The sequence below is a fragment of the Cuculus canorus genome, chromosome 1, assembly GCF_017976375.1.
Source record: "Cuculus canorus isolate bCucCan1 chromosome 1, bCucCan1.pri, whole genome shotgun sequence".
Taxonomy (NCBI): Eukaryota; Metazoa; Chordata; class Aves; order Cuculiformes; family Cuculidae; genus Cuculus; species Cuculus canorus.
This window is the reverse complement of record NC_071401.1, coordinates 65,968,270-66,112,448: the sequence shown is the minus strand read 5'-3', so window position 1 is coordinate 66,112,448 and position 144,179 is coordinate 65,968,270. Positions and strand designations below refer to the sequence as shown.

At 37.4% G+C, this 144,179-nt stretch overlaps 1 long non-coding RNA gene across 3 annotated transcripts; it reads left to right on the top strand.

The window, feature by feature from the left end:
* The first annotated feature begins 39,561 nt into the window (after nucleotides 1–39,561).
* Nucleotides 39,562–119,772, top strand: LOC128853697 (uncharacterized). 3 transcript variants are annotated; one of them, XR_008452388.1, is made up of 4 exons: nucleotides 39,562–39,674; nucleotides 113,133–113,241; nucleotides 114,262–114,385; nucleotides 115,825–119,772. It is a non-coding gene; the product is annotated as an uncharacterized LOC128853697 (long non-coding RNA). The 3 variants fall into 3 exon arrangements; XR_008452389.1 differs by lacking the exon at nucleotides 39,562–39,674 and adding an exon at nucleotides 110,416–110,521; XR_008452390.1 differs by lacking the exon at nucleotides 39,562–39,674 and adding an exon at nucleotides 110,557–110,637.
* The last annotated feature ends 24,407 nt before the right edge of the window (nucleotides 119,773–144,179 follow it).

Here is a 144,179-nt window from a genome sequence, read left to right as displayed (position 1 = left end):
AAAGCGTTGTGAATTAAATATATGAAGAATCGTAGCAACATGAGTTTTCTAGCAGTCTGTTTGGTTTAAAAAGAAAAAGAAAAATGAATCTATAACATGTAAGAACTAAATATAGTAAGGAGTTCCAGTTAATTGTTGCTGAAAATTATTTGTTGAAAGATGGAAATACCTTGAGGCAATTTCAACAATGGATAGTATGAAACAAAAATGAGCGATAAGAAAAAGATAAGGCAAGAAGATTTGAAGATTACTGCTAAGCAGTGACAAATTCAGCAGCTTATATGAAGCTTCTGTGATCTGACTGGGTCTAAAAATTGGGATTCCGAGACTCACCAGAAAAAAATCTCATGAGGTTCTTTTTCTATTTATCACTTTAGTTATTCTAAGAAATGCACTGGGGAAAACTTTCTTCATGTTATCATTGCTGCATTAACCAAACCAAGAAAGGAAGAAAGAAGGAAAGATAGATTCAGAATTAAGAACCAGAAGTTAACTAAGCATTTTTCATTTCCAATTTTCCTCAGAGACTTTTTTCTAGAAAAATAGTACTATCTTACTAGAACACTATCTTTCTCCATATGTAAACATTTTTATCAGAAACATATATGTATTTCCTAGTTGTATAAGTACATGCTCAATGGAAGCTAGCAGCAGTGGGAAATATTTCTTTAAGTATTATTACAAAAACAGAGCTGACTGATCTCTTTATATTTGTAATTTTTCCTTGCAGGTGTGGCTCACACTTCCAAATGCAGAAAACCAAATGATACATTCCTAAAAATGCTTTGAATTAATGGAGTTGTTACTGGAATTGTTTTTATTTAAGGTATCAGGTAAAGAAACAAAACAACAACATGACTATGACAGGATTTCTGGGAATATGACCCCAGATTGCTGGAAGTTCATTAGTCCCACTGTTTGAGAAATGAATTTGTAAGCTCAGCATCCTTCTGTGTCTTCACAAAGTCCTTAGATGTGAGGGGTGGATCATAATTACGACTGCTGTGGCTAATGTTTTCAAGAGGACTCTCTGAGAAGCTAACTTCACACAAGTGCCTTCAGTTTAATTTGCCTGAGGATGTATTCCTTTCTTTTAAAATAATTTCTTAGTTCCAAGATCAACAGAACGCAGCAGTGAGAAGAGCAGTGAGAACTGGATGTGGTCGTGGTTAGGAAAGCTGCAGAATGTAAATTACAAGAAAACAGTAGCAAGCATTGCATCTGAATGAAAGTGATTCAGTTTGATACAGGTTCATTTAAACTTATGAAATGCCTAGATGTTCTACTGTCTTAAACTGTGCACAGAATCACAGTTCACAAAATGGTTGAGATTGATATTGAGATCATTTATTTCACCTTCCCGGGTCAGCACAGGATTAACTAGAGCAGGTTGTTCAATGTTACATCCGGTTGGGTTTTCATTATCTCCAAGAGTGGAGACTTTGCAGCTTCTCTGGGAAACCTGTTGCAGTGTTCAGCATTTGTCATAGGTTCATAGGTTTGGGGTTTTTTTGGTTTGTGTTTTTTTTTTAATGGAATTTCCCCATCTTTCTATTTATGTTCACTGTATCTTGTATTGTAACAGAGCAGAAACAAGAAAAGCCTGACTCTAATGTCTTCAGTTCTCCCATCATGTATTTATATGCATGAATAAGATCCTCCTGAGCCTTTTCTTCTCCAGGCTGAACAGTCACAGCTCTCAGCTTCTCCTCTTATGAAAGATACTCCACTCTCTTAATTGTCTTTGAGGTCCTTCTCTGGAGTGTCTCCAGTATATCCTGTATCTCTATTGTACTGGGGAGCCCAGAGCTGGACCCAGCACTCAGATGTGTGCTCCAGGGCTGACCACAGGCGAAGGACCATTTCCCTGGAAAAACTGGTGATGCTTCTCCTCATATAGCCCAGAAGATGATCGAATTTCTTTGTTGCAAGGGCACACTATGAACTCATATTCAACCCAATGTCCAACAGAGCCCATCAGGTTTTTTTTTTTCAAAACTGCTTTTCAGCCAATCAGCCCCACCACATACCAGATCATAGAGTCAGATGCAGGACTTGTAATTTCCCTTGGAAATTTACTGGAAAAATTTTAATGGTTTCTTTTTTTTTTTTTAATTTCACATGGAAAGACAACTGGGTAGACATAATTACATGAGCTGGTTGGATTCTGCTGGATTAAGGTGGTCTGAGGATATCCTTGTGAGTTAAATATTAGAGCTGCTGTTAATCATTTCAGTCAAGTGGGGCACAGTTAGTTCATAACCTAGTTTTGATGGTGCCAGAGAACATCCATTCATGTGTAACTTCCAAAATTCACAGATGTTTCCGTTATTCCCAGGCAGTTATCCAAGTACCCACCCACATCAGATGTAGTAAGCTAACATGTCACAGGGCACCAAACTCTCCAAAATATCTGTGGTAATACATTTATAATAAATATCACCACTATTTTTTCACAAGATCTACATGAAACATAGTACTTTCTTCCACATAAAGGAAAACAGCATGTATTGCATGGCATATAGGAATACCAAAGGGTACGATTTCCAACTGACTGTGATTGTTCACTACTACTCTAGAAATGTGGTCTGGTGAAGTAATTCTGACTATCTGCATTTGCTGGAGATAAAGGAGTGTGTTTTGATCACATGAGTATTCGGATAAGTCCATTACTGATCTGTAAATCAATATGCTGATTTTTGGATTGCTTGTTTATAAGAATGTGAAGGAATTGCTTACAGGCTGCTTACAGTTCATACCTTTATATGACTTCTCCCTTGTGGTTAGCAGTGACCAGGTGTTATAATTTTCAGTAACAAAACACTTAGTCGGAAAATGTACACACTTGTTTTGGGAAATAAAAAGTAACCAACTTTGCACCATTGGCTTTCAACAGCCAACCTTCTTGATTATGTCAAGTTAATTATGATTCTGTGAACTACTTTTAGGTATATTAATGAGTAACATCCATGGGATCTGATATGTGCTTTCTATAGCATCATGAAAACATTTGCTTTGCCAGCTATTGCATGTTAAAAAGAAATACTTGTCTTTCAGACAAATGGATCACTTGGGCCCAAACGTTCTAAACATCAATAAACCTAATCAGGGTTAACACTGAAATGAGTATTAAATTGAAGATTAGGCTGAGAAAACAAATCGAGAAGCAGGTTCTTCTTTTTCTTCAATTGCAAACTGAAACCGAAGAAGCTTATCATAATCAAGTGATGAGTTGAACTTAGCACTTACAGTGTCTAGCCTTATGAGCAAATAGTGATATTTATTGATGGTATTAATGTTTTTAAATAGGCTTAGACCTTTTATAATACCACCGACATTTCATTTTATGGAACATGGAATGTAGAGGCTGTAAAGTCATGATTAATATTGCTAACAGTAATAAGTGGAAGTGTAATAGTCATTTTGCTCGTATTTGCTTTTATTATGTGAATGCCTTCAGTGTCTGAAGAAATTCTATAGGAATACAGTTTTCCCCAGATTTGAAAATTGACTGACTGCTGAAAACATTACACAGAAGGACACAAAATAGTTCAGGTTATTTAACTATTAATTGACCAAAGGCTGCGATAGTCACTTAGAAGTACGTATGCTACGCAATTAGCTGTTTCATTTAATCCTTGCCAACATGTGCTGTTGTGCAGTGAGGGATTCCCATGTGTTCAGCACCTAGGTTCTGCAGAAAAAGATGCCAATCACCCAATGACTTCTGAACGACTATTGCAAGGTCAGAATAAAATTGAAATAAAGTCTTAAGCAAATTCCATCTGTATGAATGAACAAAGTTTGTGAAATACTGAAGATTATCCTATCGTAGAATGGTACAAAAAGTAAAAGGCAAAAGGACTGTAGAAAGGACTTACACCACCCAGTTTTCAGGCTAACCTGAAGAAATCCAATTATCATCTCATCTATGCCTCAGTGATCTCCATTCTTCTGTTTGTTGTCAAGTTTCCATTTTCTAATTAAGTAAATCTCAAAACAATGACAAAAAATATACCTAGAATCACATACAAGGTTATGGCTTATAGACTGTATTCTTAACTGACTGAAGTAACAGTACTTCAAGATTTTTCTATTTTTTTCTTCTTTATTTTTTTTAATTTATGTGATTACAATGAGTGCAGGTAGTGGCAGAGAAGAAAGCCAGAAAGGATAGGATATTGCTTACATCTGAGCATATTAAGAAGTACAAAATAAGGGAAAAAAGGTAATATTCTTTTCCTTGAGATATAATTGAGCAATTCTTTGTCTGTAGGAATGGCTAAAAATTGTCTAGAATACCAGATATATGTGCAATATCTTGCTGCAAAACCATCCCTTCTCTTCTTGAGTCTAAGATAATGAAAGCCTGTTTAACATACACGAATTGCTGTGAAACAGTGGCAACTCACTTCAAAGAGTATAAAGAAAATTCTAATTCTTAGATTACCTGCTTCTGTGAGCTGTTTTTCAAAATGGAATAATAATCAGGGAACATCACTAGAGACGCAGTACTTTTTTTATTTCTTGGTTAGTGGTTCAGCTCTGTCACTAATATCTGTACCCTGTTCTATGCTTTCAACAAAGATTCTAGTTGTTCTTTCCAAAGCAGGAGAAAACACTTCTCAAATACATGCTGATGTTTAAAAACTCCCTAGAGCACAGGCTACCCTCTCAACGCACGAGCCTGCAATTCCTAGTAGTACTAATGGGACTCGAAGAAACATGTACAGAGTTCACAGTCCTGAAAGACTAGAGTCAAACAGGTATTTGTCTTGCTTCTGTGTACACAGGAATAAGATTGTGTACGTCATAAATAAACTGACACAATTTAACCTGGTTTATTAGTGTGTTCTTCATTTTAGTGGTCAGCTGTCATCAAAAAGCTTTTCAGACAGGTAATGATCTCATCCACTGCCTCTTAATCATAGAATTTTTAATTGTTTCATTGGAAACAAAGTATCTGGCATGGTAAGACTCTCATAGTAGTTCATCAAGGACAAAATACAGAAATATTCCCTCCATAGAGCCACTGTCTTTCTGTTTGGAGTTAGACATTTCTTATACAGAGCTCTGTTGTTTAGGGATCACTTAAAGCCATCCTGTCATTTAGGGATCAGTGTAAGTGATCTTAATAGTACTTCTTAACAGAAACATGCATTTTTACATCTGCAAAAATACAAGTGGTGTTTGGATAAACTCACATATTATTATTTGTTTATTGATATATGGATACTCACTTTGAAAACTTGACTTCTGGGCATGGATAAGGGCATATCTGCAATACTCCTCCAAGGGAAAGAAACATAGATCAGATCAGTTTTACAGAGAGGAAGGAAAGAATTAAGAGGTAAACTTGGAAAGGTACCCAAGGACTATTCACAAAAAGCCACTATAGTCAGACATCTCCGGTGCATGATTCACAGTGTTTGAAGATAGGCTTTGAATCCACCCCTGGAGCGTCTCCCTCTTCCTTTCTCTCTTTGGAGTGTGTGGTGATCCTAGGCAGTGTGAATCTGAGAGCTTCAACCACTTCTTTTCAATTCCCTGTTCTTTGTACTGGCATCCAAAGTCCTAGCCTACACTCTGTCTCTCTGTGCAATGCAGAGGAGCCTGGGGGAAGGAAGGAAGGAAGGAAGGAAGGAAGGAAGGAAGGAAGGAAGGAAGGAAGGAAGGAAGGAAGGAGGAAGGGAAGGAGGGAGGGAAGGAGGGAGGGAAGGAAGGAAGGAAGGAAGGAAGGAAGGAAGGAAGGAAGGAAGGAAGGAAGGAAGGAAGGAAGGAAGGAAGGAAGGAGGAAGGGAAGGAGGGAGGGAAGGAGGGAGGGAAGGAAGGAAGGAAGGAAGGAAGGAAGGAAGGAAGGAAGGAAGGAAGGAAGGAAGGAAGGAAGGAAGGAAGGAAGGAAGGAAGGAAGGAAGGAAGAAACAACCAAAATTAAGACTCTACTCAGAGAGTCCCTCAGAGCTATCAAGAAGAAAAACATGTGTCTTGAAATAACACTTATTTCAGGATATGTTTGTGTTATTCACCCCTAGCAGAAGGTCTAAGAAGCCCTTTCTGGAACTGCTAAATAATGACAGCAAACAAGTGCTTCTTTGCCAGGAGCCAGCAACATACGCAGTTCTGCTTCCCTTTTCCCCTCTATCTTGCACAACTTCAGAAAAACTACAGTGAATGATCCTCATCTTTCCCTGTATGGCAGCTAAACAATACTCCAGTGGTTAGGATGATTCACTTTGGTCAGAAACATATTCAGGATAGTAGAAAAATGAACTGAAGAGTATGGTGACCTCTCAGCTGTTGTAGGAGGGGAAGGAAGGTATCTCATACATCACTTTGTAGCATTTATCATGCTGAAAATGTCTAAAAGTGTTTTGATCTCTCTGTAAATACCTTTCAAGATTGTGGAAAAGGTTTGTGGCAGAGACTAGAAATATCTCCCAACCTTCTGAATCTTAATCCACTGTCTCAATCATCAGATGATGAAACCAAGGTGAAATGTGTTAAAACTGAAACAAAACAGGATTATTTTCCTCATAGCTGGAAAAAGTGTCTTATGTATGTATGAACCACAGGAACTTGACAAAATTTATATCATTATGATTTAAAGCATATTACTTCTTTATCACAAGTCAGACTTAGGTCATCAACACTTCTTTTAAAGATGAGCAAAACAAGGCATCAAAAGGTGATATTTTCACTAATGTATTAAATTTCAGTTAAGTGTAAAATAACGCAGTTGAGGATCTATAGGAAGGAGAAACTCAGAATATGAATTATGAGGAGTTGAGAAATCTCTTACCCTGGTTGTTTTGTGCATACTTGTATATGTGCAAGTACGTATGTAGACCAGTCAGATCTTAGATGCTGAGGAGGAACAAATTTTGATGCTAAAAGAATAAGAACCACAAAGGAAGTCCAGAAAGAGTTGATAAAGGTAATCATCAGGATCTCAAGTAGGATCCACCTGGCTGAAGGACTCATTTGAAAGTTAAGACATAAAGCAAACTTCCTAAACCTTGCCTTTTAGCCCAAAGTACTCGAAAGGTCATGGTAATGTGTCTTCAACCCCTGATCCGTTAGTGATGCTGTATGGAGGCCTCTATGAAAGACACTGCTGCGCAGTTGAGTTTCACCAAATTTGTGTACACCACAAGCACCAAGTCATAGATAAGTGGAGAGGGGAGGAAGAGTGTTGAGTGTTGTGTCTGCATCCCACTCTCACAGGGAAAAGGATATCTCTCAGAGCAGTGGAGAACTCAGAAATATTCCTGTGTCCCTTAGTTTAGAGTTAGGGTGTTTGATTTTAACACCAATACCTCCTGTGAAGACAGCGCAGAAAATACCTCTGTGGAATTGTGATGCCTCTAAGAGGTATTCATCATTTGAGAGTAGAGGTTTGATCCAAATCAGCTGAGGATACATGGTCACATTGTCACCATATAAACCCTAGTGGTTCAAAGTTAATCTATCAGTATATTTGGAGTAAATTTGTACAAGAGAATTAAGTTTATGTTAGATAAATGTCTTCCATCACATAAGTACTTTTTTTTATTTATTCAAAGTTACCAAACTGTAGCCTGAGTCTAACATCTTTCACAAGTATGATCACCCTGTAATTGATTATTTCATTGGCTCAGGTAACAAGTTTTAGTTTGTTACATAATAAGTGGATATCAATATGAGGAGATACTGGGATTTGCAAATTCCTTGAAGATATGCTTCCACTTTTGCATGAAAATACTACTTGACACAACAGGCAGTGGTGGTATATATTAAATAATAATATGAATACTAACAAGAAATCTGCATCCATATTTCAACCTTGCATTAAAGCACATTTTATAACATATGGGAATGAAGCATCTTTCATGAAACACAATGCTGCTTTTTTATTAACACTAGTTTCTGAATGTGATGTGAAAACTCATACAGACTGGAAAGAATGTGTTTTATCTGTACCCATAAGTAGGTTTGAAATATCATCCCTTGTGGTTCCTTTCAGTGCCACCAAAACCCCAGATGGTCCTTTCTGCTCTTTGGGGGAATCCTTATCACAGAAGGCAGCCCACAGAAATGAATAATGATGCTGTCAAATAAACCTTGTGGGTTTTCCACAGGAAAGAGAGAGGCATGGTGAAGTAAAGACCTGCTGGTCAAACCAAAAGGCAAGAAGGAAATGCACAGGCAGTGGAAGCAGGGACAAGTATCCTTGGAAGAACATAGGGACACTGCCTGTTTGTGCAGGGATAGGGTCAGGAAGGCCAATGTGCAGCTGGAGCTGAGCTTGGCAACAGACACAAAAAGTTATAAGAACTCCTACAGGTATGTCAGACGGAAAAAGAAGGTCAATGAAAGCATATTATGCCCTGATGAACACAACTGGTGAACTGGTAACAACAGATGGGGAGAAGGCTGAGATATTCAAAACCATTTTTGCATCAGTTTCCTCTGGCAACCTCTCTTCTCACACTTTTTAAGCGGATGAGGCAAGGAATCTGAGGAAGCAAAGTCCCTCCAGCTGTAAGAGAAGATCAAGTTCATAACCCCTGAAAAACCTGAATATATGTAAGTCTATGGGATGTGATGGGATGCATCCTAGAGTCCCAAAGGAATTGTCTGATGTAGTTGTCAAGCCACTCTCTGTGATATTCGAAAAGTCGTGGCAGTCAGGTGAAGCCCCTATTGAGTGGAAAAAGGGAAATGTGCCCATATTTATAAGCGCAGAATGAGGACCCTGGCAACTACTGACTTGTCAGCCTCACCTCGGTGCCTGGGAAGATCACAGAGTAGATCACTCTTAGAAGCTCTTAGAAGCTGTGCTAAAGCACAAGGAGGACAGGGATGCAACCAGAAACAGCCACCGTGGTTTCACCATAGGCAAATCCTGCTTGACTGACCTAGTGACCTTCTGCGGTGGACAACTACATCAGTGGATAAGGGAAGAGCTGTGGTTATCATCTGTTTGGAATTCTGTACTGTCTTTGACACAGTCCTCCCACAACATCCTTCTTTCTAAATTGGAGAGATATGAATGTGATGGATAGACTGTTCAGATGAGGAATTGATTAGGTAGTCATGTAGAGGGTAGTGGTCAGGGGCTTAATGCTCAGATAGAGATCAATGAGAAGTGGTGCCTCTCAGGGGTCCTTACTGGGATCTGTACTGTTTAATATCGTCATCGATTACATAGACGGTGGAATTGAGTGTACCTTTAATGAGTTTACCAACACCACCAAGCAGAGTGGTGCTGTTGACATGCCTAAGGGGTCGGATACCATTCAGGGGGACCTGGACAAGCTTGAGAAGTGGACACATGCGAATCTCATGAGGTTGAACAAGACCATATACAAGGTCCTGCCCGTGGGTTGGGGCAACTCTTGGATTAAATACAGGCTGGAGGATGGAAGGATTGAGATCAGCCCTGCTGAGAAGGACTTTAGAGTACCCAGTGGATTAAAAGATGGACATGAGCCAAAAACGTATGCTTGCAGACCAGAATTGTATCCTGGGCTGCGTCAAGAGAAATGTAATCGGTAAGTCAAGGGAGCCTATTCTATCTCTCCAATCCACTCTTGTGAGAACCCTCCTGGAGTACTGCAGCCAGCTCTGGAATCCTCAGCACAAGAAAGACATGGACCTGTTAGACAGGATCCAGAGGAGGGCCACAAAAATGATTGGAGGGGCGGAACACCTCTCATCTGAGGAAATGCTGAGAAAGACGAGGTAGTTCAGTCTGGAGAAGAAAAGATTCCAGAGGCATGCTGCTGCAGTCCTTCAATAATTAAAGAGGGCTTATAAAGAATGATGGGGACAAGCTTTTCAGCACAGCTTGTAACAATAGAACAAGCGGTAATGATTTTAAACTAAAAGAGGACAGATTTAGAGTAGATATAAGGAAGACATTTTTTTACAATGTGTTTGGCGAAACACTGGAGCAGGCTGCCCAGAGTGGTGGTAGAAGCCCTGTCCCTGGAAACATTCAAGTCCAAGATGGACAGGGCTCAGAGAAAACTGATCTAGTTGAAGATGTCCCTGCTTGTTTCAGGAGGATCTAGCTGACCTTTAGAGATCCTTTCCAACCCAAACCATTCTGTGATTCTATGATTTTTTGAATCTATAATTCTACAATTCTCTGACTTCATTCCAAGCTTGCAAACCCTCACCACATCAACAGTCATGGGATAGCAAATATAAGCTTGTTAACATAAGTGGATCAGAGCCAGAACAACCTGAGAATCGTGAATCTGAATTTTCACACTATTACTCTACTATGAAAAACACATTTTAACTTAACAGACTTGCTATTGCTGAGGCCAGGAGTACTTGCTCTTGAAACTACCTGTTTCAGTCCCTTCTCTTCATATACTCTTTTATTCAACTTCAGAATTGTAGGGCCAGTTGGAAGAAGCTTGCAAGAATCATTTCTTTGGGTCCTCTATGAATGGCATGATGAGTGTGGGGATCTTACCTAGCAGTGGACTACAGAAGCGTAGAAAATTATTTGTTCAGTGATTTCTAAAATCAGATATAATACAAATAAATTGGGCAGATAATTCTAATCAATAGACTGAGACTGGATCTCAGTATATGGCCCAGGCAACCAGGATCATGTCCTTCTTCTCAGATCACAATTGCAGAGATGATATTTCAGTCACATGGGGAGGACAGGGACAAAACACTGGGAACTGACCTACCTCAATAAATGGGTATTAAATAACTGCACATACACATTAATACAGAGATTGTATTAGAAAATTTCCAAGTGCACTTTCAGGGTTTCACAGTACTAGAAAATAAACCCACCTTTAACACTCAAAAAATTTAGCTTCACTGATGTGAGTGCAATAACTTCTCCTTACTGAGCTCTAGGTTCCCTGACTGTACCCTAATTTCTGTTCTGTCTAAAGTATATTATGGAGACAATTTTCTGTGGTCAAACTTTTAAGGAATAAATAAATAAATATCCATCACATGTCAAAAGCATCAGAGTTATTCAGTTTCACAATATGGAACATTTTATGTAGACTCTTTCATGCTTTCCCTTGTAGCATTTTTTTTAGTAAAATTAGGATGTGGGGAGAAAAAATGCAGTAATAAGGATCAGAAAGGTGTGTAAAACATACAGCAAATAAAGTAATTTTCCAGTGAGTCTGTGATATTGCCATTTCCCTTAGCAGCGCTGAGTCTCCTTCATAATAGAAGTTCCTGTGGGCTTAGAGTACTAGAAAATATAAAATACCTATGGGACATATTCCAGTACTGTACATTAAATTTGAGGATTTTACATGTGATAAAGTATGTCAGTGTTGCTTACAGGGAATTCCAGTGATACCTCAGCTTTCTTGGACTTATTATAAATCCTTTGTTGGAATTATTGCGGCTGGTTCAATAATTCAGATTAGCCCTCATGTTTATTAATGCACTACATCTGTGCAAACAACATGTCAAGCAGAGAGTTTATTGTAATTGCCTGAGCAAACAGAACCTGAAAGAAGCAATTTCCAGTTACAATGTGCTATGACAAGTAATGAGGTAATTGGCATTCTGTCCTGATTACTTCCACCTTCCTTTTCATCAGGTCTATATTGTGTGTGATAGATAGTTTTATAAGAAATGAAGGTGTTTGATAATATGGTCTGCTGCTGCTTAAGGTTAGTGATTAAAGACAATCATAATTTTCTCTCAGAGATCTTATTAGCTTTAACATTATTTATTCATATGTGTAAGATGTGGGCTCAGAATCTCTCTTTCAGTACTGTACATGCACTTAAAAGGTAAATCCAACTACAAGCCTATTGAATGCAAAATATCTTGGAGATTTCCAAGCTAGTACAACCTGTCAACTTTTTGTGATTAAATAAATGCTCAAACCAAAGGATTAAGATGAATCACTTCATGTCTATGGTTAAACATAAGCATTTTTGGTATAACATATGTCTCAATATTAATAAAACAATTAAAGGCATGATTTATGGTTTTAGATCAAACTTCTTTGGAGGAGGGAACTTTAACTTTCCTGAAAAGTTAATATTCTTGTGCACTGGCTTTTGTTTAATACTTAGTTTTCAAATATTTGTCCTCAACCAAAAGCAAATAGTTACAGGATGTTTTGTTAGTTTTTTTTTTTTAATTGTTTTGCTGTGCGCAGCGGACATTTTTCTATCTTTTTTTCAATCTTGCTGAAAGTATTTTGAACTTCAGTCTTGCTGGAAGTTGAGAAAAGAGAAAGAAATATGCAGAATACTCAAAAAAGAACCATGTGCTTTGTGACTTCAGCAAAAGTAGCTCAGACATAAAATCACAATGGTTTTCATTCAAGATATTACTAAGGCTTTAACTATATTCATTTCTCTTTCATTATCAAACACTTACATGAAATGTTGTCAATCTCTATGACATAAAAACAAACACCAAAAAAAGTATCTTTATGGTAAAAGTATAATAGTTTTTAATACAAAACAAGCAGATTTCATTTTATTAGGAAAAAGAAATTTCCTAATAAATCTCATTTTATTAGGATGTTTCTGCAACAAAGCAAGAGGTGCAATTTAAGAACATAGGAAAACAAGTGGATTCATTGAAAGGTAGATGTCTGTTCATTCAAGTTTGTGGCATATGAATGCACCTATCAGTGAAAAGATTTGTTGAAGAGGGTATTCCTTCCAAGCTCAACTAAAGACAATATTTACCTAAAAGCTGCAAAAGCACCTCCATTTACAGCACAGAAAATGAAGGAACAGATTTTTATAATCTTAGCAAGTAGCCTGATGATGCAGGAACTTTCCCTTATGGCCACACTAAACATTTCTGCTCAGTAGGACTGAAGTCCAGAATTTGAAAAAAATAGCATACCACTAAACCTAAAGTAGCAAAAGAAGCCAAGATTTGTATCTTAGTATGTCAATACTCTATGCAGTGCTATGTCAAGCTGTCAGCTCTTCTACATGGTTATTAGTGAGAGTGTTTGTCCTTTCCATGGATGCACCTTTGATTAGAGATGTCATCTAAGCTCATTCATTGCCAAACCCCCACAAACTCAGAAAACTTAAATTGTACTAAACAGTTTACTCAGTGTCCCTAAACCATCTAGTTGTGTATGGACGCAACTGCTTGTACCTCTGTGTTTCAGGGATGCTGTCAAAGGCGTTATGAGGAAGTGGGCAAGGCAAGCCATTTGGAAAAAGCCTCAGATTTAACAGCTTCACTGGCCAGGATTTCTCCCAAGACTACCTTTACCTACCAGATTTAACAGAGAGAATCAATGGCGGTAATAGCTTAGCCAAGTACTGAGAGTAAAATGATATAGTATTTTTTTTCCGCTAGTAAACTAATTTAAGACTGTTTTGTACCTCCAGGTATGAGACATTATTTTGAAATTTGATAAGATATTTATATCATCATTTGTTGCAAAAGATACTCTATGATGGAGTAACCAAAACTAAACTGAAAGTTTAGTAGTCTGTGAAGTTATAATACCTGAATAATACCCATCTCCATCTCTAACTCATTGTTTTTTTCTCAAAGCCCTACAAAAACACAAGTTCCTGTCATCTAGGCTGTCCATGGGAAATTGCCACTGTAATGCATCAATAAAACATGGGGGGAGAACAGTGGAGTTGTCAACTCCTTATAATTCCATTAATGAAAAAGTACAAAACTCTTCCATTAGCATAGCTGTTCTTGAGCCACTGCACAAATTTACGTGCTTCCACTGGGATTTGGTCCTTTACTTCATCAAAAGCAGTACGAATTTCCTCAATCGGTATGAGGGCTAAGGCTTGTAGGTAATGGAGCTTCAAATTGAATTCTGGATTAAATCCATGCTGATTTGCCAATCCAGCACTTTGTGTTCTTTGCCAATAGCTTTGGCTCAAGTGAAAGAAGCAGGCTTTGTTCTAAACTGGTGCAAATTCCTTGGTTGCTGTGATTGTAGCTTGTTCGAAGTGAGTGATCACATATGTGAGTCTTAACTAGAGCTGTGCAAAATTTGGCAGATTGTGTGCACAAGGGGTTTGGTGAACTTTCATTTGGCTTCTGTGTTTATGGGCTTGAATTAGCATTAGGAAAATTAAAGGATAAGGTAGGAAGATGTACTAAATCAAAGCATCTCAAGAAATAAATTGAGTCACATACTGAGGTGTCAAAAGTAGATGCAATCAAAAGTGAAAGATCTTAAAAATAATGGTTACTGTAAGTTAGATACAGTTTTATTTTTTAAAATATTTGTTGTAATTTAGACATAATATACATAGATACAACATTAAAAAGAAGCTTGTTCTATTTTGTTATCTTTTTTTTTTTAATGGAAGTAATTTCTTTACCCATTGGAAATAAGAGAAAAAGCATAACTTTGCTGAATGAGCACCGACAATGATTTACTTAGTTCTGCACTGCTCATATTACACTTTATAATTTGTATGTCTTCCTTGCCAGAATACTCTTACTCATTAACTATTTTCAATTATTTTTAATTTAAGATTTACACATTAATAAATTATGTGTAAGTAGTAGATGGTGGTATATCGTTCTGTTAAATAGTTGCTTTAGCATCAAACCAACTTCGAGGAGAATAGGCTCTTTATACTGTGCCTTCACATCTTTTTTGTACTCCAATGTCTTGTTATGGCCATGAAATGGTGGTAGGTAGAAATTCCTTCTTTTACCAGATTAGAATGTAGTGTGAGCATATTCAGAGACTAAGGAAATACAGTCAGAAATGTAGCTTTTTAATGTGTCTGTATTTTGCCTCTTCCACTCTAAATGCTGGTATTATTTTCATAATAGTAACAACAATGTGATATCTTGATGTAAATTAAGCTTTCAGGAATTATGGTGTTCCCCTTGTAAGAAAACATACTCCTACTACTGCTACCATCATCATTACAACCACCACAATTCTTGGTTTAAAAAGCAAAATGTAGTTGAATGACTATCTTTCCACTCAGTCTCCCCGTTCAAAATTACCCAAATGGCATTTTCAGCTGCTCTCAGTGGAGAAACCCTGACCAAGACAGAGACATGAATGAGAGTACACCTACCTACTGCCTCAAACTCTCTCGACTGAACCATGTAGCTGGTGCAGATTTGTGGGCTGCTCTTAATTTCTCCTGAGGACCAACCCTGCTCACAGAATAATTAGAGAACCTTAAGCTGCTTTTAAGTTGAAAAGGATACCAACTAGTTTGCATTAAGTATGTGACTTTAATGGGCTACATATGGAAATGCCATCAACGTGATGATATAAAGTGCATCTATATTTTCAAGACAAAGCTTCAAGTTTTCAAAACCAATAGTGAGCAGTGTAGGGAAAATGATGAAACAGACATGGAAAATTTAGGCTATCTATTAGCATCTGATGTTGACTCAGCAGGGGAATCCTTCCTTTGAGTTGTTCTGTAATCAGTGCTCCTGTATTTATGCATCTCATTTTTCCAAGAGCAAATGGAGCAGAGCTGGTAACTCTTACCAGTCCTTTGCACAGTAGCAGTCCTGAGGTTTTAGCCAAATTTGAAGCAAATCCCAACAAGAAATTAATTCAGCACAGATGTGTAGCACAAGAGTTGGAGTAGAAATAGTAATTTATTTATAAGGACTCTTCATGTTAAAAGGGCAGTGATCTGCCAGGGATCATGGGGAAATCCATGTCCACCAACTCTACTGATTATTGTTTTATTTCTCTGGAAAGACAAATCATCAGTCAAATGATAAAAGAACACTTTCTTCTACTTCTGTCTTAAATATTGTAACAGATTTCAGAAATTATGGTATAGTGGTGGATATAGCTGCAGACTTTCTGATGGCCACATTGGTGGGTTTTGACTGAGCTTACTTAATTTACCACAAAAAAATGAATACTTCAGTATATCTAACTTTGCATCCAAGAGGAAAGACTCGAATTTTGCTTTGATTAACTCTGGTTTGTTTGAGAACATTTTCTGGTAATCAAAAAAGCAGGTCCCAAACTGATGAATAAAGTTAAAAAGAATGTAGCAGAATTGATATGATGCATTATTTTTCTAATTGGAAAATCTTGAAAAAGGAGTGGAAAACGAAACCTCATGTCATTTGTTATAGAGTTATCTTATTACATTAACAAAAAATAGAAAAAAATCTCTAATATAGAATGCAGTAGGATCATTTAGCAGACCTATGAAAAAAATACAGGCTATTAAAATTCTATGATTTTTACATTAATTTACAAAGAAGCATTACATTTTTATTAAACTATTTATATTTCATCCTTATCGGAATTTCGTTGTGGGTGAACATGCTTTGGCTATCCAAAGAGGGACTATAATTTTTGGCATGAATGCTTAAGAAGTAAATAGTGATATAAGAAAAACACAAAGTGGAAGTCATAAACTGTGTAGATAATCTGCTTAGCCAGAATATGTTTTTGTAAGGAAAAAACTTACGAAATACATTAGGAAGAGGGAAATGATCAATGTAACTTACAAGAATATAATTTCAGAAGCTGAAATAAGCATCAAAATTCATGTTGAGCACTCACCTTAGAAGGTATATCCATTTACAAGATGATTTGAATGAAGTTGATTTTATGACATAATTGGCCAAAATGAGAAAGAACTAAACACACGAAGATATAATTAGTTCATAGTTGCATGCCTTTCTTCTTTTATTTTGGATAGAAAATGCAATATTTTTTTCAGAAAACACAAGGGTGGGAGAGAAGTGAGCATAATTAACTTTCATATTCTTACAAGAAGTTTGAATATAGCATTTCCGTAAGACTTTTTTTTTTTTTTTTTTTTTATAATAAAGCAGCCCTGCATCTTCTGCTTATAGTAATATCCATATTTGAAGGTCTTGGTTCTTAAATATCAGTTCATAAGTATGTACATGATTCCTTCTTAGGAAACACAGGAAATAAATGACAGAGATTGGTACATCAAATGTATCATCAGCCTTTCTTGTTCTGTTCTCCAGCAATGGGTAAACTACTTTCCCCATCTTTCATTTGTCTCCACTAGAAACAAACAAGAAATTCACAATAAGCTATGGAAAGACAGTATTTTTTTTTCCAGTTCCTGTAAACAGGCTTTATTTTCTTCCTAATTTTTGAGTGAACATACTTTATTAGTAACAAATACTGCTTTGCTCAGAGGTTCTGACCAGTATTTGTGACTTCACTGAGTTAATTTGTCACATTACCCTGCTAAAGAAAGATAATAACAAAAGCAATGTGCTGTTGTTAAATATTAGTATTTTAATATGTGATTATGAATAAAAATAATCATATGAAGTCTTTTCTTAGTATGGCAACTATATAATCTTCCATAGATGTTAAATAATGTGAATTGATGGAGACACTACGGCAAATGATGTAGGATGACTTTTCAGGGAAAGTTATTTAGGCCTTCAATATCTGAACACATTTTATGCTTTCGCATTCATGTATTTCACAAGAAAGGGTAGTAAATCTTAGTGTCAGTATTGCTAGCACTTACTCATTCTGTATTTTTTTAATTACAGTATTTCTTCAACCTGATATATTGCCAGTTAACAGTTCATTTTCCAGCCAGCTTTTATTCCAACAAGTCATAATTGCCCCCTACTCAGAGCTCTTTGCACAGGATCCACTATATACTTTATCCTTATAATTCACTACTCGAGGGGAAGGTCTATGGGTGGAATATTTTGAGAACTATTTCTTGCCTTCATTCTGTGTTTTACCACTACTCTAAGGGCCCAAGAAACAGCCCATCATCTTTTCGTAAACAGTTAAGATATTGATGAAGATACTGGTCCCATGTAAAATATTTTTCCTCTTTTGTCATCAAGGTGTACCTTATGCGCCTTCCTAGAAACCAGTAGAGCTGGTAAATTAATCCTAGGTGTGTCTTTAAAGATCTTTTCATTGAAAATCAAATGTTTTTAGGAAACAACTGAAATTATAGTGAAAAAACTACTTTAATCTAGTTTTTCTGAAAAAAAAAAATTATTTTATTTTGCAAATCTAGAAAAATATTTTGAAAAATACTTAGAAAATCTACCTTGCTTTCTTTTTCCATCAACTGTGTATGAATTTTGTGGATCTTATTGATGCAATCTATCTATATATCTTGTAATCTTTTAATTGCAACATATAACTAAACAATTTTTAGTTTCAAAGTATCTATATATGTAATTTGGAGTGGGACTGCTCTTCATCCACGTTACTTGCTGGCTTTCTGTGTCTTGACTGTTTGTACGTTTGTTTTATTTATTTTGTTTGTTCTTTCCCAAAATCTTTCTCTTTTTTTTTCCAGCTCCAAATCAGGTGAAACTTTCAAGATAGTCATATGCTAAGGCTGGAGTGAATGCAGTTTTGCAGTCATATTTCTGACCTTTCTGCAAACATTATTGAGAGCAAGACTGGTTATATAAAAGCTCAGGAAAAAAATAATTATTACTATCACAAAGGGAATCAGAAATATCAGCAAATTTACGTTTTTTGCATAATGAAGTGACAGTTTTTTCCTTTAGCAACTACTGATTTCCACTAGCTACTCAACACTTATACAGATGGATACTACATTTGCATTATACCTTTTTTGCTTGTTTTGCTATGATTATCTTAGTTGCCCATTTCTGGCTGAATCCACTGAGGGATTTAAGAAACCACATGAAAAATTTAATATGCAAATTCACTGATTAAGGTTTACTAATATTTCTGAAACACCTAATCCATTGAAATGTACCAATAGGTAATTAATATCTGAAGATATCAGAGCTCCTGAAAATGGGAAAAGCAGGCTCCCAGAATGTGATTCCAGGTCCTTGCACAGGTCACCTGCTGTGAGGAGTCTCATTTTAGTAGTGGGAAGGAGTGCAATGGTCAAGTCCAGTGAAGACAACTGAAGAGCGAGCTGGTTTCAAAGTTCTTCAATGAGCACATGCTGACACAAGAGGTCTGTTTATGAGTTTCTGCAGCTCATGAGGAAAGTTTCATGGACTGAATATACAGACACTTTCCTAAGAAGTCCTTTTTCTGAGTTAGGCAGAGTGAAAATTTTTATATTAAGGAAGATGCAAATCTGAGTTTCAGGATACAAGAACAGCTCTGGGTATTCGTCTCCTGAAGTTATATATAGTATTTTGTGCTCCCTTTGACCCTAACTGAGTTGTCTAACTCCAGCTGATACGGTTGAGTTCCCTAGCCTCTCCTTAATCTCTCCTACTAGTTAGGTTTGATAGCATCTCACTCCTCATCTGCTCTTTTCTAGGAATACGTTTTTCAGTTATCAGTCTGGAAACTACCTCAGAATCACTGAATCACAGAATGGTTTGAGATGGGCACGCACCTCTGGAGGTTATCTATTCCAATCCCCTGCTTCAACAGTGCTATCTGGAGCCAGTTGCCCAGGTTCTTGTCCAGACAGTCTTCGAATGTCATCAAGAGTGGAGACTTGTGCTGGGTCATTCTTAGACTAAAAAAGTGTTTCCCGATATTCAGGTGGAAATTCCTGCTTTTCAGGTTGTTCCCACTACCTTTCAATCTGTCACTGGGCACCACTGAAAAAAGCCTGCCTCCTTCCCCTTTGCACTCTCCTCCAGGTATTTATACACATGGATAAGATCCTCCCTGAGCCTTCTCTTCTCCAGATTGAACAGTCACAGCCCTCTCAGCCTCTCTTCACATGTGAGGTGCTCAAGTCCCTTAATAGTTTTAGTGACCCTTTCTTGGGCTCTCTCCAGCATGTCCATGTTTTTCTTGAACTGAAGAACCCAGAACTGGGCTCAGCACCTTAAGTGTGGCCTCACCTGTGCTGAGTAGAGGGGAAAGATCACCTCCCTTAACATGCTGGAAATATTTTGCCTAATGCAGCCAAGGATACCATTTGCTTTCATTGCAGCAAAGACACATTTCTGGTTCACAATCAATTTGGCATCCACCAAGATCCTTAGATCCTTTTCTGCAAAGCTGCTGTCCAACAGGGTGGCTCCCAGCATGTACTGGTGCCTGGAGTTCTTCCTCCCCAGGTGCAGGACTTGGCATTTCTCCTTGTCAAACTTCGTAAGGTTCCTGTCAGCCCATTTCTCCAGTCTATCAAATTCCCTTTAAAATGCAGAATGACTCTTTGGCCTATCAGTCGCTCCTACTTTTGTGTTGTTTGCAAACACGCTTAGGGTACAATCCACTCCATCATCTAGCTCATTAATGAAGATGTCCCTGCCCATGGAAGGGGGATTGGAACTAGATAATGTTTAAGGTTCCTTCCAACACAAGCCATTCGATGATTCTGTGATTCTGTGATTCGGTGTTTAAACAGGACCAGATCTAGTATTGACCCATAGGGTACACTGCCAGGTACTGGCCTCCAACTAGACTTTCTACTTCTAATCACCACCCTCTGAGCCTGGCTATTCAGTTTTCAGTCTTCCTCAAGATTGAGCTCAAGACCTGAATACTTTGAAATAGGTATTATAATGCCAATTTTTTTTATCTAGTTCTTGCTACTAGGAGAAAAAAGATTAAAATTACTCTTAGATTGGCTTTATCCCAATGCAGTACACATAAAATAGTTTGGTCTTAAATACTTTGAAAACTGACTTGTTGATTTTCTTTTAGAGTATCCTAAACCATTAGGTTTCTGAAATGAACTAAGGTCAGGAATTCTGCAAGCTGAATATTAACTCCCAGGACATCAGGAGCTAGATTTCATATAATTGGAGAATATACTTAGAAGGCAGAGTCACAGCATCACTCCAGGGAGGAGAAATGGAAAGCAGCCTTGAACAGATTGAAAATATCAGTAGTCTAGGTATTCTTATCTAACAAAACATTAGTTAAAGTCTTCACATGTAATTATTTCTTCAACAAACCCTGTTTAGAGCAGAAGAGTCCTTTTCTGAAATTAATGTATTATTAATCTAACTAGTAATAGAGATTTTTTTTTTCCTTTAGCTGCCAGTTTAATTTGCTTTAGTTAGGATGAAGCAAATGGCAAGGGACATTAACATCTATCAATAAATAAATTAACTATTAGGAAATTTACATCTAACCAAACACTTGGGCATCTCAATCAATGCTTAGGAAGAATTTTGACATCTTTGTCCATAATAGCAACTGTAAAGCTAAATGCTGCCTGATCTTGGAGTAAAAATTCACCAGGACAAGGCCACTGTGGGATGAAAGAGGCAGGAAGGAGGAACAGGACAAGAACAGAAAATTTTGTCATTTTACTGCTCCTTAACAATGGATGTCATGAATTCTGACTTACATTTAAAGCACTGTCTCTGAATTTTACATCATATAGATAAAAACTCTGTCTGAGTTTTTTCTGTCTAGAAACACACAAATGAGTGTGCTGTCCACAAGATTACACAGTTGAGCTCCCAGTTCAATTTTCGTTTCCTGTTCTTAGCAATCCTGGACCCATACCTGTCCCATGAGACTTTCAGCAGATTGGGTTGAAATCGTCATTGCCAAGAGTCTCATAGGCAGTCTTTATTTCGCTGTAGGATACTTCTCAATTTGTAATAAAATAAGAAAGCTTAAGCCTTTTCTTGAAGTCAGCCCACACTCTGTATATCACTAGATGACAATCGGTCATGATCAAGCTGATTTTTATATTTAATTATAATTACCATTTTATATTGATTTTCATATCTATTTTTATGGAAGCACTCATAAGTATGTTTTCATATTTCTCATCAGATTATAAAGTAATCAGTACTTTCCATTTATTAAAAACTTGATGAAGTTGTAGTAAATTGTTTCTAAATGGTTTTTTTGTCTCTCCTCAGCAGGAAATTAAGTACTGCTGAAAAAGCATTAGGTGGTGTTCAGTAAGATATTAAGCAGGAGTAAACTGTTCCTTTCTTGCTATGCTACTCTTAAGTATGCTGCTAGTCCAGAGAAAAAGTATCTTGCCTTTTTTTTTCCTAAGTTTTGAAAATGTTCAGTGAATTTTCAGACTGGAGTCCTATGAATACATTTAAAATTTCATGGATAAAGAAAATCTTGCAAGTGTGAATTACAGAGACTCTAGAAGCCAAAGGTAAATTTGAAAAGTGTACTTAGTGTAATAGTAAAAAGTTAACTTCGGGAAATGTTTCTCTGTTTTCTTCTGTAAATAATAATAAAATAAGATAGGCAGAATGAATCAAAACCAGGAAATCTTAGTTCTATTTTCAATGTGTATTTTTGTTTATTAAAAAGGACATGGTTTTATTTTTTCATTTTAACTACTAGCAGTCATATCATTTCTACTTTTTTTTTTTTTTTTTTTTTTTTGCACTGCATGAACTTATAACTCACAGTTCTGAGGCATTTCTCTGATGACAAAAGTTTTAAAAGATTTTAGGGAGGGGCATAGGTATTTTTCTCGTGACTGCCAGCATTTAGGAAATTATGTAATCAGTGTTTACTTTCACACATAATAAGACCTAACAATATAGTAAACCTCTGTACATTATACAGTTAAAAATAGATGTATTCTATTTTTCTGTAACTGTAGGAATTAAGAAGACAGTTTGACTGTAAAGGTCAACCAACAGATAAAGCAAGAGTAAGATAGATTATAGGTAAGAAAAAAATCTCTTAAATGAATGAGTTCAAGCCTTTTAAAACTTCCAGGTGTTCCCTAGGTAATATGGCAAAATTTGTGACCATTCCATAATCAGCTATTTAAAAAAAAAAAATTACTTACAATATAGCAACAGCACTAAGTCTATATGTACTTTGGAACAATAAAGGTAGTGAACTTTCTCCCAGAGTCTTCTAGCATATGTACTGGAGCAATTCTGGCTCTATTGTTTTTTTTCTTTCGGATACTAGATTATTTTTTTAAATATGAAGCCATTCCGTTGTTTACAGTAAAAAAAAACAGGAGGAGTTTATTTCTTTTGTTTGTTTGTTTTGAAGAATGTTATTCTGCTTAAATTCAGTTGACTTTCATGCAAAACAGAAAGAAACCTAGTGAAGAAACAACAGAATTTTTATATAGTAATAGGTCAGCAGAGGCCAGATGAAAGACCAGACTGTGATCTGCAAGAATTTCTATTAAGTGAGAGGGTGAGAGGTAAACTGCTGGCTTCTTTTGTGTCTGCCATGGCATAACCAACTGAACGTAAACCCACGTTTCTCAATAGCAGGACTGTCTTATCAAAAAAAGTTGGTATCCTTTACCTCTTACCTCTCCTTATGCTTTGTTGAACTAAAAAGCACATGGATATTCATCAGAATTTATATTTGTACCAAGCAAACGGGATAACAGTTCATTAATTGTGGGTTACCACTGTCCCGTTTACTGTGTTAAGGCAACTTCATACATTTAAGTAAAATAAGTAAATGCTTTAACTCAAAAGCTTTATTTGGGTTCTAATTTAATTCATCTAGGAAAAGAACAAATGGTAGAAATTGTTGATGATAAATGTAAGATAGAAAAGACTAAAGAGAAAATAAAAGCAAATTCCTACAGAGTTTTACTTTATACTTCATTCCAGAGTTTGATATTAGTTTGCTTTGACTTCACTCAGTAAGATAGTATCTAGCTACAGCCTGACTCTGAGTGAACTCTATTGATGAATGGAAAAAGCTGTTTTTCACTTGGAAAGTGCCTGAAAACAGTTTGTTTCTGAGAGCAACTGAGAAGTTAGCAGAAAAGAAAAAGAGACAGAATTATCTGAGATGTTTGCCCATATGTTTTATTGCTCTGAAAAGTACAAAAAGAATAGGATTCTAATTTTTAGAATATAAGTCCTCTAGCAAACTACTTTTAGACAAAGGAAATTTTCTTTCATGTGATATTTTTTCCACTGTTCTTCATTTGTCCTCACATATTGTAAGCTCTAGGTGTAAGATCTGTCCATTTGTACATATTTGTAAAATACTCGGCACTCTCTCTGTACTTAATGCAAACACTAAAAGCCAACACAGTATAAAATATTAGCTCTTCAGTTATATTATAGCAGAATGGTTCACTTAACTCCTCTCTGCTTTCTGTGAAGGGTACCAAATTAAAGTAACCTGTAAAAAAAGAAATCATAATTATGATGGAGATTTTATATCGACTAGTTTTACCCCAGTTAAATTTTTGTTTCAAGGTATTGCACATCGCACTTCTTCATGTAACTGAAATTAGAATCAAAGTTGCACCAAAAATATGAACTGAGAGAGGCTTGTGATATTGTAGGCTATTTCCTTCCTTGTTACGTCCTCGTCATTTGCTAGAAACAAAGAATATGTCACAATAGTGTCCTTTCCTGGATCCAGCTAACCTACCAATACATAGAGAGTACACATAATATTTCCTTCTAAAATTTTCTCTTTTTATGGTACTGTTTACAGCATAAACCTCAAAAGAAATAGTCAGAATTAAATGAAAAACTAAAACAGGGCAGGGGGTAAAGGGGAGGCTAGTGAGAGAGAAGGAGAGTAGGGTATATCTACTTTCCCCTTCTCCCCAAGAGGGTAAAAATTCTGTTGAGTTGTCTGTCAGGCATGCAGTGAATCTCTCAGGCAAACATTCAGGTGTGGTCTTGACAGCTTCTCAAAGGTCCTATTTTTAGAAAGAGTGAGTCACACCCATCTTCTCAAAAAGCAAATTATTTTAAAACATACTTGGTTGCTGAAAATCACTATTCTTCTTGGATATCTTAAGGGTATATTAATTGCCTACAGATAAAGATATATTAATTACCTACTGATAAACTCTTCTTTAAAAATGTTGAGTTCCGATAGCAAGCACTTGAAGATAATTAAGAACTTGGGATAATTGAGAAATGTAGGGCACATCCACATACACTTCACATAAGGTTATTCAGTCTAGTCCCAAAACAGAGGATATGTGCATGCCGCAGTGCTACGCCACACAGGTATACTAGCTCATGTATAGGAAGCAGTATAGCTCTGCGAATACTGTATTCACACTGGGACTAATTAGGTCACTTTCATATTGTGATTATTTTTCATTTCAGAGCCAGCTGGGTATCTTTTCACAGTGCAGTATTGTTCGCTATGGACATATCCTTAAAATTATTGTGTATACTTACTGCTACTCCCTTATATATTCATCCTGTGCACTGAATGAATTAGGATCCCAGTTGGAAAATAGCGTACAATTGTTCATAAGCCCTCGTATGTTTCAGCAGTCTCTATTTTGAGTTTCCTAACTTTAAATATTGGATTTTTGCCATCTGATTTTAGAAGAGAGGAGGAAACTGAAACATGTTTTTATATGTTTGTGAGAACCCTCCATTCTGTGCTCTAACGAGTATTTGAACTACAGCCTTCACAGCTGAGACCGCTATTCCTTCTAGTAGGACACAATTATTATCTCAGTGGGGAATAGACAAACCGATCATGTTTGATCATGGGGTTTGGAGGGATCTTACCTTAGGCTGACTTTCTTTCTTCAGCTTCCTACAACAGAAGCTTTTGTCCAGGTGTGAGCAAGGAATTACTTTGGTGCCAGGAAAATATGATAGACTTTTTATGGATTTTATTTTTACAAGAATAAATTTTAGCATAATTTACTTTGAATGCAGAATTTTTCTGGAAGAAAGGTAAATGTTGGAACAGAGTAGAAGACATAGTTGAGCTGATAGAAGACAGTGGATAGAGTTGCTTCTTAAATGTAGGTGCTGATGATATGAGAAATCTATTTAAAATGTTATCCATGTTTCATTAGACTTTGAGCACTTTGGAGTAAGTTGCTGTTTTCTGTTATGTATCTACAGTACTTAAATGTTGTTGCTTTCAGAACCTACTAGCCTTTGCAGAAACATATGTTACAAAAAATAATTTATATATTAGTAAAAATACTACACAAAAGTAACGAAAATTGTGGTCAGATGAGGAATTCGGGCATATTATGTAAGCTTTTTCCTTTCCTATAATTTAGGATTTTACCCCCAAGAAGTTTCTTAAAGAAAAATAAAAGATAAAAATACTTTTTCATAAGTATGCATTTCTTTTTTATAGACTTAACATGAAACACTGAATTTTTGCATCTTCCATGATTGAAGTATGAGTAATTGCACATATAATTGAACTGCCAGATATAATTTCTCTGATTAGGAATGTACAGATTTCAGTTTGGTTTCCTAGCTTGAAACGTGATCTAGCATCATGGATTTGTAGGTTAATATGATCTATTGAGATAGATTTTCACTGGTTTCTTTGTGCAAAATAAAGTCAGGCAATTCACAAACACTTAATTCTATTAAAGATTAATTCCATTAAAACGTTGTCATGGTTCTGAAGTGATAAATGTGACAGTAATGAGCTCAATTCATATTTGGGATACACTGAATTTTACAAGTCACATTTTTGAGAGCTCAACATGAGCAGGCAATGTGTTCTTGTTGTACAGAAACCCAACCGTATCCTGGACCGCACCATAAAGAGAATGAGCAGCGAGTCAAGGGAGGTGATTCTCCCCCTCTGCTCAGCTCTCCTGAGACCCCACCTGGTGTACTGTGTTTACTTCCAGAGTCCTCAATACAGAAAGAACATGGATCTGTTAGAGTCAGTCCAGAGGAAAGCCTCAAAGATGATCAGAGGGCTGGAGCATCTCCCATATGAGGACAAGCTGAGAGAGTTGGGGTGGTTCAGCCTAGAGAAGAGAAAACTCTGGAACCTTGTAGAAACCTTCCAGTACTTAAAGGAGGCTTACAGGAAAGCTGGAGAATAACTTTTTATCAGGGAATCTAGTGATTGGACAAGGGATAATGATTTTAAGCTTAGAGGGGAGATTTACATTAAATACAACGAAGAAAATGTTTACTGTGAAGATAGCGAGGCACTGGAACACACTGCTCACAGAAGTCATGGATGCTCTACCCCTGGAGGTGTTCAGGGCCAGGCTGGATGAGGTTTGGAGCAGTGTAATTGAGTGGGAGGAGTCCCTGTCCATAACAGAAGGTTTGGACTTAGATCATCTTTAAGGACCTTTCCATCTCAAATTGTTCTACAATTCTATGATATCTTTCAGACAGGGAGATTTTGTCTGAATGCAGGCTACTACCACAGAAAGCATGTAAGATTTCAGCAAACTGGAGACAATCTATTGAATACTAAACTGTCAGAGTTTACATACTGACTATACATTCAAGCTGTCAGCCAACTATGGAAAAGTTAGCAAATGTTAGACAGTAGCAAAACCACTTCTTCTTATCTTCTGAACCAGAATCCAAACCAATCCTTAACAACAGTTTGCACCACTCTCTACTTTGCTTGCAATGTAAACCTGATAATTTAAAGTTTTTTTTGCTCAAATTTGTAGTTTTCATAACTCATTGGGATTGTTTAGCCCGTGTTTTGCGAGATACAGTGGAGGAAAATTCAGGATGCTTGGTACAGCACTCATAACCCCCCAGACCTCTGCGGGATCAGCAAGAGTGTCAAAAGTGTTTAGTAAAAAAAAATAATTATCTAGAAATGAGGCACCTAGTGCATGGACTAAGAAGGAATATAATTATTAGTAAAAATTCCTTTTGTAAATCCTGCTTTCCAATGGAGGAAATACAAGGCAAAAAAGTTTAGGAAGGATTATCATAGCTTTTAAAGGAAACTACAAAAAAGAAAAATAACAGCCTTGCCACAATGAATAGTAAAACTTTCCAGTACAGTTCAGACCTACTTGAAAGGGTGAGTGAGATGTTTCTGAAATTAGAAATTCTGGTTTTGCAGAACTGAGGTGTAATAACATACAAATTTTTCTAGCACACACATGTATTCTTCGAAGTATAACCAATATAAGAAGCATATAATCTCCAAAAAGAATACTTGCAAAGTAGGTTTAATTAACCTAATGTTCTTCCAATCCATCAAATAAATGGTTCAAATACTTTCAGTACGTTAAATGTAAATAACTGAGGCAGGGCTCATAAATTCAACATATTGCTTTGTTGTCTGTGAAGTTGTACTGATTTTCCAATTGGAGCAATTATAGCATTGTCATTTCTTTAATAAATCTTTTTATTAATTTTTGATGTGTATAAATACACGAAAGTCATAAATATGAAGAAATAGCACAAAAAGAGAATAATAGTGAAGAAAATACAGATTATTTTGGTTTATAATACCAACAATAATCTGTATTTCTGAAGCACTTTCCATTCAGTTGTCTCCAAACATCCTACAAATATTAGTTATTTTCAAGGTTTCTGAGAGAAGAGGAAGCATTAGTATCTCCATTTAAATTTCCTTCAATTTTTTAAGTGTCTTCTAATTTGGAGTATCTATTTGGAGAAAGGAGTGGCTAAAGGATGAATGGAATACCAATATGAATTCTGAACAAAAAATAATAAAAATTATTGTCCATTTTTTGTCATTGAATTCCTTAAGAATTTCTCAGATCTTTGAGAAAGGAAGAGAGGAATTTAATCGTAAGTGTATGTTAGGAAAAGAATATAGTCCAGGACTACTACTTTTCAGCCCCATTTTCCATCCACCAAGTTATCTTGTTCTTGTGTCCTTGTTAGGTTTCAAATGTCACTACTTGGTAACAGTAGATTAAACTCTGCTATTCCATATTTCAACGTGACACCTTACCCCTTGTGGAGGTCCACCACTAGCAATCTCACTTGTTCTCTGCTATTTGCAGAAGACCTACTTGTCCAAGGAAGCTCTTTCTGCAGTAACTATTGAGACAGCCTAATTCTGATGCTAAGAATAAGACATATTGTCCTCCCTCTGTCTTTTCAGATTTTACAGGAATTTGTCAAATCTTTTTTATTTTAGGTTTTAACATTATATTAAAAATTATATGAATAATAAAACTAGATGTTCTCTTTAAGTCTTGACAGAGACATCTGGAGATTTTAATACATCTTTCCCCATGTAAAGTATTTGTCTGGAGGATAATGACATTTTAAAATATCAATACAATTATCTACATAGACATATCCATAGAGAGAAATTTATTTTAAGAAATAAATAAAGAGAAAACAACAACAAAAAAAAGGAAAATAGGAGGTATGCTCTATTCAGAGAGTTCAGTTTGTAGGTGCTAACCATGTACTACATCAACAGACGACAGAAAATTGATTAGCAGTTATTTCAAAACTATGTAACCCAAATCATAGACTCATAGAATGGTTTAAGTTGGAAGGGAGCTTAAAGATCGCCTAGTTCTAACCCTTCTGCCAGGAACAGAGACACCTTCAGCTAGGTTAGGTTGTTCAAAGCCCTATCTAGCCTGGCTTTGAACACCTCCAGGGATGGGGCTTCCATGACTTCTCTCAACAACCTGTTCCAGTGCCTCAGCACCTTCCTACTGAAGAATCTCTTCCTTATATCTGATCTAAATCTCCCCTCTTTCAATTTAAAGCCATTATCTCTTGTCCTATCACTACATACCCCTGTAAAATGTCCATCTCCAGCTTTCTTGTAGGCCTCCATTCTCTGAACTGTCTCCAAAAAATCCATCTTCTTCTTATATTGCAAGTCCCAAAGGTGAGCATAGTTCTCCAGGTGGGTTTTCATAAGAGTGGAGTAGAAGGGCAGAATCACCTGCCTCAACTTGCTGCTCTTGCTACTTATGATGTAGTGCAGGATATGATTGGCTTTTTGATAACAAGCATACGTTCCTGGCTCATGCTGAACGTCTCATAAACCAACACCCCCAAGTCGTTCTCCTCAGGGCTGTTGTCAACCTATCTTGTACCAAGTCTGTATTTATCCTTGGGATTGCCCCAGCCCATATGCAGGACCTTAACCTGGCCTTGTTGAATTTCATGAGCTTTGCACAGGCTCACCTCTCAAACCTGACAAGGTTCCTTTGGACAGCATCCCCTCCCTCCAGCATGTTGACCACACCACAAATCTTAGTGTCATTGGCAAACTTGCTGAGGGTGCACTCAATCCCACTGTCCATGTCCTCGACAAAGATGTTAAGCAGTGCCAATCCCAATACTGACCCCTTATCCTTGGTCTCCACTTGGACATCGAAACATTAGCCAATTCCTTACCCACTGAGTGGCTCATCCATCAAATTCATGTCTCTCCAAGTTAGAGACAAGGATATTGGGCAATACAGTGCCAAAGCTTTTGCACAAGTCCAAGGACATGGTGTCGATTTATCTTCCCTTATCCACCAACACAGCAACCTTGTGGTAGATTGCCACCAGATTTGCCACACATGATTTACCTTTAATGAAGCCATGTTCGCTGTCATCAATTACCTCCTTTTCTTCCACGTGCCTTAGCATAGTTTCCAGGAGGATCTGCTCCTTGTTCTTCCTGAGCATAGAGATATGACTCACTGGCTTGTAGTTCCCTGGATCTTTTTTTCCTTTTTAAAAATGGGGTTGTGTTTCCCCTTTTCCAGTTAGTGGGAACTTGACTGGACAGCTATGACTTCTCAAATATGATGGTTAGCAGCTTAGCAACTTCATCTGTCTGGTCACTTAGGACCAACAGAGGCATCTCATCAGGTCCCATGGACTTGTACACCTTTAGGTTCCTTAGAAGACCTCAAACCAGATCATTTGGAAGCAGTCTTGTGGGAAGCTTCCAAGAAAGATAAAGGAACTAGTGAGTGCTGAGAGTTTTTCAAGAATACTCTCCTAGGTCCACAAAAACTCTTTATCTTGTCTAAGGGCAAAGGAAGTTGGAGGAGTAAGAGACCCTCTTGACTTAACTGTGTGTATCTGGGTCTGCTTGCAACCAAAAGGGAAAGGTACCAGAGATGGAAAAGCAGAACATTACCCCTTGAAAATTACAAGAGCATTAGCAGGGTATGCAGTTAGGAGAGCAAAGCTCAGCTTGAACTGCAATTGTCCAGAGATGTCAAAAGCTTCAAGAAATGGTTCTTTAGATATGTTAACAACAAGCTGAAATGGAAAGAGAATATTGGCCCACTGTTAAACAGGATAAGTTAACTAGTCACCAACAACGCTGGAAAGGAAGAGGTCCTCAATGCCTTCTTCACCTCTGTCTTTATCAGTGCTGCTGGGCCCCAGGTAATGGGAACAAACATCCAGGTTGATACAGACACTGACCCACCACTGATGAATGCAGAGTTGGTGAGTGAACTATTACAGCAGCTTGGCCCATACAAATTGATGGGCCTGGATGCCATTCGCACGAAGGTGTTGAGAGAGCTATCTGATGTCATTCATCAGTTGCAAGGCCACTCTCCATAATTTTTGAGAAGTCATGAAGAGCTAGGGACATACTTGAAGACTGGAAGAAGGCTAATGTCACCCCCATCTACAAGAAAGGCTCCAAGGAGGACCTGGCTAGTTATAGACCCACCAGCCTCACTTCAGTCCCTAGGACATGAATACTCCTGGCAACTGTCACAAGTCAACTGAAGCGGATGATTGGGAAAATCCAACATAGATTTACTAGGGGCAGATCATGTTTAAAAAACGTGATCACCTTCTATCACAAAGTGACCCAAATCAATTGATGCAGGGTTAGTGGTGGACATTGTCTACTTGGACTTTTCCAAGGCCTTTGACTCAATTCCTCACAGCCTCCTCCTAGAGAAAATCGCTCCTTACGGCCTAGACAAGTGGTCTATGTGGTGGGTGAGGAACTGGCTCGTAGATTGTACCCAGAAGATGGTGTGAAATAGTTCTTTCTCAAACTGGCAGCCAGTCACAAGCAGTGTCCCCTAGGAATTGATATTGGGTCCAATATTTTTTAATACCTTCATAAATGACCTTTATGTTGGGATCAAGATCACCCTGATGAAGTCTGCAGATGACACCAAGTTGAGTCAGGAGGTTCACACTCCAGAAGGAAGAGCTGCCCCCCAGGAAGATCTGGACAGGCTTGAAGAGTAGGCTACCAGGAACCTTATGAAGTTCAATGGAGATAAGTGTAAGGTCTTGCACCTGGGATCACAGAACCCTGGATGACAATTCAGACTGGGTCCCACCTGGCTGGAGAGCAGATCTGTGGAGAAGGTCCTGGGGTCTTGGCTCAACATGAGTGAAGACTGTGCTGCAGCAGCAAAGAAGTCTAACAGGATGTCAGGGTGCATCAAGAAGGACACCACCAGCAGAGATAAAGAAGTTATTATCCCACTCTACTCAGCACTTGTTGGGCTGCACCTGGAGTACTGCAGTCAGTTTTGATCCCCACTATACAAAAAAGATGCAAACAGGCTGGAGAGGGTCCAGAAAAAGGCCACTAAGATGATCAGAAGACTAGGAAACCTACCATACAAAGTAAGATTGAGAGAACTCCCTTTCCTCAGCCTGGAGAGAAGGCTTAAGAGAAACCTTATTACCATGTACTAGTACATAAAGGCTGTCTAATAAGAGGGTGAAGACTCCTTTTTTACTAGGAGTCAAATGGAAAGACAAGAGGTAATGGGTTTAAGTTGCTCCTGGGGAGTTTCTGATTGGATTCCAGAAGAAAATTTTTCACCATGAGAACACTTAAACATTTGAATAATCTCCCCAGGGAAGCAGTAGATTCCTCTATACTGGACACTTTTAAGGCTCAGCTTTACAGGGTTCTGGGCCATCTCATTTAAACTATATATCACCTAAAAGGTTGGACCAGATGATCCCTGAGGTCTCTTCCAACCTGGCAATCTATGATTTTATGATTCTATGATTCTCCCACAGTGGGTGGTTCTTCATTCTCCCAGTCTCTCACTTTGCAATCCGTACTGTGATGTTGGGAAAATGTCCTGGTTTGAAGAAATTAAATGGGCCCTAATAATTTCAATTCACCAGTCTGTAATAATTTGTTCATATGATTTCACTAAGTAGTTTGATACATTGTTTAAGAATATTGTGTTAAATAAGTAATATTTACAAGAATTTCTTTCCATCCCTGCAGGGATAATAGAATATTATAACTGTTCCCTCACAGAGAAAGCTCTCAACTTTTAGCTCCTTTTCTGTTAAATCTAAAAATCAGCTCGCCTTTCTAGCAGCACTGACATATTTATTCACTGTAGATCAAAGGGGTTTAAAAAGACAAGGAAAAAATGAAGAATAGTAATGCTACAGAGGACGCTAAAATCTCCAGAAAGAAGACACAGAGTAGGAAAGCACTGCACAGGCTACCTCACAACAGTTTGCCAAGATCATGACATTTTTATAGATAATTTTGAGGCTTATCTTGAGATCTGGGGGACCCCTGGAGCTCTACAAGAAGCCAGATTATACTATGCAGATAGAGGTTCTGATGTCTTCTCCTCCACCTGCCATCCTTTTCTTGGCTCAATCATAGTATATAACACTGCTTAAAGTCATACTCTTTCACAAAATTTATTTTGGAGAACTATAATAGATCACACAATATTGAAATTTCACAGAAGAGCCTCTTTCACCCCCTTACCTACATACCCACGCACAAAAACAATCTCGGCATTGACTGATGATAGCTTCTAAATATGACAGATCATGAATTTCTAGCTCATTTTTTTCCTTTTCCTTCATGGAAGATCTGATTATCAGCTATGAGATTTACATAAATACAGATTGTGTGTAGAGCAGATTTTATGCCTTTAATTACAAAGAAGAGTTATTTAATGTTTTTGCACCAGCCTTGCCCTCTGTTGTACGCTGATTCCACACAGTCCTTACTGTAAAAGGAATGCCTACAAAATGGGACTGCAATGAGCAAGAAAAACCTGGCAGGGGACCTGTTGTAAATGTGTAGGCTAGGTGGTTCTCTGGAGGTTTCCTGGCAGGCTTCTGAGCCTGGCGAGTCCTGGATTCAACTGTGCTTGTTGGGAGATCCTGATTACAAGCCTCAGTTTTTAGAAAGTGAACGGGTAGTTAGTAATTTGAGAAGAGGGCTCTGAAGTGCATTGCCTTCAGGCCTTCTGACTGCAGCAGTGGCAGGTCTGGCTTCAGTTCTGAAAAGAGACAAGTTTTTTTTGCCAAATTTTCTAACCCAAGTACCTGCATTGTTACATGCTTAGCGCTGACATGCAAATACTGATGCTCATACATATGTATGAATATGTCAGTGTCGGTCTTCAGCAGTGGATAGCTGTATGCTTGACTGGCATGTGTGTTGCTGATTACTTGATTCTTGGATTCCAATGATTTTTTGAGACAGCTGAAACCCCAATTTTTTTGCATTTTGTTTATTTAGTGAAGTATCAAAAAAAAAAAAAGAAGAAGAAAAGGCGAAGGTTGATTTAAGTTTGGAGTTTTGTTTTTCATGGTTTTTTTTTTTCCTTTGGCTTTGGTGTTTTCTCTTAAGCTGTGTTTCAGCTTGCAGCAAGTAGTTGGCCACCCCTACCCTTCTGGTTCCTTGCTTTCTTTTACACTCTTCCAGAACATGTTTCATGCCTTCCCTCTTTCTTGTTTAGACTAAATTAGCCAATGAACAACCTGACCCAGCTGCTTAGCTGTTCCCTGATCTGCATTTTACTTCTTAATGAGCTCAGAGTGACAAGCTATTTAGGCTGCTCGTTCCAGCATCAGCTCTGACTCCATCTGTAACTTTAGTGCCACTTCTTTGTCAGCAATGCCAATTACAAATGTGTGCCTTTCTAATTTACAGCACTCTAGTTATAACACCCACGCTGTGCTCCGCGTGTTCTCTCTTTGCTTCTACTGTTTGTAGTCACCTGAGCAGACCTTCAGATTGTCAGAGCAAGGGTCTGCTACATGGCTGGCATTGATCAGCTATCTATAGCACCATATACAATTTGGCACTGCACGGATCATTTGCTTCCTTTCATCTACCCTGAATTTGGAAAGCTCTGTTGGTTCACACGGGGTTCTACGAACCTGTCTGTGCATTGATCCTTCTGTGAACTGGCAATCCTGGAGCAAATGTGTTCCCTCGCATATGATACTGCAATATGGGAAAAAGAATTACTTACTATGCATCTGTAGGGCTATATTATATTTTTCTTGGCCTCCCCCGCATTCATCTGGAGAAAAATCTTAAATATGTTCCTCTTTTGCCCATGAGCAATAACTAGGATTTGATCCATTTCTTTGTGTGTATTGTTAAAAACACAGAATATCCTGAAGTCTCTGCCTGGGCAACTGCAATTGCAGGAAGCAGTCTCCATTTCCAGTGGAGAAAATTTGGTCTAGTGAGCAGCTAAATGTGGATCTGCTCTATCCTCTTTCTTTTGCTGTTGAGTGTCCATCCTCTTTTGAACAGCTGGTCTTCTCGGGAGTAGGACTCATATCTAGAAAGATGTTTACAGGGATGGTAAAGGAAGCAATCTGTTTGGCTTGTTAGATTCTCAAAGAGACAATTCTTCAGACTTAATGGCTGGTATATTTTAAATTAATTAAAAGAGATAACTACTTCACATTCTAAATAATCTACTTTTGTTATTTTTCATTTCATCATGATTCTGCCACTGTTCCAATTGGTTGGAAGTGGAAAGACCCTTCTATGTTATGTTATGTTATATGACAGATAATACAAGAACAGTCTTAGACTATGTCTGAAGATTCACTGTGAGTGTGCTTTCTCCTACTAAATTATTTGTTTCCTGTTTGGACCATTTCTTAGAAAATGTACAATACTCTTAATTTTTGAAAGCAGTGTGAGGAATGAGGGAAATCCCAAGAAATGCATCAGGTAGGACTTGACACATATCTGGTAAGGCAGCACAACAGGCTTCCAAGAGTTACCAGGCTATATGACTCTCTTCACATCCCAAGTGAAGAAAGCTTTCAACTGAACTGAGCATGTATCAGCCAAAGTTTTCATGAAATGATAAAATTCATTATCTCCCATGGACAGTGGAAGTGGAATTTGGCTTGATATGTAGTACAAAGAAGCAAGAAGAGTGCAACATTTAGCATCTATTTCTACGTTATTATTTTCTCCTCAAGAAAAAAATAGTCTTCAGGACATATTGTTACTCACAGGGTAAAACTGTTGGAAAGATCTACGTTCTTATAACAAGCAGAAACAGTAAACCAGAAATTCTCGTATTAGAAAGTTTAGATCTGGAGCCTGTAAAACTGTCTATGTAGACCGCTGAGTTCAAACAGCCCCATTTGACAAGTCTGTGTATTTTGATTGATTTTGAACCATTTATGATCTGTTTCTAGTAACTATTCTTGTCATAATTCAGTTTTGCAGGAAAACAAAACAGTGATGGACAAACTGCTCAGCATTTTGTGTCTCACAAATGACTAATAACTAAAAATTGCATTTTATTTAGATTATTAAAAATGCTACTGAATTTTCAAATTTTATCAGAAACTCTACTCTAGATGCTTCTGCAAAGGAAAAGGTATCTGTGAAAAAAATCCGAAATGCTGACATATACAGGTAAAATAGTAGAGAACTGAACAACATATCTAGTTTCTTATATTAAACAAGTATAGAAAGTATAACTGATATTGATGGCCAAACCAGTGACCTTTAATTTTTAATACTCAAGGATTCAATTTGTTTATCTCTTTGTTGAGGATTCCTCACTGAAAGGCCAGAAAAGCTACTAAAATTATGATCATAATTGTAAAATAATACCACTAGAATTGGTGTTTGAGCCTCATGAAAATAGAATTGCTTTTACTCTCCTATTTTGAGTAGCTCAAGCTCTTCTGAAATGGAAGAATTACAAATATTTTAGTCTACTTTCCACATGATAGAACACATTTGTGTCTGTAAGTGTCACAGGTAAGTAACTTACTTTAACTTAGTGTGGAATTACGCCCATATGTAAGAAGGAGTAGACCCTCCCTTTACCTCTACCTTTTTAAAGTTTTTTGCTGACAAGAGTAAAGCAATTTAGTTTAGATAAATTTTTTTAGTTGAAATCAGGAGATGTGATTCTGATCACAGAGCCTGATTTCTACCGTTGACCTCTTCCTCTGTCTCTCCACCTATGGATGATATTTGACCTTGGCTATACTTCAGCTGGTATAACAGCTACAGGACGTGAATGTAAGCTGGCACAATTTAGGGTAGCCTTGAGGCTGCTCAAAATTGCAGTGGGGTTGAGCAGTTCCCAGATGGTCTCAGAAGCTGGGACTGCTTTTTTTTCACCATCTTCCCTTCCTGCACTGAGAATACTTTAGACAAGGAAGGAAAATCTGGCAAGCGAACAAATACAGAGAGTTATGACTGTGTCATTTTTAAGTAGTCACTTTTAAGATGTATAGGATCAACATTTCCTCATTAATTTCTATTGATATTACATCAGCTGAAGAACCCTGTCAAGATCAGTCATTCTCTCCCAGCCTTTTTTTCTCCCAGATATATCCTTTTTTTCTTGTGGCCGAAAATTAATAAATTAATACATTTTAAGTCAAGAAATCAACATGACAATATTTTAGTTTAACTTCCTGTGTTACGTAGGTCATTGAATTCCTTTCTGTGTTTTCTACAGTGAACACTATAACTTGTATCTGAGCTAGAATGTACTGTTCAAAAAGCTATTCAACACTGATTTAAGGACTCCTGCTGAAAAACTATCTAACATGGACCTCGGAAATTTGTTCCACTAGTTAATTGCCCTCAATGTTAATATTGTGCGTCTTATTTTCAGTATCTCCATCTTTTAATCCAGCAGAGTTTCAAGAGGTAAGATAGGAGATTTTTTGATAGTGTTTTATGGAGAACTGCTTAGCACAAATCTACCTGAAGCAGATACATTTACTTTCATATTGCTCCCTTCCAGAGGTGATGATACATCAATAATCTTATGAAGCTTCTTGAGCACTACAGATGTACTATAGAGGCTCAAGCACAACGTAAAAACAGATCCTCACCCACTGATGATTGCCAGATACTTACTTTCACATGGAATGCAGAGGATATTCTGTTGTGTGGGTCAGAGGGTCAAAGACTGCAGGTACACTTACTCTCTGGCTTTGGTACATAGCAGCCTCGAGGAGGTAGAGGTGAAGTCCTTTCCCCTGAGTGCATGTCTGAAAATACTGTGATTACGTTGATCAGTCTGCAGAGAATAGAATTTTTATGCTGAGATTTTTCATGCATTTCCATAGAAGTTAACATGACAATGGCAGTGGCTGGAGGATACTAGCCTCTCCACTTAATTATAAAATATAAACTATTGTTAAAAAAAAAATCAAAACTTTTGCTTATGTGCAGGCTAACTGATGCTGTAAGAATAGCCAGTGGTTAACAATTGGTTGCATTGCCTTCAGTGCAGGCTAAAATCCTGTTTGTGAATAAAACCGTACGGTTGATGTACATTTTTCTCTTCGCTTCTTCATCTCCAAATGTGCTTTAGTCCTAACCTAGAGGGACCACCTGTGAGCGAGAGGGTAGTTTAGTCTCCATGCTTATTCACTCCTTGGTCTCTCTACTGAGACTGTCAAGCTAAGAATGCCAATTAGTTCAGCATTAACAAGCCTCTTTATGTGTTCTATTGGGCCTAAGAATTGACAGCTTCAATTCTGAATTTCCTTGGTTATGTGGATTTATGTTAAATTCTTGTTTCTCATGAAAATGCTCTCAAGCCACTAGTTGGGCTGTAACTAATTGTTTCAGAATTAGAAGTGGGCGCGAATCAAAATCTGGTCTGGTTACCCTTGGACTTGGATACACTACCAAATTTAATCCGTACAGCTCATGCTTTACTGTGTTTACAACATTCTTCTGAAATAAATAATTTGTCTAAAGCTGTGAAAGGTCTTAGTTTTATATCAGTGACTGTGAATGGGCCTGAGAAAGAAGCAAAGAGTAGGGTTTGAAGCAAAGAGTGGGGTTTGAAGCAAATCCTGTTCAGGAACAAATACTGAAATTTGGAAGAATTTAAAATCTAAGTTCTGTATACTCATAGCCTTCTTTGTACATTTGGGTAGATATTAGCCTGCGCTCATCAAAGTAGTGCAAGTGCTGATTAATTATAGGCTACATTAGGGACATTATTCTTTCAACTGTTTTACCCTGCGTACTTCGAAAGAGATTTGGGTAAACTCCAGAAAATCACGCTGCCTCTTTTCATATTTCTTCTTCTTATGTCTCCTTAAAACTCCCTGTCATGAGGTCTTCACAGGAAAAAAAGGTGACAATGATTAGACCACTGTATTGCTTAGATCACAACCCATCTCAGTATCCTGTATTTTCTTCTTACTTCCTTGTGCTCAGCCCTCCCAATGAGATCTTTTACTAGAAGTGGCAGGTCTGAAATTTTTTTTCCTGCTTGTACAAGGTCCAACGCCCCTGGGGTACAGGTTTATAGTGTAGATCATCATGCTTCACCGTAAGACCCATATGCAATAATCTATAACTACCTGCAAAAAAAGGCATACTCAGAGCAATTGCTTCTAACTCTGTTTTTTCATGGGCTGTACGGCAGTAGTCAGCACGCCTGAAAAATGTCTCCATGCATGTTGTTTATAGCCCCGTTGCATTAGTCAGCTTCCTTTAATAAATCAGATACAAGTTGTGACATGTTGCTAATTCAATCACTAATAACCTGCTCAAATTGCAAATCTATGTCAGCAGGTTGGTGTTGATTAAGTTGTAGTCACTACTAACATATTGTTTTAAATGACTGATAAATTTTATTTGCTGCGGTGATAGACTGCCTGCTCTGTTGTGTGGTTTTGGGTTTGTTTTTTTTTTTTTTTTTACTCCCCTTGTAAGCTTAGAAAAATGACACAAATGGCCTTGAGGTGGTCCTCTATAGGCCTTTCACTTCTTCTGTTTGCTGCAAAGAGAGCTGGTAGCCACTAGAGGGGAGGAGACTGCCGGATTTACTGAGAACTTCACGCTAGAGCTTGAAGGTGCAGAAGCTGTCACAAGACTGGTTGCCCAACGAAATGGTTTATATTATGTTACGAAGGTTAGTAAAAAATAAAAATAAAAAATATTTTTCCCCCGGCCCCCACTCCCCTTAATGCATTTGAAATATTGATTTCTCAGCACATCGTCTCTCTTTGGAGTGTTACTATCTCAGGTGGTAACTGGGGGAGGGAAAAGAACTATGATAACAAACATTTAAAATGTTATGTCTAAAGGTAATGTGTTAAATCTTTCAAAACAAATGTTCTTGGTTTTTTTTATGAAAAGATACTGGCAAACTAGAGCATGGTCTAGAAATAGCAAACATTTATTCCTATATGAAATGAGAAGTTTTGATTTTATGTGTTCAAAGTTTCCCACTATTTTGTCCATTCCCTTCTACCTCCCAGCCCCAAACTATTAATGCTGAAGAAACTAAACTAGCACAAAACCTAAGAATCATTCTTACAAACTTTTTGGAATATAAAAACTCAGTTATATGTAACAAAATATAAGAAAGAATAACAGAAATACTCATTTTATCATCTGTAGATGGATAAAAAAATATATTTCTGTCTTTATATACACAGTCTGACCTTTTTATTTTCTTTTTTTTAAAACAGAGTAAAATTCTTGGTATTGTTAAAGAGCTATAATATAGAACTGTAGCTTGTTACACTTAGTCTCCTGAGTGTAATTGCACTAAGATCATTCAGTTTCCATTTGGAAAGCCAGTGGCAATTACTGGAATACAATGTATCATGCATTTGCTCACTGGATATAAAACGTATATACTAATTCGCAATAAAATGTAACAGCTGTCAGTGCATTTTCTGCTCTGTTACTTCAATAAATTGGAACTCTGACTAGAAAATGGGAATATTGCATTTTTACACACTCTGTAATGTGTTTGCTTTTTGCAAATACAATTTATTTTTTTCATGACAAAAAATGTGGTTTGTTATTACTGCTAGTGGATAAATATTCTTATATCAGAATGAATTACACATGGTATCTGTAAAGAAGTAGTAATATTTTCTGTTTTTTATTGTAGCCTGTCTCCAGTAAACAAAATGCACTTAACCTACTTCTGTCACATACTGGGTGTATTTTTTTTTAGCATTGCAACGGTTGGGGGATGGAGGGAGTTTATTTTCCCCTACCTTTGCAGGTACTTGGATAACTGGATAACATTTTGTAGGAGATCGTTATTTCCCTCTTGGATTTCTTTTTATTTTTATAAACCTGTATGTAGATAAATTGTTCTGGAAGACAGTTATTAACCATGATTCCTCACATTATGAACTAGTGCATCTGAGTTTTATTTAAGATAAAATGCCTGCACATTTGTGTAATTTTGTTACTTGAGGTCAGACTCTTCACAGATAATTAGCCTTTTACACACTGTGAAATCAACCTGCATTGGTTATTTGGCTAGACTCTTTGCTTCTGTTCTTTATTTCCCAGAAGGTTAACGTGCTGAAAATCTAGCTGCAAGCGCATCGTACTGTCTCTTTGTGTTGCTAATTATCCCGTTGCATAATTATTAATATCAGGAGCAGGAAGAGGAAACAAGCACACCAAATAGTCGTGAATGCTAGTGTTCTGGCAGGAAGCTAGTCCTGCATTAATAAAATGTGCCTGTGCCAATATCACAGAAGATAGGAGCGTTCCTTGTTAAGGATCATTTATTAACTGAGATCATCTTTTAGTTCGCCTTGGGGTAATGACTAATGTCAATGGCAAATTTCACAGTTGTCTAGAGAAATGAATTAAATTTGTAATAAAAAGCCCTTCGGCTTGTTGTACATGTTCATTTATTGGAGTAGTTGAACTAGGAGAACTGTAAGGCAACCAAGAACATCGGCTTAATTTTCCTTACATATAATAGTGACCTTTAGCTTCATATTGAAAAAGTTACCTATTATAGACTGGTAAATTAAATGAGAAGTTACTCTAATGCAAAATAAACTAAGTGACTGAGCTAAGTTAAACGGCCCTTGATCTTATGAGGTTTTTGGCAGAAACAAATTCTTTTTTTTTCCTACATCTGTTCTGTGCAAGCCTTATGAAGATGGTTTGATGTCTCATCAGTCAGATAAAACAATACAAAGTGGGATGGTGAGAAGTAGTTAGAAGTTCATCCTGAAGGATACCAGGCTGATTGCAAACTTGGGATAGTGCAGTGACATTTTGCATATTGAAAGTGTAGTTTTATTTGAAAACTTTCGTATGTTCCCTATATGCCTTCTTTCCTATAAATTCAAAGCAACCTACATCAATTCATAAAAAGGGTGGGTTGTTTGAGTTATTTATTTATTTATTTTATTTTTGTGTGCATTAAAATCCAGAAGCCAGTCTAAAAATGTAGAGAATAAATATGAAATTGGCAGGAAAATATCAGAATGTAAGAAATGGCATGCACCACTGGGCAGGTGGAATGAAAAAAAAAATCATCCTCTGCTCCCAGGTCAAAGGACAAGAGAGTTTCTGATTTCAGGGTATATATTTTAGTCATGGGAAAGATAATAAGCCCCGTCCCACCAGCAATGTAGTACGGACAGTATTTAGTTGCTAGCGTGATAAGTTTCTCTCTTTCAAAGATATACATGCCTTATTGAACATAAGAAAAATACAGGGAAAATCCCAGCAGACAACAACAGAAAAATCTTACAGCTGTTTAAAGAAGATGAAGGTGGGAAAACATTTACTTTGCCATGAATGTTTAGTTGGGCTCAAGATATGCTTATGCAGTGAGCCCCCAAATAATAATGAGGTGCTTCAAAAATGGTCAAATACGAGTGCTGCCTTGCTTGTGTCAAAGTTCATGATGGAATTACACATTTTCAAAATCTTTTTTTTTGTTGTGTATAAATTTTTCATTAAACTTTATGTAATAGGTGTTTTGTGTGAACTGGTGTTAAAATTCTGTGCTTTTTTCCATCAAATTTAATATGATGGTCATCTAACACTCATTATTTACTCTGAAGGATCCCTATGTTCTGAAAGTTTTGTTGATGTGAAATTCCTTGTCTGTATTATGCAATAAAAATAAATGCAAACTTTTGGAAGTTTGTTAAAAAGATGCATATTTTAATAAATACTTTCCCCATAAAGTACATTTTTAATAGCGTGTCAGGCGAATAAAAGGTTGTTCTTGCTACAACTAATGAGGCTTAGCAAGAAATTTTGAGTGACTAGCAAAATCACAAAAATGCAAATGTCAATATAAATTTGTAACAGCTCCCAGGGCAAACTGTCTGTTGGTAACAGAGATATGGACATAGGAACTTTTTAAGGAATTTTGGCAACTCTTGTCTACATTACTGTTGTGTGACTCAACTCAGGAGTGAACCATTTCAAACACGAAATTAGTTTGTGGAGGAAAGGATGTAGTCAGGTGTAATATCCAGAGATTTTAATATATCCACAGGGAGTCAGTGTTGCCGGGGGTCTTTTTTGCACCAGTCAGCTAATGGACCCAAACTAGGAAGACAGAAAATAGGGAGTTAAACGCAGAGGTACAAAGCTGCTAATGGTTACTGTTTATTTTTTCTGACAGAGGTCAAATTTAATTTTGTATCTGTCACATGCCTGAATTCAAATGTATCATCTTAGCAGCTTTTAAGGATATTCCGGAGATGGTTGCCAGAAGATAATGCAGAAATGAAGCATGGTGGTGCTCATAAGTGGGGGAGGGAAACAGTAGGCTTACATGGCCTTTTGGTGTAAATTATTGCTAAGTTTAGTAGGACAACTGTCTTTCTTTAAAGTCCAGATTAATGTTCATTGCACAGACATTGTGCTAAATAGTTGAAGAAAACTTGTCATCTACACAGCTCTGAGTAAAATCTAAAAGTTTATCTTTAACATTATTTTTAATTCCAGAAAATTATTTTAGAATATCTTTTTCTTAATCAGTAAAAAAAGATTTTGGCTAGCCAAATGTGGTAAAATTGCATTTTCTCACTGGCAAGAATGTACAGTAGCAGGAGACTTTCATTTCAAAAAGGCTCTTCTAAAATCCAGCCATTGAAAGTTGTGAATATGGTAAGCAAGCCCTATGTTTTTAAAATAAATATTCTAATGGCTACTCAGAATGTGGGCATGGGTATGTATAAAAAGTGTGTTCTACATTCAGTTTTCAGTATGTTGACTTAAAGGTTTTTTGAAGAGAAAGAAAAAAAAGTATAATCAAAGCTCAAACCTGATCTAAGCATGACAAAAAAAATTGCTAATGTTGGAGGTGATAAAGGCAATGACTGTATACACGTATTTGCAAGTTTAAACATGCGGTTCCATGAAGAGAATTAAGATTTATTTTTATGTTTGAAGAAAAAGAGAATAACTTCCTGCCTAATTTTCTTCCACAACTTTTTTCTGGGAGGTATTTGATTGGTAATATAAAACACCCTTTTAAAAAACTCAACTAAACAAATGTCCTTGCAGCCAGGAATACGAAAGTTTGTTGTTATTATTATGCAATTAAATGAAATGATTGTATATCTATTTTTCTGAAATTGAAATACTGTTATCAACATTTACAAAATTAATACATTGAGTACCTGTAACATTTGTCAAACTGTTTTAGAAATTTTTGTGTGAGGAATACCTGAAATTTAGGCTATCCTTAAGAAACTGGCTGGATATGAATTAGAGCAACTAAGTTTAAAATTACTGGCTTGCTTTTAGGCTTTTTGTATTGCTTTAATTTTTTTGCAATTCTGTTAATCACATTTAGGAAAAGATCTTTATTCTCTGCTGTATAAGGTTTATGTTTATTTAAGCTAAATTTAGTATTTTCTACCAAGAGGTATTTTCTTTTCTAGGTTTGTTTTTTAATAATACCCCCCCTCCCCTTTGTAAACTGCAGTATTTACTTTTCACAGCCTTAGCTGACCAAGAAGTAAAGCAGCATGGGAGGAATAAAGCAGATATGGGTGGGGTTCTCTGAAACAGATTCATTTTCTCTCTGTGTATTTCTCTGCTGTAGAATAGACTTTATGCTTATTCAGAGAGAGGGAGTTCAGAAATGTTTTTAGAAAATGCAGATGTGCAAAGCATTCTTAATAAGGATGGGAAAAGAGTTTGCACTCCCCTTTTAACCACTCTCTCACCTCAGCCCTTTTCAGCATGTAACCTTATTCTCTGTGGGATTACTTGGATGAAAACCAATTAGAGAACTGCTCACACAATATAAATGCATACAGATTAGTACAGATTGAACAGTACCAATGCCAACTAATCATACAGTATATAAAGTCCTAAACAATATAGATATTAAGGAATGATGGGGAAATGGACTCACATTGTTATAAAACTGAGCACAAAATGGAAGCAGCATAAAACTGTTTATTTAAATAATAAATAAAGTATGGGTTTTCTCCTTCCCTCTCATTCTTTTTTTTTTCACTTTGTGGCAATCTGCCCAAAGACAAACTAAGTGTACCAAAGTCAGCCTACAGGTTTTCCTGGGTATTGCCCATTCTTTTGTGGTAACGTTGCTTCTTTGTTGGTGTCTTACATACTTTAACTGCGTCCCCTTGATCAACTCAAATGCAGTGCTTATTCTCCAGCTGGGATGAGAATGAGAAAATGGTGTCCTCTAAGGAGGATGCTGATGCCATTACAAAAGTGTTGGGGAGGGACAAACAGAAACTGTGAATGTAATCCAGGGTTTTTTTAAAGCATGGGCACCAAGGACTGTGAGACCTGAAGGGTTTGTTTTGCTGAGTGAAGCCTGGGAGAGGACTACTGCAGAACTGTGAGATCAGCCATTGTTTCCCTTTGCGTTGGTGTTGTCGATTCCTGGCATTCCGGGGAGGATATTTTGAAGAAAATATAGTACTTTTTTCTCTTCATGCCTGTTACTCAGCAATGGAAACGGAATGATGAGAATGATGAGAAATCTTGACTCCTTCAAGATTCATGCTGTCTTCATATTACAGTGTCAGTTTTGATGTGCCTACAGTTTGGTCATTTTTTTTTCTTTAGCTTTTCCCTGTTTCTTTCTGTTATTAGTAGTATGAAAATGTTTTCATGATTAAAATTAGAACTAGACTTTCTGACAAGCAGTAAACTCTTCCTACCTCCCTCCTTTGATGTTGCTTTGTTATACATAAGCATGGTGAAACCTTCTGACGTTTTAATGTAATATCACAGATAATTTTCAGTCTATTCCTAATTAGAGCCATGTGAGGTACCCATTATTTACTTTAATATTGAAAAGGCTTTTTGATCCCTGAAAAACATTTTGGCAATAGTCTTGAAACACTGTGCTAGAATTTTAAATGGTCCACCTTGTATCTTCTCCTGGGCATTTGTCTGACTGCTATCTTAGCTGTTAAACTAAATTGTCCACTTACTACTATAACAAAAGTGTGAGAGTAAGAAGTCTATATAGATATAGCTCTGAGTCAAAAGTGAAAGATAGAGCCACACATAAAAGAACTGAGTCATAGACTGGCAAAAAAAAAAATTGAGACAACTAAAGGGAACGGAATAGTTTACAGGAGAGATTGGTGTATACATCAGTCTTCTCCAGAACAGCTGTCATTTTTAGACCAGCAGTGATTATGCATTGAATTTTACTCTGAAAGTGTTTACTATAGCATTCAGAAAAAAAGGCTAATTATTGTAGTAACTCCCTGTACTGTATAGTGTCTGTTTGTCTCTAGCTTCAAAGAAGAGAGAAAAGGAGAGAAAAGAAATCTCTGCTACCATGGTTATTACATAATTTTATCTTCCTTTCTGTGCTCCAGTTTTAATAGAGATTTGCAGGAACTCAAATGCCTGTATTCATTAAGCTCTCACTGCTCAGTTTTATAGCTGAAACCCAGAGCCAAATCTTGACATGAGTACTCAGGTACTAATTATGTCCAAACAGGGGTATTGAATAGGTCCTTGCACATGTGACACCCTCATCAGTTGATGCCTAGATGCCATAATTTCCTTAGCTGGAGTAGTCTAGTAATGATTCCCCTATAATGAGAGAAAGTAATTTTAGAAGTGATGGAGAGAGCAACAGCTAGTGGAGTGCCTGATACATAAGCAATGTGACTTGTTAGTGACACAGAGCAGGAGAGGGCAGCAGGGACCCACTGTCTTGTCTGAGTTCGTGTATCTACTTCTCCCTTCATGGTTTGCTCTAGACCTACAAGCTTTGGTGACTTAATTGATTCCTTCTTTGGTGGAATTTTTCATTTCTGACCTCAAATGAAAATACATATCAGCAAATATGAGGGGCTATGTTGGGTCTTCTGGATTTGACTGGAGATGAGAACACTGGGATTATTCATGCCAACTTTCAGTGAATTTGAAGGAGTACTGACCTTTTCCATGAGAAATCCAGACTTGATCATTTGAACTTTAAAAAGGAGTAACTTCTTATCATTAATATGAATAATTTCTCGGATTTTTCAAAGCGAGATTTATTTTTCCTCAACTGCTTTTCATTGTCATTGCCTCATTACTGCCCAGCCCTCCTAGGTCCAGCTGACTCCTTTGTACTTCTATGGAGTGTCAAGTCTCTATCCTCCTCAAAAGGCAAAAATGTGCCTGATCAGTTTATTTGAACATTAAAGCCACGTGAGATGTTATTACTTACTAAAATAACCAACACAGCAGATTGGAAGTTTGCATTTAGACCACTTTATCACCTCATCTATCATACAAAGTTAAATTAAGCATAATTTGAAAAGATCTTTTCCCATCCAAAAAGCAGGACTATGTTATGCAGATTGTCACTGAAGATTCATTTCAGTTTCCTATCTGTTACAGATTTGTCAAGGACCAGTCAGGGAACTGAGGCATCACAAGCCCAAAGGGTTTAAAATAGGGGAAAAATCTATTAGATCATCGATGTCTCCCTTGTGCTAGGAGAGATTTGTTACTGACAGCATAGTCTGAAGTGCTTTGTCCAGTCCAATTTTTAATGACACTTGTTGTTGTCTAGAAATCCTGGAAGGGGAAGGAATGTTTTACAGAAAAAAAAATCAGTGGACAAAGAAACACAGAAAACTATATGTGTGTTAGAGGCTTTATGTGAGTTTTCTGCTGTCTCAGAAAGCACTTGTGTGCAACAAGTGAAGAAAGTCTGGGACAGCTGAGGGAAGATACGCAAAGTTTTTGAACATAAACCATAAATGATAGCAGAGCATTGATTTTTTAATAACAATTTTTATGTTGTTCTATAAAAATGTATTGGTAGGAAAAAAAGTAAAGGATGAAGGGTTGCATTTGAGTAGACAAAGGAGAAAATTGGCTGCCAAGGGTAATAGAAGGGCAGTGCAACACTATTTCTGTTTCAAGTACAGGAAGGTGTAAGAAAGCAGCATGCTGCTTACTTATTCATCTCAAAAAGCACGCTGCATCCTGAAAACCTGCCAGAACTAACAAGACATCATGGGTGAACTTCTGCTCCCAAAGACGTAAGCAAGGATCTTGCCATTGACTTCTCTGGGATTAAGATTTCACACAATAGTTGAAATTTCTGTTGTGCAGTGCAGAGCTGAGGGGTCGCTGGAACTTCAGCTCATGAATATGCACACACAGTGCTATACTGGGAAGTGAAATGCAGGCTTCAAAGAAACAGGGAGAATTCAAAGTCTGACACGCTTTCTGTACCATTTCCTGATGGGGTCTCATTTCTACTAGACTGATACCAATCCCAGACATTTCTTACATGGTTGCATTCCAGAGTACAATAACCTGCCAGAAAGATGGTATTTTCTCTAATTCACTTTCAATACCTTGCTCATGTTCCTGACTGCATAAGGAAATTAATTGATAAGTTGCTGTTATACTTAGACTTCAGGGGTATCTTTGAGTGTTATCTTCAAGGAAGTGGTGTCTTCAAGGAAGTGGTGTCAGTCACAATGTGAATTGTGAAAGAAAGGAATGCCATAGCTGACTACCTCCTGTGACAAACAAAGGTCTCTGCCATGCTTTTTCAGACTTCACTCTGTCATTGACATTGTCAGTTCCAGGCTTCCTGATGGTCATGTTTACTATCCTAGGCTGTGGATGAGAAGAGGTGAAACTGGCCTCCAAATAGTAGAGATCTTATTCTGTGACCCTGAAGATCAGGCTGAAGACCTTGAGCGGATTAGCAGTCTACCCTAGTAGAAGAGATACTGCATTTTGTGCTATTTGGAGCATCTGTATGTGCCCTGGCTACTTTTGTAACACTTGCCTCAGCCATAATTTTCATTGAGATCACTCTCAGCCCTAGTTTTAATAACTGAGATTTAATATGAAAAGAATTATAAATATGGTGTCCTAATCAGATCCTGAAAGCTGTTCAGCGTATGTGTTCATTAAAAACGTCCATGTTTTTCGTATGTTGTCTACCCTCCAATACCAGAAAATCAGGATTAGAGGAAAAAAACTCTTTGTAACAGCAGAATACTGTATTTCTGAGTATAAAGTGTTTGGGAGGGCAACAACTCAATGTGATTTTGCTTCATCATTCTCAAAAAGCCTACATATCCTTGTTTTTCACTTACTATAACATATTCCTGACATCAAAAGCTAAAAAGTTATTGTCCGTTTGTATATGTTTCTGGTGCCCGGGGAAGAGATAAATAGAACATTTTTATATTACAAAACACAGAGGTAAAAATGTATGTCGAGAGATAACATCCTTTAAAAATTCAGGGTAATGAATTTAAAAAATAAGAAGCTCTCAGACAAGATTTGTCATTCCTGTTAACTCTCTGCTTCCTTTATCCTTTTTTTATTCACGTGCTAGAACAATGTGCAGCAGTTATAGTCATCCATGAATATTCCCCATCAAACTGTTTATGTGAACATTGCACAGCTACCTGTAGATAGGCAATTATATATAAAAAAAACAGGTTTGTTGTTTCTTAATAAATTGTTTAGTGGTATGAAGAAAGGGTGACCACATTATCACTTGTCCTGCTCAACACAACATGTCCGCTAGACTTGTGGAGTGGACAGAGAACACAATGTCCCTTGAATGTTCACCATTTGCTCTCTATTGGGAATTTAAGATGGCTTTCTTAAGAAGAGTTTACAATGCAGGTATGGGTTCAGTTCATAAAGTACATGAGCAGGTTTCTACTTTGAAGTCATTAGTAGAAATGGGCAAAGAATAAGAACTGACCAGATCTTGTTCTTACTGAAGCCTGCTGTTTGATCTTCCAGTCTTGTAAATGTCTGTACTGCAGAAGAAATACTATGGGTGAAAATACTGTTAGTGGGATTCAGCTGGCCTTGATTCAAGTCATTGCTCCCAAACGTCCAGTAACAGCCACCTACTGATCCTAGTCCAGCTGGCAGCATGTGCATATAAAAGTCTCCGTGGAGATAAACAGCAATTACATGACAGAGAGAGACAGAAAGCAATTGCTGTTGAAGAACCAAATACCGGGGAATACCATGAAACCAAATTTCTACTGCATGTTTAACATTATTTCTTATAGGATTCAATCTGCCTGCACAGAAGTAGAAAACACCGATGGCCTGAACATATTGGGAGGGGGAGGAGGTTAGGACAGAGCTGGATAAGATTTACGTGGTTCATGGCCACAGCGCCTGTGCTGCTGTGGTGGAAAGACATACGTGCTTGCTTGAAGCAAGCTGAATACAAGCAGAGGTCAGTCTTGCACTGGTGAATGGTATCTTGTATGTGGATGTGCGATGCTACTGGAACTCAGCAGTGGCTAGCACAGCTTGTTTTCCTGTTATGGACATTGCAGAATTGGGGTTACATGATGAAACTGTGCTCATCCCTGGAGAGGTTACCCTGAAAAATGTATTTGTCTGCAGCAGTGGTGGTGTGATTTCTGCCATAGGACTCTCGAGTCTTTGTTAAGAATTTATGTTTCACCAAAATATGATTCTGCTAGACTCTGCATTCTTGTGGTATTTAAAGGAAATATAGTGGGTTGATACCCAGGAAATTCCTGCTTAAAGAATGGAATTCACTATTTTTGATATTTACATTGAAGTATTTTTTTTTCCATAAAAATGTCTATGAATTAAAAAACATCCGGGATTGAAATGTTATTCACCTATATAGAGGATTTTTACAGGAATTCTGTTTTAAGCCAGTTTGACTCAGCCAGTCTTTCTGTTAGATAGCTTTTGGATTTTGTTAAAAATCCGAATTTATGTTTCTCTTTTTCATGCACTCTCTAAGTTTAACTCACATAGAGCCAGTAGACGGTAATTTTGTTTCCATCCTGATATAGTAAAAAATAACCTCTTGGTATTAAGATGACTTTGCTTTTTCGTAAAGATGTGGCATGCAGGTCAAAATCAATATGTATCCAAATCTTTTGTGGCAAGAAAAGATGGATAAAATGCTTTGAGACAAAATTTTAAAAACAAACACTGTAATTAGCTTTTATTTAGTCTTTTTTTTTAAGACAATGATTTTCATTTCATATGGAAATGTAGATTTCTTCAGAGTAATTTCATGTTCTTTTTGGTTTAAAGCAACTTTTTTCCTTTGATTACTGAAATATGCAGTTCTCTCTATTTAACACGTAATACCAAATCAACATACTTCCCCCTTCCTTTTTTTGCTGATGACAGTCAGCAGAAATCATGTTCCAAAGTGCCCTGAGAACAAGGGCATTGATCTCAAGTGAGACTCTTGTGCCACCTTCCCCTTGTCACTTTCAGCTGTAATTTGTTAAGATATCAGTTCTAAATTATTAAACACTTTATAAGTATAAATAATTCAGCAGTCAACAAATAAAGTGACAGCCCATTAATCAGTTTTTGTACATGTACATAGGTGGCATGCTGTGGTCTGGGTTGGGGTATGAATTCTGCTAAGGTCCGTGTGCTTTGCAGCAGCGCTGCTTCTTCTTGCCTCAGCAGGAGCTTTGTGTGCGTCTTGTAGGTTTGCAATTTGTTCGCACAAGATCAAACAAGTTCTTCCTAAACTCCAGGGCAGGCTCTGCTGCAAAATTTGAGGTTTTTTTTGTGGGGGACCACATCAATACAGGGTCTTTCCTTCTGGCCTGGGTTTAAATCTTCCAAAGGCCACTCCAGCTTGGCAACACCAGAAATCAGGCAGTGTGCCTCTAAGTGGGCATACTGCAAAGTGACATGATCCTCCTGGGAGCAGGGCCACCTCCTTGCTGTTGTAGGCATCACATGAACAAGAGAAGTGTGTGAATCAGGCTGAGATTCTTGTTCACTGCCCATACGGTCAGGAATTATCCCCTCCTCAGGATTTCAGTAAAGTTCTTTTCACACTCAGACAGTATGTATCAATGAAAGGCTGCGGTTATAACACTGTATATTCCACATGCGAAGTATTATAAGGGTTTGTCAGTACAAAGAAGGCCTATTTCATACTCCTGAATTTCTACTAGGAAGCCATCAGTGGACACGAATATACTTCCCTTCTTGCAAAGTAAAAAAAAAAACAAACTCATCCCACAGGCATTGTTATCCCAGTATGCCATGAATATTCTAGGTAAATCTGTGTATGAGGATTAAACACTGTGTTGGTATTTTGAAAAATATCTATGCTGGAAAATGTTTAAAGAAATGCTGTGTGGATTTTTGTGTTTTTAAACCACTATACAACAAACATAAACGTACAGTGATCTCCTTTAAGCCTTCATTTTCAACACTGCAGGTGTTGAAAATTTGGATTGACAGCAAAAAGTTTCTTTGGGAAGAACAGGAGCAATGGTTGTTTAACAGCTTTCTTGCATACAAAGTCTTAGAAATTCTTGTTGCAATGGAGAGACTACAAAGAGGCAACTGAAATGATCCCAAGTCAAGGATCAATCCATCACATATAGGGAAAGATTATGTATGTGTCAATCTCTCTTGCTTTTTGATGCAGAACAAATGGATGTTACCCTTGGTAAATGGTTTATATGAATGCCAGTGCAGCGTTTTAATAGAACAGGCCAAGGACAGGGAGACCTCAGACTTCAGCACAGTCAGGGTTTCTTGCTGGATAAAGCACTAGACTGGAACTTGCAAGTCCTACGTTCTGCTTTCATCAAGCTGTTAGATGACCTTGAGCAAGTCACTCCACCCCTACACAGCACCTTTATAAAACTGTGGTAATGATATTGACCCCTTTTGTTACCAAACTGTGAGGTCTAGCAGCTAAAAGTTCTACTTAAGAGCAAGGTGGTGGTGTCATCCTGTGCATAGTTGGAACTTGGACGAGACAAATTTTGGACCACATACATGGAAGTGAAGAGATTCTAAATTACACTGGTGATTTAATTTGCATAAGTGTTTGAAATGAGAAAAGTGAACACCTGTGATGAAGCCGGTCTGAATAATATATAGCATGTAAGTGCAATGGCAGTAACAAGAAAATAATGCGGTTCAGAAACTGAATATGAGAAATGACAAGCAACTGGCAAAGGAAAACATTTGCTAAATGGAATGTGATTCCATAGTGAAACTGGCTAAAGTACGCAGATTTTGTAAAAAATAAAACAATATGGAGATTTTTCTTACAGTGGGATCAAATTAAATGTGTTCTTTTATGAAATGCCTAGGCTGAAGTGCTCACATGTAAATAAGGATGAGGTTCTAATCTTTCTTGCAGTAGAATAAATGCAGAAATCCATTGTTGCAGGACTTATTTGCTGGGACCTGGGACTGTTTATTGCAAAGTCAAAGCATCATAGAGCAAATTGAGAATGGGGGAAACATATGAGATATTACTTTTCTGACTATTAAATGATAGCCTCTGGTCAAGGGATCAGCTTTGTGGATAATGAATGCTTTTAAGATCTGCAAGGTTAAGATGATGTGGCATCAGCTGTATAAAACCCTGGTGCCGACACTCTTGAAGCGGAGCTCAAGGTGAAAGTTAAAACTGTCATGGAACAAGGTGGCTGAAAAAAGTTGCAAGGCCAATTGACTGGATCAGCAGTATGGTGGCAGTTAGAAAGACAGGCAATCTGATGATCTGCATCAATCCAAAAGACCTCAATAGCATACTAAAGTGCTTATACTGTTCCCTGCCAACAGTCACTGAAATATTGCCAAGTCAAGCGAACACAATAGTCTTTTCAGTCATGGATGCCAGAGATGGCTTCTGGCAAGTGAAACTGGATGCAGCAAACAGTTACTTGACAACTTTCTGGACCCTGTTTGGGTGCTATCAGTGGCTGACAATGCCTTACAGAACGGGAATCGCTTCAGGGGGGTACCAGCAGAGATTGCACACAGCCCCTGAGGGTTGTCTGCTGCAGATATCGGTGCAGATGACATTGCTTATACTTGTGTAGGAGGGCAAGGATTGAGCTATGGCCAACAAGGATCACAAATTTGCTCTGATAGGGAAAGTAAGTAAGATCAGTCACAAGCAAATATAGGAATAGCTTTACTGGCTCAAAACAAAGCTCTCTAGCCTCATTCTAGTAGTGGCTGGTGGAGGAAGTCCAGAAGTAAAAAAAAAAAACATGTCAAGTACCCAGTGACAATCCCATAAATTTCTTCTACATTCAAATCTGGGGAGGCAGAGATGGATGTAGAGTTATACACACACATGCCTCTCCCTGCACAGTCTCGCTGGAATCCTCATAACAACCGGTGGCTTCTAAAAAACATTATTTCCCACTGCAAAAGGCTCTTTGTTCTTTTTTCTTTTTTTCTCCTCCTCTCCTCTCCTCTCCTCTCCTCTCCTCTCCTCTCCTCTCCTCTCCTCTCCTCTCCTCTCCTCTCCTCTCCTCTCCTCTCCTCTCCTCTCCTCTCCTCTCCTCTCCTCTCCTCTCCTCTCCTCTCCTCTCCTCTCCTCTCCTCTCCTCTCCTCTCCTCTCCTCTCCTCTCCTCTCCTCTCCTCTCCTCTCCTCTCCTCTCCTCTCCTCTCCTCTCCTCTCCTCTCCTCTCCTCTTGTTCTGCTTTGTCTTGCCTTCTTCAGGTTTACATTCTGGTTTCTAGCAACTTTTCCTGCACAGGAATCAAGTTTGGTCACCTGTATTTTCCCCAAACTATGAAAATCCTTTTGAAAAGTTATATTTTGATAGTCACTTTTAATTTCTTTTGTTGCAAGGTCATTTTGATCACCATTTTTTTTCCTGTAACCGTTTGAAAAGCTCTTATTACTAGTTTTAGGCAGTTAGGAAGTTATAAAAACTTTTTAATTTGTCTTAACTTATATCTCAATTTTCCAAACTTTATGACTTTTTTTCTTTTGGACACTGCTTCCTTTTTTGAATAACTGAAAACCTGAGTAATTTTTTAAACAATTTAAACAATTAAATAAAGGTTATTGCCTGTTTTTGTTATGGGATAATTCTATAATTAGGAAGCTGGCTAAAAAAAACTGTTATTTGCTCATGATAGATTTTAGTTGTTTTTTAATTATTTTCTGTGTTTGTGAAATAATGTAAAGATCATTCATTTTAATATATCATATTCCTTTTTATTTATGTTTACTTTTTTATATTTGTTGTAACATTATGACACTGTTTTTACATTCAGCTGTTCCTTTTCCAATGAATTATTTAATTTTTGTAATTCTTCTGTTTTATATTAAATACCATTGTAATAACTATTCATTGTCTTTTTTAAATTTAGATTTATTGAGTTTGAGTATCTTATGGTTACTCTTTTACCATAACTATTTTATGTTAAATTTTTGAGCCAGGGCTTACTGTTTCAGCACTAAATAAAATATTACTTCTGTTGTGATTTCTCTGTCTAGCCATTCCAAGTGTGTCATCTAAACTGTATTGTGTCCTGATATGATATTTATCCATAGAGTAAACTGAGTTCTCCATTATTGTTGTACTCTCTGCTTTGGCATATGTCCCTTTGAGCTTCATTACCATATCACTGACCTGTGTGAAAGGACAGTAAAACAGTATTCTTTCTTTACCTTTTCCATTTAAGAACGGATTGTACTTTATTTGAGGGCATGAGAAGATTCTTAGTTTCATTTCACTTTAGGATCCTTTAATGTGTTGATTTCCTTTTCTATTTATGTGCTTGAATACTTATCATAAGAGAAATAAAAAAGACTTGTCTTGCTAGAGAAATATCTATAAATGTTAAATAAATCTTAAAATGAAATGGGAAAATTCAGCTATAATCAACAACACCCAAACCCTAAAATGTTCTGTCGTTTCTGATTATCCTTTAAAACAAGTTCCTAGGATTTGTGTCAGTTTAAGATTTTTAACCTAAAAAACAACCAAGTCCTATTTAATGTATTTACTGCTCAATTAACATTGTCGGCTGCTTGGGCTTCTCTTGTAGACAAGTCAATGTTTTCAGAGAACTGTTTATGGCAGCTCCAAGCTGACTTTCCTGAATTGTAACCACCAATTCTTAATAAAGAATCACATAGATCTCATTGGTTTTCCCCATATTCATTACCTTACAGTTTTCCACTAAAGCACAATTGCCTCCCTTCTGACCACTTATTTTTGTGGGAACCCCTTGGAGGTCCTTAACTTTTGAACAGCAATTAACTATTCAAAAAACCTAGTATCATCTGTGGAATTGTTGGATTTCAATGTTCGCTCCCTTTACCAGTTCACTGATGACTACATTGGAACAAAACAGCCCAACCACCAGCCAATGGCAGACAATCCTACTATCTTCTGTCTAGAAAACTGAAGAATATTTGATCTGTAAAGGTCTTACAGTTGCAGTCTTCATGTTTCCTATAATATTTCTAGTAGGACTTTCTTTGTGTATTTTGCCATACCTCTTACTGCACTTGCATCAAGCAACCTGCAATGAATTTTCAGAACTGGTCCGTGATTCAAATCTCTGTTTCACATATCTAGTTTCTATTTGAAAACAGTTCCCTAGGAAGACAGACAGACAGATATTTATATTTGCCCTTTGGAAGATAATATATAACACTTGGCATGTATTTCTCTACAGAAAATGTTTATCTCCACATTACAAATCTTCCAGGTTAGGAAATGAAGAGTTAATTAAACTCTCTTTAGTTACTCTCCATGCACAGTTCAGTCAGGGAGTACATTCTTGAAGATTCAAATCCAGTACAGTTCATAGACATTGCAGTATTTTTGCATCACTATATCATGCTACCAGAGGGGATAACACAATTAGAGTCTTAATGCTGAATATCGAACATATCATACAAAAGCTGTGGAGTTCTTAGTCACTTGAGTGAGGACATCTCTGCCCAAAATAATCTTGCAGTGGAGAAAGTTAATTTGGTGACTTGTAAGGCATAAGACTGCTTTCTTTTATCCCTTTTTTACCTATTAAGTAAAATCTCTGAAACAAAAATGTAGTTTCACATGTGCTGAAAAGTCTTGGCCAGTGCATGTCGATAAGGGAGGGTTATGTCTTCATAAGCCAATACAAGGAGGAAACTCTTTTTAACCAGATCTCTTTGCTGAGATAATCACTCAAAATACAAGGGGAAGAGGGGAGGATCTCCTGACCGTTTCTTACTTCTCATCCTGGAAGAGTGTCTTAATCATCAATGTTGTTATCAGCACCTTATCCTTGAAAAAATCTACTACCTCGTTTGTATACCTTCTCCTGGGAGCTGAACATTTCCACAGCTTCAAGTAGAAGAGGGAGTCTGAATTGTTTTGTTAAAGTACATAGGTGCATAAAATCCAGAATGATTAATGCGGAAAATGTATCTTCTAGCAATTTTGCAAAAAAAATGTTCTTCATTCAGTTTTTATGTACAAGTGTTCAAATGAATATAGCTGAGTTTGGATAGGAAGGCATTTCAAAAAGATATTTCTGAATTGTTTGCTCTGCTTTAGGTGCAAGGAAAAATCAAAATTCTGTGTTCAATTTAGGTTTAATATCCTTTTTCCCCCCATGTTTTTATTGACAAACTCTTTGTTTCGTCCACTTCCTCCCCCCAAAAATAAAAGAGATTCCCAATATAGTCATATCAATCTTAATAAAGAATGAATGTTTTGTGATTTTTGGATGAGGTTAACATTGCCTCTGAGGGAAATCTATCCAGCTAATTTTGTTTTATATAAAATATGATAGTATGGCAAAATGGAAAAAGATGAGATGATAGATTAGAGACTGGAAAACTGTCTTGCAAATTCTGTTATGAAATAGAAAGGAAAAATAAATTCTTTCTATCGTGCAGAAGAATAAAGAACTAGCAAAACCAGACTTTTTGCTCACAAAATTATGCAGTTTTCCCCATAATGCTTTGGCCCAAATTATTTTGTTCAATGTAATTTAAATATTTCATTTTGATTTCCTTAATGATTTTCTCTAAAAGCAATTTCACTTTGGAAAGGAATTTTGAAATAAATGTTCCATTTGAAAAATGTTAAATAGGGCATTTGGGTGTTATTGAAATACCTAGCTTTATTTTCAAGCTGACATGCTTTACAAATGCTGTGGTTTTTATTAAAATTTTATGTTAAGTAGTTCAAAACCATGTGATTATAAATTCGTGAGTTAAGTCTTTTTCAGGGGAAATATAATTCTCCTTAAAAGATACAGGTGGCTGGGCACATACAGTTTGCACTGTACTGATCGGGAACTATTCAGTCATACATGGAACAGAGTCCAGTGTGCTGGTCTATTTCCAGTTCACAGGGAGGGTTTGATTTGTGGTTTTTTGGTTTTTTTTTTTTCGGAGGAGGGGGGATGTTATATTCATCCCTTCAATAATGACAAGAGTTGATCTTTTGTAAGTACAGGATGGTTGTATTCTACAGGCTGGAGTGGGATCCACAAATGCTTAAAAGCTTCCAGGTCTGTAATTTTGACATTTGGAGTACTGCAACAACTGCTCATGGCTTAGATCTGACCTCTGGAAATGGTACACAGTGATTGTTGCTTGGTTGTTTGCTTTCACGTAGTGCCAAATGAACTAGAACTCTACAGTGCCAAGCAGTGCACAAAGATCTCAAACATCATCCTTACCCTGGAGACATGGGGACAATAGATATAGAGGCAAATAAATAACCAAGTGCAAAGAAGCATTTAGACAATATTAATTATTGTGATCGTTAGTAGACTCAGTGAACAAATCAAGATTTCTAAGTTGCACTGCAAAAGGTGACTTTGTGAGGAATTGGAAGTTGAATAATGAATTGGTTTTAATACTTTTCCAGGGAAAATTTCTTTAGTCTAAATAAATTAGACAAATTCACTGTCTGCACTGAAATTAACAAACGAGGAAATGGATCAGTGATTTATTAACTCTTGTCTCTTAGCAGTACTGAATAAAAATCTAAAAGTAGCCCAAGACAGACAGTAAGGCAATCTGAGTCTGTAAATTTATGTTTAATTCAATAGTCAATGACAAGCCCAAAGAAGAATGAAAAGGTGAGGGAGGAATGGCAGTAAAGAATATGGCAAAGAGAATCTTACAGCAACAGTCTGGATTGAAACGAGTAAGGCAGTGTCCAAGGCCAGAAAGAAAATGTGACCATAATAATAATAGTCAATTTTTAAGAGACCTTCCTCAAAAAAGGTGATGTCCTGACCAAGTTATATAGAAGATGGATGTGGTGACAACCTGTGGCGAACAGTTAAACTCAGAGATCAAAAAGACTGGTATAGACATGGGAGGTAGGAGTAGCACCTGCATCTGCAATGGTGCTGAGATGTTACTGACCAGGAAAACAGCTCATTCTTTTCCAGAGGAAAGCTAGCAAGAGTTGTTTCTGTTGATAGTGAAGAAGAAATCTGTGATTATATCATTTTCTTCTAAGTCAGCTGAATCCCACTTCAGTTAGAAAAATGAGGTAGATCTTTGTCTGATATAAATAATCACTGCTCCCCTTGTTTTAATGATTGTGGTCAGTCATGATAAGTTCACTATGAACTCTTCAGCATGAGGTTTCATTTTTCTACTTTCAGGGAGATATATAGACACCTAAACATACTGCAGACATTACCCATATAGATATGAACAGTAAGAATCAAACAACAGTACTAGCAATAAAAATTGTAATTTTATGCTAGGAAAAATATTAATATTCTTTAAAGAAAAAAAAGTATTTTAAATATTTTAAAGTGGCTGCCTTTGTTAAAGACTATAAATTCTCATCGGGAACTGTTTACTGCTAATTTAAATATGACTGGTTTCCTGACATTGAAAAATTTTGAAGCAGGCTCGGAAGATAGTTTAAAAAATACAACCTCTACGTAGCTTTTCAATTATTATTTATTTAAAGATTTAAAATGAGACAGCATGTTATTTCAGATATGCATAGAATTAGAAATTAATCTAATGAGAATGTTAAGATTTTTTAATGTATTATTTATGGAAAACTTTTACCAGGTTATCTATCACTCAAAATAAATGAAAGATAATGATTTTATTAAGCATATTACTGTTGTGCTTAAGGAATCAGTTTTGCATGTCAAGAACAAGAAAACATACATACCATTTTCACATTATTCTGAATTGGTAAAACAGTGTTTCATAGCAAGAATGATGTATAGAAAAAAATTTGAACTTAAAAATAATATTCTTTCATGCAAGGAATTCAGAGAATATCAGACATATTAAAGCTATGATACAGAAGGTGAAAAAAAAGAGACAAAATTATCCAAATAATAAGCAGTAAAACGTGGAAAGAACCCAAAAATCTCATCTGATCTTAGCTAGAGAGTGTCTTTAACTGAAAAAGTGGCAATTTCTAGATGAAACCAGGAAACTCATAAGACATTAAGAGATGAAAAGTTGCAGAACTTTTGCATCTTACACCGTACCTGAAGCAAATCGTAGCTTTTTTGCATATATGTCTTTTGGCAGTTGCCTTCAACTTTCCAAACCTGACCTCTTCATTATCTGGCTGTGAGTAGCCTGCACCATTCTCTCTGGTCTCTGCTGCTACACCAGTACAACCCTTGTTGGAAGTACTGCAGTGGAGACTACAGGCCTGTGCTGTTATATTTTAAAATATACAGGGGAAAAAAAAAGTGACTGAAATAAAGACAATATTTTTGAGCCACTGATAGTAGTCTATTGTTGCTTCAGGTTAATGTTTGTTTGAACATATGACTAGACACATGAGATTGAATTAGCTATCCACAGGAAACCACAACTGAGTGACTTTTTATTCCTTATAGGAAAACATCAAAATAAGACATGTGCGGCCAAATTCTGTGATATGTCCGTTAGTCATCTGTAGATTTTTTCCTTCTGTTTCTCCTTATTTTATAACAAGAGATATCTTCATGACTGAGAAATTTGAAAGAGCAACTACCAGTTATTTCTTAAAGTACATTCAAACAACAAAACCACAATTTCCACCAAATCTAATCAGTTACGTAAAATTATTACCCAGTTATTAAGATCTAGGGTATTCATGATACCTCTTGTAGTCATGTGAAAACCCAGCCTGTAGGACAGAGAAAGAAAGGATCCCAAATATTAAAATTTTTATGAGCACAAACTGTTTGCTTTGCAACAAAAGGTATATAACTACTGTGTCATGGATCTTTGTACAACATGCATATAAATGTCATATAAAACAGAGAAGTGCAAGTCCCGTTCTAGATGTTCACACTTACAATGGCAGAGTGGTTAGGAGAAACAAATGGCTATATCCTGTTATCAATATTTAGCAACTGGGGAAGCTGAATGTAATCACTGAACATCAGGGATGCTTAGTCAGAAATATTATTAATACTACATATTTTTCAATATTTAAACATCATTGAGCATTTACTTTGTTATTTGGGACTCAAATAGTTGTAAAACAGGCTTTATTCAGTAGAAGTTTAACAATCAGTAATTTTTGAGGTGGGCATTTGAGTTTGAAGACTCCTCTTAACTGGTTTCTGCATACTACCTACATGTCAACAGCTTCACTTTTTAAATGAGAAATAGATCTCTAATTCATTTGTGTTTCAGACTTACCCATTGTATTTCAAAGTTACAGGTTACTCTAAGAACAGACATTTTGTCAGATTACCTATTTGGTTTTATTTATTAGAAATCCATTTCAGCTCTAGTAATCACTGTTGTTGGGAATTTTTCGCATGATGATGTGCTGCCTATGGGCCTCTCTCCTGGTACCTGTCATCTCTTAGTTTTGACTGCTAAGCAATGTTTAACTTATTTAACTGAAAAAAATTACACTTAAAATGTGTGGCAGTAATAACCGCATTTTGCCCAGGGCTTATCAGAAGCAAACAAATCAGCACCACTGAGCATCTAGGGCGGTGAAGCAATGAGTGAAGGCAAATTTGGCTGAAAGACTGTAGGTTTCAAAGTGATTCTTTGCTATAGTCATATTGATTCATTGTTCCATTAGAAACTTACAGCTGAGGTAGGGATTTGCTTAACCAAGTCTTGACATCTCTGTTTAAGCTAGCTCTTCTGACTCCACAGCCATGCGCGAGTAGTTGATGGTCTAATGCACTACTTCATTTAACCCCTCTTTAAATACTTAAAATAGATTACATGATCTGTCCTCTGAAAGTACACTGTCTGTGAAGAGACCATACAGTAACAATGCTTGGTAAAAATGGCCAAGGTTGGATTAAATGAACCCTGGTTAAAGATATGAGAGAAGAACCTTCTCCCAAAATTACTGCACTTATAGTTGTTGAATCAAAACCAAGCAGTTGTGGTACACAACTTATTTTTGCAACTTGTTATGGCTTTTTCACTACTCTAAAATGTTGCTGCACAAATGTCCTCATTTTTTTTTACTAGGGAGAAGAAAAAAACTGAACTTTCATTGCCCTTCACAAACAAGCTAAGCTTTGAAATGTAAATCCATACTTCACTGTCTGAACCTCTCTTCCTTCAGCACAGCTGAGAGGTTTGGAGAGGTTTGAAATATGAAAGAAAACTTACAGGTTATTTCAATTTTCTCTTCTGACTTAATTTCAGATAGATGGACTACTGGGTCTTCAGACAAAAAAAAAAAAAAAGAACAAAACCAAAACCAGCAAAACCCAAACCCAAACTACTGTGGTTAGTTCTTCACATTTTCCTCTCTGAAGATCCAAATATCTTTCTGTTCAGCTCTCTTAATGTCATAATTTTCATTTGTAAAGGATTTATGTGTCCTTTGCACAGAATTACATGTCCTTTGTTCTTGGAGAAAAATATAATGTTGTTACACCTTCCCGTAACCTCACTTTTATCCATGAATGAAAAGCAAATCAAAAAATTAGGAGCGGAAAAAAAGTTGCCAGGCTCTTATTTCTTTTCTATAAAGAGTTTGTATTTTTCATTAAGTATCTACTTCCATTCATCTCAGCAAAGCATGTGTAACAGTAAAAAGAGTGGGGAGTGCAAAGGTTTTACTGGGTAGTATCTTTTGCAAAAGGAACATGCAATTTCTACGCAGGATCTGCTGTGTGTAGAAATCATGATGAAATTATGACTTTTTCATTTGTGCTTCAGTGAGAAAGTGATTACTAGTAATATTTGGAAGTGTCCTTCTCTGGCACCTTTACAATTTGGTACTTTGTGTCCAGTTCCTTACTCATTAACTTGCTTTTCCTGCCTGCCTGCTCACTTGCTTGCAAGATAGAGTAGAAGCATTGAGCTGCTCACCAGTCCTGAAGTGAAATTCTGTGTCTAGAGTCTCTGCTTTCACAATCAGCCAAGAAGGGAGATGATCCTTTCTGGCTCTGATGACTGCATCTGTCAGGAGGAGCATAGTACTAGCAGTGACATCTTGCATGGTTGATTTCAATGTCCTTATAAGAAGGAGCATCAAAAGTGATCACACTGATATGGTTATCAAATTCAGTCTTGACAATAGTTAAATTTCCCTTTATCCCTCACAATCCCTGCCCAATACTGCAGCAAATTTCCTTTGGAAGTTAATTTCTCCAGCAGACAGGAAACTTGTAGTTGGCAGATTAAATTTACTCATCCTGTTTCATAATCATATATTCTTATTCTCATACTTGGTCTTGAACAGGTGGATTTTTTTCTCCTTCCTATTGTTTATCCCTCATTACATCTATAAGCAAGAATCACAGTACTTCTCCTATTGTTATGTCATTTGATCTTGGCTTGGTTTTCTAGTTTCTTCTTAAACAGTGAACTTTTCATTGTCTTATATTAATAAACCTTTTTGGTATAAAGTCTAGTTAAAATTTACCTTTCTTGAACATATCTGTAGACAGTGTTCTAAATAAGATCTTATGTGAGGATGTTAATACTTGTTGATTGCTGATTGAACGCACTTCATGTACTCCCGAATCACAAACATGTTTCCAGCAGCTGCATGAGATCTGCAGCTTGTCATCATTTTGTGACCTAATAATATGTTTGAGCCTAGATCTATTCATCTACAGCATTCCCCTTTCTGAAAAAATCAGTGCATCTCATCAATGAAAGTTATCTTCCTATTCTAACATGATGAATGTTTGGTAAATAAATGTGTTGTATTCATGTTCTGCAGTTACATCCACATTTCTAATTTTTATTTTCCATTTTTATTTTCTCAAAGTCCAGCGTGTTTTTATGTGGCTTATCAGCTATCAATTTGCCATATTCATTGACTCTGCCTTTGAAAACTACTCTGTTTGTTCTTCTGAAGCTGTACAATACCTAACAATAATCTTTATTATCATTCACAAGACAAGCGTGGATGAGAGTCATGGGCTGATCTACGTTGGAAGGGACTTCTGAAGGTCTCTAGTCCAACCTCTTGCCCAAAGCAAGGGCAATCAAGTTCTTCAGGGTCTTGTTTTTTCAAATTATGGAAATTCCAAGATAGAGAACAGTGTTCTATAATGTAGACTATCCCATGCTTCAGACTGAGCACAAATTCATTGTGGCTTTCTTCCATTACAGTTATGACTGTGAGTAATGTGAAATAAGTCATACAATGGACAGAACTTTTTGTCCCCATATTCAGGCAAGGGCAAATACAGCTTTGCTCTAAAGATAAGAGAGAGGAGGGAAGCTGATCTCTGCCCAAAGAATGCAATGGGTGGATGTGCTTTATGGGCCTGACAGGAAGGCACACTCACTAAAGACCTCATAGCAGAGGTTTCCCAACCGTGGGACTTTGAATGTTTCCCCTCCCAGTTCACTCCCCAGTGAAGTTAATATTGCAATTTTAGAGGAAGAATCACTTCTCCATCCTTGAAGATTCACAGAAAAGTCTAAGAGAAACTTGAATTATGCCAGCATTTGGCAGAAGGATGAGGAACAAGGAAAGACTTTAGATTCTAGTAGTGACTAATAAATGAATGGTTGTTCAGCAAATTTTCTTTGTTGTCATTTGCCAGGTTTTCCTTTTCCTGGAAACACAGTGCTACTCTATTATTTCTTAGTTAAAAGCTCTTATTGATCAAGACTGTTTCAATCCCAGAAGGCAGGAAGATGTGAATATGTAATGGTGAATATGTAATGTTGGAGCTCACATTGGAGCTGAGATTGCTGCTTAGGGAATCCAGATATGTAATGTTTGACCTCTACATCCCATCAAAACAGCTCAATATATGAGTTTCATTATTTTGTCTACAATAGACTATTTTCATACTGGTGATCAAACCAAGAATCACTCACAGAAATGTATACATTACTTTTGAATAACAAATATATTTGACAAAATTACTGTGTTCACAGATAACTCAGAGTTACCAATCTGTGATAACTTACAGATACTTCTTTTTCATTTATGGGGAGTTAACATGTTGGAAGCAACGATTTTGTGACTCTTTTCTCTAAGTTTAATGTCGTTTGGGGAGCTTGCATTTATAACATAGAATTCTTGTGTACTGTGAGTTTGGGCCTTTTGATTATTGAAAAGAAACAGGTAGTTTTTAACAGTAAGAAGTATTATATCTAAATTTCAGGTAAGGAAATTTTAAATTTTTCTACTCTGCTAGCTGTGAATTTCTCCCGTATGCCAGAAGCTACAGTAAAAAGAGGCAGCAGATAACCAATGCAGGAGAAATTGTACAATGTACTGGAATATGCAGTTTGGTACAATATATTCTTGAAATGTAACCCTGTTCTGGAGTTCACTATACCCCATCAATTTTATACATGTCAAACCCACTGAAGGCTATTGGAAATATCTATAAGGAGAATGATATCCAATGGGGTTTCAGTCTCTCTCTAGTGGAATAACACTAGGTATTCCAGGAAATTGCTTATGAACAGATAAAAGGAAACTTGAAAGACAAGTGTCACAGTTTTTTTTGTTAGAGATCTTCACACATATTTTAATATACTTTAATATAAAGAAAATTTTAATATAAAGAAATTTTGTTAGGTCTAGAAACCACCTAAGCAGTTAAATGAATGACAGGGATCAAATTCAGGTGAAGATGCATCCTGTACACTTCATTGTCATTATCTATAGGACAGAGGTGCTGATAACAAACTACTTAAACTGCTTCAAGTTCTGTCCTCTTGCTTCTGCCAGCTATCATTAGAACTACTTTAAAATTAAGGTAGCATCAGTACAAGTGAGGATGACACAATCTGATACTTAGGCTGATGTCTGGTCAGCAATGCAAGATTATAAATTTTGTTTTAATCAATTTATTTTAAGCATCACATTTGCCTTATTCACAAGTGGAAAGCAAATAAAGTATACTAATGGGATCTCAGAGGATCTCTGAACCTAAAGCCAAAGGCTTTAGTCCGATCTTCATCTGACATTATACACAAACAAGGCTGAGCTAATTAATTTTTCTTTTTTCTTTCTTTCTTTTTGAGGTGTTATAGTTCTTCTGGATGGAGTTATGCTCAAATTTTGATTTTCAGTTTTATAGATGTTTCCTTGAAACTCCTGGTTGGTCATAGCTAGTTCTTTTGTCCCCTTCCTGAGTTTACTGCTCCACTAAATCAGGCAGAAAGCTTATGCTGACATCTGCAAAATGAATTTCTTAGAGAATTTCGTGGGGTTTTTTTTACAAGCTGATTCTGCCTTTTTCCTTCAGACCTACAATATGTGCTTTCATTGTTCCCACACCAACTTATGAATATGTTGATGCCGTTTTCTCTTTTTTTAAGCTCCCATCTGAGTTCTGTTCATCACAGATGTTTAGACACACAGCTGTCCATCTACAGTGGTTCTGCATGAAAGACCATGGCTGTTCTGTACAAAAGAAGGGATTCAGGCGAAATGTACTATAAATAGACAGCATTGTCTGTCTCTTCATTCCACTGGAGCCCTAAGTTCTGGAATTGGAATATTTGCTACTTTATCAAAATAGTTTTGCCTTCTGCCTCTGCTGAACTAAAAGATGGAGCACAACCTGAGCATTTATTATGGCTGTAATACATGAAAAGTTCACCTTCTCTCTGAAACAAAGAACCCAGTTACTCTGGCTCAGTCCTAGGGTACATGTAGTGCATGATGAACACAGACTCTTTTACATAATATGGTATCTTCACCTGTACGAGTGAACAACCTTTGCATGATACAAAATATGCTTCGAAGCATATTTAAATATGTTTCAAGGTCATGGTATTAATGTCTTATGCATTCATTTCAGGGAACAGATCAGCATGCAGTATGATAAGCCCCTTCACAAACTGTGGAGCAGCAGCATAATATCTGAGAGCATTGTGGCAAATTGGGAAGTTGAGATGGAACTGCTAATTATTCCAAGGCATATTTCTGAAAGGACAGGAGGTGTGGGATGTTCTCTGCCAAAAGCCCCTATTTCTTGAATGCTCTCACCATCTCCATATGTACATATGAAACTTTTAAGCTATGCTGTGTGTGTATAAGCTGCAGATAATGTGGTCTTATCTACTACTTGAAACCTTGAAAATCAGTAAGATACAATTCAATAATGATGAAGGCAGCAGTGGAATACTTTGGGTAAGACTAGATTACCAAAAAACAAAGAAGAAACTGCAATTAGCATCTGTTACAGACCCCCAGGACTATAAGTGAGTGAGGGAAAATATTCATAGAACAACTCTGGAGTACTTCAAAACCACACAGTACTGTCCCAGTGGGGACTGTAACTGTCCAAACATCTGTTAAATGATAAAGCTACTGTAAATATAGATCAGAGATTCCAGTGCACAATGAAAGTGTGTGGATCCTAAAAAAGATTCCTTGCTTTAGGAGTGGAGTACCTTATTGTCAAAAATATGCTGCTAACAAGTCAATGTGGAGGAGAAACTGCCCTTAAACAATGGGAATTATAGTCAGAATAAGTGAAAACCGTAGGAAAATTCTAGTGAAAATGTGCTACTTCAAGTCAGGAATATATCATTAAGAAAAATTGCAATGTCCCAAGAAAGAAATCTTTTCAGTATGAGATTAAACTTCCTTTGATGCAGGACTGTTTCAAGAACGAGGGGAAAAAAAAAAAAAAAAAAAAAAAAGTAGTAATAAATTTGACCAAGAAAACACTGAACATTAATGAAGGTTTAAAAATAATTCATTCAGTAACTGCCACGTTGTTAAAGGTTTCATGATAGCTGTACATATCTATTATGGAATTGCTAAAATGGAGTAGAGAGAAATTCTCTGAAGAAGTATTTTCCTTTTTTGATAGTGTTTGTTCCTCTATTTTGTCCTCTTGACTATTTTTTTCCCTTTAAAAATAGTTGTTTCTCTCACATATCAGACAAGCCTGAGAACTGGAAGACCAGAGAAAACAATTGTTTGAGATGCTGACTTGTAATAATATTTACCTGCTGACTCCTGCCTTCATCTGCCAGTCAGGATGAGAAAATGTTTGGATTTGCAGATGTTTGAGACATTTGGAGAAGACTTCTCATCTGCCTGTTTACCATGTGGTTTCCACAGGAGTTTGAGGCTAAGTGGAAACAATCTTTACTGATCCCCAAGGCTGTCAATTCCCTCTTGAAGACCTGTGGCACTTTCATAAGGGTGCACCATAATTTCAGGGTTTATTTTTTGGTGCTTCACCCAGATACACCACGAGTATTTAACTGAGGTGTAGCTTCTTGACCTTCTTTTGATTGTTCACCAAAGGTAAAGCAAAGGAAATTATTTAAGTGATCAGAGAAATGTTCACTGGTCACTGAGTTATATTTAGTGTCTTATTGACCGTTTTGGGCTTCTTCCAGCAGTGTGAAAAGGTACATGCTTCATTTTATTACGTTGATGAGACATGAGAGGCACACATAAAAAAAGCACTTGGTTCACTTTGGGTGTCTGTGAGAGGTAGCTATTTTTAAATATCTGTAGGTGGTTCACTAGCACAGGTAATTGAGTTCCAACATCTCTCTCCTTTGAGTCCTTCCAGAAGGATGGTCTGTAAAGTAAGAAACAAGGAAAATTACTTTTAAGGTACTGATTTGTTTGTTTGTTTTTAATTTGAGCCATAATGGAAAGGTTTTGTCACTCTGCTATTGTATTTCCTTTTAAGGGAATATTTACATATCCAAAAAGAAGCCCTCTACATATTCAAAGATAAGTACTTTAATATAGCCACTTATATTGCGTATTTATGCAGGTGTTTTGCAGAAGAGCAAAATACTTACTTGCAGCAGTCTCTGATGACATGGGTATCCTGAGTATATAAAATTCTATGAAGATTAGGCCCCTCGGCAATTACAGATGTGTTAGTGACTTTCTGCTTTCACAGAGAATATCTCAAAAACCATTTCATTCTGTGCATTTCTTGTTTGCAGGGATTTTTACAGAGTAGAGAAGGCATTTTACTTCACTTCTAAACTACAGTTTATTCTGGGAAGCCATTTCATGCCCCACTTTTATTTATTTCTAATAACACATTTTTGTCAGGCACTAGAGAGGGAAGATATGAATTAAAATGCAGAGCTTCAAAATTCCTTTTCTAATTTTTTTTCCTATGCTTGCTTACTTAGTCTTATAATTGTCAGGATATGTCAGGTAGTTGAGAATTCAGTTCTCTGAAGTTACAGTAATCTGCCTTATTCATTATGGTAAAAGTGCCCTAGTTAACTCCCTCTCAAAGTCAAAGTGTCAAGTTGTTCTCCTCAGTCATGGATTTTGACCTTATTGATAAAAACTCCTTCCGCTGTGCAGCATCCCAATGTCCTGGTCATCTTTTCCCTTGTGGTTTGTCAGCACCTGTAGTTTCTCAAGCCCTTCCCAGCCATCTTCTGTTATTTTGAGATGTGACCTCAGTTCTCCTGGATGTACTGATAGCTTGAATAATTTGTTGTCTCTGAATTCCCTCTCCGACCGTATGGGCAACCTGTAACCCTGAACAGTGGGACAATCCTGATCAAGGGACAGTGGCAACCAATTTCTTGACTTATCTCTGCCTTTAGAGGTAATTCTTTATTTGGTCCACAGTGTTGGATTTCTGTCTCCTGGACAGATACTTCGCTTTTCAACAGGTTTTGTTGATGAATCAGTTTTTATCTACATAAAGTTATGAAAATTATGGAATAGAGTAGTTCTTTTTTCTATCTTTTTTTTTTTTTTTTTTTTGTGGGAGGAGAAAGAATTTATTTGCTGAAGAAATGAAATTTCTGGCACCTCAGAGCTGTTTGTGACTTTGGTTTTAAATGTGTGAAGTAACTGTGCCTGAAGAAATATTTAGAAATATTCAAAAAGCAGTGCCATTGGCTTTCTCCCAACTGATAAGGCATGTAGCTTAGACAGCTCAGCTGCCCGAGGCGACTTGGAAGGAGGAGAGGCGAATTCTGCCCTGCTGCAGGAGCTGCTGTTTCACTCCACTGGGACAAGGAGGGAAGGTAACAGCAAAAGGCAGTACAGAGGCCTTGTGGCTGACCGAGATCGGAGCTCCAGTCATTGAGAACAGCATTACCAGCAGAGGATGTTAAGAAATCCGTCCCCGAATGTTATATGGTGTCATGGTTTTACAGATGTGACAAGAAAAAATGTCAATTTGCTCAGGAAGACATGTGCTCATCTGAACTTAGGTCTTCCATGACGTGGAGGAAGAGTCTACCACCATGACACTGGATAAAAGAGGAGGCAAAGGGAACTGGGATGTACTTAACACACAGCCCTGGAGGATAAAACAAACAGAAAGTTTATTCATAGTAAAGTAACATCTGATTAAATTTATCCCAGTCATAACACTCCTATTTTGTAAGTGTAATGCATATCTAGAACTTCTGTCCATGGAGAACCTACAGCTTAATCGACAGGACAGGCAAGCAGTGAAAAGGAAAACAAAGAGGCACAAAGACTGCAATATACCTTGCTGAAAGTATTGTCACAGGGCAATGACAGAGGTGGAAGCAGAACAAATGCTTCTGTTGTTTGTCCTGGCTACTGACAATCTCTCTCATCCCTTCAGGTAGCAGCTGACCACTCCACTTAGATTATCTTCTTATGTGCATGGCATATCATATATAACCTTTTCTCTTGCTCTTTCCTCCCACACTCCCATCATCCTGGATTAAAAGCCACACTGAATACTATAAAAACGTGTATTTTGGGATCTAATAATGATTGAATTGTGCTATATGAATGATGTTAGAAATGTAGTTTGGCCACTCAAGAGCACTGAAAATTATTGAAAGCCAGGAGATCATTAAATAAAGTGAATTAAATTGTGCATTTTTACATAGAATTTGACAAGGTTTGCAATGCCCATGTAGTTCAGATACTTATAATAAGGCGCTGATCTCTGCACCCCAAATGAAAGACCTGCCTTTCACATACGCTGAATGGGTTTGTCCTCCAGATGCCCCTACTGATGTTCAAACCTGAGACTTATAAAAGCTACTGCCTTTCCATACTGGATGTCCCAGTGCCTTTGCTCAGTCCTGGGCACAGAAACAGTAAGCTCACTTTGGGTGTTCACAGGCAGGATGAGGGAACATCAATCTTAGTCACTCAAAAACAGAAGGTTGCATTCAAGATGTTGGTTCAAGAAAAACACAGAACAAAACTACGTCTATCTGTGAAGATGAAGGAAAGCCTGTTTCTGCCTAGCACAATGATGAAATTGTTCATGAACAGTTCATACTTTTCTGTTAGTAACACCCACAGGACTCATTCTTCCTTCTCCGTGAAAAAACTGCTAGGGTCAGTGAAATGCAGTATTATCATCTATACTGCCATTAAACTTGTATATGTCAACTGAAAAAAAATTTAGTTTTGATCCTTGCATTTCCAAAATTGCTTTACCTTGTTCACTGGGCCAAACAGCGTAATCTCTGCCCTTCTCCTCCCAGTATTCTCTTTGTCCCTCTCCCTCTCACTATCCCTCACACAAACATCTCTTCAGCCTCCTTTAGGACTTAGCAATCCTCTCACTGGAGCTAGCTAACAGGGTATGGCCTGTTGAGAAAATTGTGTTGGGGAGATGTCAGTTTGAGGGTAATTTTAAGCATCATTCCACTTTAAAATGTGCTACATCCATGCTTATGCAGCATGAGAACTGTACTGTAGCAGAGCAGAAACCATAGAATGATGTCTGGTCACTTCATTTGTAGGTAGGTGTAAATATTTCAGCTTGCTTCCTTGTTAAACCTTTACAGCTGCGAACAGACAGTCCTCGAAATTATTGACTCTACGGTATTTTCTCTGATCATGCACTAGGTTTAAGTATTATGAAAAGAGGGTTTTTGCAATTTTCATCTTCCATGTTTCTCCCCCTCCCCGTTAGACATTTTTCTATGCTTGTTTCCAGTATAAAGCAAGCACTTCCTCTGAATTTGCAGCAGTGTTTGAATTTACGGACTTACTCTTTCTTATTATTATGGCAGAGATGTCATGTACTTGACCAAGGATGACAGCTGCATTCTTCAATGGGGCAATTGTGCTCAAGATGCCCAATAGGTGTTAAGCAAGGAGTTGTTATCTGTGCTACTGGTGGTAGCCAAGACCAAAACAGTAGAGGTTCTGTTGTTGCTGTTCATCTTGCATTGCAGCAGTTGGCAAGCCCTGCCAGTCAGTAAGGGACGGTTAGGGTGAAGGAGACCCAATCAGGCATGCTGTAATTTAAATCTGATTGATGAATGTATGGAGAGCGTGGAAACATCAATTAGGAATGAAACTGTGGCAGTGAAGGATTTGGGATGTGCAGTTTCTCTTCCCCTCTGCCTCCTGAATATAACAAAGAATACTTGGAAGGGCTAGTAATTCAAAGAAATTCAAAAGACAAACTCTGTGTGCATCCACAGCTTGATGTGGATTGCATTGTGATGTTTCCAATGTTTTGCAATATGGATTGCAAAATGTTTAGTTTGCAAAATTTTCACTTAAATGAATTTAAAATAAAAATACTTTTTTCAAGTAAAGGTAAAAACATAAAGCATTTATATTATCATTGTGAGCATGGTTCCTGATTATAATTATTTTCTAAAATTAACTTTTATATAGATTTGAAAATTTTTATTCACCTATAATAGAAACCTGAAATAATTTATGTTTCTTTTTTAAATATATGTTGCTTTTAAATACATCAAAATTATTTTCCAGATTGTCTATGCTGAGAGAATCAGCCTCTTTTTAACACTCTGTCCTTACGAGAAATTGCCATTGCCATGGTTTTGATTCATATGATCTGCTTTATGCAGTCTAAATCCTTCTTCTCTTCCTGTTTGTGTGCGTGTGTTGTGTTCCCAGTACAGTGTTCAATATCATTTATCTCAGTATAGAAGAATTGGAGTTGTTATTGATTATGCTGTGTTAGATTTTGAAATTCCTTTGTAAATGTGTAAAGCCTGTAAAAATCTACTATTCCCAGCAGCTTAACAGAATCATCCTTCCTCTGACCACATAATTTGTTAAATCGTGCATGCAAAATGGCTTGAGGATATTCTGTCCCTTTTCCAGTAGGTTATCAGGGAAAACGTGCCAGAGAACATTGGGTTGTTTATATATCCTCCAGGTCAAGAACTCAAAGGTCAATAGTTGCCAAAAGCAGTTTCACTTAGTAACTACTATTTTTTCCCAAACTCTGCAACCTGCCTCACCAGTGATCCTTATCATTTTGTAGTGAATATGTACATATGCAGCTCCTAGATCTCTACCCATAGGCAAGTAATCTTGGTTTACACTAATAATCTGTTCACTTTCTAGTATAATTAATCATTATGATTAATTACCTGCATAAACAAATATTACCCATAAAGCTTACATTGTAATGTTGTTGTTACTTTCATAACACTTTTCACTGCAATAATATGCAGTGTAACTTCATTGACTGAAAGTTTTCTCTGGGTTTGATTTAGGCGATTCAGTTCATTAAATAGCTAAGAATTAAGTAGCTTAGAATTAAATAGCTAAGAAGACTGGCTTTATGTTTTGTTTGCTTGCTTTTTAGTTAAAAAATCATTATACTAATTTTTCTAGGTTGCAAGATAGGGTGTTATCAAATGTTTTAATTATGTCTGTCTTAGAGAGCTTGATTTTGCTCTGTAAATGCCATATGACACCCTATTGATTAAGAGGTGTTGCTCCTGTTGCATGCTGATGATACTGAGATGAAAATCAAGATTATCGTATTTTGGTGGTGGGGAGAACTTTGTCTTTTATTTACAGGCTATGTAAGCTGTTCATTTTAAAAAAAATCTCATTTTAACTATCATTTTAGAGAGCAACATTTCCGGGCAGGAACTTCTGTTAAAACTGATAGATCTTTGTTTAGCTAAAAGGTATTCCAAAGTGCTGATAATAGTTTTGTCTTGGGCAAGCACAGTTAATAGTTCTGTTCATTTCACAGTTCTGCTTTTTCCTGAGCACTTACCTTGGGTAATTCTGGCGTTCATCTGAAGTTATCTTTTAGTCAAAACTGTCTAATAATTATTGCTGAAACCAACTCAGTGCTAACAGTACCCAGATGAAACTACAAAGAACAGAAGAACTTTATTTTAAAGTTTTGTAGCTTAAAAAGTGAAAATGCTCATGCTAAGTAGCTTCATAAACCATCCAAGTAAAATTACCTTGGTGCTAAAACTTGCAGACCAAATGTGTGCATAAGTTGGGATTTTGGAATACTGCTATGTTTTTAAATGTGTGTGTATTAAAAAAAAATAAAAAAGAAAAAGAAGAAAAGAAACAGAAATACTGAAGTCCTTGTATTTTATCTAAAGTAGAGTGCTCACAAAGCAAATGTAAGATTCAGTTCAAATAGACTCAGACTGATTTTCCTTTAATTGTGGTGCCATCATCAAATCAAATAATATAGCTAATGAACACTAAAACTGAAAAGTACAAAAGAAAACAAATGGCCAATGATGCGAAAGCAATAGATGCAGTACCAGAAATTAATCTAAGCAGATAAAGCAGATGAAATATCATGGAGCATCTGAAAGAAAGAAATGAAAACAGATTGTCATAAGATCCTTTCTCTTCTCTAAAAGTTTGATACCATTTCTTTGGGGAATACTTTGCAAATGATATATAGGATATGAGTAATACAACCATAAACAGACAAGCAATTTGCCTCACTTACAATCTGTTCCATGATCTTTGTTCATCCTAAAGAAAAAAGACTAGGTACAGATCTTGGAACAGGAGGATAGGAAAATAAATCAGAGCTGCAGTTAATAGAACTGTGTTGGGACATTACAATTGTAAATGTTTGCTGGTTTTCCTTTGCGCATATTTCCAGGATTTCTGTGAAATCTTGCTTTTCAATGTCTTCATGGAATGTTTGTTAATACATATTAACGTAGCTAATTAGCAAACAATGAGGATAATCTGTGGTAAACTGTGTGTTATATACATTAAAATCTTAATTTTTGCTCAAATATGGAAATATTTAAAGTAATCTCACTGTGATGGGCAGAAAAGTATTCATTTCTGCTCTTTGCTTGGGCTTTGTTAGATCTATTTGAGTACCAGTAAACAAGGAGCATTAAAGAGAAACCTGTAGTGGCAAAAATTATATGTTGGAAGCACTAACTAGTATACTCAGTGCTTCTTACATTCACCAAACACATGTTGCCCTCAGGACTGTAACAGAGCTATACTTAGCCTTTTATGGCTATAACTGCCTTCTTTTTAGCTAAAGGCAGTTTACTCTGCAGCATTCGTGTGTGAGAGGATAGTAATGTCTCCCATAAGTTTCTGTCAGAGCACGGGAAAACAAAATCCTGTCATTTTTGTGGCCCTTGTTCACCTCAGCTTCATCCATACCCCAGTCATGCATGGCCTCTTGTCAACTGACCCCTACCTTGTCCCATTTTCCTCTGAGGTTACTGAGTTTGGAAACTGATTGTACAACATTGTCCAGCACAAGCTGTGTAAAAACATGAGTGGCTCTCTGTGGACCCAGAGCCTTCAGAAGTGGTCAGCCCAGACATGCAGTTCCTGACAAACCTTATTGTATCTGTAAAAGGTTGCAGGATCACTGGAGCAAAATGCAGGATGTGAAGCTTGTCTAGGAATGGCTAAGGAGATGTTTTCATCGTATCGTAGAGTTTGTGCTCTTCATGCCATCTAAATTCTGCTTCTTATTAGGATGCAATCATGCTTCTTCTCTATCATTGTCTTGCCCATACCTTCTTATAGAACAAAATCATCACTGCAGCCAGAGAGTATTTTGTGTTATAAAGGTTGATCGAGTGGTACTGTTAATTCTTCAGATCTGCTTAGTGGTAAAGTCAAATCTCTATTGCAGATAATGGGTATTCTAAAGGCAAATATGAAAACAACGGCTAACAGTGGGCAATAGTCTTACCTGAGTTAGTTACATAAATTATTTACATTTTAATATGTATCTGAAATAATTCAGTAAAAAAATAGCCCAGTGACTGACCCCTCACTTACATACAAAGTAAACAGCAGTACAGTGAAGTGATGGCATAAATGAGAGAAAAATACATGCCTTGTTTAACAGTTACTTGGTCTGGTAGATTTGATTATTCTGTGTATGTGGACGCAGAGTGATCACTGAAACGCAGTCTTAAATGATTGATATCCATGCCAGTTGTTAATTTTTACCCTAAATCAGGATTAGGGCCTTGTGAAAAAGCACCAGAAAGCAAGCATGCAGTATAACTCTGACCACACAGATAGCTTGCTTTTTAAGTGTTTTCCATAAGTATTTAAGCAGGATTTTCAGATGTGTCCTCAAACTAAACCTACTTCTGTTAGATATAATGCTAAAATGCTGCTGACTTTTTTTTTCTGAAAATCAATATTCAAATTTAAAATATTCATGGCATTTGAAAAAAAATGTTGATTATTTTTCTGAATGAGATTCAGAGATAAATTTCTGCTTGAACTCATATTAGAGGATGAAAATGTTGAAGCATCCTTATGATGTGCCAGCTAATTGAGTGCATGCATGCTGTGATTTTTGTCTTTTGCTTTCCCCCACCCTGCACAAAAAAAAATATCAAATAAGGCATAAGATTCTGTAACAGGCTAAAATGTAGCAGAAATAGTGACACAGGCTTAAAGTATTTCTAAATACTCTTTCTAAAGTAACAGAAAATGTTTTATTTCATTGTAATGTCAAACACAGCATCATTGCTTTATGGTTAAACATGCAAAATTCATGAAAAAGACAAATATTGTTGTCTTAATATTATTGGTTTGTGCACATGCCTTACAATAAAGTATTTGAATACAATCACCTTCACACATACACATACATATATATCTCATATATGACCTCTTCACCTAATATACTTTAATGAAAAATATTATCCGTTCGTATATTAACCCTTGGGAAAAAATATCATTGTTGTATGCTTGCATCAATGTTGCCATAATCATCTGGTCTGTCTTAATAATCTTGGGGTCTGGCTGCGAGTTGCTAAGTAGTACACTGACCCAAAGAAGAAGAAATGTCCTTTTGTAACATTTAGAGACCAATGTAAAAAGTCTTATCTTCTTTGGCCTGACACAACTAAAAACGCTGTCTGAATAAAAAAGACCATGTCTATGACAGTTACTTTACCTTTGTTTGGATTCTAATTTTTTTTCATCTTTTGACTTATCTTCCATATTGCATTTCTAGCTTTGGTCCTATGCTCTGGCATCTCAAAATGTTGATACAAAGTAATTTAATAATATCGTTTTTTTTCTGGTGGAAATAGTCCCCCAAAAAAGTGCAGTTGGGGAACTCAGAAATAATAAGGACTGGTAAATCCCCGTTGGTTTTCTTCACTATTACTTTTTCTTTTCTGTCCCTACCCGAGTGACCTCTCAAGGTCTTCCTTTGAAGTATTATTGCCGCTTATCACAGATTCATAGCAAATAAGGCTGGAAGGGAGCTAGAAAGATTACTCAGTTCCTCCTCCTACCCCAAGGCAGGACCAGCTGTACCTAAATCATCTCTGACAGATGTTTGTCTATCCTGTTTTTAAAAACCTCCAGTATGGGGATTCCAGAAATTCCCTAGGCAGTCTATTAATTTAATTCACTGTTCTTAAAGTGAGAGAGATTGTTTCTCCTTCTGTCTTTTCTAGTGTCTAACCTCAATGTTCCATATTGTAGTTTACAGCATTATCCTCTATAGCATCTCTAGCAAGCATAGACAGCAAATATCAGTCTTTCTCTTCACCCAAGTAATAGGTGATAGAATGAAAGGGAATGGCCTCAAGTTGCACCAGGGAAGGTTCAGACTGGACATTAGGAAAAACTTCTTCATTGAAAGGGTTATCAAGCACTCGAACAGGCTGCCCAGGGAGGGGATTGGGTGACAACCCGTGGAGGTATTTAAAAGACAGGTAGATTAAGTGCTTAGGGATATGATTTAGTAGTGGACAGGAACAGCTGGACTTGATGATCTCGAAGGTCTTTTCCAACCTAGAGAGTCCATGATTCTATGACTGTCTTGAAAACCATGTTTCATATATTTGAATATTAGTACCAGGTTTTCTCTGTCTCCTTTAGTTATGATTGAAAAAGAGTCCTATAATTTTTCTTTCTACATTGGTACATCCTTCCTTCCTTCCTTCCTTCCTTCCTTCCTTCCTTCCTTCCTTCCTTCCTTCCTTCCTTCCAACTAACTCATTATTTTCTAAATATTATGATTTAGATCCAATATATCCACATAAGGTAAATAATTACATGAGACAATTATTTGTTGAAATTTTATGCGGTCAGTGCAGGACTTGTCATACAGTGGATGCCTACATCCCTACATAGCAAATAGAAAGGACAGGCAGCGGGTTTCATGAAGGAGATCCTTAGTTAAGATCCTGATTTTGACCTGAATTAGAATCATAGAATCGCTATTTGGAAAGCACCTTTGAGACATGGAGTCCAACCATACCTGTCCACAACTACATCAGATCTCTAAGCACTTCACCTGCTCATATTTTACATACCTCCAGGGATCGTCAGTCAACCACCTCCCTGGGCAGCTTGCGCCAGTGCCTGATAAACCTTTTGGTGAAGAAATTTTTCCTGATATCTAATCTGAACCTACCCTGGCAGAACCTGAGGCCATTCCCTCTCATCATATTACCTGTCACCTGGGAGACGAGATCAACAGCCACCTTGCTACAACCTCCTTTCAGGTAATTGTAGGTAGTGATAAGGTTTCCCCTCATCCTCTACTGCTATTCCCTCAGCCACTTCTCATCAGACTTGTTCTCCAGCCTCATCACCAGCTTCGTTGCCCTCCTCTGGAGATGTTCCAGGACCTCAATATATTTCCTGTAATGAGGGGCCTAAAACTGAACATAGTATTTGAGGTGCAGTCTCACCAGCGCTGAGCACAGGGGCAGAATCACTTCCCTGGCCCTGCTGGCCATGATATTTCTGATACAAGCCGAGATGCCATTGGCATTCTTGGCCGCCTGGGCACACTGCTGGCTCATGTTCAGTCAGCTGTCAACCAACACCCCCAGGTCCCTCTCCTCCGTGCAGCTTTCCAGCCACTCATCCCAAAGCCTGCAGCACTGTACAGGGTTGTTGTGTCCCAAGTGCAGGACCCGGCATTTGGCCTTGTTGAACCTCATGCCATTGGCCTCAGCCCAGCGGTCCAGCCTGTTCAGATCCCTTTGCAGAGCCTCCCTACCCTCGGGCAGATCGACATATTCTCCCAGCTTAGTGTCAACTTGCTAAGGATACATTCAGCTCAATCCCCTCATCCAGATCATCAATAAAGGTATTGATCAGAGCTAGATCCAGCACTGAACCCTGAGGAATGCCACTTGTGATAAGCCTCCAACTGGATTTAACTCCATTTACCACCACACTTAGGGCCTGGACATCCAGCCAGTTTTTAATGCAGCAGAGGGTGCGCCTGTCCAGGCCAGTGGCAGCCAGTTTCTCGAGCAGAGTACTGCGAAAAATGGTGTCAAAGGCTTTACTAAAGCCCAGGTACACTATATCCGCAGCCTTTCCCTCATCCATTAAGCAGGTAACCTTGTCATAGAAGAGCAGGTTAGTTTGGCAGGACCTGCTAGCTGTAAGGAAAGGTCTGAACTGTCAGTTCAGTTCCTGAAATGCACTGAGTGCAGAGGTTGCTAAATGAAGTGGCACTATATGTTTGCTCATAGCTTGTAGGGGTTCATAGCTTATTTACAGCCTAATATTTGGCTCAAGGGCTTTTTTTTTTTTTTGTGGTGGTGTAGTTTTGAAAAAGAATTAAATGCCCTTTTTTTTTCTTTTTCCTTTTTAATGCAGCTCACATAAAAACGATGGAATTCAGTCATTTCTGAATAACCATTAAGATGTTGCTCACATTTCAGATGGTTCTACTTTGTTTTGGGCATATTAGACTGAGTTCTTTTGATATGTTTAATTTTTGCAATTGAAGCTTTCTGAACTCACAGTGAGGTATTTGTAGAAAGTTAATTAGCCTGTGCAAATTCACTAACATCTGTTTTCTACTTTAAAATAATTGAAATTGTCTTTTATTGCATGGTTAAAAAAATTAAATCATTAGTCAATTTTTATGGAATAGAAATGGCCCAGGCTGTGTCAGAGATTTCAGACAGGCTTGATCAACTTTCTTTAGGTTGCTGATTGGAAAAAAAAAAAAAAAAAAGAGAGGTCAATTCTACTAAATTGCCCAATATCTTAAAGACCTGATATCTACCTTGAGAGATAAAATATAGACAGGCAATATGCTCCCATCTCCTTCTGTAAAACACGTTATCAGTCTTGGAGAAAATAAGTCATGGGCAGCTGATGTTATTACAGTTTAAATATTGACCTTACAGAAATTGGACGATAATCTTGTTACCAGAATGTTATAGAAGGAGATGGACTGCTGGAAGATCAGGAAACAGTAGCATTTTCAATAATTAGACCAAACGCTATTCATTATCATAAACAGAACACATTTGGTCTGAATTCATCCCATTTAGCTGCAGACACAAAAGGGGAAAATGTACCATACCTGTACTCCCTCTCTAAACTAAGGAAATCAGGGAACTTGAGAAGACCGTTTGAATTCCATATGTGCTAAAAACCGTTAGCTTGGGGATTTTTTTTCTGCTCTGGGTGCCTGAGTGGAGTGACTAAGGGAAGGTGAGATAAACCTGGAACTCTGTGCCTAGGCCTGAGTTTATATAAGTGACCTGCTCACCACCCAGGTGTATAGCAGTGAAGTCTGTGAAATCTGTCATAATCTAACAGATTAGGGGTTGGAATCCAGGGGCTATTCTAGCCTTTTTCCTTTACTTCCAATGGAGTCTATGTGTTCTTCTCATGTTAAAAGTTTTCCTACAAAGAACAAGCATCAAACCTAATCATCTAGAGATCTGCAGTAAAGGTATCAAAATTTAGTATGGCTGTGTTTTCTTTTCTGTTTTCTGTTTTCTTTTAGTGTGGTGCCTTAGTAGACAAATCTTTTAGCAAAAACGTGTATTTATGGCAAATTCCCCTTAATCTTTCCAATTTCCAAATAATCCATAATATTGTGGCAAAACACACCGTGGCAAAAAACACTGCTTACCTCTGAAAAGTATTTTTGAGGACCTTATGGCAAAACAAACAACTGTGTTCTTATGTAATTGCAGAATTGAAGTTTATAGGCACAAACAGATGGAAAAAATTTCTGAGAATGTAGATATGATAGTGCCAGTCAATATTCAAAACCAAAATACCTATCAATTTTTTATGATAATCATCACAGAACAATAGTAACACTTGCATGCACTGCTCCACGTAGTTGCTGCTAGAGGCTGCCTATCTCACTGCCGCCATCCCCCATCCCATCCCACTGTCACCTCTTTGGCTCACTCACTGATTGATAGCTGTATGAACTCTATGGCTTAGGAACTTTAAACATCTGGAATTTTTTGACACGTGATTTTTTTCCTTACTTGCAAAGCACTTGGGAATACATCAGTACATTAATAACTTTAAGTAGGAAATGAAATAAATAACAAGCTGTATATTAAAATGATTCTTCAAGAAGTGCATGAAGTTAATGATAGTCTCCCTAACTTCAATTCCTATTATTTTCCAGCTTATAGATTAAACGCTGAAGACAGTCAGAGGATGCAATAGGGTGCACACTCCTTCAGCCTTTCTGCTTCCATTCTGTCAACTTGGCTCAGGGCACCAACTCCCCAATGATCAGCTTCCACACAGCCAAGTAGATCAGCAGCTATTAGCTGCAAGTGGCAAAGCCCCGACATCATGCAGCCTCTGGCCAGTTGTCTGAAATTATGGCTACTGTGGCCATGAACCTTATGACGATGTTTCAGGGACACCACCAGCTCATTCAGCCTTGCCATGACTTTAGCGAGAAAACATAAACTCCATATTGATACAAATTGATGGAATTTGGAAAAAAAAAAAAAAAAGTGACAGAAGGTGAAAATATAATAAATAGAACTACTTTATTTGGATTCCTTTAGTGCCTCTTGATTGTGCCTACCTTTGTGGGAGAAATATATGTGTATGACATAGATTGTGCTGCCATTTCTGCTTTTTGCTCTCATGGCTATTAACTTGTACTTGAACACCGAATCTCGGTTTTCAGCTCTTTTCTTCAGAAACAGCCAGGAACCAAAAGATCATGGCCAAAGAACAACACATTCCCTTTTTAATTTCATTTTTTTGATAACTCCAAATTAAACAGAAAATACATTTTGCTTTTGCTGACATTCTTGTGGTGTAGACGAGTACTAATATGACCATATGTGGAGCTCTGAAGTATATAGAGGCGGTCCTACATTTTTCAAGAATGCAGTTTCACTAGTCCTTGATGGAATCTGAAAAACATGTTACTATCACTCTTTGTCAAAGGAAAGCAAACTTAAATTTCTGATTGTTGTACATTGCTTGGCAGAGATCACTCATGCTTTATCCTGATTATCTTGATCTATGTTCATTCTTAAAAACTGATTGTTTTCTCTAAGAAGCTTAAATAATCTTAGATAACCAGACTGCAAAGATTTTGGCAGTGAATACCAGTGTAAAGAGTTTCTCTAGGCAAAGATCTAAGAATTCTTTTGCTTCAAAGAGAAATCTGGTGCTTTTTTTTTTCATGTTTATTGAAGAACCAGAGGAGCTTCAGATTAGACATCAGGAAAAATTTCTTCACTGAAAGGTTTTACAGGCACTGTAACAGGCTGTCTGACTGGTGGTTGAGTCACCATCCCTGCAAGTATTTAAAATATGGATAGATGAGGTGCTCAGGCATATAGCTTAGTAGTGGACAGGTATGGTTGGACCTGATGATCTCAAAAGTCTTTTCCAACCAAATGATTCTATGTTTCTATGAAGTTATAGCAACTTCCAAGAGTCACAATGAATTTCAGAGCTTCTAAGAGTCATGAAGATAAACTAACTGTAACTCATTCATCCCAATCCCTAACCAGTGTCACCACCTAAAATTTCAAGACAATGTCATGTCAACAGATTATGTAAGTGGTTTAGGAACATCACTATTCTTGACTTTTGCACAGACTTGTGTACCTGAACTGCTATTCTGCTTTTAAAAATCTTTAGCCTCTCCCTTGTTTTTGCTATTCTATGTCCTTAATGCTGAAACAACTTATTTTAAATCCCAATCATACCAGTCAAATAGTTTGCAGAAGCAACTGCAGCATGTCTGTTTTACCAATGAAACTAATAGCTCTCTTTACTTAAAGCAAATGCTTGTGCATTAATTTCTTAGGGCAAGAAAAGGTGATGAAAACAAAATTGTCCCAAAAGAGCATAGTGTCTTAAACATTATATAATGCCCTTAAAATTTTGTAAATTATGACTTTATTCACATTGGAAGGCAGTATATCTTCAACAGTGAAAAAGCAAAATGTAAAACCAACATTGTAATAGCTACTTGCCTACCTTTCACTCCTACATACAGTATTTAGAAACACTAGAACCCAAAATTTCTGCCTCTTCTGTGGAATAGAGAAGTACTTTTTCTTCATTCAGATTACCTGCAAAGGTAATTTATCAAACTCATTCTTCTTTGTTTGATATTATGAAATCAGATAGCATGCTGAACTGATTACCATAATTCTTCAAAGTTTGTTTTCCTGAGTGTAGCAGATGCATATCATGAGCTGTTTAAATATCAAAAAGCATTGCTTGTGGATATGTTATTACATTCCTATACCTGTGTTTTCTTTTTAATGACAAAATATGCATTTTCATAGAAAGTTGTGCTGATAAAACTACCTTAAAGTAAGAACATAATTGTTTTAAAAGCATTTATCAACAGATATCATTAGCAAAGTATTTTAATCACTATAGTTTATGTAGACTAAATGTAAGCATTTATTAATACAAGCTAAGCTCTCATTATAAATTTGCACAGAAAATTATAAAATATTATGCATTAAATGAATCATTAACAAGGACCATTAAGTCCCCTATTTTCCTTAAATTGAATTTGTCAGTAGTACCCTCTTTAACTGAAAACCAGTCATAACCACAAAATTAAATAATAATTAAAGAAACAACTATTCAAAGAGTTGCTTGGTAGCTAAGGTGCCATTTAACCAAAACAGCAATTTAATGTAAATTGCAGCCCACGTAGACGTAGTTCTGAAAATTATACATCCTGTGGTTCATATATGTTTGAATTAGTAAAACATTTTCAGCATCACAGTCGAGATGTTCTTCTACTGGTTCTGTAAACATAAAGAGAGATTGAATAAATGGGTAAAAATAGGTATAAATAGGCCTATGGCAATTAAAGCTCATTAAGACTTTATAGAAATAAACTCCTGGCTGTTCACTAAATTTTTAGAAGCTTAGAAAAAGCACCAACTTACACTATATGCATTCTGTCACTGTACACAGTCATTCAGTAAAAATATGTTAGATAATAAAAATAATACTTTGCCTATCTATGTTTTTTTCTAACTTTACCCACTTATTAAAAGATAGGTGTAGCCTCCTATTTACAGAGACTTTCTAACACTACCAGTTTCACAAAAAAAAAAACCCAACAGGAAAACCACCAAACAAAAAAACCCAAACCCAACAAGCAATAACCTTCCCCCATAAAAATAAACCCCAAAACCTAGCAGTTGGATCATGTTTGAGAGAAAAGTAGCTCTTACTGTGTCTGAATAATCAATGATGCAACACGTAGGAGGTCCAAGAACCTTCAATGTATAGATGATGATTTGCCCATGCCACGGCAGGGTCGGGATTGGAACTATCCTTACTTATTGTCCCAGCTAACCTTGGGACGGTGTTTTTTTATTCACAAATTGTGTTCTGCACAGCCAGCAGGGGGAGGCAAGATTTAAGGAAATAAACTGGTAAAACTTCATGGGAACAAGGAATTTTAAAAAGGGGGGGGCCATGGAAAGATTTGAACAAGGGAGAGAGAAGCAAGTAATACAGGACATTAGGGTTAAGCAGGTATTTTGACTGCTACTCTGGTGTCAATCAAATCATAACACGTAGTTGCCACAGGTGTGCAATTTGAAAGAGCTCGCATCAGTTTGACCATTTTCCTAGCGCAAGCCCCTTTTGCTAATTGCAAATATACAGCTGTAGTAAAAATTTTTTTTATTTTCATTTTCTAGTAACGTTGCTAATATGAAAGAACAGAGCTGTAAGTAAATGATGTTACAAGTTTCAGAGAGAATGTCTCTTGTTTAAATATTTCACATAATTGACTACTTATGTGTAGGAATCAATGAAAGAGATGCACAGCTGGACTGAATGTCCTAAAATTATTTTCAGAAATACATATCTCATTGTATTTTTCAATTCTTACTTATACAGCTTTTATTCTTCTGCAGAACAATTTACAAAATAACTTGTGCAACTATTATGGTTAAACGTTGAGTCTGCTAAGAGCATTTCAGGAAGATATTTTGAGACAGAGGAGCAAATATCTTAATGTATATTCATTTCTTCTCCAAGATTGTTTTAATTTAGGGTTACAAGCTACACAATGAAGACTAGTAGTGAATATGTGTTCTTGCCTTCACACAGGGCCTGTTTTGCAGAGCAAGAAACAATTCAGCCCTGCTGTTGATGACAGGGCTGTTCAGTTGTGTAACTGTGTAACTGCGTTGTGTGGCAGCCGGAGTAAAGGCACGACTGAGCCCTATGAGCTTCCCTGGTAAACTTGCATGTGCAAAGCTGTCTGTTGAATAATTGAAGTATGGTTTTCATCAAGATTGCTTCCAGGTACCTGGGTGAAAGGTGAAGTATACCATGTGGACCACAGATTAATATCATGTTGGTTAGCTGTGCAGATCATCAGTGAGTCTCATCAGGTCATTGTTCCTCTTTTACCCTCCCATAGATCCCAAGTGTTATCACCCCCATCGACGATCTAGGTCTACTTGTCTCCATGCGATATAGACTTCCTTTTTTCAAATATGAATATAATGTTTGTGAATGTTTGTTTAAAACCCTATAAATGATACACATTTATTTCATCTATATAAATTGTTATGAGCATATAGGCTTGAAATGGACGTATATGTCACTGTTTTCAACTGCAAATCAGCGCTGCAAGAGGACAGGAGACTGCTTCCCTAAGTTCCCTAAGTTGCTGAGGCACAGGCTGTCATTTGCACAGAAGACCCTATCTTACAATACAGTGTCTTGCAATGGTTGAATTGATTGCATTATCACTTTCTATTATCTAGAGATATCTAATTCCAAAGAAACATGTAGATATCACAGTTATTCATAATTACAGCTTTGACGAGTTATTTGAATCAACGTATTCCAGAGCACAGGAAAAGTTCCAGCCTCATGGCTTTGATACTGACAGATTTGTTGCAAAGTGGGTGTTTGGATATAATGCCAAGTGTAATTGGTGCCAGCAATGGAGATTACATGTGCTGGCTGTATGGAAGCTTATAGAGCTATATGATTGTTGAGAATAAAGTCATGTATGTTCAGAGCACAGCCTTCACATGAAGACTATATTATTAATTTGGTATCAGCCTTCATTCTGATTTTTGGAAATAAGGAGAAACACAGCCCTTATTGCCTTGGTTCTGCACTTCTGTCAAGTTCTTCACTCAAATAAGAGTGCAGATGCTGGCACCATCCTCCAGATTCAGCTGCTCTTCTTCACCAAGTTTCAAATATAGCATCTAGAAATTTTTATTTTACCTCCTCCAGTAAGGCCGTCTGTTCCCATAGCTTTCCCTCAAAACACCTGGCATTATCTTTTTTAGAATTTCTGGACTTATGATTTTTTTTTACCTTGTTTAGGGGGAAATAAAGATTTAAAATTACACTTTTAAGTAAAGCAGTATACATATTTCTTTTGTGGCATTTCCTATTTGTCATGCAGGAAAGGGGCAGGCCATTCTGCGAGAAGCCAAGAGTCCATTTTACCTATAGTCCTGCCAGGATCAGATGATTGTTGAAGATTATTTACAAAGTGAAAAGGAACTGTGTGTTAAAACTGAGTGACAACAATTCCTCAAAGCTCAAACACAAGATTATTTTATTGAAATTGAGTTATTAGGGGAAATAGTTGGTTTCACTCCCTTTCTCTATAGCAAGCAATCTTGGCACATTGCAACAAAATTTTCCAGAAAACTCATTGTTTTAACACATATATCTTATGTTATTATTTATATTATATATAAACATTTGGATTTAAAACCACAAATTCACAGCCTGGAAACACCCCACAAACTCTCTGTGATTTTGCAGTTGCATGACAAAAACATGAATGTTTGATTGATCTAAGAAGGGATTTGTGGTCTGGAGAACTCAGTGAAATTCTTTATTCTGTCTTATGCAGAATGTCAGACTAACCTCTGGTGATCACTTCTGGCCTTAAAATAGAATAATTTAAAACAGATTCAGTTCCATCAGTTTCTAAAAGGTCTGGTAAGACTTGGTGAATTAACATTTGGAAAGTTAGATCATATTCGTGCTTCAAGCAGTCACAGTCTCTTTTCAGCAGCATTTTTTTAATGTGTGAATAACCAGGTATGAATACTATTTCTTGACCAGCAGATGGATATGCATCCAAGACACATGAGCCACACCTGCTCCTTTACAGGCTGTACTTTTTAAAGAGGGAAGACTTGTTGGCTCACGAGCTTAAGTTTTGGATCCAGTGACTGTCCCATCATGGGTACCCTTTTCACGTATACTGCAAGTGTATTTGCCTGAAGTACAGACTTATTTCAGAGATAACATTTGGGACCAGTGACAAATGCCTGGCTGATCCAGTTGCATAACTTATGCTCAGCTACACAGACAGCCCCTAAAAAATTGTTATAACCTTGTGCTACAGCACTTCCAAAAAGAGGGAAGGATGCTCCAGAGCCAAGCCCCATCAAGCCAATGTCTTTAATATACCATTTTAAAGATAAAGCACTGAAGTAATTTATAAACTGTCTGTCACTAGTGGCTGAACACCACCTTCTTTCCAACCAAGTTGAATTACACTTGAGAAAGTATGTCCTGGCTGAGCACTGAACATCATTCAACTTGCTGAAGTTGGGTTTGAAAGTGATACGGGCACAGATGCGGTGTTCAAAGGCCAATCAGCTATGTCTGACACCATGTACCACCAGATGCTTTTAGACAAAATAGATGAGAGAAAATCAATGCATAGTATGATTGATACAATTTCTATCTAAAAAAGAACAAAATTCCCCATAATCCACAATGATTTCTATGTTGAACACTGGCAAGAAGCAGAGCCAACAACTGTGACCTGCCATAAGGGTAAGTGATTGAGTTTGTATTATTCAACATCTACATGAACATCTAAAAATCCATTCTTAGAGCAGAAGTTTTGCTCCTGCAAGCAATGTTTGTATCTCTGCCCAGATTAAGGGCTTCACTTGAGTCCAAGCCAGACTTACGTCCATACTCCTCAGGTGCTCAGATTACACTGCCAAAACCAAATTACACACCAGTCTGTGAGTAATTACAGTCAGCAAGTGAGTAATTTTTTTTTTTCTGAAATCACAAGTCCACTAAACTTACTATAATTTGGAATAGGGTATAACTTGCCCACTGCTGCAATCCTCTTAATTTTGGTCACACGTACAAAATTAAAAGTATAAGATCTGTACCCAAAATACTATCCTGAAGAAGCTCATCTATTCTAAATGGAGGCTAACTCAAAACACCATGAACAACTTCACTTGTCTTCTTTAGAGTCTTAGTATGAAAACAAGAAGGGTCATTCACACAGAGGCAATATGAAGAAAAAGTTGCCGTTGGATTACTTAATGCTACTTAGAGTAGCTGAGTGGAACAAACTGCCTGGGCTTTCTGGGATCATCTCACCAAAAACCACAAGCACTGTTGTGAATGAAGTGGAATCCATCTGACGACTGAAGGCTGAGGTACTGAATGCTAGTGTATGCTGCAGCTGTTGGCCAGCTGCTGTAAGATTTCCGACCACAAAAGAAGCATTTCATAAATCATCAAGGGTTCTGCATCCCATTCAGTTTGCTTAGCAGAAAAAAAAGGGAAAATGAGCACTGCCTTTTTCAAATACCTACTTGATAATTCAAGAGCAGATTGACTGGTCTGAAGATGTTTGAGTTATGTTCAAAAGCTGATGGTGGCACGGAAGGTTTATATGAATACAATACATATAGATGGCAGCATGGGAAATCACAGACCAAAAAATATCTTAATATACCATGGATAGTAACTCTTCCGTGGAGAAAATCATAACATGAAATGATTTTAGAAAAAACACAGTCACCCTAGAAGGACATGGGAAAAAAACACAAGACCCTTAGTGTTCAGAAGGTTTAGCCTAAAGTATGTTATTCCTCTATTCCCCTGCGCTATAACATTTCAGTCACCTTGCATGCTCCATATTCCAAGTAAGAAGTGTAGAAAGATTTTTGAAAGCTCATCCAGATGAACATCAACAAAAAGGATGCTGTCAAGTATTAGATCAGCTCTTTCAATAGCAAGTTCAGATTTTCTTTTTTTTTTTAATATTCTGAGACATATGCATATGTTAATCAGAGGTACATTAGTATGATTTGTAAAATGCTACAAGGCTTTTGACTTACAAATCACACTGTTTCCATGTTTCAAGTAGATCATGTTGATTTTTTACTTGATTTGTCTTTTTAAAATAAGCTTGTTGTTTCAGAGTGAGTTCAGATTATTTAGGCCCATTTATGTTTTTATCTGTCTCTGTGTATCATGATATTGCACTTCAGTTTCCAAATGCACCATGGCCCTTATTCTAGCTTTGAGGTTAATTAATAATTTATTTTATGATATTATATAATCATGTCAATTATCCAAAGAGGTTTAGGAGGGAGAGTGACAGGCAGACATTGGAGTACGTTTTATGTGGGCTTACTGATTTGAAAAAAAAGCCTATAAAACCCCTCAAAGTTATTCAGACTTATGAATTATTTGCTTGCATTTTTGTAGATGCAATATTATTTCAGTGTAAATGTTTACTGATTTTATATATTTGATGCTAAAATTTGATAACGCAAATTCAACTGTTACATTTCTTCCATCTTTTTTGCTTTTTCTATCCTGAAGATTGCTAGCAAGTTTAGATTTACAGAGAGTAGCTTCCATGCATGGTGTTATGCAACATGTTTATTACAGCAGTTTTCAAAAGGTCTTATCAAATGCAACCTCTAATATCAGAAGTTGTACGAGGCCAGATTAGATGCTGTGTGCTCCTCAGAGCTTCACAAAGGGCAGAGAAACAAATAATAGGTCAAATAGTTGGTGTTGATATCAAAGAGGGAAGAAAACTCTGCAATGAAGAGTATGAAGTAGGAGCATTCCTTGGTAAAGAACATATCAAATAATAAGTTCTTTAAAAAACAGGGAAGAGTTCAACCGGAACTGGAAAGGAAATGAGAGGTCAGGCGAACTTAAAGAGTCAAGGAGGCTATCAACATGGAAACTGAAGTAATCAAAGACTGCAATTTGGCATCATGTTACAGAAAAAAAAGGAAGTTGAAATCACTTGCAAATTTATCAGCTGTGATTTTACTTTGCAAAGACAAAGTCTTTTTCTCCATCATTATACAGAAAACAAAGGACATTTAACAACTCACATTCTACACTGCATATTCCAGCTGATTTTAGAGGCCTTGATAAAACAGATCTTGTACTTGAAAACATTTTCTCTTCAGTAGCAGGTCAACCATTACTAACAACCAAACTCCCACCCAGCTGCTCACCCATTTTCCCACCCCAGTAGGATAAGGGGAAGGAAAAAGAGAACCCAGGAATAAGAATGTTTGTGGACTGAGGTAAAGATAAGGACATGGTTTACTAATCACCGTCATGGGCAAAACAGAGTTCTTTTGAAAAAAATAATTTCTTGCCAATTAAAAAGGATTTGAGTAGTGAGAAACAAATAAAAACTGCAAACATTAAAGCAATAACTTTCCTCCTTCATTTCCCAGACTCAATCTCACTCTTTACCCACGTCATTTGGTGTAGGTGGGATGGAGAAGGAGGGCTACAGTCAGTACAGAACAGTTTACCTCTACTGCTTCTCCCTCCTCAAACTTTTCTCCTGCTCCAGTGTGGACTCTTCATAGGGCCCCTGTCCTTCATGAAATATGCATTGGTTGCACCATGGAGAACCTCCTTCTCCTGCTCTGATCTTGATGTTTCTTCTGCTGTTTCTCCCTCTTGGGTTTTGATTTTTTTCTCTCCTCCTCTGCCCGTCCATCATACTTGTAAATTCTTAAATACGTTTTACCACAAAGAATGCCAGCTTGACTGCTGGGCTTAGTCATGTCCTGCTGTGGATCCATTGGAGTTGCATGGCACCAACTATGTACTGCACGGGGCAACCTTTTGTCTCATCTCACAGAGGCTGCCCCTGTAACTCCTCACAGGTGATACCTGCCACTCACATCAAATATGGCTTTACACTGCGGCGTAATACTCCTCTTCCACTGGAGGCACAGAAAACTGAAGGACTGAAACAGTTAATGTACCTCCTGGCTGACAAAGGATCATGTAACTCTTGCCTACATTTAAACTACTGTTAAAAGTCGCAAGTATTTGGAATTTTAGTAACAGTGAGAAACTGTCATCCCTCACACAGACAATCCATGGGGCATCAGCAGAATTTCAATATATTAACATGTAAGAAACCAAAACTCTCATACTATAAGTTGACAAAAACTATGAGTTGAGGGAGTTAGCTGGGGGGAATTCTGATACAGTGCTCTTCCTCTAAGTCATACCACCCTCAAATTTTCATCCCAGGGAGGTACAGGTCACATATTTTCCCCTTCAATCTCTTCTGGCCTTTACTCAGTATTCTAACTGCAGGTCTGAAACTGCCATAAGGCTTTGTTTTAAAAGGAACAATTTGCCTGGCTAGCAATTAAACGGAGTGTTGCTAGTGAAATAATTAATAAAACTTCAAATGTATTTTGCAAAAGAAAATAGATCCTGTATTCTCTAAAATAAAAAAATCTGTTTAGATTCAGAGCAAGGAGGTGAAATGGAGGCATTATCAGAATTCACTGTAATTATATAATCACGACTATTATTACTCTATGATGGGAACGCAGACTGTAGAAGTGAGGAATAATTTTGCACCTCACTTGTGACCAGCCATTTGTTGGTTTCAACTCCCAAAGCACTGGAGTAGGAGAAATCTTGGTTCTCTCTTGAGGAACAGCAAAGTTGAGAACTTCCTTAAATGATGGAAGAAGGTGCTGTGGAAGTTCCTAGTACAGACCCTGTGTATAAACAGAATAACAGTACAGTATCTGTTATTTTGAGTAAAAACATATTCCTCATTACAGTGCATTAAAAATAAACCCCTCAACAAGAAAGAATTTGAGTCCATTTTTTTATGAGTAATCACTATATTAATGTGAGTAAACCCAAAACTCTTTTAATATAATTCCTGAGTGCGTGTTCAACTTGAGATTTCCCTTAAAAACTTTGTAATACAAGACGTGATATGTCTCGCAGTAACTTTGTAAATATTGAGATTTTGATGGAAATAAGTCTTTCATTATTCATTCAATTCACCTTGTACATCCAGCAGCACTCAGGACTAGGTTTGTCCTACTTAGTTGCAGTTTTAGCACAGAAATGTCTAAATTAAAAATACTGTTGTTTCAAGTTGGTTTTTTTTTTTTTCTGAAAGCAGTAGAGAGGCTAGAAGACTGTAAACAATAATCATGTGGCCTGACTAAGAGTGGAATCACCTGACTTTTTTCTTTCTTTTACTCTATTATCTGTCTGTAACAAGAGCTATGGGCTATGTTTCTAACTTAATCCCATGGATAGATGGATGGATATGAGATAGTCTGCATAGTTGTGCTTATTATTTCATCTATTGTTTCTGTTTTCTTTTGGATAGTGAAGGATGCTTTACTTGAGCTCATAAGGATGCTTCTTCCTGGAATTTTCTAGGACTTTGGAATTAGGATAAATATTTCCTTTTCTTAGAAGTCTTTGAGAAAAAGATATCACATAGGGGTCTTTCACTGATTTCACTTGATATCTGAAAATTGATTAAAAGTAATAACACTCTGGGCATTAGCAACAGCGAATGTAAAGTCTTCATTGATTGAGTTCTTTAAGTATTTTAGAAGTCAGGATAGCTGCGCACAGACAGAGAGAAACAGCTACTGAACAGTCTGGCAAGCAGACGTCCATAGCAGGTAAAATATATAGTGGGGTAATGTTTGCTAGTGGCCCAGTTATTATATGTAATATCCTATTCAGAGCGAAGCATTCTTACACAGGAAAACTGTGGTGATTCATATGTGGTTGTGAATGAGTTTCTAATAACGCTTACACATTCTCTGGAATTTGCAAAGGAATTCTGGCATTGTTCATTAACAAAAACCTGTTACATTCCCTGTACTCCTTGCCCAGCACAAAGGAAAACTGATTCTACCATTATTAATAGACCTAATAATGAAATTACTTTTTTGGGCTGGGTAGTAGAATTAGTAACACAATAAAGCACAGGCAAATATAGATGAGCATTGAGCTAGGAGACCAACTTTAACAAAATAATGAATTACATTCCTTACAAGGGGAAAAAAAATAAAAATAAGCCAACAGTGGAAAAGTGTTGATTAGAGCTGGCCAAAAAATCAGGGCTTCCCTGCTTTGCATGATTTATATATTCATTTTCAGACTAAACACTTTAAAACTCAAGCAAGTTGAAGGAAAAGTAAAGTAGAAAAATCAAATCTTTGTGGTTTTCAAACAAAGTGTTTTGGATCTCAGAACTTTTTAAGGAGATTGACATTCCTGTCGGTCCCTAGCAAGTATATTACAGGAATGTTGATTTCCCTAGCTGGCAGGTCTCCCAGGCTTCCAGCACCCTTGCTATGTGGACTATCCCACAGGCACAGATCACTACAAATGAGATGACTTTGCCCTGAAACATAGCTTCAAAACAGGAAACTTGGGAGCTCTGGAAACCTTGGCTGCGATGCTGGGAACTAAGCCATGGTTACAATCCAGGGTCATGAGGCTTTCAGGCTCTTTCCTGCACAGCAGGAAACCTGTCTTGAATGTCTGCCCCAGTGCTTCAGTCTCTGGGTCTCTGACACTGTCGCTGGATAGACATGGGGTATGGAAGAGAAGTGGGATTGTAGAACCAGCTAGTTGCAATGCTGCAGGACAGGAATCCAGCTTTTCCAGATTTTAGGAAGAGCCATGCACCAGCTTGCCAGATAAAGGACAGTATCCACCTTATCAGTGGGATTGTATTTTGTAACTTTTGCAGAAATGATCTTTCTCCCTTTTTCACTTTCACTGGTATGTTCACAGGGAAAAAAGAAAAATCACAAAATTACAGAATCACAATAAAGTCTCCCTGGAGAGACTTTTTCTCCCTGTCTGTTCTCAGGTGGAACAACTCAAACTCTTTCAACCTTTCTCCGTAGGAGAGGTATTCCAGCGCTCTGACAATTTTTCTGGCCTTCCTCTAGACCCACTCCAACAGGTCCATGTCATTTTTGGACATGATGACCTTCCTTTGGATTTGATGACCTTAGAGGTCTTTTATAACCTTATTGATTGTACTATGCTATGATTCTTGTACCGGGAACCCCAAAGCTGGTTGTGGTACTCCACACGTCATCTCATGAGACCAGAGCAGAGGGGTAGAACCACCTCCCTTGGCCTGCTGACCATATTTCTTCTTATGCAGCCCAGGTTATGATTGGCTTTCTGGACTGAAAGCACACAGTGCCAGATGATCTCTAATTGTAATCTACCAATAGCCCCAAGTCCTTCTCCACTGGACTGTCTGCTGTTGATCCATTCATCTCCCAGTTTGTACTGAAAGTGGTGGTTGCTCCAACACTGGTGGAGGACCTTACACTTGGCCTTGTTGAATTTTTCAGAGTTTGAATTGGCCCACTTCTCAAGCCAGTCAAGGTCCTGTTACATGCCATCCTTTCTCTCAAGTCTATCACCTATATATACATAATTATTCACATTGATTAAATCTTTTATGTCATAGATGATTGCAATTTATTTAGTAGACCCATAAGGTTTTCCACAAGGACTTTCCATATCCATAGGTTCATTAAAACGTGATTATAATTTTCCATTGATGGCTATAAAGGTGGTGCATTCTCCTTTAGTATGCTAGCATTTCTTTGGTGTGACTTTTCTTCTCATTATCACTTAAGACCCATAACACTGTGCTTTGTTTGCTATTACTCAAATCATTCACATCACTCAATTCCAAGTACAATGTAGTTTTCAGGATCTGTGTCTGAACATGGGGTGACATCCCTTAAGACAAATTTTTGAAAAGCACTGATAGTCCCATTTTACTACTGTGAATTTTGTTCCACAAGGTCTGCTTGGTGGTGCTTTCCTAATCACCATGACAAAACCTTTTCTAATGGTATGGGAAAGAGCAGTGGCTCACCACTGGCTATACTTTCACTGGGCATTTCAGCCATGCAAAATGACTGTGCATTGGCTTGGTGGCTCCCACATATCACAAGGAGGTTATAACACTTCCCATGAATGACAGTTTTATTGAATGTATTCTGTTACTCCTGGATGTCCCAGATGTACAGCATCATCTTGAAAATACTGTGTTTTGGTGCTGGAAAATCTGAAGCTGTCAACACAGTGAAATTAGAAAGAGCACACATGTAAATCTACATAATCCTTCAGAGGTTTTAAATTATGTCCAGTATTAACACACCACATACTGTCAGATCTTTTGGACTAGTGACAGGCCAGTGGAAAGAGCAGATTAACAGTAGAGATAGTCAGTTTTCCAGCAAAGTAAATGCTGATTTGTCTGTACAAAAAGGCTTTGTTTGAGCCCAGCTGGAACCAACATATGTCAATAACATAAACTCGGGCCTGGCCTCACCTTTCCTTCAGTGACGTTCAGTGATTTCCTGCTGATTTCAGATTAATTTGCTGCCTATAAATCTGCAGTGACATCTGAGCTTCCTCTAATATGAGAATTACTGATATGTAGACAAAAATGTCAACTTGCCAAAACCTCTCATTGTTTTGTTCATTCATCCTGCAGAAACAAAAGAAATTTTTTTCTTTTTTTTCCACATAATGCTTGGGGCACGAATTCTGTTGGACTACTATTGACAAAAAAAAAGTTGAAAATTATGTTAGACTTTACTTACTTGTCTATTATGTGCCAAGTAATGTTTATGTGTCTAACAGCATCCAAACTTTTCATAATGATGCAAGAGATATTTAAAAAGATTATTGTGTCATCAACTGGTTCTCAACAATTAGGCTAGAAGTGGTTTTAATTTCTAAGCCAACAGAACCTATCTATAGTATTCCATAATAAAACAAATTAATTAATTTAATTAACATATATTCTAAAGCGAAACATGATTTTAAGACTGTAAGTACACATGCCAAACACTGTCTTATACCAATAACTTCTCATTCAACTGGTTGGCCAGATTATTCATAAGGCTTTACACTTTCCTACTTGCTGGCAAGCTACAGTCACGCCTGGTTACTTTGAAACTTCTGCTATGTGGAGAGGTTGCCATACAATTATAAAAGACCTCTGGTGTTGTGCCTACTTTTCTGTGGCATTTTTAAGCTTTTCATGTAAGACAAAAGCGAATTCTTTATATTTGTCTGTCTTTGAAGAGAAAATGCCAGAAAGGTGACAATGCTCCTGCTGTTAAAATCTAATGCAACGTCATAGACTCTTCTTTACATGTACTTGGTCCCAGGGGCTTACAAGCAGGAACATGAATGAATTTGCTCAACCCTTGTCTAGCGGGGTAAATCTATCCAGAGACATCAGACCACTAAAATGAATCTGCAGGAGCAAAAGGTCTATGAGGTCACTGCAGCAGTTCAAAGTGGGCTGCTGACAGTCTCAGTACGCTTGCACAGAACCCAGAAATTACACAGATACAATAATTATTATTTTTACTTGCAGTTTCGCGGTCATTTAAATTTGTTATTGAACAGATACTCTTCTAAAGGTTGTTCTTGTGAATTTGTCCCAGGTGCCCAATTGCCGTCATCAAATATACCATACTAAGTATTTATATAAATATATCATAAAATAATCAAATATGATGAGTTATTCCCTTTGTTTCTTTATGTCGATACACTTTTCACAAAATATTTAATGTTCTTCTGAAAATAACGATGCCAGTAATAAAGCTAGTTTGCAGTTTCATAGATAATTTATGGACGTTATAAAAAATGAACCAAATTGTCATAACAACATGACAATGTGAACATTCATGTTTACATAGTGTCCACATGCAATGCAATACTGAATATTAATATGAAATGAGAATTTATGAAAAAATTGCAATAAACAAAATGTAGAAAAAATAACAACTTGATACAATCTCTGCTTATATTACAGCCTATAAACAGATTTTACTTTATGAATGACTTTGACATTTCCCTTAATTTGTACTGTTTTACATCTTTAATCAGAAATCTTGGTATATTTTAAATGTAAATGAGATTATATCTATCATATTACACCTTTCAGATAAATAGTCAATTTCATTCAAGAGACAGGAAGAAGGTCCATAGATGGAGTTTTACATGTACTTGACACATCTCAAGTGGTGTAAGTAGCAAGAAATATCTGGATTGGATTCTGCCACTTCTGTTACAAGAAGGTGGCGATTTGTTTGTTCAGTTGACTTGCAGCAAACAGGCAGTCAGTTATTTGCCTAGATATAGGCATTTATTGCTGTTTTGAGGTATGTTGAGACACAGCTTCATGATTTTCCTCTAGAGCATCAGTTATGACTCGGACATAATAGGGTATCTCAAATGACACTTGATGCTTACTTTTAGACTACCAGATCATAACTATATTGATACCCAGTAATGAATCTCTTCTGAGGCCAGCCTTTGCACGGAATCATTGCCTCAAAGGGATAACAGAGGATGTAGTGTCTGTCTGCTAATTTGTTTGTTCTGGTGGCATCTTCTCTGTGGTTCATTGATATCTGGAGAAACTGAATGAATCATGAAGCCTGTGCCTTTGTAGCGTACTAATACCCTCAGAGTATTTTAGTTATAATTATAACACTTGAACTGTGTTGATTTCAATAGTCTATTAATTACACTACTAGCAACTGGGAATGAGGTTTGAGGTTTTCATTTTCCTAGCAGCTCTAAAGCCTACTTCTTGTATTACCTCTTCCTGAGCAATGTCCTTAGGCATGCTGAACTGCAGCTTTACGTAGCAAATCAGAGATGACGCAGGCCACTGGTTGCCTGTATGCGTCACTAAACTTGAAGTCAAGGATCAAAATGTGAGCATTGTCCATTACTGGATAACAAATCACAATTCCTGCTCAAAAGTTAGAGAGAAGCTAAATGTCACATTCCTTCATGGCAGAATGGCTCTTGGGTGTCTCCCTCTCTCTCTCTCTTTACTTCTCTTCATAGATTGTGTAGGGACCCCAGACAGTTATAATCCTGGAATTAGGTACTCCAAAATGGTTTTTAAATTTAGATAAGATAAAAGTAGGCTGCAATAACTTGGTTTCCCCATTATATTGATGAATTAATGTTATGTAAATATATTGCTGCCGTCTCATTAAGGGTTAGTTAAGTGTGTAAAAGTGAAGATGTGAAGTACTGTTTAAGAGGTTAGGCATTTTTATTGTTATTACCAGGAATATGAATGTTGGAATTTTTGAAATGTAAATATTACAGCTGGATGTTGTAACCCATGTCTTGTAATGTGCATTGTGCACATGATGGTTTTTCATCACTTGGTTGGTAAATACTCCACCTATTACCATGGCTGAGGGCATCATAAACATTAAGTGCTTTGTGTAATGTTAAAACTTGAAATACCGTTGACCTCCAAAAATATTGATGAACAAATGATTGAATTCAGTGATACAACAAAATGTCCCCTGCTACTTAATTCTGTACTAGCAAATGAGATACAATTGAAATTTGATGCTACTTTCAGAATTATTCACTGTGTAGTACTCAGTATGCTTATTTCCAGGGACAAATCCTCTGCAACTTTTCTCAAAAGGAGAAAAGTGACTTTTACTTTTGATAATTAATTTCAAGTCTGATTTTTATCCTACTATTAGCCTAAGTGATATTGCTGTTCAGAGCTTATTATTACTTTTACCATTGGTTATGTACATTTGTAATAGTTGGTTTTATTTATTTATTGTTAATACTGTCTGTGTCATGTCCCATTCATTTCTGTTTGAGAAGGCCTGGGCAAAAATGTACATGACTAGACTTTTAATTTATAGAGGATTTCTGCAGGCTGAAAAACTTTTAGGTGCAAATCAGAATATCTGCAGCATTCTTTAGCTTATTTCTGTCTTGGCAAGTTTGAACAGACCCATGGAAATCAATTCAAAAGGTATTAGAGACATTATTGGTTGTAATTATCATGACACCTGGGTCCAGACTTGTGAAATAATTATTAAAAGCATTGCCAGTGTGCAAATGTTTCATTAATCATTGATTTTATATCGGTAAGTATTTAACAGATTTTGTGACTCTTACTATGAAGCTGAGTGTGTTTCACTTACATGAATATTAAAAATAAGAATGAAGATTTAAAAAAAACTCTTATCATAGAGGCTAATCAGGAGTAAAGAATTAAGGTGAAGAGACCATCATCCCTTTTAGCCTTCTAGGGTTTGAAATCAGAACTGACTTGTTTGGAAAATGTCAGTGTTATATATTGAAATATTCCTGCTAAATAAAATACATTCAACAGGGTTTATAGTGAGAGATTAAGGAATAGACCTTGGAGTCTCCTTTTCTTAATACTGTATGTGTACTTGATTCTTTACTTTTTGCAGCTGTGACCCCGAACACCTGAAACTGGGCACGCACTAGTCCCTATTCCTTCTATTGCCCTTACCATGGGGTTAGAGAAAGACAGTGGCAATGTGAGGTTTTTACCACATTTTCTCCCTTTGTAACACCATGAGACTTTGTTCTGGACACATCTGTACAGGCTTTTGCTCCAGAGTAACCTGCCTTTTTGCACTGAAATTAGAAATGAGTGATTAGAAATATTGCTTTCCAAGTTAAGCATTGAATGCTAAGCAGCGTGAATAATCCCTTCTTCCTCCCTCATATATGATTTTGTTCAATACATTACCACGTATGCTGTGTTTGGCCTAAAACTGATGTGTCCATTGATCTTCAGTGGTAATGAAGACAAACGAACATCCTACAGAGATTAAAATCATTACACTTGTGGAAGATCAAACCTACATATGTCAGGGAACTGAGGTCTTTTAAAACCTGTCTTCTACGCAGTCTTGACATGTAGTGCTACCTGCCTTGAGCAGTGGGTCACAGTCTTTTATTAGTTAACTCCTCTTTACCCTTTTGATAATTTTGACCCATTATATGTCTAGTTAAAACTGGTCTCCTGCAGTTCCTCTAGCAGAGATCAAAAGGTGAATTTTACATCTTATGTGCCTATCGGGATCATCTCCAGCAGCAGCAGTCCTGAAGCCAAACAAGGTGATGTGCGTGTCCCTATAGATACAGTCACAGATTATGCATTCTTGTGGATGGCTAAAGAGATAGAGCATTATGAGGATACTAGCTCATACTCCTGATCATTTGTTGTGCATGCAAGATACAAAATGTCTTTCTTTAACCAGGCCTTCCTTTGTCCAAATCTACCAAAAGGAACGCGAGGCTAGATCTAAGCCCCAGCTGGTTTGATGTCACTAATTTGAGAAAGAGAATCTAACATTTATGTAAAAAATCTTGTGAGTCTCTAAAAATCTCTGGCTAGACAATAGATAAAAGTTATATAGAACAGATTTTGCAGCATTGACCAAAGAAATTTTTCTCTGAAAATTAAATAGGAGTAGTGATATTGCTGCCTTGTAACTATTTTTAATTAAAAGTCTAAATAGAGATTCTAAATTAAAAAGTAAAAAGAAAAAAATGTGCCCAAACTGCCTAAACAAAACCCTTCCTTATTTTGCATCATTTCAGAGGATGACATCCCTAGTTTCTTGACATCCTTTTCAAGTAGTTGCTACTGTTATTATTCCACTTGACTTTGCTCCTTTCCCATTTTTTTTCCTTCAGAGAAGCAATAAGGTGTGGGAGATAAGTAACACAGCTGAAACTGATGATAAGCTGAGTGTCACAAGAGAAAAATGATCCTGCATGTATGAGTTACTTCAGCAGCAAAACACATTAATTGTCAAAATGGAGAATAGGAGAGAGGAAGTGTGAGTCAAAGTGGTAGAAAATATGTGAACCTAAATGACTACACATGTATATCAAACTGGTTAAACTGTATATCTACCATGGGAAGTGACAGATGTCCTTACTCGAAGAGAAGACTTGGTCCTTCCAACCATCTCTGAAGTAATATCCACATGTCTTGGCTAATAAAATTTTTAGCAGCTTATCCATGCTGTCTCTGTGTATGTATATACACAAGTATGCAATATATATGTATTTGGTTGTGGATATGTCTATATATACTGATACACGTATTTGTACGTAGATATACATATATTCAAAAATGCCCCTCAAGAGGGAGACAGTGGTCTAGATCCACCTGTTTTTCTGGATTGTGTTCCAGGAAGTGTTTTCTCCTCACCATGTAATCTGCTACATTTAGAGCTATCATTTCTCGTCTGTGAACCCACTAGCAGCAATAACAAAAGTTCTGTACAGTGTTAATGCCAGTTTTTGATAACTAATGATATCTCTGTTACGAGAAACAAAAGGGTAACACTAGGACGACTCTTCATGCAGGCAGGAGTCTCCTTTCTCCTCTCTTCATTGTGCCGAATTCAGCTCAGCTGCTGAGAGGAAAGGTGCACTTCAAATTATTTGTCCTAAAAGTTTTTTTCTGGTATGCCCTTCTCTATTCCACGTTTGTGTGAGCAGGGCAAATAAAAATAATTCATGGCATTAGAAATAAAGCATGGCTTACTGAAACTAATCAGAAGATAGGGCTAACGATAGAAAGGATTAAATGAGATGATATCTTTATCATATCTTCTTAATAAGTAATCTACAAATCTAAATAGCTCTTCGTTTACTACTATGTACCATGAAAAATGACAGCAGTATCTACAGTGCATAGGCCACTTGCTATAAGTACATTGAAGCAGAGGAAGAAAATCCAGACAGGCTGTTTAACTTATTTAAGATTGTTTGTCTTGAAAAATGAAAACTGAAACATTTTTCTACTTGATAAAAAAAAAAAAAAGAAAAGAAAAGTAAGGAGAATTTAGAAAACTGTCTTATTAAAATAGCTAACGGTTGGTTAACCCCCTAGATTGCAAAATATCCCACATTTTAAAAAATGGAACTGCGTATGAATTGTGATATACGGTATGCAAATAAAAAAAAAAAGAAGGAAAATTATAAATATTAGAGCAACAATTCAATAGGATAGTCAAAGCATTTGACCTAGCCAAAGTGGATTTCCAAATGGATATGGCATTATTTAGAAGTATCAACCTGTAAATGTCAGGATCTCATAGAACACATACTTCCACCAAAACAGAGTTCATTGTGAAGACAAGAATGCCAATTCTGCTTAATAATTCTGTTGAAGAAAGTGACAGAAACCCAGCAATGTACATTTGCAATAGTAGCGGATTGCACCATGAAAAGGAAAAGAAACACCCGTGCCTAAGGAAGATAATTATACTAGACGTTATGTTTGAGTATATCACATAGGCAAATAGTGAAGCAGTGGGAGTAATACAGTTGGAGAACACCTACAAGGAGAGAGTTTTAGCAACAATGATACTGTTTAGTTACAAAACAGAATAAGGAGAAGGAAGATGATGAAGCAAGCTTAAACACCTTGGTTCTGCTGTTCTGGTAATAAATATCTTCCTTGATACATTTTCTGGGAGAAATAATATTAACATCTACAGCTGATGCTGGGACTGCATCAATTACATTCCTCAGAAAAATGATAGAAGTCTACTTCCTGGCACAGCAGAAGTACTGTCTGCTTCCATGAAACTGGCAGGATGTGGACAGCATTTGTTATACACAGTAGGTGAATGAAATGTTAAATGCAAAGAGAATAAAAAACATCAAAAGGTAGATTGTAGCAGCAAACCAATATTGAGACTTGACACTAGAATCCATTGCAAGGCACCGTGTCACGGAGAAAAATCAGGAATTATTTTTTGAAATTACTCACATAGTATCTATGAGGACATTGCAGATTCAAGACTGCTGTGCATACACAAACTGTTCTGCATGTGACAATGTCTTCCAAAGTCTGGAGAGAAGAGGGACACTCTACGAAGCTCATGGTGTGAGCTTCCTCCAATGGAGGAAGGAGCCAATGGAGTAGCACAGCTCAGCCAATCCAGTAGAAAACAGGAAAGTCCAAACATGCACCAATCCTTGGAAAAAAAAAACAAAAGAGAGCCTAGAAACCTGTTGACCTTAGCTCCCACAGAGAAAAATTATTTACTGTTTACAATAAGCCTTAAAAAAAAAGACCAGCAATTTAACTATTTTCAGCAGTCTTTTCTGAAGATGGTGCTTTTTCCCCAAAAAGATGCATGGATACAAATAAAAACATGCAGAAAATTAATACAAATGGTATTTGAATGCACAGAGCATCAAATAATTAAATAACAAAATCTCAAAAGAAATAGTGAGTTGCAGACAGGATTGACAGAGATGTAAATGCAGGCATAGTTAAATTGCAGAAATTTTGCTATAGGATATTATGGTTGCAAATGTTTGGAAGGGTTCATATTCCTGGAAGAAAAAATCCATCAAGGACTACTAAGAACAAAGCTACCATCCACGGCTACCATTGCCAGTGCTGAGGGCAGGGAAGTATTACTGTCTGTTTACGCTGTTCTTATAATATTCTCTAGGTGTCTGCTGTTGCACACTGTTGGAGATGGGAAATAGACCATTGGTCTGGCCCAGTTTGGCCAATTTTATATGTACAGGTGGAGTGTATTTGCACCAATGCAAAAATAATTATTCTTTAATTTTTCTAAAAATACGTTTCCCACTGCCACTGAAAGTGAGAAATTTCATCGCATTTCATTTACATACGTGGTAGAATAGCAAGACCAGTAGCACATTACAAAGTCCTATAAAGCGTTCTGGAGAAGGCAAAGAATGATGAAAAAAAACTTCCAAAAGACCTGCTAAGGTTGTTCTGTCTATTACAAGGGCAGCATTGTTACCTTTATTTTGGGCAGAGACATCTTTAAATAAAAAAGTTGACGGAGTAGTACTGAAGACACAAAAACATGTACTTCCAGAGAAAATCATGGCAACCCACAGTCTGCTTTATTCACTGTCCAAACTATATCCACGATTCAAAGCATAAAAGGAAAAAAAATGTACAAATATTCACAGAGATGTTAATCAAGAAAAATTAGGACAATCAAATAAAAAGATTTACTTCAGCTTTGTAAAGCATCTAGTCCTACCTGTGGAAACCAAACCTTCATTCAAGCACAGACTGAGGAGCAGAAAAGTTAGATAAGTACTACATGTAGTTTTCTCCCATGTACAGTTCCTAAGCACAGCCGCTGTTCTGTATAGACGAAAGAAGGTCAAAGTCATTCTAAGGTAGAATTTACATGTCACTGAACATTTTCGTGGAAAGTTTTGGTATACTAAAATTAAGTTGCAAAAACTAACAGCACGGGAGCTGAACACACAGTAGAATGGGTTGTATGAAACATTGACAGAAAGTGCATACCTGTTCAGCTTAGGCCACAGATCCCCAAGGAACCACAGTCTGCATTCAAGACCACCTCCTGTGGGTGATAACAGCATGTGAGAACTGTTACCCTACAAATCTCCAAACAGCCAAACATGCTGGAGACAAAACACGTTCAAGCCAGAAGGTAGTATAGATTTTAGAGGAAGCTACTGTGTATCTACAAGCATGATGAAAGACATGCTCTAGACATGAGCAAAAATTCAAAACCAAGGAGCGGCAGTGTCACAACAGCTAAAACGGTTGTTCAGGAAGGTTGAAAAGAGTACCTCAAAGCTCCTTCTCACCACAGAGAACGGCCCTGGCAGTGCAGATAAATGGATGAAGTTCTTTGAAAAGAGGCACCCCGAAAGCGTATTTTGTTCTTTCTTTCTCATTTTTTTAATTTTTTTTTTGGTAAGTGTCCCACAAATCTAAAGAGAGGCACTAATGGCACAGACTTATGTGCTGCAAAGATGTACCTGACACACATACATTTGGTATTGCCTTCATCCTCAATAGAAGCACCCAGGGTCTGGAAAAGATGATCCCACAAAGACAGAACAGTTGGCTCAGGCTCAACTGAGTAAGTCTGTTTAGCTAAAAGTTGAGAATGTTTCGAATTATCTGGGAACCATTAGGTTCGAGTTATCCGGGAACCACCAGACCACAAGACAGCATTAAATGTTCCTGATTTTGAATCAGCGAGATGGTTACCCCACAATGAAGTCTTTTCATTCTCCTTTGAGGAAATTTAATATCTGTCCTCTGCTCAAAAACTATCTTGTCTTGAATATTACAAGGCTTGTTTTTATAGGACTAAATGAGAATTCCAAGAAAGATGGAAACAGTATACTCTACAGCAGCACATCTTGGACAGAAAAACACATGTGCAAACATATCTCCCCTTTTTGCCCAGTTGTATCAGCATTTGGGGATCAGATTCTATGACACTTTTCTCAAGAGGTGTCTGTGAATTCCTCCATCATCCAAAGGTGTGGTAGCTTGGTACCTTCTCATTCCCTTCCCTCCCCAATTCAGCCTGCTTAAGAAGTAACAAGGAAGCCAGAATCTTGGCCTTGCTCTCTGTAGTCCAAAACTGAGGGTTATTATGTACAGCACAGTGCAAATATGTATATATATATATAAAAAAAAAAGATTCTAAATATTACATAAGTTAAAATTTTAAAGGTTTACCGATGTAAATGCAGAACTGCAGAGATCATGTTTTAGAGAGGTAACAGTCTCACAGAGTTGAAGTAAGGAATTGAGGTCCAAAAGTTTCATCATAGAGAGGAAACAAAATGGAAAGGATTGAATATCTCCAGCACTGACTTTGAACTAAACATTAATGGCTATATATTTTCAGATGAACTGTTCATATTTCACACTGCATCATATTGTGTGATTCTTGAAGAGTTAATAACAGATAATGACTTGGAAGTAATTTATTCCACAAAATCTTCTACATATATCAATTCAAGCTGCCATATCAAATTCATACTATTTACAGTGTAACAATCTATCTTTAAAAGTCTGTGAAGATAAAAAAGCCCTTCACGTTTAAAAACCCACATAAGATTCAGAAGATTGTTAGTGCTTAGTAAGGTTATGAGTAAAGTTAATTGAGAAATTAAAACATTGACAGCCGGGGGAAAAAAAATATGAAAAAAAAAGAAAATATAAAGACACTTCAGCCATTCTTTGGCTGCCTTTAGTTAGAATATCATGGTGCTTCTTAGAGTGCTCCATTAGTTTCATCATCGGAGTGAACTGTATGGAAGGCAGAATAAATCTTCAGTGACAAACACCTAACAAGCTTCTGGAGCCAAAGAGCTGTGCCTGCCAGGGAACTAGAACAGAAGAAAAGAAAAAAAGAAAGGGGGGGGCGGGGGGAGGAGGGGAGGAGAAGGAGAGAAATTACAAGCAGGGAGCAGGGTTACTCACGCTGTAAAGGGAAGAGAACGTGAGACTGGAAAACGGAAGTGAGTGGCAGCGTGCCAAGGTAACAGCTATGCCATCTGCAGCAGGGTCAGGAGTCAGAGCCATCCTCGAAAGTAAGCCCCATGGAAGAGATCTAAACAGAACCAAGGAGGGCACTGTCTCTGCTTCATGAGGATATCCAATATGCTGCTGATAGTCTTCCTGCCAGGGCTCTGTGCAGGCACAGCGTGAGATGGGAAAGATGCTCCACGATAGAGGAGCTGCCCCTGCCCCCTCTCACAGGGCACTGAACACCCACCGTGCAGAGTGTTGCTGACAGGTCCTCAGGATGGACCGAGGGTTACTGCCATCCTGGAGCACCCTCTGCTTTGGGATAAACCCATTTCAGTGCCGGTCTGAAAATGGGACAAAATGGCATCAGCATATGAAGGAGCCTGCTGGCAAGCACAGGGCAGCAGCAGAAGCAATGCGACTGCAAAAGGCTTTGCCTGGATGGCAAGAGAGGGCTGGGACATCAGGGAACACTCTGCTTTGGTGGCAGCGGCAGGGCAGGTGTGTCACACATGGATATTGGGCTTCTCCGTTCCTGGGTGTAGCAGAGTTAGATCTGAGGATTCTGATTCTGAATTATTAGTAGGTTTTACTTGAACTGGGTTTTCTTTCTTCCCATCCCATCTCCCTCCAAAAAAAATTAGAAAAAGGCACAGCATCAAGCAAATAGTGGTCTCTGGTATGTGATTTGAGCCAAATGACAGGGACAGCAAGTACAGTCTAGTCTCACCAGCACTTTAGTTTGTCGTGCCTGGAAGCCAGTCCTTTGGAAATATTTTACCTTCTTTTATTTTTTAACTTTTTTTGTTTTGACCCCTCCCCTCCTTTTTTTTTCTCCAGTTCTTTAAGTGCATAAATATTCCGTCTTGTTCTAATACAGTGTTATAGGAGGTATACAAGGAGGGACCTCAAAATGTTTCTGTTCTAATAATCTTCTTCCAAAGAGAAAGAACAGGGCAAACGGCTAGCAAGAAATTTATTGTCTAGTGTGCAGCGCGTAATTACCATAACTTACAAAAAAAAAATCCACATGTTGGTGTGTTTGATTTAATGCCATCAGAAGTGTAAGGTTACATGAAATAAATGGATAATTGGGTTAATTTAATAGTAGGTTAAATCTTTCTTTTATTTTGTGCTAAAGGAACATTAAAATGGTGCAGTTTTCAAGTGGTCTTGGAAAAGTAAAGCAGAGTTTTGTGATAAAAAAATATATAGCATTCCTACTGCTAGGTTTATGGTAGGAGTTACTGGCATTCTTCCAGTTCACCACATGAAAATCTAAGCTGCCTGTATAAGCACAGAATTTTGTGATGGGTCTTAAGGTTTTGGTTGGCACATTGCCAAAGATGTTATGTATTTAGCTGGGAAAATTGCCTAGAAGTTAATTGAGAGGAAAACACTAATATACATCTTCCACCACCTTAAAAAATTCTATGGATATGCATACGTTGCTGATCCTTGATAAGAGACGAGTGTTTGCAGTAAAGAACTAGTTTTAAATTGGTCCAAAAATTGGCTAGGTTTTTTTGAATCCTATCAATTCACTACATTTACAAATAATATTATTGTTTCCATTCTCTTTTTAATCTTTCAGCCTGAACCTTACTTAGTTGGGCCAGCAGCAGGCCACATTGAGACCACAGTCATCTTTGGAGCGGGCAGAGCTGGGATATAACAGCTTTGTGCCACCTCCAAGTATCAGGGGACAGTAATTCTCCCTTTTTACCCCTCAAATTCTTCTGCTGGTGACAGCCCTAAAGCTTATAGTGTGGCTGCTTGGCTTACTACCACCACCATCCAGCAAATCCTGGAAGCTCGGATTACAGAGTGGGCCTTGACACTTAACAACCTAAGAGAAGTGGATGATTTCTTTTTCCTACTATGCAACTGGCTACACTGCACACTGTCACCTAGCAGAGCATCTCAGGATGTGCCTTGAAAAACCCCATTGCATTGAGACCTCAGCTATTTGTTGGTTTTTCATATTGCTAGAAAAAATTAGGTTTTTTTCATCTTAGTAAATGAAACAACATCTTTAAACTGTACTGAACCAGTCTGGTTAATGATCACATCTGTAAGTAGGCTCCACATCAGACAACAGGCTACCTTTTGGAGTAAGGAGGCTGTGAGGCTGAGAGGCGCAGGAAAACAAAATTAGGAACTATGCTGAAAGCAAATGAGGAAAATGCTTTCTTCCAATTGTGACCAGCTGTCTTCTTTTGTACACCCAACTGGATGTTCCTGATGCACTGGGCTAGAAGAAACATGAGCAAAGTAGAAACAATGACATTTCGCTACTGTATAAATTCAATCTCCCTTCACTTAATCCTGTTCTTATTGGGGCCTTGTGCTGAAAGCTGATAATTTTGATGGCCCCTGAATAAAGGCAGTAGCTTGAATTCCTGCCACCAGCCCCCTTATAATGAATAGGGCTAATGAATGCTAGTAAGTGGTAGGAATCTGTGACCAGCTGCATCAAGGCAGGTAATACAGCTCAGATTTAATTGGGAGCAGGTATTGGAAGGCTGTATTACTTTAATTGGTGAGGGGGGTTTCTAAATGGAAAGGACAAAGTATAATGGACAAATTGTGCTGTACAATAGCACTTAAGCCGGGATTGTATGCATTCGTTAATCTGTTGAGGAATGAGGCAATTCTAAACAATTTTCTCAGTGAAACCAACTCCAGAAAGCTTGTCCCTTTTGTTCTCCCTTGGGAAAATGCAAGATTGAAACAGAAAATACCTTTACCGAGGCAATCATTTGCCACGTGTGGAAAGCGGATACAGCTGTAAACTATGAAAGAAGGATCTTTGTAGTACAATAAAGGATGGAAAAAGAGATAAAGCTAGGGATAAGAGTGGTCCTGTCACTGCATCCGAAGGAGGAATAAAGTGATGACATTTACAGTGACAGATGAGACTGTAAAGAGAACTCAGGACAATTTAGAGAGAGAAATTTGATATTTAAAAGAAAGGGCTCCGATAATTAAAAGTAGCATTACATTAAACTGTTACGCATGTCATTAGTGACAGAAGGGAACTGGTGCCTTTTGAAAAGTTAATGATTCGCACAGACCTGCTCTTGAAACTTTGTATGTAGTAAAGTTCACTTGAACACAGCATACTGTATGCAACACAGCATAAATTTTCTCTGTGTTTCATAGTGGGAAATAAGAAAGTTATATGATAATATGGAAGGTGTACTGTAAATACCATATGCCAATGTGTGCACAGCGTGGGTGTGTATGTGTAGAATCGTTGTATGCTGGAGGTCCAAGGTAGAGTTGAAAACCCAGAATATATAAATATTGTCAAAAATGCTCATTCTGTGGAATCCTTGGAAAAGGCAGGGTGTCTTTTTCTCAAGGCACAGGTTCACACGTTTTATTTTTGCCTTGTTTGTGTTTAGCTAGATCTGTTCAACCCAGTGTGCCTATGGCAACAGAAGACAGATTAAAGAGTAACCTCTGAAGGTAGAGTGTATCTAAAATGAAACAACACAGCACACGCAGCCAATTTATGCAACTGCTGCAGCTGCAATGGGTTAAGAGAGCATTTGTAACCGAGTTCTTCTAGCAGGGCTTTTGCCTCTGTATACTTCGTTACAGGTAGGAAAATGAGAAGGATTGTATGTCCTTCAGAGTTCACGTAGACCGGGCAGTGGGAGGAGAAAAACAAAACGAAGCTGAAGTAAGTGTTGAATGGGCTTTCCCAGGATCCCCAGGTGGGTTTCATGTATTGCTTAATGCTGAAAATGAGACAGATTCAGCTTTCTGTACTGGTTGTAAAGGCTGAATTAGCTTACACTTACTATTGTTTGCAACTAAAAGTCAATACACAAAGCTGCAGCTTACTTCAGAAATTCTTTGTCAGTAAGAACCATTTTGTGTTCTTCAATATTTTTTCATTTTTACAGGTAAGGATAGAATTTGGTCTCAAGCTCACAAAATATTTATATATATGCATAAGGTATATTCTAAATTAAAACTGACAGGCAAGAGTAACATTATTAAATTCTAAAAAGAGCATGAAATTAATACTTATCCATTCGTGTGAAGAAGGATAAAAATATTTTTGCAGAAATCTGTAGTTAGCACTGTGTGAACTGTAGCAAAGTTTGCCTGAAAGTAGGTGAGGTACACAGCAAAATAATCCATGACAAGAAAACAAAATGACGCACAGGACTACCTCTGTGATGAGCTATGATTTCCTTAGCTCTTTAAATAAGATGTTTGAACAGTGACAGCCCCAGAAGAATGCAGCTGGAAAGTAACTTAGATTTAAAAATAAAACATTATTTATAGGATCTGAGCAGACTCCTTTGAAATCCTAAAAAGATCAGTCACTAAAAGCATCCTAAGATCAATTTTATGCAATAATCATGTTTATTCGATATGGAGAAAATAAAGCAGCTTAATGTCACCTTGTCTCCTGTCACATAACATGTGTTATCCCTGTAGAGCATCTCTACCCCTAATCATATGACATTAAAAAGCATTCAGGGAAACTTACCTCACAAAGGAAAAAGGAGTTTCTTTCAAAAACACCTGTGTTCCTGATCTTTACAAATAAGCAACAGCCAGAAAGTGCAATGACTTTAGCAGGATGCTTGAATGTTTTTAAGGAAGTTTGGATAACAAATGCTATGTAACAACTGATTCTCCTCACTCTCTAAGGCTCAGATAAAAATCTAAGCACAAATTAAAAAAAAAAAAAACAACCAACCTTTTTCTCTTTAGCCTGAAAAGAAATAGCAAAATTTCATTAAAATTTGGATAGCTTGCTTTCTCCGTCTGTGCATGAGTATATACATTCTTGTACGTGTTTGGGAAAAAAAAAATCTTTTGAGATGTGATGACCTCTGAAGTTAGTTTTGAAAATAGTAGCCCTGTCACAAAGCCTCATTATCTATATGTGCCTGCTACTGCCATTAACTTCTTATTCTTCAGACTAGATCCTTGCACTCTCTACGTGACTTAAAGGAACCTTAAGGAAAACAAAAACCAGCAGTTAATTTACAAATTGAGAAAGGTCAGAGATCAGTATGCCTTGGCACTGAAAATTAGAAGATGAGCATGTGTCATGCCATACAGTTTCCTGGTTAATGTCCACGAACCATGACTTTGAAAAGCCAATTCTATGGTCATCAAAGTTAAGAGTTCTCCCTGGCACCCAGCCTTCACAGTAAAGCCAGAGAGCAGAGCTGCATGGCCTCTCTGACCTGCAACAAAGCCACTACACTGCTTCAGAGTCTTTAACAAGCTGCTTTGTGGTATTAATAGATGGTTATTACTAATTTGTCTTAGGTAAGGTTGAAAGAGAGAACCAGTACTGAATGGTTGCATGTTCTCTCACAAGATCCTGAAACAGATGTTGCCACACTGCTCTGTGGCCCATGAACAACAACAGTGTTCTGTTCCTGGAACACCCATGGTTTCCTGTGCAAGTTGGTGTACAGGGTTGCTTATTTATGCTTGTGTATAGAAGAAAAAATCTGTTAATTCATAAATTAAGCATATTGATTATCTTCCTGAAATGCTATTCTTCATGAAGATTATTGCATTGCCTGAGGGATTTGGTGTAGGTGAGCCTGAGAGGACAAACTGCCAATGGTAGCAACACTTGGCCTTTGTGTTGGTAGAACTTAAGGACATAGTCCACTGCATATGCAACTTAACACTTTTGTATTATTACACCACTGGTTTTTTTTGACAGCTACTCTTTACATGTCAGACTATCATCTGCCCCTTCCACTAGTCAGTGTGATTAAACAACTGAGTAACTTCTGAGTGCTTATTTAGCTGCATCTGGGGCAGTAGCCTCCATGCAATTAGTATCATCTCTGGGTTGCACAAGGAAAAAGCCATGGGAAAAAGGCAATCTGTGACCTAACCAGGTTGACAACATCTCTGCTGAGTGACCCAGCACACCGAGAGCAGTGGAATGCCTGAGCTGATTCCTGGCATGACTCCTAGAGCCAGGGGTCTCAGTGGTCTCCGCAAGGAAACACTGTACTGCGCTACCCCAGAGTAGGAGTGTTTTCTAATGGCTCAGTTTGCCTCAAATGACTTTTTCATATAAAGAAACAAAAGCAAGCTTCATGTGGTAGAAGTTGGAGGAAAGAGGATAAATAAAATCTGAAAAGCAAATCAAAAAGGAATCTATTTAATGTCAATCAGTCACTGGAATTTAAATCCATGTTTTTTCTCATTGCTACAGATCTTTTGAGATTTCGCTGTATTCATTTTGCAAGAGGAAATTCTTAAGATGGATAGATACTGTTTCTGCCTCTATATATGCAAGATTAAAACAAAGAGGAGGTCATGAGGTAATGTACCTTAGTTTATTCCTGTCTCTCCTTATTTTCTTGTAAGTGGTGGAGGTAGATTTCCTAGTTTATTCTGATTACTTCTCTTGTGATTTCATACTTCCTAAATAAAATAAAGTACATTCAGCTTCCTAAGGTAGTTTTGGAGAAAAGACAGAGGATATCTTTGCTACTATAGAAGTTAATTTTCTCTGTATATGCAAAAACCTTGAGACCATTCAACTAGATCCAGCGTTAAGTATGTAAACTCTTCAGGAAATGTTGTATTTTGTTCAACTGAAGAATGGAAAAATGCAAAGGAGAATTCTTTGGGAAGTACTCTTCTTGTCAACATAGACGATGAAAAAAATTAAATTGGAGTTAAATAACTGGATTTAAAAAAGGTTATATTTTACTTCAGCTCCAACAAACATAAAATTAAAGAAAACTGGGGAGGTAAAAGAAGTTGTATGTAAAGTACTTGGAGTTCTTCACGATCCAGTCAAAATGTCTGCACTGACAGATTTTTGCTCTGCTTCAGTGTCATTACAGGAATTCAGAACTGTGGTTTCATACCTGATAGACCTATCGGACTCCCACTCACTGTGCTTGAGCTGTAAAAATATGCAGCAATGGATGTAGAAAAGAGGATCAAATATTCCTGAGTGTGCCTGTGCAGTGTACTTTACCGTTTATGGTGGGGGAAGGCTCGGTTTACATGAATGAAAGCATATGGGCAGTTTGGCAAACTTACTGGGAACCATTTACTTGTCAACACTACAAGGAGTGTTCTTAACAATTGATTTTCTTAATAGATTTCTAGGGCTTCCTTTTTTAATTTTAGTGTTTATCTTATAATTTTATCTTCTACTTCAGCTTAAAAATAACTCTACAGTGCAAAAGTACAGCTGGGAACACTGATAACAATAGAAAAATATTAAAATCCCTAAGCATTTTAGATGTGGTTTAGATTTGGAATGATGTTCCCTTTTCAGTTATTGCTATAACTGACTTCAGTCTCTCTCTTTTCTCATTCATTAGCTTCACTCCCAGAAGTAGAGGCATTCCAAGCATAATACTCTACAAGGAAACAGTGTAGATTTATCCCGCACACTTGTATTTATGACCTGAGAAATGGAAAGTTGAAAACTACTTGAGAATCATAGTAAGTAATAGATTTTTTGAAACCTTTGGAGTTAAAATATTGTATGGGTATTTTGATTATGCAACCTGTCTTTGAATAAGCAGTTATTGCCATGTTAATGTTAATAAATAAAGGAAATGTTGTCCATTGTGCTACTAATGATGCTGTAGGCAGCATTTTATTTAAACCACTCTGAGAGTTTTTTTCTGATCTGAGTTGGTCTAAATTCCCTCCCTTTCTAGAGGGAAATTATTATTCCGATTTTAGTATCAATTTCTCTTTACAACAGGAGAGAGCTGTATAACTTTTTTATATATCAGTTCCTGCTTGAACTTTCTCAATCTAACCACTGTTGCTATTTTGTCTCTAGAAAAAAATTTTTTTGCCCACCACTTATAATACTTTTTGAAGCTGACAGATTAATGCTTGAACGAGAGAGGGAAAAAAGAAAAAAAGAAAGAAAGGAAGAAAGAAAAAAGACATGTAATAGTCAGCCATCTCTAGTTTTCAAACAAGTGTTTTGTGAAATGAGTAACATGTAACACAGTATCTGACATCCCGAGCATGGATTCTCATTTTTGTAAATTCAACACTTTCACTGTTTTGTTGGGTTTTTTTTTCTTGCTCCTTCTTCCAGTGTCTTGTAGTTTGGGGAAAAAAAAAAATGTTATTTCTTTTCTTGGACCTTTATTAGTAGCAGTTAATTATTCTTATTCACTTAGGTGGACAGAAAAGACCAGTATTAAAATGTGTAATAAGAGGTTACTTAAATTTACTAGACTGCTGTTTGCACTCTACTCAGGAATTCTGGAAACATGGTTCATCGGAAGTATTCAGCAATAACAAACATGCTTCTTCAAGCAAAGTTTTGAATCAGCAAGGATCTTGCATCAGGACACTCCAGGCTTTTATGTAGCCAGCAGGAATTTGTATCATTGGGGATACTCACCTCTCAGTGCTGAATCACATCAGAAAAGGGTGTCTACTTGGAGTGGGAAAGAAGGTCATGATTGCTGTATCAATTTTTTTCCTTTTTCGGTTTTTGGTTCTCTTTCTCTCTTCAGAGTCCATTTAGACATACCTTAAATGAGAAAGTTTTTCTGTTCAGAATCTTGCATGCTAGCTGAGCACATACAGCCGGTTGTATCGGAGCTTGCATTGCAGTTAGTGACCAGCTGCTGCTGATATAGCACTAAACATCAGCATGTTTCAAGTAGTGCTCAATACTTAATGTTTCACTCTGATGGAAAGCAGAATGCTGTATACTCCACCGCAGTATGGTTACATATTTATCTTCCACATTTTTTAAGGCAAAACTTATTGATGTGTTTCTCCGATGGTCTTATAATCCAAATATCATGTTTGCTGTCAACAAGTTATCTGATTCAAAAACCTTTTAATTTTTTAAAATAAATTTCTCTCTCTGTCTCTCTCTCTCTCTCTTTTTTTTTTTTTTTAAGACGAAGGCGAGGAGCAGCAACCTTCACATCTTAAAATCATTTATGCCTCTAGGGGACCAGCCATTATCCTGCAGTAGGTATTTCAAGTTGGCAAATCAATGGAGAAGATCAGGGATGAAGATGAAAGACCCAGCTAGCCATGACCTTTGCCACTTCTGTTTTTTTTAAGTGTCCTTCAGTGTTGATCATGCAAAGAGTTGCGCTTAGGCTTATTTTACCACCAGCCAAGATGGAGAGAACTCATCCTTCTTTTGAACTTATCCTTCTTTTCTCCAAAGGCTTTTTGAAGCAGCCTCAGGTTTAGGGTTAATATTTTGTCTTTCTCTTGCTTAAGACTTTATTCTTTGCCTGAAGAATTTGTGATAATATTCCTTTTTCCTTGTGTTGTAATGACCATCATGTAATGACAATAATGATATACACGACCTGGTCTTACAGCCCTAGAACTAGGAAACTGAGTGCAGGTATGTCCTCATAAAGCTTTTTTTTTCTGAAACAGGACTAAGCATAACAAATGAATAATTTACTTTGGGGATTGGTGGAGATGGTTACTTTAACACAGGGACATATTTTGCTTTATAACAAACCATGGAGTGTGAAAGCATGTCAGTGATTGAGAAAGACTTCTTCATAAGGAAGTCAGCTACAGTATTCTCTCCATTGCTCTGCAAAGTATAAAAGGTACAATTTATTTCATAATGAATTGAGGCTATCTGCTATTTTAATTTTTTTTTTTTTTGGGTCAACCTTGTTGCAGTTGTCTATGTATAACAGCAACTCAGCAGCATTTTGAGTGAGAAACGGCAACAAACAACTAAATTGTAATCTGTTTTTAAAATAGATTACTATACATTATCCTTATTGTGACATTCTGAAAAAGATGTTTTAATGAGGGTGAAGAAGATCCCAAAATAAGGTTTTATTAAAAGTTCAAGAAATACAAAATTACTGCCTCAAATCTGTTGTAGACAGAGATATATTAGCACCTCATGTGAAACTCCTCAAATTTGCCTGATTTTAAAAAGTATCCCAACACTTCTTTGAAAACATAAAGCCTTTCAAAATGTTTCCTGTAAACCATCAGATAATACATACTCTAATTGCCTCCACATGTCTGAAGTTGTAGATTGGAGAGGTTGTAGGGATTTAGATTATTATAGTCACCAAAATACAGTGAGTCTTCTTTTGACTTTTGAAAGTGACCTGAATAGAGAGGTATCCATGCTTTCCAACCTTTCTGCTCACATTGTGCTTGAAGATGGAATTCCCTTTTCAAAGATTATTGTTTCCAAAATTAATTCCATGGAAGAAGGAGGCATTTTCCCACAACTAGTCCATTCCCTCTAGACGTGCTTTCTCAGCAGTGGCCAACACCTAATAGTGCAGTATTTAGACATATTCTTGATCCTGTGATTTTTAGCATATGATTTAACATAACTGGTGGAACAACAAGTCTCCAAATTGTGTTGTTCACAGTTTTAAATTAATCCTTAGACTAAAGCTCAAATGAGGTTTTAACAATCTCTTAGATTCCAGATTCTTAATGGTCTGTGAAGATCTTAATTTATGGGACCTCCACTACCCTGTACCTTGCTCCTCAAAAGATGTAACCTGTTCTCTCTCTATTTGTACCAAAGCTTTAACGGGGCTCACCACTTCTTAGTACAAAAGAATGGAAGGAACATGGGAGGAAGACTACCGAAGACTTGTGAGTCTCCCATTTAGGCATGTTTTCTGTTTGTCACTGAAATGCTTTTTCTCTATTCTTTGAAGGTGAGCAGAAAGGATTTTGTCTGTAAGCCAAACTCTATATCCCATATTTCTGCACTGAAGATATTCCATCTGTGTGGTAGGAGCTGAAGAAGTTAAAGTCTGAAGCGAAGAAATAGCCATTAATAATTAAGAAATGTTAATGAGGGTTAGATTTACCTCAGACCTAATCATCTTGGAAAATTACCTTTTAGGAACTGCTTTCATTTTGGAGATAACCATGGTACCTTATTTATTCCCAAGTATGATGAACACTACCTGTCAGTCTATGCCATCACAGTTATTTGCTTCAGGAGATGCCTGAGTAACATATAAGTGGCCTTTCATTGATATATCCGTATCCTAACCATGCTTGATCTAGTGTCAGCACATGAGGACTGTTTATAGACTTTGAAATGTGCTCACACTATTACCAAGACAGCTTAGGGCTTTTTAACTGAAGGTCCTGATATGTGAGTCAATCCCTTATTGTTGGTAATACTGGAAGACAACATTTGACAAATACTGTAAAAATATATCAAAGCAAATTTGTGCCTCTTCTGGGTATTCAAAAGGCCATTTCCTTACATTTCTTTCTATTTCTTCATGTACTTCCCAACAGAGGTCTGTGTAACTATTTGTATTCATATTTCTGTATTTTTTTTTTTTTTTGGTTAATCCAGGGGTTAAGTGCTTTATTGATTCAACTTGGTAACCTTTGGGTCTTAGTGGAATTCCTTGAAAAAACACACAAACAACCCAAATTCTCATGTTTCAGCACTGTGAGTAGCAACTCTTTAGTCTTATTGCTACAGAAGACCTCATGATGCAAGTATCTCATCACTTCTGAAGTGTAGTTACAACACTGGAGAATGTGGAGGCAGTGTTGTCCCATCAAAGAATGAAGCTGCTAGATCATGGGTTCATTAGAAAATAGTCCTCACTGCTACTTCCACACCTTTGTTCCTTCACATATGAGACTGAAATAGGTACTATTTGTTTTGCTGTTTGTTTACTTCTCCAGTGTTTCTTTTGCTAGTGCTCAGTGCACATAATCTTTAATGGTAGGAAGTTTGCAGATTTGTTTTGGGGCTTGCTGTTAATTCCCATGAGCCAAAAGCCTTCTACTAATGTACCACAAACTTCATTTTCATCTGTCAGAAGAGGTTTCAAAATCTAGGGGCAGAAACAATTACATTAATAAAGCGTATTTACCTTTTAGACCTAAGTACTTTATGATCTGGGAATAGTCGGATTTTGTCACTGAGGCTGAATTGTTGAGCACGGCATTATTACTAGTTAGGAAGTATTATAAAATTGATCTGGAAAAAGTAGTTTGCATTATCAGTTGCTTCTCTGTCAAACTTCTATCTCTGTACATCAAGAAATGTAGCCCTTAGAAAATAAATATACAAAACAAATGTCTGTTGTACAGCAAGATGTTCTTTAATTTATTCCTTTTGTTTAAAAGTGACGTCTGTTTAGCACATTGGTTTAGATATGATTTAAAGTAGTTGACATGACAGATTGAAAACTTAAAATGTAGCATGAATAATACACAGTAAATTTCTGTTGGGATGTTTTTATTCACTAGGGAGCCCTGAATAAGTTAGCAGCACTTGCAGCCACAACTTGTATACAGGGGAATAATTTCTATTTATTCCATTCTTCCATGGAGTTAATTGATGGGTCCATGTGTGTGTGTGTATATATATACATACATGTATGTATGTGTATCTGTGCTTGTGTGTATACATACATATGTATGTATGTGTATATGCATATAGTCAGCTGACTGAGAGTCACACAACTACACACAATCCACGCAGTTTATTAACAGCATATCATCTCTAAATGGACCTCACTGCAATTTGAGATGTGCCCTGCTAGGAGCTAATGAGCAAACTGCCTAATATTGGCAATTAATCAGATATAAAAGCATCTAGGATCAGGACCCATTGCCAGGCATAGAAAACTCATACAGACTTCAATGAAACATGATATGTGAACAAATTTGTCTATCAGTCCTATGAACAAATTCCCACAAAAACACTTAATTATCTACAGTACAGAAGCAATGCATCCATCTCAGAATTGGTTGGTAGCTTTTTGGTGTTCATGAGCCGTTTCCTGTACCTAAGAAATTGAAGTATTATTGTACTTTCTTGCCAGAGTCCCTGTTTTAATTGGTCTTGTATACTTGAGCTAATACCTGTGCATTGACTAGAGTAACCGAGTAATGGTTCCACAATAAAAAGTTATCCTTATCGGCTGAACACTTTTCTTCTGTTGGAGGGGTAGGATTTGTTTTCAAACTAATAAAAATAATACAAGAAGTCCAAAAAACAGTGCAATAAAAGGGTCAACCTTGCATCTATAGCAAAATAATTAAAAATATTGTTGCTAATATGCAAAACATGTATTTCATCTACCAGCAGTCTTGGCTGACTGGGGAAGTTCATCTTGACTGGAGATTGGCAAACATGACACTCATTTATAAGAACGGTTGGAGGGACGATCCAGGGAACTACAGGCCTGTCAGTCTGACCTCAGTGCCGGGAAGGTCACAGAACAGGTCATCTTGAGTGCTATAGAATCATAGAATAGTTAGGATTGGAAGGGACCTTAAAGATCACCTAGTTCCAACCCCCCTGCCATGGGCAGGGACATGCCACTAGATCAGGCTGCCCAAGGTCCCATCCAACCTGGCCTTGAACACCTCCAGAGATGGGGCATCCACAGCTCCGCTGGACAACCTGTTCTAGTGTCTCACCACTCCCACAGTGAAGAAATTCTTCCTTATATCTAGGAAGATGTCCTAATGTTTATCATACAGAACATGCAAGATAACCGGGTAATCAGGCCCCCTCAACATGGAGCTATGAAAGGCAGGTCCAGACAAACTGACCTGATCACCTTCCGTGACAAGGTTACCTGCTTAATGGGTGAGGGAAAGACTGTGAATATGGTGTACCTGGACTTCGGTAAAGCCTTTGACACCATTTCTCACAGTGTTCTACTTGAGAAACTGACTGTCACTGGCCTGGACAGGTGCACCCTCTCCTGGGTTAAAAACTGTCTAGACCGCTGAGCCCAAAGAGGGGTGATAAATGGTGTTAAATCCAGCTGGAGGCCAGTCACAGGTAGTGTTCCCCAGGCCTCAGTGCTGGGTCCAGCTCTGTTCAATATCTTTATCAATGATCTGGATGAGGGGATTGAGTGTATCCTTACTAAGATGGGAGGAAGTGTCAATCTGCTTGAGAGTAGGGAGGCTCTACAGAGGGATCTGAACAGGCTGGATCAATGGGCTGATACCAATGGCATGAGGTTCAACAAAGCCAAGTGCAGAGTCTGGCACTTGGGACACAACAATTCTGGGCAGTGCTACAGGCTTGGGGAAGAGTGGCTGGAAAGCTGCCTGGCAGAGAAGGACCTGGGGATGTTGGTTGACAGGTAAATGAACATGAGCCAGCAGTGTGCCCAGGTGGCCAAGAAGGCTGATAACATCTTGGCCTGTATCACTGTCTACAACTACTTGAAAGGAGGTTGTAGCGAGGTGACTGTTGGTCTCTTCTTCCAGGTGACAGGTGATAGTATGAGAGGGAATGGCCTCGAGTTGTGCCAGGGGAGGTTCAGATTGGACATTAGGAAAAAATTCTTCACTGAAAGGTTTATTGGACACTGGAACACACTGCCGGGGGAGGTGGTTAAGTGACCACCCCGGAGGTATTTAAAAGATGGGTAGATGAAGTGCTCAGGGATATGATTTAGTTGTGGGCAGGTATGGTTGAACTCCATGTTCTCAAAAGTGCTTTCCAACTTGGATATTCTATGATTCTATTTGCTCAGGTTCTATGAGCTCAAAACAGATTTATATCTGATATATGACTTTTTTTCTTCTAGAATAAAACCTGCGTAAAACCCTTTCTAGTTTAAAATCATGTTAGAGACCTTTTTGGCAACATCAATATAAAGCCTGTTATGACACACAGCAGAAAATCACTTGAAAAAGTATTGCTGTTACTCACTACAGAGGAATGATTTGTGCAAAGATAAGATGCTTTGGCCTTGAGATACACACAAGTAAATTGGGTATTTTTCGTAAGAAGCATTCTTGTTGAACTGTTTTTCTTTTCCATTTCAGTTGACAATATGGATCTGTAGTATTTTGTTGGATCTGTTGTGTGATAACACAACAAAGCCTGTGTTCTGCTCTCAGCTATTTATACATGATAACATTTTTCAAAGTACAGCTTTGGTGTTCTTCCACAGGTTTTTTTTAAAAGACGAGATAACCTGCACCCCAAACAGATAAATAAATAAATAAATAAATAAATAAATAAATAAATAAATAAATAGAAGCAGCTGTAAGTGAAATCCAACTCTGGATATTTTACTGGCGGTAAAGCCCCTTTTCCAGTTTTTTTACGGAAGAGCTGCATCTTGCAAATGATGTACTATGACCCAGAGTCCACTGCTTACAATTGAAGAAGGCAAGAGCTGCTAATTTTTTTTTTTTCCTTTATCCTAATACTCTGGATGGACAACAAGGACAGTGTCTGACACTGGGCTAAGGATTGGATATGATTAGCTGTCATTTGAAAATCTCCACAGCAGTGAGGGCACAAGTCGCTGTCTAAAGTGGGAGGCAAGAGCAGTGAAGGAAGCAGGCTAAGCATCTACTCATTTTTGTTTGAAGATGTCTCATAGTAAGGAAGTTCCGTATCACTGCGTAGCTTTTGTATTGAAGTATATCTTTATGTAGTCTCCAGGAGAGGCCTTTCTGTCCTGGACGCCAATCAGTTGTGTTCAGCCAGAAACTGAAGTGACACTTACTCATTGCTGGAAATCAGGGAAAGAAGGAAGGGGTTTATGCTTGGCAACAGCAGAAGACTTAGCTCATCCTTAGGCAGCAAAGAAAGGGGGGAGAAAAAAGATTGTTTAAAAATTTAATACTGCTATATTTTGGAATACACAGTTCACCAAAAATAAAACATGCACATTTTTGTGGTCAACTCTGCACTGTTTGGAATGGCTACATCTTAATATTAACCATTTTTTGTGGGTATATAGTGTGTCTCTGCATGTCCACACCTCAGCTAAAAATCAAGAAGAAATATGATGGGCAGTTGTTAAATGCTGATTTTCCCTTGTAATGACAGTATGCTGGGGGACTACAAATCAGGAAAAAATGCAGTCAATAAGTTATGCTGGGGAGAGCTGTGTGTTTATTGTTATTATTTCCAATTGTTCTAATAAGCAAGGACAAAAAGAGAAACAAAAAATAGTAAGGAAGATAGTGTAACAGTTCATTGATTGCCTGCTGCTTCCTTTAGCATCCCAATGTCCTGATAAAACTACTCCAATACAGATAACACGCTTTTTCACAGTGCAGAATGAATATGTATTCTGAATAGGTGGAGGAAACATATTCACATGAAGGACATTATATTTGTGGATTAAAACTTAGGAAGATGTGCGGTCTTTCTAGAACATGTTTCTCATTCTTTATAGGTAGGTAATTTCTATTTCCCTATTTGAAACATAATTTGTTTTGGCTAATTGCAATCAGAGGAAAACCTATTAACAGCGGTAGTGTCATAGATCTGCTTTTCTCTTAATTCACGGTAAATCAGTAGTATCATGGACAATTTTACTATATTCAAAGCATGCAGACATGGAAATATAACCATCATAGCAAATGTTCTACCATAAGGAATAGGGAGAACAAGTCTTTGCTAAAATCATACGTATCACCTTTAAGTTCTCTCTTTTCCTCCTGTCTTCCCTAAATAGAGCCTTTAGAACTTGTGGTAGCTCTCAGAACAGTAAAGATTATTCCTTTATCACCATTAAATATCTTTCCTCAAAAAACCCACATTCTTACAACTAAGAGTCAGATGAAACTCTGTTGTGCTCAGGATCAGGGACAGCACACTGAGGGAAGAGGTTGCTGAAACTTTGCTTTCTCTCTCCTTTACTTCCCTTGCAGCTCATGCTATTTTGCTTGAAGTTTTTGGCACAGTCACAGGACTATACAGCAATCTTACTTAGAAAGGCACATCTGCCTTTTCCCAGCTTTAGATAGTTCAATTTTCCTACATACTGAATCCTTTACCCATTATAATGGAACCAGCTGCTGAGGGAGCAGGTGACATCAGAGGGTGGGGTCAGATCAGCTCCCTTGGTGCTAGGGAAAAAGAGCTGCCTGGTGCTCCTGAGAGAACAGTCCTCAACATGCAAAGCAGAATCATAGAACGGTTTGAGTTAGAAGGGACCCTAAAGATCATCTAATTCCAACCCCCTTGCCATGGGCAGGGACATCTTCCACTAGATCAGGCTGCTCAAGGCACCATGCTTCTAGGGATGGGGCAGCCACGGCTTCCCTGGGCAACCTGTTCCAGGGCCTCACTACCATCATTGTGAAGAACTTCCCTCTAATGTCTAGTCTGAATCTTCTCCTCTCCAATTTATAGACATTCCTCCTGATCCTGTCACCACAAGCCTTTGTAAACAGCCCCTCCCCAGCTTTCTCGTAAGCCCCCCTCAAGTACTGGAATGTCACTATAAGGTCTCCTCGGAGCCTTCTCTTTTCCAGGCTGAACAACCTAAACTCTCTCAGCCTGTCCTTGTACGGGAGGTGCTCCAGCCCTCCGATCATCTTGTAGTCCTCGTCTGGACCCATTCCAACAGTTTCATATCCTTCTTATGTTGAGGATTCCAGAACTGGACACAATACTTCGGGTGGGGTCTCACAAGAGTAGAGCAGAGGGGCAGAATCACCTCCCTTGACTTGCTGGCCATTCCTCTTTTGATGCAAGTACTGCTTGAAGAGTTAAAAATATTTAGCAATCAAAAGTAAACATTTTAAAAAACAATTTTTTTGTTTTACATTTCTGTTGAGAAGTTAATTGAAAAAAAATCAGTGAATTGATCTTTATCTCAGAAAAGTTTATGTTCCAAAATATATTTGCCAAGCAGACCAAGGCTGAGCTGTTCATCAGTCTAGCTTCTAGGCTCCCTCAGTTGTCTTGATGACTGATCTAGAATTACAAGTGAAGGCTGTAGACAGAGACAGAGACAGAGACAGAGACAGAGACAGAGACAGAGACAGAGACGGAGACAGAGACAGAGACAGAGATAGCCTGCCTAGACCAGCTAGCAGGTTTGCGGAAGCTATAAACTTAGGGCAACTATTAAGTCTCTCAGTGCATTATGCTTTTCTGCTTGTACGCACTGGTGATACTCAGCTTTAATTTCCCTAGTTCTTCTTAAAATCATTGGCGTTTGAAGGTGAGGGCATGCTTATACTGCTTTTCCTATCTAGTAATGGTTAGTCGGTATAAGGTACAACTGTTCCTGCTAACTTTCTCTTCAAAAACAACTGAAGCAACATCTGGTTGAGGCTTCCACTGACACACCAAGCCTCATTTTAAGGCAACAAAAAATAAGTCATGAATTTTGTGCATAGGAGAACTGACAAAATGTTGAGATGGCTATGGTTTGACAGATACAAAAGTTCTTGATCTTTGGAAGGAAAATAGGGGTTTTTTTCCAGATTAGTAAGCTTCTTTGGAGAAATCACTGTCATAAAAGACTTTTATCCAAGCAGCACAATGTGTCTGTTCCTCCAGAATGCCTTGAAGTACAGTCCTAACTGGGAGATTGTAATAAAAATGCAAGCCGTCGTGGAGTTAGAGGCAAAATTTTTTCATGAGTTTCAATCTGGTTAAAAGGGAGCAAAAATAAAGCATAACAAAAACTGATTAATTTATAAGGTGAAAGGATTTGGAACCAAAGCTTGGTATTGAAGACTGCTTTCCTTTGAGCTAAGCCTATAGTACATGACTTTCAATGGCGTTGCATGTGCTATTTTACTTTGAATAATATGCACCTTCTTAGGATATAACACTGTTAACAACTATAGAGGAAGAACTTAGTCAAATTGTTGGCATAATGAGAAAACATTGAAAAATTTCTCAGAAAAAATCTGTTAAGTTCCCATGTTTATGAAGTTTCAGAAGATGGCTACAAACAGACTGATGCTGTTTGTGCAAATATTCAAAATTTTGAAGACCAAAAGTAAAATACAGGCAGGAATAATTAAACTGCACAGAAGGCAGCAAAAAATCGTGCTTGGATCCTGAGTGATGCTATAGAGCAGAAATTGTGAAAAGTTTGTAAAGGTACATTATAACTTTTGTTCAATCAGCTGATAAACCGGGACAAAACAGTCAAACTTTCAGATATACAAGACCATTCTCAAGCCATAAGTAGAAAAAATAGAACTTCATAGTAATACAGTCACAATTATTTTTAAGTAAAAAGTAAAGTTCACTATTTATTTGCTTTAACGAATCATAGTGAGAAGATAGTAAGAAAACCAATTCGTATTGGCATTCATTGCAGTAAAATTCTATTTTTTGCTTCCAACTAAGAATTATCAAGGAGTTTATTAGAATTGTGAGGAACATCATGTGTCATCACATATCTACATTTTTATATGATAAATAACCTTTTAAAAAATGCCATAAGTTATGCTTGCAAATATTCTTTAAATTATCTTCAAACATTTCTTCTGTGTACTGCAGATAAAAAAGAAACTTGATTCGGATATTTTCTTGCTTCTAAATATCATACAGAAATATGTGTATTTATTTCGTGATTTAAACATGTATAAGCTTTACATTTTCTTTAAATGAGGACATTAAAAGTAAATATCATGTTTAAACGATGTTGCTAACACAGATGTAGAAAAAGAAAGGAGTACAAAATTTAAGATTTTGTGATAACTTAAGTATTTTGTTAATTTGTATAAAAACATTACAAACTTTTAGTGTGGAACTGCAGTGGCAAAAGGCAGATGGGTGCTACATTGGCCCCATTGGACTATGTGATTTAGTACTCCAAGTGCATGTTCAGTGGGTGTTCCCTTTGTGCACAAGAAAATCCAGGTGATCTTTGAGTGAATGAAACCTCAGCTCCCAGCAAACAGAGGTTATCTGAATTTTCCAGCTAGTGGAAGTGGGTGACTAACCGGAAAATGTCAGCATAAAGCAGGGCAATAAGGGGATGATCCAGAATAAGAAAACAAGTCACTGAAGGATCCCTTGGAGCTACCTATTGAGATGCTCAAGTGTATCTATGCCAGTGCATGCCACCTGAGGAACAAATAGGAAGAACTGGAACTCTACTCCCGGTCAGACATTTATGATACTATACAAATAACTGTAACACAGTGGGGAAACTCACATAGTGGAGTATTGTGAAGGATGGCTACAAGCTGTTCATAAAGACAGGCAGGGAAGAAGTGGAGAAGGAGTCACAGTCTACGTAAAGGAGAATCTTGACTTTATAAAGGTCAACTATAGCCATTGTGGAAGCCCTATTGAATGCATCTGGATGACTATCAGAGGGTTTGTCTCCAAAGGGGATCTTACAGGAGGTATCGGCTATGGACATCCAAACCAAGATGATAAGGCCAACAAAGAACTATTTGGGTCACTTCAACAAGCTTCAGGTCAACAGAACCTGATTCTTATGTGTGATTTCAACTACCCAGATATTTATTGGAAGAAAAATGCAGCAGCTCACGCGAGTTCCTGGAATGCAGAGAGGACTGCATTAGATGTGCCAACCAGGAGTGAGGCACTGTTGGACTTGCTACTCACAAAGCAAGAAAACCTGCTTTGTAATATCTCATTGATAGCCTTGACTGCAGTGATCACAATATTGTGGAGTCTAGGATCCTGATGAGCTCCCTGAAGGTTAGTACTAAGATAAGGTTTTGAGATTTCAGAAAAGCAAACTCAGAGCTCAGTTGGGAGAGATTCTGTGTGAAGCTTCCATGGAGGATAAAGGAGCTACAGAGTGCTGGGATTTTTTTCATGAATGCTTTCCTGCAGGCACAAATCCAGTTCATCTTCTTTAAAGGTAAGGAAAGTAGGCAGAGCAAGAGACCTCATTGGCTTAACTGTGAGCCTCTGAGTCTGCTCAAAACCAAAAAAGAAGCATACCAGAGGTGGAAAAGCAGACAAATATCTCTTGAGAACTACAGGGATATTGCTAAGGTGTACAGAGATGCAGTTAGAAAAGCAAAAGCTCATCTCTAAACCAAGCTGGCCAAAGATGTCAAAAACATAAACAACAAGCCAAAACATAAGAAAAATATTGGTCTGCTATTAAACAAGAGAGCTGAATGTCACCACCAATGTTGAAAAGGCAGAGGTTCCCGATGCCTCCTTCATTTCTGTCTTTACCAGCACTGTTGGATCCCAGGTCTTGGGAACAAAAAACCCAGGCTGATCAAAAGAAAAGAAAAAGCCACTGTCAGTGAAATAAGAGTTTGTATGCACACTATCACAGGAGCTTGTTCTCTATAAATCAATGGGCCCTGACAAGGATGTTGAGAGAGCTGGCTGACATATTTGTGAAGCTGTTCTACATAATCTTTGAGAAGTCATAGAGATCAGCGAATTTCCCAGAAGACTGGAAGATGCCAGTGTCACCCCTCATCCACAAGAAGGGCTTAAAGAAAGATCCAGGAAATTATTAAGCCCATCAGTCTTACTTCAGTCCCTGGGCAATTAATGGAATGGATATTCCTGGGGCCTATCACAAGTCAAATAAACTACTGATTGGGGAAAACCAGCACAGCTTACCCAAGGACAAATCATACTTAACAAACCTGATTGCCTTCTATCACAAAGTGACCTCCTTGGTTGATGTTGGGTGAGCTACCTGGATTTCTCCAAGGCTTTCAATACAGTTTCCCACAGCTTCCTCCTAAAGAAACTGATGTATTATAGTCTAGATAAGTGCCCTGTGCAGTGGGCAGAGAACTGGCTAACAGGCTGCACCCAGAGGGTGGTGATAAATAGCTCCTTTTCGAACTGACAACCAGTCAGGAGTGATGTCCCCCAGAGTTGAATATTGAGCCCAATGCTGTTTAATATCTCCATAAATGATTTAGATGGTGGAACCAAGTGCACTCTGGTGAACTTTGCTGATGATATCAAACTGAGTGGGGAAGCAGACATTTTGGGAGGAGCAGCCACCTTGCAGGAAGACCTGGATAGGCTGGATGAGTAAGATAACAAGAACTTTATGAGGTTCATTGAGGACAAGAGGAAAGACTTGCATCCCGGAAAACATAATCCAGAAGTGCACCACAGGCTGGGATCTATCTGGATAGGGAGCTGCTCTGTAGAAAGGGAACTGGGGGTCATGGTGGACAACAATCACAGCATGCATGAATAGTATGTTACTGCAGCAAAGAAAGCCAACAGGACACTGGTTTGCATCAACAAGGGCATCACCAGCAGGGACAAAGAAGTCGTTACCCCACTTTATTCAGCACTTGTCAGGCCACATCTGGAATAATGTGTTCAATTTTTGTCCCCGCTGTTCAAAAAAGATGTAGAAATGCTGGAAAGAGTCCTGAGAAGAGCCACAAAGATGATCAAAGGACTGGGAAACCTGCTGTATGAAGACGGGCTTAGCGAACTGGGTTTGTTCAGCCTTGAAAAAAGAAGACTTAGGGGAGACCTCATCACTATGTTCCAGTATTTAAAGAGTGTTTCAAAAGATGGTGGAGACTCCCTTTTTAGAAGAATTCACATGGAAAAGACTAGGGGTAATAGTTGCAAATTACTTGTGTGGAGATTCAGATTGGGCAAAAGAAAATCTTATCGAATGAGAATAATCAGCCGTTGGAAAAATCTCCCCAGGGAAGTGGTGAATTTCCCAACACTGGACATTTTTAAGATTCAGCTGGACAGGGTGCTGGGCCATCTTGTCTAGACCGTGCTTTTTCCAAGAAGGGTTGGACCAGATAATCCTTGAGGTCCTTTACAAACTGATATTTTATGATTTTATGAGCATTTCCTAATAGCAGAAGATTCAATAAATACATCCATAGTTCAATGAGTTGTAACAGAAGATGTATTTAAGTCATTCCTTATGAAACACAAAGAAAGTAAACAGAATTTTTTAATGCGATTTCTGTAAATCAAAATAGAAGGTACCACAATTTATCATTTGGTTAAGCAACTGATAATGTCCTTGTTTTGTCTTTTTTAAAATAGATTATACATTTAAAGTGTCTGGGTTCAACTATTCAACAGGTTCTAATTAAATACATAGGAGGGGACTTGGTAGAATCTATTTTTCCACCCTAAGTTCAGTTAAAGGTGGCTGCAACACACTTCCTTGCCCCCCACTTTAGAGATACAAATTGCCTTGGGCTGAGAAAAAGAATCTAAAATTCCATATTCCGAGGAACTGATGGAGAAAACTCAAAACTACTGAAACAGGTGATAAAACCAACATTTCCCAAGTCTTCCAGAACTAGTGAAAAAAGTCTGTGTGTATATAAAAAGCCTTACAAAAACATATCCAAATAACCATGTCAAATATAATTTCTCATTAGCCTTATATAGGTAAAAATGTTTAGCAACACTAAACAATACGGTACTCAAAATATAGAACATCTAGTTTAGTGCAGATTAATTTTTAACAAGAATTCCTATGCAGTAGGCAGATAGTTCCCACATTCCATTGTGATTGACAAGCCTGACATATGGAATAGTTCACAAATTCCCAGGTGACTGACAGATGGAGAATAGAAAGGCGGATAAAGTTGCCTAGAGAGCTGAGGACGATTTCATATTCAGCGGTTTTGATCAAAAGGATTCCAGATCTCACACTAAATTTAGCACCGCTGGCAATTAGTGCATGATTTATTCAGTCCTTTCATTTGCTGGTTGACAAATGGAAAACAAGCACAAAATTAAAAATAAGTTTATTTCCAGCATTTTGGATATTTAAAATGTGTGTGTCTTTGTTTGCACATAAATTAACATGAGATGAATTTATAGTGAGATTAAATCTGAAATGGAGATGCAAGCAATAAATAAGAGCTTTTTTATGTATCTTTTGGGCAGAACAGGTGTTTGAATTAAGAAATACTAATATGTTTAGCAGCATGACTCCACCTTTAGCATTAGGGAGTTGGTGCTTCCCTAAATTTAGAATAATCTTTCTATAATTTCAGATTCTTTCATAAGCTTCCAGCATAGGTGACCATCTGTAAGTCAATACTAATGCTTTTTAGACCAATAATAAGAAAGAAAATCTATCCGCATATTTTCTGAACAAAATTGAAGAACTGTATTTTTCTTACTGATGTGTCTGCATAATCCTTACAAGTGGCAGTTAAACACAAACACAGTGTATGGTAATCTTCCCAGTGAAGTTCCACTCTTTTATGAAAAATATAGAGGAAACTCTTCAGATCTGTGAGTAAAAGACGTCAAAAGTAAAATTCCTGGTTCTCATCCATTCTTCTCATTTTGGTGTGAAGAGCCATTCACTCCAAAATATCAAGTTCATGTGAACCCTTTGGACAGAATATGGCAATATCTTATTCAAAAACAGAAAGCACAGCATGGTACAACCACTTCAGGGGGAATTTACAAGACAGGAAATTTCAGGCACATGATTTCAATGCAGAAAACAATCTATCATATAATATGAAGAATGATAAAAATATTCATTTTTAAATCTAATCCTGAATTTGGTGTGAGCTTGTGCTACTCTTCTGAGAGGTAATGCAGGCAAAGATCTGGGTATATCTTTTAAACACCTAAGTACAGTTCTGAATGCCTTGTGGAAAATACCATAATTTGCAGTCTGTAAGTCTACAAAAAGTTCTCTTTTGCAACAAATAAAGAGATATTAAGGTAATCTGCATGGAAAAAAGTCAATACCTTTAGTGTAAAGGTGGAGAAAATTGACAGTAAATGTTTTAAATCCTGTGAGATAGCAGAGCTTGAAATGAATTTGGAATAAAACCTGCATTTCACCATTTAAAGTTATTGTCTACTTATAATTGAAATACTTTTGGTTTTGTTGTTGTGGCATCAGAAACTTGGAAATAATAGCAAACAGAGGTGTAGTGTAACTTCATAGTTACAACAATCTTGTAAGAAAGAAATGCGTGTTTCCAGTGTCTCCATGAATATTCAGCCCAATTTCTAGCTCATGGCTTTAGGAAGTCAATGATTTAGCATAACACTATCACAGCTCAGCCTAAGGAGCACAGCACAGCCTAAGGAGCACAGCACATTTTGTGCTTCAGTGCATTCTGTTTCCCCTCTTCACGAGACCCTGTGGCTTAATATTGCCATTTTCTCCTCTGGATATCTTTTCTTTGCTCCCAGCAGCAACCCAATGTAATTCCCAGACAAGCAGGCTCAGAGCAGTCATGTTTTTATTTTCTTTTACAGAATTCCCTCTCCACTCCCCTGATGCACTAGAGCAAAATAAAATTGTTGTCTTTCCATAAATGTGAGTCCCTTCAGACTTTTCTGCACCTCTGAAAGATGATAATTAAGCCTTCCATCTCCTCCCTTCCTTTATACCTCTTTTAACATTTAAGATAAAAATAATCTATTACATTTCCAGTATTTAAAGCTGTGTGCTCTCGATGTCAATGTTTGGGTGAACGTGCAGAGTATCCATATTCCTTGAGGGAAGGGATGGAGGAGAGGAAGAAGACCTCTCAGAAAAAAATGCATGCACTGGATTATCACTGGTGGGTCTAGAAAGACAGACTTTGTGTCTGCTCATTTAAGATATCCTATTTGCCCTGTCTTCTCTAAGTCCTAATAGGTAAGCATTTCATCACTGAATCACTGGGGTTTATATGTCTATAAAGCTTTCACTTTGTCCAAAACATTTGTCCCATCTTTAGGGATGGAAGAGAAGTTGGCAGGACTGAAAAGGGAAGTACCACTTGCTCACAAAAAGCTTCTGGGACTCTACGAGCCTAGAAACTCTGCCCAATTGGGATCAGTGGAGAGCAGAGATTTGTTGTTCTATCTTCTATTACATCTAAGTAACAAATGTTACCTTCTTTCAAAAAAAAGGCAGACTTACTGCTTTCATGGGCAACACCACAAAGTTACCATTGCATAGAATGCTCTAAGTCAGTAGGCATTTTTCAGGACACACCTGTTTTACTCTTTTCAGTATTTCTTTATGTCCTTCTTGGTTTTTTTTTTCCTTTTTCTGACAGACAGGAAGGCAATGGTTAGTGTTTTCCAGTAATGCAACATCTTCTTTTATTTGTAGCTACACAGACTAAAGACATGTATATAAAACATTATGTGACATTCTGTAAATTCAAATTATACCAAGCAGGTTAGATCCAATCCAGACACTGTATTTTTTATGCTTCTGTCCTGTGGCTACCAGTGCTTCAGAGTTCTTTGTTATTCTGTGACAAGCATTATTGGTAGCTTTGTACTAATATGTTAGAAAGGGAGTTGAGTTGAACTGGAAATTGAGCTAATCCAATGCCAAATAGACTCAGCCCTTCTTTGTTGTCATGATTGCTCTGAGTTGCCTCAGTGGCACTAAGGAGTTCCAACATCCACATTATGGTATTTTTCACTATGTTCTGTGTAAAGCAGATTTTGAACCCTTGAGTTAAAGCTCTGTCCTGTTCTTTTGCCAGTGGTGCCCTGCACCTACTTAGAGCATATTCGTACCAGAGCTGGCTAAGTAGTAATAGAGGAATCAAAGAGGTAAACAGTTCTTTTCCTCTTTGTGGCTTACTTACCCCGTATGCTACTGATTACTGATAACGAATACTTCAGTTTTTCCTGTGTAGTTCAGATGGTTCATTTGGTGAATTGTTTACTACATTTACTGTTTTCACATGGTATTGTTCCTTCACCATGACTGGATGACTAAACTTTTAAATAGGAGACTAGGAGAATAACAAAGAGTATGACTCCACTAGTAGCAAGAAAAAAATCACATTTGAGTCACATCTTCATGAATCTGTCTTTCATTATTTGACCAGCTGGAGTTTATATCCATCACTATTTCAGCCTCTGCTGATTTTTCACTTCATCATAATGTTTTGGTTAAATTCAAGAATCCACTTTCTGGGCCAGATTCTGCTTTCAATTATGTCACTGTAAATCTAGAGGAAACTCACTGAAAGCCAGTGAAGTTATTTTTATTTATTCCAGGATGACATAAAATGGTGTCTGACCCCCCTGCATGTGCTTGCTATGTCCCTTCTATTCATCTTTACAATCTCTTTATTTGTTTACAGACACTTTACAATTTTACCAAAGAGCCCTTATCACTTGCTCCATGTGTGTTGTAAGGAAGAAGAGAAGGGTTCTTGCCTGATATTTTTTACTTAGCCCTTTTATTTTTCTCTCCAGACACTATATTATGTGTTTAACTACTTAATATTATTTCCTCCCTGTCCACCCATCTGTTTATTTTAGTTGCTTCTTCCTCTTGGCTGGCTTCTGTATAGACTCTCCCCATATGCCTGCTAGGAATGTGAATGAATATGATTAACAAGCACTGAAATGCACAAGTAAGACCCTACTTGAAACTCTGTTTCGAAATCTGTGTACTGTGGATGTTTCAGACCATATCTGTTTCTTAGCACATTAAATATACTTAACTTAGGTGTGTGGATGAGAGCTAGTCCACACAATGCGACTGTGTTTCCTTGCAACCGATGAGCAAGTCTCGCGACTTGATGCTTTCTGCCCAATAACTGTCTTCATCCGTTGCAGCAAGACAGTGGCTAACAGCTCTGCAGAGAAGCATGTGCTGTGCATTTATATCTGTGTAACAGATAGGCAGAGCAGAGTCCTGCCAAAGCCTCTGGAAGTGTCACATCCTACATGGGTGTTGCAACTTCCTCTGCCTCTGCAAAAGCCCTCCCCTACTGCTGAATTCTTCTAGAGCACAGCTAGGTTTTGCACACATATTTCAACCTTGTGTTACTTCATGAATTCACCTTATGGAAATCCCCTTGGAGAGGGCTTCCTTGTCAGTTTGCCGTATTTTCCTCACAGTCTTAATTTCTCAACTGTCTCAGAGTGTTGCTTCACCTCAACCCATAAGGTCTGTGGTACGTCCCTGCAAAGACAGAGGTTTCCAAAGCTAAGTGTATTACGTTCTGTGACTAGGAGTTGGTTAAGGCAGTTAAATGCTGAATCCACGTACCTTGCTTTCTGAATGCCCTGTTTGAGTAATCTTAAGGCCGATGTTCAGAATTGTTTAGCTGTTTGCCAGTAGATTTTTTTCTCAGCTGTGGGCAATGATAGTACACAATCTATCCCACAAAGGAAATTTTCTGCCATGTAAGGGATGTTCCAGGTCCCAAACCAGCTGGTCTGTTTCTGTACTAATACTCAAACAGCAGAAAGCTGCTACTCATGATTTTTCTGGCCCTGGAAATGATAGTACCTGTCTTTCATACGGTTTGAACATATCCCTAACTGGCAGAACATGTATAGAGCAAATGGAAAAAAATATTTGGTTTTCACTTTAGGCAGGAAATTGAAAAGGATTCATTTTCAGTCAACCTGAAAAACTGGTTTGTAAGAGTGCTGCCATAAGTGATCAGTTCCTTGATCGCTGTCAATAATACAGGAAAACCCTTGCTACAAATAACTTTCAGTGATTATTCATTTACATTTTCATAGTAAATTAATTTTATTTTGTTTGCATCCTCTTTGTGCTTGAACTCTGCGAGTTTGGTTTAGTCTTACTGGCAGCACTCTGTTATGGAAACAGACCCTTAAAATCAGCTGCTGCAGAGTGCTTATATTAGGAAGCCCAATCACAAGGGCTGCATCCATCCAACAGCAACACAGAAATGGTGCCAGCCAGCTCATGACTGTTCACTGTTTGACTCTACAACTTAAACAGAAATCCAAAGACATAAAGTGTTTGGCTGTGTTTAAGGGGACAGTGCATACATTTCATAACTGTAAAAGGAGGCAACTAATAAAAAATACTATTTTCCTGAACAGAATAGGAAATGAAATTAATCAAACATACTATTTACTTATGAATGAGTCCTATGTGTTGATCAAATTCCAGAATATGCCCAGGGAAATCCTGGCAAAAAAAACCAGAATGCAGTAGGACCTCAGTTCTCCATCTGTATGTGAGTCTGAAAAGGTGTACAGCTCCATCAACTGGGCTCCAAACCTGCTGCACACTATGGACCTTTGGAAAGAAAACTTGTGTGTATGTAAGTGGTTACATATTTGGAACTCATATTTTATAATTAATGATGAAGTCAGAGCTAAATGGTTGGTGATAAGATGCTGAAATTCAGACTATGAAATTTGAAAACATATGGTAAGAGTTGGGTGAAATCCAATGGAATAAAGCAATAGGATTTTGTGCAAAGGCCATAGAAGGGAAATGGAAAATGTGCAATGATAAATTAATGTATGGTCAAGGGTTACATGTCCTATCCAGCAATATATACACTAGAAAGTGAAAAAAAATCAATGTGGGTAAATAAAGATGTGAAAAAGTAATTAAGGGTTGAGACACAGGCATATGTGAGGTATAAAACACCCAGGTATGAGAGAGATCTGGAAATATTAGAGAATGAATTTCACCAAAAATTATGAGGAAAGCAAAGGTGAAAAATGAAATAAGATCACAGAAAAGTTTAGATATATATTAAGGCATTTTTCAAGTGTCTGAGGAATGGGAGGTCAGTGCAGGCGGCAGCAGTGCCTCAAAGAGAATAGAAGGGTAATTTATTGAGAAGTAGATGCTTCAGTAGAGTTAAATGTTTTCTTTGATTTATTTTTCATAAAAGGAACAGGGGACATATGCCAGGAACAGACAGGATCATGCCAGAAAAAAAAAATTAAAAATCAGAAAATTTTGGCATAGGCTCCTTGTTGGTGAAAATCTGCCAGGTTCCTTTGCCCTCTGTAGAGCCAGTTAACTCATTAATGTGGTCAAGAAAGTTTTATTCCAGTATTTCCCAGATCTACTTGGAATAGCTTGGAGAAGTATCCAAATGATTTTATATTCTGTTTTTTCTTTCTTTTTTTACTGACTCAACTGAGAGCTTGTTTCATGTGTTTCAGACTAGACTTTCCATTCACTGCATAAACTTACATATAACTAGAGCATGCTAAATACAGGTTTGATGTATGTTGCTTTCTACCATGGTTCTGTTGATAAGAGAGTAGTATATAGAAAAAATAACATACTTATTTCAGACTGGAGATTCACAAAAAAAAAAAAGGAGAAACCATTTTGGCCGGCACCGATGTGTGTGATTTATGGGACACAGAATATGTTTTCTTTTTGGCATTTTCAGTGCAGGGACTGACTATATAAGTCTGCAAGTTAGATAGTGTAACACTTCAGCTGTGAGCAGTGAGACGTGTGACGGTGGAGGAGCAAGTTAGAAGTTCTGAAAAGAAGAATCCTGTGTGAATTTAACAATTTTTGGTAGCACATTTAATGAGTCATCATACTGATTCGTAGGACTTCGGGATTCCGTAGCTTGTCAGGATCAGATATACTTCAGTACCCCACAAGAATCCAGTGGCAGAGCAGTCCTAACATACTGGTTTGCGTACGCAGGGCCATGTGTGCACCAGGAAATGTCTTCTCTTTATTTCCCAATCAGTTCTGCTGCTAAGGCTAGATGGACATGAATCTATTTCTTATGACCGAAATCCTGGGTTTTTCTTCTGTTTTTCTTTGACATATTGGGTTTCACAAAGCTCTAAAATTAACCTGCCACTGAAATACGTGGCACGTACTTCTACGGGATTTTTTTTATTGTTTGGGTGGATTGACTTAAGCAAAATATTTCCATTAAGCACTAATTATTAAAATCCTGATGCCAGTGACATGTTACTGCTATAGGAGAATCTATGGAAAAGTACTTTGTGTTGACACCTGGGTCAGGACTTCACAGTCACATTCACTGCATCCGGCTTAGGAGGAACTTGAACAGGGAGGAGAGGGAGAGCCCTAGAAACCTAATGTGTGGTTGCTTCCAGCTCTGTTTTCCTGCCTTTAAGTACTCACCAGGAAGGCAATGAAAGAGCTACCTTACTTGCTTCCACTTGATCACTGAAAAAAATGTGAGCCTGTAAACAGAGTGAGCAGAAAAAAGTATATTCTGCAGGTGCACCATTGCCAGTAACAAAATGGAAATGTACAAGCCAAATTTTCTGTGAAAACATTTTAATCGTTCTCACACAGCTCTAAAATTAGCCTCAGTGACAGAAACCTAAACTTAGTTAATGTATTTGTAGCTGTAAGGTGTGCTGTTTTATTTATGAACAGTGAATATTTTAAAGAGTTGAATGAGTACTGCAAAAAAAAAAGGAGATGAATATTCACTTCAATTTTAGAAATGGGCTGCTGTGTTTATTCCCCTTCTATGATCACTTTCTATGAACCTTCTAGTGATTGAAATTTTATTCCCTTGAACTGTTATCAAACTGTGCTGTCTGAGGGCATTCAAGGATAGTGAATATAAAACTCAAACTGAATGAATCATATGAGGGCCTGACCACAACCATTGCAGCAAGGATAAGGCTGCATGCAAATGTACAGTCACTACATGTGGAAACATATTTTCAAGCAGAACAATTGTTTGCATTTTTTTCTATTCTAAAATACTATTTAATTAGCATAAACCACTTTCAGTAAGGCTGATTTATTTCTTAAAAATTTAATTTCTAGAAAAAATGTTTCAGTCAGGCTGAAATATCCTGGTTTTAGACTTTCAGAATGCAATATTTCATTTTTCTAAACTTTGAAATTGCTTCCTATGTTGAAATATATTTCTCATATATTATCAAGCCAGACACACACTGGAAAAAAAGCTAAATATTTTGACTGATAAGAAATATTTTTTACAAATGTTATTTGATACATATTTTTAAAAATCCCTGTTCTGTGGGAAATTTCAGACCTTTCAATTCCTTATTAATTGCACTTTGTCAGCATTTGTACACTTTCCAGGAAAAGAAAATGAAAAAATATTATTTTTTAGGTATGACATTTTTATTCAGTGCAGTAAAAATATTATATATGTATAGGATGGGCTGTGTATGTGATGCTAACAAAAAACCTCCCAGACAAATTTTCATGACAAGATGTCAGTCAGAGGAGAGTGTTTTTCTTACTAGGTCAGATATTTAAAGACTTTTCAGATCAATAAATTACAGGCAAACTATTCTGAAAATGCTTGTAAGAAAGAACAACATGAAGAATTGCTACGGATGCGGTTTTGATAAATGTGTTCACTTGCCCATACCGTGCTAAAAACAAGGCCACGTATCTGCCACCCGACTCCATAGCCTGTTATGTTAGAGCAAACCTACCCACCTACCTTTGCTGCAGCCCTGCTCTGATACACTTGGGCACAACCTGAGGCCAAAGGAAGTGGGGAGGTCTGTGCTACTAGCCCTGTCTTTGTTAGTTGGCAGCCTTTGGCATTAGGATGGAGTGAATATCTCAGATACCATTGTCCAAACCCTTTTTGCTAAAGTGTTGGTGGTGTTGGGTTTATTTTTTGACTACTTAAGGCAAAGAAAGTCTTTGTATGATCCTCTAGTACTCTTTAATAAGGAGATTTTCTAAAATTACTTGCCAGAACCATGACATGTGAGCAAGCAAAAAGTGAAAGATGCAGAGGGCTTACTGTTATTAAGAGCTATGCACGCCTGTGACTTATGTTTAACGGAAAAATAATAAAGATTGCAAACTGTCCTTAAAATTAAAAATTCAATTGAAGATCCTTGCCTTAGGGTAAGCAGTGGAAGCAAGGAATGATTCTGTGTGATAATGACAGATAGGTTGTCCTCCCCGAACTCCATAGCAGCAGCAGGAGCTGGCTGCAAGATCAGTTGTGCCAAGCAGTCTTTGTCTCTTACATCCCCCTCGGCATGTTTCTCCACCTCTGGAATATGCTGGCCTTTTAGTAAGGTGATACATAATCTGAAATTTCAAGCTTCATTTTTCTCAGTGCCTTTTCTTTAAATTTGTCTGCACCGTAATTTTCTGTGATGCTCGATAAGGATCACTACAAAGGATGAAGGCTGGGCTTCCTCAGCATACACCTTCAATTGAATCCCTGTTTAAGGTAAAAATAGAAAATGTGCACCATGTGTTGACCTTGGTCACTACCCTCTTAGTCAGTATAATCCAGGCAGAGACACCTTGCTAGATATAATCATCAAAAAGTGGATTATGTAGCTGAACTCTGCTCCAGTGCCGAAGCATTCAAAACCTATTTGGAAAAGTGTCAGCAATACAGTGTTTGTATCCATGAGAAGCCCCTGGCAGAAGCTTCTGCACAGGTTATTATGCTACCACCTGAAAACAATTGCCTGAAACAAACTGAAATAAGTTCTTCCTTAAAACACCCTACACCGGATTCTCATTAGGTATTTGGGCTAGTTTAGCACCTGTGTTCAGACTTCCTTACAGAAACACGACTTTGATTGCTGGGCAGAGTGCTGCATGAGATTTTTGGTTATTAGTTGGTTTTTCATTGGTTTTAGCTGCCCTGTAGTAACGGAAGATTTTCAGGTTCCTTAGGAATGACTGATAAATTCCTGTACATTGCTTTATTTAATTTCTGTAACATATGTCCATTTATAGGACAAAAGATAAAGTTTTAATATAATGATGCATAATTATGGTCAATATTCTTCATTAATTAGAAAAAGAAGAGGAACTAATGGCATGTTCACAACATGCAGTGGAATATGTTTATTTAAGAAGGAGAGGCCTCCAAAAATAGTGTCTGACCAAGCTGTCTCCAAAAGCAGTAATATTGCATTTACTTGGCAAACCACTTAAGCTAATTAGCCTTGCAATGAGAGGGAGCTTAGTAGCTCAGTTATATTGTCTTTCCTCTGCAAATATATTGCTTCTGGGGCCAAGTGAAGGACTTCGCCTGGCACTGCTTTTCACCCTGCAAGCCTGCTACCACACTCCCACTTGCCTCCCGGGTTGTGCTGCATGCTCCACTATATGTACACAAAAAACAATCTCACCAGTCACTGAAAACAAATAGAGCAAAGTCAGTGTTGTCTCAGGGGCTGACCATGCTAATATCATCAAATTCAATGTGTGCTAAAATGTTCAGTATATTATCAAAAAATACAGCTATATTTGGTCTCACTCATAAGGAAAATGGACTAGTAAGGGCTGGGGTGGGGGCGGAGAAGAGAAATTAGAAAAAGACCTGGAAATAAGAATAACTGATAGTGTAACATTATACACAGTCTGCATAGGAAAGGCTGAATACTCTGTGCAAAGGTAGGGAAAAAAAAAGAGATACTTATTCAAGTGTCATAGCAGAGTCATTGAGGCACTTAGGTGGCAAGCAGAAGAGTATCCCAAGCAGGGCAATGTAGGACAGCTGAAACAAAATTCTTAGTAAGAACACGGTAGTAAGTGCCCAGAGAACTGTAACACCTTGTTTCTGATATCCTTAATGTACAGATGTGTCACCAGAGAGACCATAAAGATATTTCCAGAGCTGTGACAGCCTATCCCCTGTCTTTTATGGGAATGTAGCAAACTTGTCATCAACATAATGTTTTTACTGTCGTCCCAAATCTGAATAAGGAGTGTGTTTAGCTAGTGAGTTAAAGTATGTTTTCTTACTACCTAATCCCGTTGAAAAACAAGTACTGGGTATGGATTAACATTCTATGTAATTTAATGTTTTGTCAGAAAGACATAGAGGTGTCATTATCTATGTAATATATTAAATAGTATAAATAGTATAGAAAGAGATCTGTGAATCCCGCAAAGCTTTTTCAGTCATTGTCTGTTTTAAAACCTTATAGAGCAAGGTGAAAAAAAAAAAGAATTCTAGTGTTTTTCTTTTTTTGTAAAAGCAAGAATTTGTTTTCATGCAGATGCCATGTTTGCCAGATTTCACTCCTCAGTGGATTCTTAAAGGCTAGTTATTTGTTTGTCATAGAAATGACAGCTGAAACTGAGCCATTCCAACTCTGGTAGACAACACTATAATAAAGTGAGTAAAATACTTATAAATATAAGGAGAACTGATCATTGTATTTATTACCTTGAGACCAAATCCAGAAATGGAAGTGAAAGTTTTTTGTTTTAAAAACTTATATCATATATCACAATCAAAGAATCATACAATCATAGTATCACTACTTTGGGAAAAGACCTTTGAGATCATTGAGTCCAACTGTACCTGTCCACTACTAAATCATACCCCTAAACACCTCATCCATCCATCTTTTAAATACCTTCAGGGATGGTGACTCAACCACCTCCTTGGAGTAGCCTCTTCCAGTGCCTAATAAACCTTTTGGGGAAGAAATTTTTCCTGATGTCCAATCTGAACCTACCCTGGTGCAACTTGAGGCCATTTCTACCAGACCTATCAGCTGTCACCTGGGAGAAGAGACTAAAACCCACCTCGCTACAACCTCCTTTCAGGTAATTGTAGACAGTGATAAGGTCTCCTCTCAACCTCCTTTTCTCCAGGCTGAACAACTCCAGTTCCCTCAGCGTCTCCTCATAAGACTTGTTCTCCAGCCCCTTCACCAGCTTCACTGCCCTTCTCTGGACATGCTCCTGGACCTTAATGTCTTTCTTGTAGTGAGAGGCCCAAAACTGAACACAATATTTGAGCTGCAACCTCACCAATGCCGAGTACAAGGACACAATCATTTCCCTGGTCCTGCTGGCCACATTGTTTCTGATACAAGCCAAGAAGCTATGGGCCTTCTTGGCCACCTGGGCACACTGCTGACTCATATTCAGCCAGCTGTCAACTAACACCCCCAGGTTGTATGTATGTGTAGGCTGTTCATTTATATTGACTTCATCTCAGAATCCCTTGAGTATGAGAGCTGTGAATCAGCTGGCTTGTGATTTGATGCCAGTATTCAGAAAATTACAGACTGAAAACCAGAGCCCTATCCCAAGCATCCAGATCTTCAGCAGGAGAGGTAAAGAATAAAACTTTTAGAAAGTGTTTCACAATAGAATGACAGCTGTCACCATTAGTTTGTGGAGATCTCACAGTCTCACTGGCACTTGGAGTGACTAACCGGTTGAGACTTCTGATTTATAGACAGAGAAATAAAATTATTGTAAGAATTTTGAAAGCAGCACCCTTACATTACCAAGAAGATCATCTGAATAAAAAGACAGATTATTTGGTATATGAATAACAATCTTGAAGGTATTTTTGGCATATCTGTCCCAACTGTGAGCTAATTTTTAGTTTGAATAAGGACATAATCATGGGTTAATTATAATCAGCATACTTCTCTTTTGTAAGTAATGTCTCCTGCATGCATAATCTGCAATACAGTCCAAAAAGTTTTACTTCAGTAAATGAACTAATACATAGAGGCAACATAATTCAGGACTCTTAAAACACAGTCAGATAGTTTCACCAGAGTGAGCACAGACTAACAGAGTATTTTACCTAGTTCCTAGCCAAATTCTGCAGCATGTATTGACTTTTATGTTATCTCAGATGGGCTGCTATTAACGTCCAATGAGCTAGTTCGTAGCTAGCTTGCTGAGTTGGAGCAAGCACTAAGCCAGAGGACAAGGAAACACAGATGTTCTGTGTTAGCTGTTAGCATGTAGGGGAGTTACAGGCTAAGGTTTGGTAGCAATTGGGGCATAAAAGACAGTCCCAGGTAACACAGTCATTGCTGTGAGAAACAAAAATGCATGAAGTGATCTGCATCTCAAGCTTATGAAGGATCTGAGGGTCTTATTGTTAAGTTGCAAGTTACTGCTGAAAACACTAGTGAATGTGTTAGTGAAAAAAAAATTGTTGTTCTTGTTTTCCTCTTGTGACTCCAGACTGCAAATTAGAAATAATTGACAATAGTAATACTTCAGAAGAGCTTAAAATTTTCTAAATGTAAGATATTGCTTGCAACTTTCAGTCCCTGGGAGTTTTAGCCAAGTGAAAGCTCAAGAATTTGGCTTTTCAGCTAAGTATCCCTAAAACACTCTCAGGTTGTATTTTTCTCTGAAAACAGCAAGAAGAAACAAAGGAACTGAAGAATGCTGAAACCCTGGCTATAGCTTAAAGAGAGAGTTCATTGTTCATTTTGCAACTATCTGTTTCAGTACTAAAAAGAAAGAAGCTAGAATAACATTGTGTTGTTTGTTTTCTGGCTTTATAATGAGGTTTCTAAACTATCAACCAAAGAAGTGAATTGTGTCTGAGAAAGAGGTAATGAAACTACTGTATACAACAAGTAAACACATACCTGCTTGGTAAATTTTACTTTGAGCACTCAAGATTAGATTTTTCTTGATCAGCCTGCTTAGAAATCCAGAGAGACAGAAGTTTTAAAGGCTCACCAGATACAGTTTGACTGGGTGCTTTCTGAACTGCCACATATTATGATGCTGTATTTCCTTGTCCAACATAGAAACAATTTTTTCTGTAGTAGATATTTATGTGTTTCAGTATTGCATCGATTGTTGACCCATTCAAAGCCTACTTTCCACCTATACTCCAAGCTCCTTCAAAATCAACAGAATTATACTCCAAGTTTTAAACACACAGAAAAGAGGTAGCGTGAAATTCAAAAGGTTAAATTTTTAGCCAATAAGTACAGCTCTTTTAACACTGCTTTTTTTCTTTAAACTGATATTAATTCCATCTCTAACTCTGCTCCTAAGATCACTTACTGTAAAACAAGAATCCTTCTTTGTCACCTACACTGTCATCTTTGAATTAAAGTGTT